At 50.1% G+C, this 139,091-nt stretch overlaps 7 protein-coding genes across 8 annotated transcripts; 5 read left to right on the top strand and 2 right to left on the bottom strand.

The window, feature by feature from the left end:
• Positions 1-49,838: 49,838 nt before the first annotated feature.
• On the bottom strand, positions 49,839-61,935 carry C10H3orf18 (chromosome 10 C3orf18 homolog). 2 transcript variants are annotated; one of them, XR_011048826.1, is made up of 6 exons: positions 61,848-61,935; positions 57,699-58,100; positions 56,277-56,302; positions 54,501-54,630; positions 51,357-52,576; positions 49,839-50,760 (listed from the first exon to the last, which is right to left on the bottom strand). XR_011048826.1 is itself a non-coding variant. In XM_068408651.1 (5 exons), exons 2-5 carry the CDS (start codon positions 57,939-57,941, stop codon positions 52,496-52,498), a joined length of 480 nt encoding a protein of 159 aa, XP_068264752.1. In that variant the 5' UTR covers positions 57,942-58,100; positions 61,848-61,935; the 3' UTR covers positions 49,839-52,495. The 2 variants fall into 2 exon arrangements, 1 of the variants encoding a protein (XP_068264752.1); XM_068408651.1 differs by having other exon boundaries at positions 49,839-52,576.
• Positions 61,936-67,884: 5,949 nt separating this feature from the next.
• On the top strand, positions 67,885-72,170 carry RAB33A (RAB33A, member RAS oncogene family). The gene is made up of 2 exons (XM_068408650.1): positions 67,885-68,233; positions 71,657-72,170. Exons 1-2 carry the CDS (start codon positions 68,009-68,011, stop codon positions 72,110-72,112), a joined length of 681 nt encoding a protein of 226 aa, XP_068264751.1. The 5' UTR covers positions 67,885-68,008; the 3' UTR covers positions 72,113-72,170.
• Positions 72,171-72,401: 231 nt separating this feature from the next.
• Positions 72,402-75,749, top strand: RBMX2 (RNA binding motif protein X-linked 2; the record flags this gene model as incomplete). The annotated part of the gene is made up of 5 exons (XM_068409386.1): positions 72,402-72,618; positions 72,745-72,796; positions 72,912-73,041; positions 73,940-74,120; positions 74,857-75,749. Coding segments are annotated over 5 exons (1,020 nt in total), but the record flags the coding sequence as incomplete, so codon positions are not given.
• Positions 75,750-76,180: 431 nt separating this feature from the next.
• Positions 76,181-84,439, top strand: SLC25A14 (solute carrier family 25 member 14). The gene is made up of 9 exons (XM_068408751.1): positions 76,181-76,312; positions 76,392-76,539; positions 77,058-77,152; positions 78,684-78,769; positions 79,528-79,623; positions 80,445-80,569; positions 81,661-81,796; positions 83,155-83,235; positions 83,988-84,439. The coding sequence occupies exons 1-9, from the start codon at positions 76,249-76,251 to the stop codon at positions 84,027-84,029; spliced, it is 873 nt and encodes a 290-aa protein (XP_068264852.1). The 5' UTR covers positions 76,181-76,248; the 3' UTR covers positions 84,030-84,439.
• A 3,526-nt stretch (positions 84,440-87,965) lies between these two features.
• GPR119 (G protein-coupled receptor 119) lies at positions 87,966-88,946 on the top strand. Its single transcript, XM_068409650.1, has one exon. It carries the CDS (start codon positions 87,966-87,968, stop codon positions 88,944-88,946), a length of 981 nt encoding a protein of 326 aa, XP_068265751.1.
• Positions 88,947-90,841: 1,895 nt separating this feature from the next.
• LOC137668092 (basic proline-rich protein-like) lies at positions 90,842-92,425 on the bottom strand. The gene is made up of 2 exons (XM_068409385.1): positions 92,387-92,425; positions 90,842-92,113 (listed from the first exon to the last, which is right to left on the bottom strand). The coding sequence occupies exons 1-2, from the start codon at positions 92,423-92,425 to the stop codon at positions 90,842-90,844; spliced, it is 1,311 nt and encodes a 436-aa protein (XP_068265486.1).
• Positions 92,426-94,394: 1,969 nt separating this feature from the next.
• Positions 94,395-138,100, top strand: ENOX2 (ecto-NOX disulfide-thiol exchanger 2). Its single transcript, XM_068408687.1, is given in 17 exon segments — positions 94,395-94,607; positions 105,156-105,299; positions 107,324-107,455; positions 112,315-112,470; positions 115,900-116,106; positions 118,238-118,471; positions 119,520-119,641; positions 119,643-119,688; positions 119,691-119,732; positions 121,287-121,393; positions 127,047-127,161; positions 128,502-128,683; positions 130,458-130,565; positions 131,375-131,431; positions 132,634-132,742; positions 134,246-134,331; positions 137,716-138,100. Coding segments are annotated over 17 exon segments (2,001 nt in total). The 5' UTR covers positions 94,395-94,585; the 3' UTR covers positions 137,848-138,100.
• Positions 138,101-139,091: the final 991 nt, after the last annotated feature.

Raw genomic sequence — 139,091 nt, 5'->3', positions numbered from 1 at the left:
GTGCCCTCCTGGGAGAAGGTGAGCCAGGCTCAATCCAAGCTCCTTGCAGTTGGTTTCCCTGCCCTGTTGCCTGCCAGGAAGGGTCAGACAAGATGCCTGATGCTCCTAGTACAGCCGGCATCCCTGCCCTGTGGCCCTCAGCCTGTTCTAGGGGGCTGGGTGGAGACCTGAAGCCTGGCAGCTCCCTGCCAGTCACTGCAGCTTTTCTACCTTCTCTCCTGCTTCCACCAAGGGAAACCCACCAACAGTGCCATGCAGGAAGAAGAGAGCGTCTCCGGCAGTTTTGGTGCCTGCTATCTCCTCCCATTTTCCTGCTTAATAAGAAGGGCCATTCTTTGAAATGCCAGAAACTCTCCTGCTGTGACAGTAATTAACAGGGATGGAGATGGAGCTGGGAAGTAGATTACGGGAGTACAAATATAGCGTGTAGCTCACTGAAGATGAAGAATGGTTCAGGTCACTCCGTGAGTCTCCCTCACAGCTTGGTGGAGACAATGTCTCCCTGTTTGTGCCTAACTAGGTCGTGTCAGGTCCAGGTGCCACGAGTGCTTCATGCAGGCTGCGCAGGGCTGGATGCTGTCCCCTGGTGCTGTGCAGGCCAGCACTGTGCTCTGTGGGCTGAGCAATGAAGGTGAGAGCAGTCTGCTGGCACCTGCCAAGGGACCACAAGAGGGGGTCCAGTGGCCTGGCCTTGTTTATGCACTTGATCCCGTGATGCCAAGGCAAATTCTGAATTAAATTCCTGTAGGTTTTGGTTGTAAGCCTAATTGCAAGCCATTTAGTGTCAAAGAATAATATTTTTTATATGCTGTGTGAAAGACTCCTTGTGACTAAAATGGCTGCAGCTTCCAAAACTTCTGACAAGAAGCTTATGCCAGCAGTGCTAATATTTAGATGAATATATGGAGATTTACAAATGTAGCCCTTGTCATTGCTGATAGCAGAATTGCACCTGAATTCCAAGCTTATTGGGTCAAATTTCATGTAATCAAAGGATCATCTCCCTGCTACACTGTCTACTGATCTCTGCCTGGCTGTCTGTTGCCACCCGTTGCCTATTCTACTGCTGGCACTGAAATCCAGTCTGTTATCTTCATCTGCCTGCCTCTGGACTTCAAACAGCAACACAGCTGATCATTGTTGATCTAATCCTCTTGTGATCATCTGCTCCTGCCAAAGAGTCATGAAGCTGAACACATGGCATGGAGGCCAATGGACATTGTAGACAGCATTGCAGCACAAAGCTTGGGTCACATCTGAGAGAAGGACTAGGTTAACTTATCACCCCGAATCAGATGGATGAGTTGTAATACTGGGAAAAGCGGCTCTCTGAGGGTACACCGCTGTTGTTCTTTGTTTCTGTGCCTGTTGGGAGTGATGTGATGGCTGTACTGCATCTTGCTTACTCCAGGCAGGGTTTGCAGCCCTTCGATGTGCTCCGCTTTGCCTTTCTTCCATGGCTTTCAGTTTCCTCCTACAAACGCCTGCGCTGACTGCAGTTCTCTGCAGCCGTGCGTCTCAGTAACTGCTTAACCTAGAAATCCATTGCTAAAAAGATCTGACATCATAACACCCTGGAAAAGACTCCTCTCCCCTCTTCCCCCTCCCTGGTCCTTCTTTTTTCTTTTCCCAGGATATGTGAAAAGCTGTAACTACCAAATCAAAATCTATTTGATTTTTGTACTCCCTTGATAACCGGGCAGCTGATCTCTATCACCTGGCTGAGGCTTATCTGCTGCCTCCAGCCTCCCTGCTGTAGCAATTGGTTCCTGTGGGGAAAGCGCTGGGTTATAAAGTGAGACTGATATCATGGTCAGGGCCTTTCGCTTTCTAACTGTGACCATTGTTGGCGAGATGTTCCCAAGCAAGCGGCTTGGTTTTCTGGGAAGACTAGAAGGAAGAACTGGGCCTCTGCGATGTAGAGGTTCAAAGATATATTTTTAATGCCTGTCTTTTTTTTTTTTTTTTCCTTTAAGTTGTGAAGTGATGTCAGGGAACGTACGGGGTCAACAGCATAGGCTAGAGCCAAGGTAATGGGCTAGTGGTTTTGCTTTAGCTCGTAAAGTTCCCAGGAGAGATCTCGACCTTGTTAGGCAGGCACGGACCCACATGTGTTTTGTTTTGTTTCAGCCTGTTCTGAAAACAGTTCTAGTAGAAGAAAAAATGTCAGCTGCTGTACTTTGTATATTACTTGCTAATTTTTAACTGTAATTGTAATTTTTGTGTAACTTTTGAATGAGTTTACCAGGGTGCTGAAGAGGCTGTAGATCCATATGTGCACAGCTGGGTGTAGGTAGCTCTCTCTTAGCCACATAACACTAGTAGGATGTGGGAATAGGAGCATTCCCACCCCATCCCTTCTGGCTCAGTCATGTCCTAACTGTAGTGATTCAGCTATCTGGAGCCACTGGTAAAGGCTGCACTCATGTTAGCTCCTTTTAATAACCAAGATGGGAGACGAGGAAGCAGGGACTGCCACAGATACAACTGTGCTGGTATTATTTACCTGGTTCAGCCATTGTATGATTAGATTTTTGTTACTCTGATTGGGCACTAGCTTTGGGTGAGAGGGAATAGAGTTAAACCAAATCGCCTTTCTTCCCTGGAACTGAGCAGGCTGGGCAGCATATGCAGCTTTTTTGGCAGTTTGGTTCAAGATTAGTTGGCAGTATAGATAAAACTGCATTTTGCTGTCCCAAGGAGAAGGGTAATGCAGGGTAGTTCTTGCAACGGGTGCTGTAAGAAAAAGGCTGAGCTGGGTGAAGTGGGGCAGCTGATAAGACTCAGCCAAGTGACAGAGATCGTTGGTCTGTATATCCTGTCCTTGCTTCAGCAGCAGCCCCTCGGGTTGTACAGGGTCCACAGCCATTCTGCCATCCTGCCCGTCAGCTCTCCTGTACAGCTGCTGCTTTGCCGAAGTGTAAAGCCACCCCCCTAACTCTTTTTATTCTGCAATGCTGTTTTTAAAACTAGCACAGCCAGGCTGGCAATGTGTTTAAGTGTGGTTCTGCTTATGGAGGAAGGTGAGGCAGAGACTTAACTCCTCACTTTTCAGTTTCTCCTTCTCTAGATCTGTTATTGCGGTGGTGCTTCCACCCATCGCTAGCAATACCTCCTGGCACAGCGACAGCCAGGTGCTGGCAAGCTGCTTCAGATTAGTGGCATGTATATTATCTGATTCCTCTCTTTGCTAGGTTGGCCTGCCACGTACACACAAGCAGTTCAGTTCACAAGTCAGCTCGTTTCAAAACTATCTAATAGCTAATACAAATGAGATAGTGTAAGAGTTAGCATGTTGAGTACTCCCAGACTGGCTGCTTGCTGTATCAGTGTTCTCCCTGTTGTGACCTTACACAGCTGAGTTATAAACCCTTCAGCCAGGCTGATAAATATTGTTTTGGCATTGCTCCCAAGCACTCGTGTTGACCACTGAGATAAATGTAGGATTTTTGCTTTCAAATGGGCAAAACTGTTCCAGTTGACAGTCTTTGTGTCTGCAACAGCCTAGAGCAAACCAAAGTCCTAATGTACTGTAGGACTCCATAGCTTGGCTATGATGCTGACACTCAGACATCTGACAGCATCAGCTGGATGTGTCTGGAACATTGCCTGCTACTGAGTGAGTTACAGGTGCCCTTCTCTGCACCTACGTCTCGGACAAGAAAAAAACTTGTCATAACTTCATACATAGGTAGTACTTCTCTATAGTCGGTACAGATTATTTTATACTCTTAAGACTGCATAATTGCAAGTGGTCAAGATACCAAAACTCAGCTCAGGCAGCAAATGACCATGTGCACTGTTACCCTCACTGAGCAGTGAAGTGCCTTTGTTTAAACCACCAGAATGAAGAGCTACTACCTTTGCAGTGATTTAAGGCAAAATGTTCTGTTCTGCATTAGAGTTGAATTAAAAGGGTGTGTATAATATGTTGCCACAGCCCAGTGGACACACAGTAATTTGATAAGCCAAGGAAACTTCACTGTTTGCACTCACATGGCCATGCCATGCTTCTCTTCTGGTAGAATTAAAGTGACTTGATCACAGCTGCATACACACTTGAGTTTTAAAAAGACTTTTAAAAGATATGTGCTTGTATTTGTCTGCACATGTCAGACCTCAACACCCAAATGCAGAAGTGGATGCGCAGACACGTTGGCTTTGCATCCCCAAAGCAACGTGTGCCCATTCCAATGTCATGTATGTACCAGGAGTGTGCCTCAAATATGTGCTCTTTACCAATGGATTTCTGCAGCAGAAGTAGGATCGCAGGGCAGGAATTCCTGGCATTCGTTCCTGTCTGATACTGCTGATGGGCAGAGTGTTATGATGGTGAGAATGCGAATCTTTTTTCCTGTAAGAAATGTTACGTACATACCTATTTCACCCTGTCACCCAACGCCTTCTAGGTCCAGTGTAGAGACCACTCCAAATCCAGAGCACACCACGTGGTATTACAGTCTTACAGGGCTTATAAGGGATGGAGCCTTCTGTGTTACAACTATGATTGAGTGTTCCCTTTGTTGTACTTTTCCCTTCACAACTGGCATTGATGTCCTTGTGTTCATCATCTAAAAGCTTGTGGAGAGCTGAGACAGCCTTGTAGCCCTGACTGCAATGAAAGGTCTGAAGTTCCACCTGTGTTTGGACGTGGACGTGCATAGTGCAGCTAGCAGAAGCGAGTCCTTGCTGGTTGGTTGTTTTCACATCAGAAATGGAACAATAAACTCTCCTGAGACTTCATTCTGTGAGTGTTCCCTGGTGGGCAAACGGGCAGCTGGTGGTAGAAGTGCCAGGCATCTCATGGGATGGCCTGTTTCTGCAAAATGCAGTTAGACTCCAAATCTGGAGAAATTGCAAATCATTGCATTATTCTGCTCCTGGAAAGAGAAAACAAGGTCTCACGAGTGTGTTACAGAACTCAGGTGCATCTCACTATCGTTTTCTTTCTGTTGTGGATACCCCAAACAGTGTTGTCTTCCCATTAAGGCAATTAACTGAAATCTGCAAAAGGCAGTAAAATGACTTCAGGATTGTTGTAATTCCTGTAGCGTGGCAGCAAGCCGTTGTATAGCAGTTGACAGAAGTAAAACCGTTTGTCCATACAGTATGGCAGCATACACTGTCTGCAACCAAAATGCAAACTCTCATCAAGTAGATGTGTTGGGTGAAAGCTAGGAGGGAAAGGATGGCACAGAGACAGTGGCAGAGTGGAGGAGACTGACCTTGCTGGGCTGCTGCCTGTTAGTGCCCGACCCACTGGAAGGTTTCAGCAATGACTGTTTAGTATGCAGCTGGGCATTATTTTATATCTACTGTAATTTGAAAGTAGTCGGGATCTAAAAAGCTCTCTCTGAGCAACTGGCGCTGCTGCCAGCATTGATAGAAGCACAGATTTGAGCTGGCACTGGGAACAGAAAACTGTGCTATAAAAACCACGTTTGACACCAGAAAACAAAGTTTGCCACTGTTGTCCTACTGGGTCAGGTAAGAACTCATAAGGATAAGCTGAACACAAGTGACTGCTGCAGTCCAGCTGCTGGACACCAGCGTTGTCTGTAATGGAAGCAGTTGTAATTTTTGCCTGTTTAGCTGTTCTCAATTTTGCTTGCAGGAAAATAAAATTTAAAAAATTCTTTCCCTACCCTCTGCAGTGAGTGATTCCACCAAATTTGCCAAAAAAACAGCGTAGCAAGGGATTGGGCTGGGCTTGCACAGGGTTTCTGTTTCTTAGGCCGTGGAGAGTGTTGCTGGAATTCTCAGCACTGAAAGCTCTTTGAGTTCATTTGGTAGGAGAGCGCGTGGCAGGGGACAGTCTTCTCTGTTCACTACCAACAAAAGCGGAGAGGAGGGAGCTGTTTGGAGGTGGGTGGGAGATGGTACCAGTGCAATTAAAAAAATAATAAAAGCAGGGACAGAATTACTTCCCTCCATATGAGTATTTTATAGTGTCTGAGATGGGCAAGAACAGAGGTACTCTATGGCTTTGAGACCCAAGGAACTCCGCATTATAAATCCTGCTTTCTGTGCACTAATGCTTTTAAAAGTACCTCTTTCTTCCTCTTCCCACTCCTTGCAGAAACAGCATCCGTTTATTCCTTGTAGAATACACACACACACACAATTCTTTTTGCAAAGTGCACAATCTCTCCTTCCCCTTACTAAACTGAAATTCAAAATTTCAGCCTGACTTCCCAGGAGAGGTGGTGATGCTCCATGTAAGGCAGTTTACTCCATCTGATGGCTTATTATCATCACTCGCTTCACTTTTCTCCTTTCTCTCAAAGTGGTTGTTAAAGGAACCAGGGCAGCCTCCCCATCCCCAGTTAGCAAGAAAACTCAAGTCTCTCTGTTTAGCAGCACAGGCTTTGCTAGGACTGTCATTTTAGGGCTGCAGTTAGAAGAACTGGCCACGTCATTGTTTTTTTGTACTGACTGGAATGATATTTATGTTCAGTATGGCCTGAATAGAAGCAAAAAGTGTGTAGTATGTGTACTCAGAACAGCTCTGCAGGGACATCCAGGTGAAGAAGAAAAGACTGAGGTGGAAATGAAAGACCCTAAACATGGACCAGTCTGATTGTGGGTATAGACTCCACTCCTGACAAAGAGAAGGGCACTAAAGTCTGGGAGAGGTGAAACTCTATTTCTGATCTGGATGAGAACATCTCAAACACTACTGTTTTCTTTTCATGCTGTGCATGTGCTCTGTCCTGCCTCCTCCAGTACGATGAAATACTCAGATGGTTTCCTAGATAGAAGCTTACTCTCTGCGTCTATGCGTATAAATACGATATCTTCCTTCCAGTGTTTAAGAAATAAAAAAGAAGTTACCCTCTGATAGCAATGATGGATTTCAGAGTGCATGAATGAAGCTCAGTAGAGTCTGGTGAAGTATAACCTCCCCCTCTCAGAAGGGGAAAGCTGAGTAACAAAGATGGGGTGACTTGACTAAGACAATGTGAGACAGAATTAGGAACAGGAATCAGGAATTTTGTACTTAAGTCTTTGGCTTTCTGACAAAATCACCCGTCTGTCGTCAACAGACTGGAAACATATAAGTCGTGGCTTTGTCTTTAGGAAGAAGAGATGAAATCCAAGTGGGTTATTTCAGTTTGGTCTGAAAGGCTCAGTGGCAGGTGCGAACTTTCTGCTTCCCATCATCCAGCTCTTAATTGCAGTTTCTTTGCTGTTTGGTGTAGCATCCTGAATTGCAATGACATTATGCTACAGCAAGACCATATAAACATTGCTCTGCTGCTGTCTCGCACCAAATTATTCTTGCAGGATGGGTCCATCACAGTGTGAGCTGCTAAGCATGACCAAGTGTTCAGGGGTTGACTGCAAGTGCTTGGGAACTTGGTGTAACTAGAGGTGTGATACAACCTGACACTTGCGTGCAAAATGGGTGACTTTAGGCACATGTGGCTATTGCCCTGACACCCATGCAATGTTGTGAGCTTTTTTAAGGAGACAGGAGGTTGTATCCCCTTTCCCTCCCTCCAGGTGAAGAGAAGGATTGAAATGTGGGTTAAGGTTTGCAGTACAGCCTGTCTTGCTGACTCAGTTCCTCTCTGGTGGAAGAGGTTAACAAGGAAGAGCAGAAAGCAGGTATATTTCATTGATGATATGGGGACTCTTGGAAAGAGAAGTAGGGGAGAAGGAAACAAGCCGTTCTTAGAGGACTCTGCTACAAGGTCTGCGCAGCTACTACCACTGCCTAATGCGAGCAGTCACTCTGGAGACTTGCTGCCTTGTGCTCTCCAAGAAAATAGGGATGACCCAAAGAACGGTAGTGACTGTGCTGAGGAAATGTTTGAGTTTCAAATGCAGCAGGATTAAAAAGTTTTTTCCTGTTCCTCACTCACTCTATGTCGCTCAGTGGAACAGCTTTTCTGGTGGGCACAAAATGGGAGGCTGGCTCCTCGCTAATACTGACAACAAGGTGTCTTGGAGCACAGCGCTACTAAAGCCAGGTGTCCCACCAGTGTCTGCCCTTGCTGGCTGCTTAGGATCCCTCAGGGTTTCTAATCTGGAGTGCCATAGTGAGACTGGGCTGATCTCCACATGAAGCAGGTTTTAGTGGCAAGGCAGCTTGTTTTAAGGGAAAAGGAGGGAGCATAATTAGCAGTGGGAGTCCTGACTCCTTGCCCTACTCTGGTGGAAGCCGGTGAAATTTGCTGAGGCTTCAGGAGAGCTTTGGACTGGCTGGCCCCAAGGGTCTGTCAGGATGTTGCTGTAGCCTTAGGCATGTGGCTACAAAGGAAGGGGGAGAAAAGCTGTGATAGAATGAATGAGAGGAAAGGGGCAGGAATAGGGATTGAATCCAGCTCCATATTCTGCAGGGGAAAATTAACATTTCTTTTAAGCCTTCAAGATTGCAGAGCCTGGCTGCACAGAGATAAGTGTGTACACCAGCTGCCCAGTGGGATTTTACAGGTTGACAGTGTTTAGCATGCTGCATTTAACAGTTTCATAGCCAACTTTTCTCAGTGACATGACACAAGGTGAAAAAGCTACAAGAGGAAGGTGAGGTGTGTGTGCTGAATCCTACAAGAAATGGTTTCTTCAGTCTGTGGCCTAATGAATGCCTGGATGAAAGAAGAGGTGAAGCAAGCATGTGTGAAGGACAGGTAGCTGATATTACCTCTGTCTGGTGAAGTGACAAGGAGTTTAGTGAGGATACCCTGACAACAGACTGTGGCTGTGCTGTCTGTACAGGCAGGTCGGTGCTGTCATGAGTTAGCTGCTTAGAGTTTCGCTTCTTAATGGGGCCCACCTCTGAGGAGGTGAACATGTCCCATTGTTTGCAGTGGTGAAGCCAGCTCACATATTTCTTCCTTCTTGGCTATTTGTCACCACAAAGTAAACTGGGAAAATGGAATGGTCTGGCTTAAAGTGAAATTTTTCTTCTTGGTGGGGGAAAGGGAAGAGTTGTTCTCAGTGGTTTCTGTAACATCTGGGAGCAGGGTTTTTGTTTTGGTACACCTGAGGTGGTTCTGAACTTCTGCACAGAGATGGGAATAAGGACCCAGAGGGTGACTGAAGAAGAGCTGGGGGTTTTTTCCCCTTCTCCAAATGTGACCTCTTTGGGGGCAAAGAAGAATGTTTCTGGGTTTAAGAAATTAATCGCTTGCTTGGAAAGTCTCAGCAGCCATTAATAACTGGGCCTACAGGAGTACTTGAGTTCAGTGTGTCACATTCTGAATTTGGCTTGGGAAATGAGGACAGCTGAGATGATCAGGGAAGAGATCCCCTGTCTGGTAAGACAACACTAAAAATTTGACTCAGTGTAACTAGCAATAAAAGGCTGATGGGTCTGTGAAAGCTGTCTACTAACACATGCTAGGAAAAGCTACTGGGGAAGGAGATGCATTATTTAAGCTGATGGGAAATGCCAGCATAAGGCGGCTGTATAACCTAGTCCTCAACAAACTGAGACTGCAAATGAGAAGAATGCTTCCAGCCATCAAAGTGAAGTTGTGAAGCATCCTTCTCATAGAAACACTGGAGAGAAAAACTACTTGTCTACAATATTGCTGAGGAATTACAGGGCATGAGTACCAATAGTAGCAGGGGCTGGACTCAGAAACACACAAGATCCCTTCTGAGCCAGATCCTACCTTTTAATTTTCAATGCTAAGCTCCTAGCCTTGTGAAAAGTGGTGAGAAATAAGCTTCACTTCTACGTTCAGGTCCTTCACTAAGGAGGAGGGTGGGACCACTTTGAGCACATCTTCAGGAATGACCAAGAATTTAGCATGGAAGCTTTGAAGAGGAAGAGGTGTTTAATCTTAAACTGTGGTTTAAACCTGTTTTATCACCACTGGCTTGCTGAGTAAGGAAATCACAAGATGAGGAACTATCTGCTTTAAGTACAAATAAGTATATTTTGCATGTACTTTTTGTACAGAACTGCAGGGCAATATTGATAATCTGAAGTTAGTCTGGGCAGAGGAAATGAACCATCAAATCTCAGCAGAGAGGATGCTGGCTGCTGAGAGCAGTACAAGATCCCTCTTGAATATCAGTGGAAAATGATGAGATATTTTCACAGGGTGGATATGCAAAACAAAATAGATACATGGTTCACAGTGAAACACTGGCAGGAATACCTTAGTATCAGGAAATCATCTTCCTGTCTTCTGGGATTCTCCTAAATTAAATGGCTGATGTTTTAGTAAATTGACGTGAGTTATTTCGGGGATGTATCCCCCAAGTTCTTATTACCATGCTGTTAGGAGAATGTCCTGATTTTCTGCAATTAAACAATGATAGGTAACTGTTTAACATTCTGTGACTGAAGCCAGTAGCTGTATTAAATTACTGTGTGTGCAGAGACAGATACCATCCATAGGAATGGAGTTGGCCAAAATGGGGTAATTAAGAGGAATGGTGTGACTTACTGCCTCCGCTAGATTAGCACCAGGACTGTTTGAGCAGGGCGAGGACCAAATGGCAGGTTTTGCTTTAACATTTATAATAGCAGTACCTTTTCTCAGCATCTCTTTCATCTCAACTCTTCTGACTACTCTTCTACATTATAGCGCACAATCTTTACAGGTAAAAATGCCTCATGTGGTCAACAACTTTGTTGCTTTAACAACAGCTACCGTGTAAAAGGAACTTGTCAGACTGGTGCTCTCTGGTGCAGTTGTTAGTGCTGAAAATGTTGCATTGTGTTTCTGTAGTTAGTAGGCAGGCTGGATGTTTCCCTGAGTCAGAGGCTCCCCCTGTGTTGTTACTCATTGCCTCTCTGCACAGCTAAAAACAGTTCTTAGCAAAATTTAGTAGTATTCTTCCATCGTTGGGCCTGCCTGCGTGCATGATCACCAATAATCAGCTGCACAGTAGCAGCTTGTTTTCTGCTATCTGGCTTGTTGAAGATGATATATGAAGTATGAAGAATAGTGTGAGATGTTTTTCTTAAGCTACGTTAAGCCCACTGTGCTGACAGCAGCAAAACAGAACTTGTTTTGACAAGGAGTTGAGCTAACATGACACAAAAGCTAAACGCAGGAAAGACGAGGATCTCTGTCAGACCCTGGCGATTTTTTTCTTTTGTGGGTCATTTTTAAAAGCCTTTCCCCGGCACTCTCCTAGGTTCCCAGGGTTTAATTTCTGAGCTGTCACCTTCTCCACAGCGTGAAAGAGACTCCTTGGGTTTTTTTTTCCATTGGTCTTTGTTGCTTCCAGCATAAAGGCTCAAGATTTATTTTGAGACTTAAGGATCATTACAATATTGGTAGTGTTGCATCTTTATGTGGTTGTGATATGTCACCGTGACTTGTTGCCTCCAAGCAGACTGATGCAGTTCAACAGAAGGAAGACAGTGTCGTGTCTCATGACATGTTTCTTCTGCACCGTGGGGCAGATATGAGGAGTTAGGACCCCAATACAGATGGCTCAAGCCTGTAATCACTCTGTGTCTTCTCTCAGGCAAGCAGGGGGAATTCAAGTCATCTTCAGGGCATGGATCAGACAGGGCTTTCTTTTACTGTAACCATCAAGGGGCGATTGCTGCCCCAACAGGTCATTGAACCAGCTCATTCTGCCACAGTCTGAAAGATGGATTGCTTTAGGTCTGGCATTTATTCATGCTGAGATGGGTATGTATAAGTCCTGTGCTCCAGTGTGTGAGCTGTTTGCATAGCAGAGGTTGGAAAGGTCCCATTCTCCACCCCTCACAATGTTGCATGAAGGTTTTGCATTACTCCGAATGTTTCAATATTTGAGGTTACAAGAATCAGAGTGCTGAAGGTTAATGGACCCTAAGAGTCTGTGACAAATAGCATTAATGCTTTTCCATTGATCACCTATACTGGGGGATCCTACTGGTATATACTGGGGTTCCCTCTGGGCCTGCCCAAGTTCTGTTGCTAAAGGAGAGTTGTGTACGTTCAGGTTTCTTCCCAGCACGATGCCAGGAGGCAGCCGTGGTCTGCACCCCGTAACCAAGGCTGCAGAGCCAATTGCAAAGCTTGCCTATTCCGTAGTTTAGATCTAGTGAGTTCATTGGGGCCAGGATTTCATCCTGTCTCTGGACATCTTGTCTACGGATATTTTCTGCTGGGTTCTGTCCTCTGGATAATGGGCTTGCTGCTGCTGTGCAGTAGAGAAACCACAGTGGTACATGGGAGCTGATCTTAACAATAAGGAACTGCTCCAGTGTTGTCTGGTAGGCAAAGGTGACTTGAAAAACTGCTCACTCATAGAAGTGTGCTAACAGAAGTCGTTCAGTATTCACCAGTCACCAACATGCAATAACGAAAAATTGGTCTTCTCTGATGCCGTGGGGTTTCAATGACAGCCTAGTTCCTAATGGCCAGGTAACAAATGGGTGTCATATCAGCAACTGGGAACCCTTCTCTAGTGCTGCATGAGCCATGGAGGCCTTGTTCCCTGCGAGGCCATCCTGAGCATATTGCAGGGAGGTGAGCTAGAAAAGTGCCTTCATCTGTTGCATCTCTTCTCAAACTGCTGGTCTTCAAACAAAATACTGTGTAAAGTGATAAGTGTTGGTAAAGTACTCTGGGGCTGTAAGCTGGGATCAGCGTTAGGGTTCATTAGAATAATTTAGAAAACTCTTTGTCCTTCATAATTCCAAGCCTCTTCCCACTTTTGCTGAAAGCTGCTGCACAGCTCCCACTGACCTCATCTGTGCAGGACAGAGCCAGGAAATGCAGCACTTGTCTTGCTGCCTTGCCCATGGCAATGTCAACAGCTGTCACAACTGTGAGCCTGGTCCTGGCAGGTAGATAAAGGAAGGAGGAGTCCCTTAAATGCAGGATATATTATTAATAGGTTTTATAATGTGTTACTATAACAACCAGCTGTTTGGGTTTTGCCTTTGTGTGTCCATGTGCTTGTGTTGAGCAAGAGATAGAAATGTATAGCAGAGTGCATGCAGCAGTCAGGGGGTCAGTGCAAACCCCTCTCAGAGGGAAGCTGTCACCAGTGTAGGCAGGAGCTGGGGAGAAGCTGAAGCCTTGGGGAGCAAGGAGTAGGGTGGGTGCAGGATGGCTGCAGAGAATTAAAGGGCTGTGGCAGTTATGTTGGAATGTCACTTAAATGGTAGAAAGAAACACAGCCAGAGGCTCAGCTCATGCAAACAGACCAGGCTTATAGGTCAGTACAGTCCCAGCAATCTACAGCAAATGAGATAGGGTGTGGTGAAGTGAGAGCATCATCTGAATGCTATCCAGTACTCCTCTCGGGAACCTCAGAAGACATCACTATCTCAACAGAAGGACTAAAGTAGGGAAGAGTGTCAAATAGCCCTCAGAACAGTGAGTCATACCGTTGATGGAAGAGCCAGCCTCCTGCTCAAAGCAACTTCTATGTGTGTGCTTCATTCAGTTTGAGCTGGTCTATCGTTTATCATTTTGTACCACTTACTCTGCAGTCATATTTTTCTATAAAAATTTTACCAGAACCATGTATTAGAGTACAGGAAGTGCAGGTACTCTTTTATCTACTTCTCTCCATCTCCAGCTGAGATAGCACAGACAGAGACATGTTTCTCACATGTGCAGCAGCTTTGGGGTCAGCACTGCTGTCTTATGCAGGAATGGGACTGAGGGCCATGGCAGTATTGCTCTTGGCTTTGCATGAGCGCATGGGTATGCCTGGATGAAAGAAAACATCTTCAGTAAAATAGAGATCATGCTAGCAACCACTTCTGAATGTGAGAGGAGCAGCTAATATTGTCATAATCGCTAAAGTCGCAGTAACATCTTTTCTCAGGCTGAAGACGTAATGGGAGATGAGTGTCGGGCAACAGAGGTAATGGACCTGAATCATGTGAGGTGGCTGATATGTTGAATGGACCTCTGTATATGTTTGGTGAGGAATTGGATCTGCTCCGTAGTTTTCTAAAGGACTGTTGTACCCATCTGATGTTGTCCTGCATGGCACATAGTTTATATGAGTGTCAAAGACTTATTTCTAACTTGTGCTTTCCACTGTGGTAAGGGAGTGTATGAGATGCAGAGCGCTGGGTCTCCCTGTCAGATCCTCGTGTGTGGTTCAGTGAAGGACCTCAGACCCAGGCTAGAGATGGATTATTCCTCCTTTGTGGTTATAATAAACCTCCTATCAGTGACCAGCATAGTCTTATGTTTGATAGTTGCTGCAGTATCACATGCAGGCTCAATGCTCCATCGAGCCAAAAGCCAGGTGATATGACAGGATGCTCTTGGCCTTGCTTTCAAAGAGACTTTTACCCCTGTCAGAATCACTCCAGTCTCCCTAGGGCATTTTCAAATAGCACCTGTGTGCAAGAATGCAGGTGCTGAGTTGCGTCTCCAGTCTTGCTGAGAGCTACTAGCTGCACACCAGAGTGTGACACTGTAATAATAGATTTCTTTTGTCAGATGAAATTAATCTTGGATTATCTGCTTCACCAATCCAAATACAGGCTCCTACATTAGCATCCACTTTCTTTGGGCTTGAATCTTTCAGGAAACAGATGCAAATTGGAAAACCTACGTAAGTTAACTGAGGCTGTAAATCCCAGCCACATCACACGTGAGCCTGGGAGGTAGAGAAGAGCTTTCAAACCACTTCCCACAAATTGAGAGTAAGCGCTGCACTTTCATATATCTTATTAAAGCTGTGGTGAGAAACGGGCTTGCTAATACATTGCCCCTGTGCTTGAAGCAACCACTCCCATTTAAGGAACAAAAAATGCTGTCATCTACCTCCAGCCAGTAGAATCCAGATAAACTTCTGCCCTCTGAATTAACACACCAAAACTTTGTAATGAGTCCCTTGGGGGGCTGCACTCAACAGATCTGACACAAGCCTGCTGTGTCAAGAACTCTACGGTGAATCAGAAAAGCACTTTCCTCTGTCTCTCCTTCTCCCTGCCTGCATTGCCTGCAACGTTTGGGTTTCATTTTTGGCTGGTAGGTCATTCTGAGGGGGAAAAGGTGTGAGAGAGTGTATAGTGAGGAGTGTCAATGCTGCACGTTGCAGTGCAGAAGTGCCTGATCTAGTGAAGAACCATTTAGAACTGGAAGCAGGATTGCCAAGGTGAAATTTTTGTACCTGGACCACTCAGATGTAGGATGCTCTGGCAGAGCTTTCTGGATCAAACCAAGACATTCTGTCCTTTGCTGTGCTGTGTAGACGTTAACCCCTTTGTCTTTGCACTCCATAGTTGCTGGGTGTCAGACACATGCTAATTGCCTGACATTTAATTTCAGGAAATGCCTATGTTTTTCTGGTTGGGGTTTTTTTTCCCCTTTTTTGCAGTTCAGACTACATCCCTCCAACTGAAGCCTTAGAAACTTCAGAACTGTAGTCCAAGCGTGATTTAAAAACATGCTAGGAGTGGAAATGCAATTAGGTACCTTAACCACCTTTACTCTGCCCTGCAGCAACGCAAAGGAAAACAATTTGTTTTTAAAGGTTATTGTAATCTAGAGCTTTAAAGTCTAACATACCTTAATCATTACTGAATGGTTATTGAAGAAGCTTACCTTTGTCACAGTCATAAACAACTGCTAAGTAAAATGCAGCTTTTACATTTTTATTAGACAAACACCACAGTAACAGTGGTCGTTGTGGCCATTTCATAAAAGACTGAGGCAAGCATCAGATAGCAAATGAAACAATGTCAAGTCTCAGCTGACACTGTTAAATAGTGATAGTCATCCCAAGCACAGGTATGATGCTCCCTACCTTTATTGGCTTCATCTGAAGAAGGAAAATCACTGTATCATTTCATTACAACATATTACGATGTATTTCATTACATTTCAGTGCAAACTGCATGTTTCAGTCTGGTCCTGCAGTCACCCACTCATGTGCTTAGCTTCATATTCCTGGGGACTACTCACACATTTAATGTGAAGATTGACATATGTTTTTCTAGCATGAGGGCCAGATCTGTCTTCTCAAAGCTTCACTTTCCTTACATTTTGAAGCACAGGGATGAAGGGCAAAAAAAGGTCTGTGTCAGGAGTGCAGCAGGACTGATATGCTTGGACCTCATGGGACTGCACTCTGGGTAGCTGCTACCAGCCTGTCCTCACCTGATCTTCCACCATTTTGCTAACGTGATTTGCTCGGTTGTACTGGACCACACAAGAGAAGAGTCTGCTCTTTAAGCTGATCTGTCTTAACAAGATGGAGAGCTTGGAGTGTGTGTTTTTCCATTTTTTGAAGATTTTTCAAGACACAGAAAAACCTGCTATCTTTCTCAAAGGACAAGGTTTTTAATTTTTGGTTGAGTAAATTGAAATTCTTCATACTGCATGAAGGCTTTTATCTCTCTGTGTCTTTGCTATTATATATCTTCCTGTGAGCCGCAGGATGAGGATTTCAAAACCTGTCACTGTTGGTCTTGACTGTTGTCTGTGGTGTGAGGCAAGTTGAGCCAATCGCGTACTTGGAAATTTTCCACCTTTGTAGGAAGGGAAGGACAGAATCCGACATGGATCTGTGCTGCTGCAAACCCTTCTGCTGGCTGTGCTTGAAATCCAGTTGTGCACCTGCAGCTCAGCTGTGCTGGGCAAGGGGGTTCATTACACATTGCCCTGCTTATCAAGTGCACTGTTTCATTAGTGCCTGAGCTGCCATAATCTGACACTTCATTTGGAAAGCGTTCGCCGTCCTCTACTGACAGCATTCTGTGATCCATATTTTTTTACAGCTGGTATAATCTGAAAATCAAGTACTGCTGGCAGTTTTTGTAGCTCCATATAGTACACCATATTCATCTGAGCTACTGCCATTTGCCTTCAATCTGTCCAGATCCAATTATTTTAAGTATCCACAGGTGAACCATTAGAGACCATGTGTCCTTTCCTTTTAAAAAAGGGAACACTCTGATTTATCTGTCATGGCTGGAGGTGGGATCTCAGTTCCTGGTCATCCACTGGCATGTGATGTGACAAGCACTTCTCTGTGCTTCAGTTCTCTTGTATGTGCAGTACTGCTGCACCACTCCTTCATTTATAACGTTTGGAAGTCTACAATGTGTTAATGTGACCAGGAGAGACTTGTGCATCTGGCCTCTTTCATTTGTTCAGTCCAGTGTCATTGGAGAACAAAAGTTTATTCAGTATTATCTTCCTTTTGAAAGTAAAAGCAGTGATACTGGAGTCTTCTGTAGCAGGCACAGTCTGGGCTGGGCCAGTTAAGGAAAGTGAGGAAAAAGGGGAAAAAAAAAATCTGTTGTGTTTGTTAGCTGGATAGGGGGTTGCTTTAAAAGAAATCAAACATTTCATCCGGAGAGATGAATTGAGGCCACGGAGACAGAATGATCTCCTTGCTCAGAGACATTTCTGCCAGCTCAACCTGGGAACTCACCAGCAGTGTGACAGAAAGTAGTGCTTGGGCTGTGTCTCTTCTGGTGCCAGCAGAGGTCTTGGCCAAACACCCTTCACCTGCCTTAGGTTGTCAGAACATCTTTAAAGAGGAAGAACCTATGGCTTTGTCTGCCTCACAGCTGTGTGAAGGAGCTGGAAGAACCAGGCAGCTGTTTGATATGCCACCACCTCTGCTGGCTGCCTACAAGGAGACACAGTAAGTCCTGGACATGCTCAGCCAGCCCAGCACATGTGGGCACTGGGATGGCTGAGGGAGGCACCCACCCACCTGGAACAGACAAGGCCCATTAAGAGTTAATGCCTGCAATTAGAAATGAGCTGCAAGAGTTGGAGGTTTCATAAAGATGACAGTGGGTGTGAAACACTGTAACATTCCCATTAATTCAAAATGTTTCCTCTCTGGCCAGAAAGAAGTGCCCAGATTTTTTAGTCAATATTAATTTTACACTTGGCACCACAGGAGAGTGTGAACTGCTGAGTTCACAAAGAGTCCATCTAATAAACAGACAATAGAAAATCAGAAAGGCGAAGATTGAGTTCACTTGTCCAGGCGATGAGAGTATAATAACCATGAGGACTGCAGAGGGCAATGGAAAATTCTGAGCTGTAATGAGGAGTCGCAGCAAGTGCCTGTGCTGTGGCTCTGATGGGCACAGGTAGGAGCGGTGAGAGAAGGTGGGATGGTGTAGCATTGTGCGGCAGGGAGGAGGTCTTGGATCTGAAATGAGAGACAGATGAGGAGGAGGAGATTACGTCACAGGTGTGCTATAGGAATGGAGGGCCAGATAAGAAAAGCCAATTGTTCCCCTGCAAATGGATCCCAAGCCTGACCTCCATCTGATTTCCAAATCTGCAACACTCGTGAGTACAACCAAAAGGCAACATCTATTTTGAGGTGTGAGTTAATGTCTATTGTGCATCCCTTTGCAGATGCCCTACAGTTGGCATGCACCCTTCCCCTTCTTCTTGTTCCGTGCAACCCAGGAGACTCATCCTGGAGCTCCTGGGGTGTGAAACATGGACTTGGACCTCTAGCAGCTGTATGCTCCTGGGGGATCGGTAGAGCTGGGGATGCCAGCTGTTTTGTTGTTAGTCTACCAGCAGGAAATCCCACTCACAGAAGTGGAGTGCAGTACAGTGAGACTATTTAATTTTTAACCTTCTTTCACATCCCCTTTATGAAATGTCTGCTTAAAGGCAACTAGCTATCTTGTACCATTTAACTATGGTGCTAGCTGTGCTGATAGTGGCTGTATCTGGGGGTGATGAAGGGATAAGGAAGGCAAGTAAAGCTCTGCCTGTCCTCACAACTTCTGCCCCAACCGTCTTGGTATGCGAGTAGAAGAAGTCTTCCCGTCCACAGTTCTGTAGTGAAGTGACACCTCCTCTTTCAGCCCTCCATGACGCGAAGGCTTCATAAACACAACCTCTGTCGTCTTCCTTCTCTTTTTTATAAATGTGTTCTTTTGACCATTTGTCTTAGAACCTCAGTGTGGTGGTTGGCAAAGACTACACCAAGGCCCTGCTGTCTGATGTGGCTTTGATCAGGCTTGAAGGGTTAACCTGAGTGATATGCAGCTGTTCCAAGATAAGCACCCACTTAGTTAAAATGCTTCATTTGGCCAAATGGATGGACAATTGAACTACTTGAAAACATATAACTTTCGTGACTCATGAGCATGTAGAAGCTACTGCTCTGCGATGGTGAGAGCATGAGGCCTTGGTATGGACTGGTACTGGGGAAATGTCATTTAGTTTCATTGTTACTTCTTGAGTACAGTGATCATTGATACATTTGTAAAGAGGTCCACCTCCCTACTAGGGTATGTGTGAGGTGTTCGTGTAGCAGAATATGTATGGGGCTTTATACCCAGCTCTCACTAGACCTCTTTTCATTCTGAGCTCTTTCACCTGGCTACTTGGTGAGGGTGTTGATAGCACCTTCTTGCTCCCCCACTCTGTCACAGAACATAAAATCTTGGCAAAACAATTTGTGATTTGGATTTGGATCCAGAATACAACATTTGAGCAGCCTTGAACGCTAACAAATTGCCAGGACTGGAAGGTTTCACCTGAGGTCTGAGGAACTCAAGGATGAAATAGCTGTATTGCCAAAGGCAGTGTGTAACATTTCTTTTAAAAATTTCTTGGCACCTGAAGCATAGAGGGTGGGTAAATGTAACACCAATCTTTAAAAAATGGTTTTGGGAGGATCCAGGAAACTAAAGGCTTGTAAGCCTGGCATCTGTAGCACATAAACTAGTAAAAGCTGTAATAGAAAAAATATATTTGACAATGAGATAAACACAATCAATTTTGGAAAAGTCAATGTGATTTCTGTAAAGGGAAGAGGTTTGCCTTGCAAAACCTCTTGGAGTTCTTTGAAAAGTATGTAGATAAGAGTGAAACAGCTGATACTAGATTTCTGTAAGACTTTTGGCAAAGTTTTTTTATTAAATACCTTATTGGGAATCTGAGCAGGCATTGCCTAGGAGAGGAGGTCCTGAGATGTATAAATAATTGGCAAAGAGATAGGGAACGTAGGAGAAAATGGGAGAAAAGTTATCCCAATGGAAGGATGTTGCCAGGGGAGTTTCACAGGTCAGGGCTGGGATCTGTAATTTTGAACATATTCAGGAATGAGCATTGAAAATAGGGAGATCAGGGAGACCTCAAACTTTGCTGATAAAATTAAGTTATTCAAGACAGCAAAGACCATGGTCAACAGTGAAGTATTGTTGAAAATCCCTATGAGACTGAATGGCTGGCCAGTAAAATGGTGGATGAAATTTCATGTGAATAAATGTGAAATGAAACATGCAGCGAAAAACAGTGCTTGCTGTGCATATGAAATCATGGGCTTTGAGTTGACCATACCACTCTGAAGCAAGATCTTGGAGTTATGTTAGGTAGCTCCATGAAAGCATCAGGTCAAGCTTAGCAGAAAGACAAATCAAATGCTAGAAACTAAGAAAGGAATAAAGAACAAACCAGAAAACTATTGCACTGTTCTGAGTGGTGTGTGTGTGTTTAGTTTTGGTTTTAGTGTTGTTTTGGGGTTTTTTGCTTGTTTGGGTTTTTAAATTAAAAAAAAGCCAGTGTGCTTTCTCCTTGAATACAACATGTGGTTCTGTTTTCTTCATCCTCAAGGAATATACTAGACATGGGAAAATTCCAAGAATGGCTTCTGTACAGGATTGAATGAGAAGTTGTCTTCAGCTTGGAGGAGACATGACTGAGAAGTATAGCAAAGATGGAAGAGCATGGATAGGAACTGACTATTGTCTTCCCCTATGCAGGAACAAGGATTTTCCAAAGAAAACCTTGGTGTGAACCATCATGAATGTTCTTACCTCCTATGTTCGAGGGTGATTTTTCTCATGTACAATAGAATCACCTCTCCTAAGGAATACTGCTCTCCTATCTGAGTTTCTTTCCTGAAAAGGGAAGACGATGTCTCCCTACGTAAAATGCTGTGTGATAATTCATGGATTCACTCTTCTGGCCCAGTCTCCAAATAGAGGTTTGGCTATGGAGGAAGTTTCCTCACCCAGATGAATCAGTCACTGGTAGTTATGCCATATATGCGTGATAATCCTTTTGATCTCTGTAGGCATCTGGGATTCTTCTGCTTGGGTTAACTGGCAGCTAGCCTAGCTCATCTGAACTGGCAGCTGCAAAGGTGGAGACTGATAGCTGGAAAGTGATAGGACCCTTTCTGGAGACCCCTCTTCCCTTTGTACTTTGAAGGTACTGCATGCTTTATTGCCATGTTTTCGCCATTACTTATAGACTCACCTTTGTCATCTCTGTCATCACAGCACAAGACCTTTCCTAAGAGCTGGGTAAGTGAGAAGGGGGAGGCTGGAAGGGGCAGGGCTCAAGGTGTACTTCAGAGCACCTGCATATTCAGCTGTAGTCTGTCTTACTGGAGGCTAAATACACCTGAGTTGCTATCTGCAGATCCCAAACAATCAATCTGTGGCTTAAAGAACTAGGGGAAGGCATTGGGGTGGACAGATATTTTATCACCGGCAGGCAGGCTGCCACCTGCAATAGCACATGGCCCCATCCAAAGGTCAGTTAGGAGGGCTGAGCAAGACTTTTCACCTCATGTAGGCTTCCTTTCTTTTGTGTGCATCGTTACAGACATCAGGTCTGATACCTTGTCTCTGTGCAAGGTGTGTGTAATGTTTATGTCATAAAGATTAAGGCTTCTGTTTGTCCCTGGACATTTAGCACTTAAGGAGAAAAGTCAACACTTCTGAGGAAAGCCTGTGTGAATGGCTCTTTTCCAACTCATCCCTATTTTTCCATTACTTCCCCTTACTTAGTCCTGTTTCTTTGCCACAGTCCCATTGACACACCATTGTTCTCACCTTGAATAAATCTGCCTGTGAAGTGTGTCCAGCAGAGAGGTGTTTTGGTGGATGTGTATTTGCTTGAGAGTCCATGGGGGTTTTCTCTGGGGAAGCCATGGAGAATAAATGATTTGCCAGAGTTTAGAGTGGTGCTGCCAGAGTTATGGCAGATAGAAGTGGCATGAAGTACCTGAGATCTCAAAATGGTGAAGTCAGAATGTTGAAGAGCAAGGGAGAGATGTGCAAGTGAAGTGTGCAGAAAAGAGGGTAGGAGGAAACAAAACAAAACAAAGAAAACAAACAAAAATGGATCCTAAAAATAGGTTTAACAGCAATTTTTAAATCAGATTTTCCTAGTGTTTGGTTTCTAACAACTTGTAATCAGCTAATATTTGTGCTGTCAAAGCAGATGTTTGACCATCTCTGCTGGTTCCCAGTTGCATGTGTTTCGGTTACTGGTGGTTTCTGAAAACCCTGTCTGCTCAGTGGCGTTTGTGCTCATAGGTGTCTTGGTAATGGGAGAAAAACCTGCAAATTTACCTCTGGGAAATGTGTGGGGAGAGTGCCACTGTGTGGTGACACAGAAAATGTCATCCTTTTCAGGAAAGATTTAAAAAGCGTCTCTTTGAAGTTAATCGAGGCATTCCTGATTTCTCCCCAGGATTTGAGTTGTGCCTGGTAAAAGAGCAGGAGCTTGTATTTTGCTTATATATTCTTTTCCTTCCCTTCTCTCTCCTGATAGCTGTTTGACAAAGGTAAGGCAAAATGTGTTCTTTTGCAGTTGTGTGTTAATACCATGTCTTTCCTCAAGGGACAGTGAAACAAAGGGATGGATAAGAACATGACACATATACATAATGTACTGTGCCCTGCAATTTTCTCCAAACAATCTGTTGCAAATTGTCTCAGGCATGGACAACACAAGTTCAGGGACTTAGGGCTGTGCTTTCTTGTACCTGTGCCAGTGATGCCAGGCTGTACTGTGATCATTCCTCTATTACAGCATGCATTCTGCACTCCACAGTGCTAATACTGAGACTAAAGTCATCTTACTCCCCTGTCCTGGCATCCTCATAACCTGGTCATTTGGCTTTACTAAGTAGGTCTCACACCTTAAAGCTTGCTTTTCAATGGCTTTTAGCTCTAGGTCCTTAAATATTAAGTCCGTGGTTGATTTGCTTTGGTTCTTCCCTGGGGAAGGGAACGCTTCCTTCTGAAGCTCAGTTGTTTGTTGTAAAATTGAATGGAAAAGGGAATAACAGTAAGCAGCAGCCACCTTGCCAGGGGCATAGCCTGTAGGCTGTACCTGTGCTGTAAGCCTGGCACTGGCTCTGCAGCTAATCCATCAGTACGCTGTTGGTTCTTTGCAGACATCTTTCCAAAACAGCCTGACTTCATGAGCTCTTCAGCCTGATCATAAGAAATTTGGTAGTATTTAGAAGTGTATGTGAGCTTCCCCCTTTCGCTCCCCCTTTCGCTCCCCCTTTCGCTCCCCCTTTCGCTCCCCCTTTCGCTCCCCCTTTCGCTCTTTTAAGACCTAGAAGGATTCAAGTAATGGTATCTTGAAGCTGCATATGGGATAGACGTTACAAAATCAGGGAAGGGAGTGTGATGTGCACTGACATTGTTGCTCCTTTAGCATGAGTCTACTTGACATAATGTGTGGGACACACCTCTGATTCTCTTGCTGGGACACACGAGCCTTTGGTCTACCTGATAACTTTCTACAGGAACATTGGAGGAGAGACACAATCACTTCAGGAGCCCTCCTGAGATGTATGTTGCAATCTTCACAATGGCCCTATTCAGATGTGGAGGTGAGACAGATATGTCTGTCTGTTTTACACTGCCTCTCTCTTACAGAAATTCAGACCTTCCAGCTGGGATGCTAGTAAAATCCTCTTACCAGCAAAGCATCTTTGGGTACCTGTAAGTATCACTTCATGAGGAGCTTCTGCATTTCCATCCACCTTTGTGCGGTGCTGCTGTGCTGCTGCCTTGGATGGCAACCTAAGGGATAATCGTGGGCCTGAGCTGTCTCCCACAGAAACATACATCTTCCTCCATATGTACACCTACCCCCCCAGCATTTGGGGTGCTGCTGGCTACGCCTGCCAGTCTGCTCCCCAGCCATAGGCTTCCTGCTCTGTGTCTTGGTGGGTAGTCCTCTGATATGGACTGCTTGCCTTGGGTCCCTCTGCTGATGCTCTTGGTTGCCTCTGGTCACAGAGAATTATCCAGCCTTTGCTTTCCCATTGGGATCTAGTCCTCATTCATACTCAGCTATCTGCTGGTGAAAGGTTCATTTTGTGTTACAAAGGTCCTTCAAGGCTGTCTTCAGGCCATCATTCACAATGTTCCCACATGGCTTTATCGAGCAAGGTGTGAGCTCTTTCTAATTCTAGCTGCACCTTTCTTGCTTGCAGCAAAGCTGTTCCCTCTTCTCATTCTCAGTTGTCCCACCTTCCTCGTCTGCACGTTGTCAGGAACAGTAACTGTCTTCTGCTGTAAAGGTAGAACAGGGTCAGCCTTCTGACAGCTGATAGTGTTTATGGTGTTGCTTTACCAGGACTCATCCTTCCCATTGCAAGAGCCAAATTCTACCACCTCTGGTAATTAATTGACAGCATTTTGGGCCTGAAATAGTGAAACATCCTTTAGCTTCCCTCATGTGAATCACAAGCTTTGTAGCTGTAGGACCAGCTAGATTCCAAAGACTCTAAAATAATACCCAGCCAGTTCAGGAGATTTTGCAGCCATGGAGAACAAGTAGAAATTAATTCTAGTTCCTATGAATCAGCTATTCTGGCCTTTTGATAGATACAGTTCTGCATGAACATACTTAACCGTGGCCTAGTTAGAAACTTCATGTCATAGAAAAGAGAGCTGGGAGGCAGCCCGAGAAGTTGCCAGACACCCTTCATTTCTAGGGGGAGCCTTATTACCATCCATGCCAATCCTAGTATGTGTGTGTGACCCATTTTTAGCTTCTCCATGTTCAACCTAACTTTCCCTTCTGCATTTAAACTGACTTTTTATCCTGTCCACATGTTACTACTTTCCTAGATGCTGCATTATTCTGTGTATTTGAAAGCCATTAGCATGTCCTTTCTGTTCTCCTGTCTCTAGGTTTAACAACACAGTTCCTTGATCTTTCCTCACAGGACATGTTTTCTAAGCCTCTGATTTTTGGAGGCCTTCCAAAGTCCATAACTTTCTCAAAGTGAGGTTTTGTAACCCTGCATCATCCAGAGAGTTCGAATTGCTGTTGAGAATAATATGAAAGAATTAAGAAATATAATATTATGGGGCACACTTCCATTACAATGATAAAATAGACCTGGCAAATCTATTTTTTATCTTGTGGAAATCACACCTCAGCCTAATCTCCAGTTAAAATATTCATTAATACAGCCTGAATAATAAGCATGTATAGAACAATTACTATGAAACTAGCTTTCATTACACTTATGAGATACAGGTTTGTGCACATGAGAGGTTCTGACAAGATCAGGATAGCAGTGAATGAAGCTCTTTATATACACCTGTCTAACAGAAAGGGATTATACACAAATGAATCTGCAGTTGGTGTTGGCCTACGTATATCGTGCTATACCACAATGGCCAGTCTAGTTTCTGGAAGAGTGCAGATAAGGAATAGAAATGCAGGCAGAGACTTGCACTGCATTGTCGTAAAATCTGGATGTTTCCTAAAGGAAACTAGTAACTATCTTGCAGGCACAAGCTAGCCCTTGTGTGGGGCAGGCCTTGCTGCAAACACACAAAACCCTCTCAGGACATAAATATCTTAGCAAGTTGCTCAAGAGTGGAAACCTTGCTAATTTGGTTTGCTCCCCACATCAATTTGATTTGCACACACACATCTAAGGAGAGGGAATTTGAAGGACTCCTGTCCTCTAGATTTGGCTGCTGCTGTTTTTCTGCTGATTTGGTCCAGCTCATGCTTGTTCCTCCTTCATGGGACCTCCAAAAGAGAAGTTTCATCAGAATGTGCAATTGTGAACAGGCTTCAGCCCTTGGCCAGAACCTACTTTTCTCTGTAGCAGCTTCTCCGAGGTGCTCTGGGGACAGAAGCAGGATAGACAGTGTCGAGACAGTCCTCTTCTGTAACTGACAACCAGGATCCAGGTCTCTGTTTAGCACAGCACTCTGCTGGTTTGATGTACACTGAACACAGGCAGCTCAAATCTTTGTCTTTCAGAGCTCACCTCTTGGCATTGAGGCTGCCCAGGGGAAGAAATCCTGGGCTTTGAATGCAGCAGTAGAGGGAACAGGGACCAGATCTACCAGCCTGCCCAAGGGAAGCTTTGATGGTATCCTTACATACCTAGCTGGATGGAATCAGCACATGGTAAAACTGCTTTGCTGGCTACATCTTACCTAGATATTGATATCCAAGATACTGATCTTAATTCCCCTTCCTCACAAAATACACAACCACTATTGCAGCATACAGTGGCAATGGACACATTGGTTGATTCATGTTTGTAAAGCAGTTAAATGGTGTGGTAAGGACCACCGTTGTAAAGTCCAGGGGGAAACAGATAATTTTACCTTCTGAAAAAGGGTCACACAGAGCAGTAAAGAACTGGCCAAAAGGGTAAAAAGAAACAGCGATGTTTACTGGGTGGAAGGGACAACTTGTTAAATGAATGGGAATGCTGTACAAAAAAATCGTTTTGTGCTCTTGAAGGGCTCCTATGATCCTTGGCTGTTAAACCACAGGAGTGGAAAAGGGGAATTAATTTTACCTCTGGTTAAATGGGGGTCAAGACAGCTACTGAAGCAGGGCATGCTGCTTTGGTACCCCTGTTCTTAAAAGGTATTAATATTTGAAGATGAGGAGAGTGGCACAAAAATGATTTTTTTTTTTTTTTTTTTTTTTTTTTTAAAGCTTTACAGTGTGAGACTTCAGGAGCTCTGTCTATTTAATTTTTTAGAAGAATAGTGTGAGTGGACTTGATAACAGTGTAGAAGTATCTCTGAGCAGGGGAGGTAGGGAATAGGTAGGCTGGGTGCTTATCTGAGAAAAGTACGATAAGAACCAGCACCTGCAATCTGAAAGCACACGAATCAAATTGTAAATTAGGCACCCTTTTTAAAGGAAATTAACTGCTGGAACACATGTCCAGGGGTAGTGGTACATTCTCTATCCCGTGACGTCTTTAAAGCAAGAACACACGATTTTCTGGGGCTGATGCTTCAGTCAAGTATGAGTTTTGGGCTCAGTCCAAGGATAATGATGAAATGACAGTCATTTATATACAGAATGAACTAATCATTTCTCTTGGCCTTAAATGCTAATGAAATTATGAAGTGTGGATATGAAATTAAAGACACTAAAGACACTATCCTCCAATATATGCCCAATAAAGATTAAATAGGGCTCCATGTGCCAATTTTATATCTGACATTTCCTAACTAGCAGTTTAATTTCTACAATATTAATAATGTTCTTCAGCACCTGTGGACAGTCAGCCATCTCTGGTTTAGTGCTGTAGAATCGAGTTTAATACTTCCTTGCCAGGAAGTTTTGTATGAAATGCAGATTTTTTCATTTTATACAAAGCATAACAATTCAGGTTCTGACCTAGTCATTATGATTACACTATGTTTGTACAGCATGCATACAACTTTGTCTCTAGTGATATTTAAAAAAAAATTAAAGTATTTTTCATTAAAAAATGAAAAAAGTTTGTGTATTTCCATAGAATACAGTAGTGTGTACGCAGGAGGATTTTTGATAGGTTAGCTAGATATATTTAAGTATTTAGATTAATAGATAATAATTTTCAGGTATTTGAATTCATACACTATTTTATGATTTTTGGATTAGACATTGTTGCAGGGGTGATCAAAGGCTTTTCTTAACATTTCATGTTGATTTTGTTTTATTAGGGGTTGGGAGCTCCAAATAAAGTCTTGAGCCACTTTGCCTAAGACCTGTGTAATTACATGGCGGGAAATGTATCTCTTCCCAAAGAAAATATTGTCTAAATAAGCCAGATGTTACCTGCTTTGTGTGTTATCCCCACTTTACATGCGGGAAACTGAGTACAAAGAAAAGGTGACTTTTCTAAGGTCACAGAGAAAGCACACGACAGCCCCAAGAACTGGACAACTTTCCAGAGCCCCCATGTACCTCTTTAACCAGGAGATCATCATTCTGTGCTAATAAGGTCAAGACTGCTATTTTCCAGACTGCAGTAAGTGATTTTCAGAAATTACTGAGGAACTCAAGTCATTGCAAATCTTTTATGTGGACAGCTCTGAGAAAAAAAAATTAGTCTTCAGTTTATTCGATTGTACTGTCACTGTAAGCAATTTACTACTTGACATAAAGAAGAGTCTCAGACTTTGTCTCTAAGATACTGTAATGGGTTTTGTACAGGTACAAAATGAGATATTTTAATTCCCTGGTTTTGCTAATGGTGATGTGCCAAAAACCCCAATATACGTGTCGTAAATGTACCGAGTCAGTCATATGAAAAGTTTCCATTCTTCTTTGCAAAATGCTTCTGGGGACTTTTGCCTGCTTTAACAGTTGTTCACATAAGTAATATAGAATACCTAACTTAGAGACGTGCAACATCTCCTTTCTAAATACATTTATGTTCAACTAAAGTCAGCTTCCCATTTTTATTTGTGGCTTACAGTGAATGCCCCAAGCGCATTTTGCACTCAGATTAATAACCACTTTGTCATCACAAGCCTTCCTGGGGCTTGTGATGTGCCAAAACATTTGGCATTTTTTTGTTTTGTTTTGGTTTTCTTTCATAAAACAGGGTCAGCATGATTCTTTCTAGCATCTGTAAAGAGGGAAGTCTGTGAAATGATCTGTCCCCTTTATTCAGATAATTCATTTCACGTTTGGAAATCGGCCTTATTTTGCGTAAGCAGGGCAGTGGTACAAGCTACCTGGTGTAAGTGGTCTGGTTGGGGATTTTTCTTAATTTTGGTTGTTGTCAGTTTAGTGTGAGATTCCAGGCGGGTTGAAGTGATACTTGGTTTCACTTGCTGACACTACTCGGGACTGCCATCAGAAGGAGATCGCTGGCAGTGCTCATGCTGCTTTCCATATCACTAACTGGGAGCGCAATAAATAGCGTCCGGCTCATTGTAAGGCTCCTGAAATGAATGTGTGCAGAGACTTCGGTTAGCTGCTTCCCTCCAGTGCAGAAGGGGTGTCAGCTGCTGGATACCTGTCTTTTTTTCCTGCCTTCATTGCTAGGTCTGCTGGGGTCGGGTCAAGTGGCACTGCCCAACTTCTCAACAGGTAATCTTGTTCCTTTCTTACCACATTAGCAAGCCTGCATTTAAAATGCGTATGCAGAGCTCATCTGCAAGATGCTGGGGTTTATTAAGGCACAGGGATTAATAAATTGCATCTCAGTAATGAAGAGAGACTGTTTGGAAGTAGGTTACGGCACAAAACTTGCTGCCTCGTATGTCCCCGTGCCAGGTGCCCAAACGCCTGTCCTCACCAGGAAACGCAGAGGGCCGTTTCCTGGTTTTGTGCAAGTGGACAGTGTTCTGCAGGTGTCAGTAGTTGGGCTGAACAAGACAGTAACTCTGCAGAGGAGTGAGGTTTGATGCTATCTGAAATAAGAGATGGCTGTGATTTTTAATTTTGTTTTAGTAACCACAGATTTCTCCTTATCCTTTTGTTTCCCTGTAAATACTGTTGTTTTTTCTCCACTGATTTAACTCTGCAGTACTTGGGGAGCTTGCTTTTTGGTAAAAGTGTCTGGACAGAGACTTTAAGAGAAGAAAGAGTCCTTTAGCAAACATTTGGGTCTTTGGGCAAATTTCCTAAGGGAGAATTTTAACAGGCTCTTAATGTGTAATGCTAGGGAGCCTACAATCCACACAGAGGCATTAAGTCTCACTGATCTGGCTTGATACTTTTGGGAGAAGTGCTGGAAGGGTGTCTAGGACCTCAGGCAGTGGCCTCAAGGCTTGAGGTCCTGAGTTTGGTACATGAGTTTCCTTGGATACAGACAGCGAGCTGGGCCCTGTATGCCCTGCCTGCTCTGGTTTGGGACTGGGTGAGAAATGCTGTGCAGTTCAGTAACGTGCTGCAGCTCGGGGGAACCCTAACTCGCACTCCAATGCTGATCTGTGCCAGGTTCCCAGGGCAGGGACCTCCAGCTTACAGCTTTGGGCCAAATTGGTCCCACGAGCCTTCAGCTTCCTGGGGGAAGAGGGCAAGGGTGTGTTTTGCTGCTCAGCAGGATGTGGCTAATCCTGGGCTGTATTTCTTCAGTTGCGACAGCCTCTCCTTTGTGCTCGCGAACACCATGACACGAGGGAGGCTGCTGGTGCAGTCTGCTAATAATGCCTTGCTCTGTTCTCTTCTGCTGGGGGTTCTTAGTGTTACTCTACAAATAGGAATGACTTAATCCTCAGTCCCTCCACCCCAGGTTGAGGGCAAGTGTTAATATTTCCAGTGTTATTCCGTATCTTAGACGGAAAATGTGAAGCACAGAAAGATTACATCACTTGCCCAAGATCAGAGTCAGGAACAGATTCCAGATCTCTCTTCCCCTCTGGTCTTGGTATCCAGCAGTGCTTTTCCATGTCTTCCCTGGGATGGTTAACTGCCTCCTTGCTTTGCCTGCTTTGACCATAAGAAGCCTGGGGCCTTGGCAGGGCTTGGAAGCTGATGGTGCTGAGGTAGGATTGAGGTTGAGCCCTTCACTGTGGAAATATGTGGCAACCTTCAAGGAAGGTCCCGCACATATAGAAAGGAATAGGACCTCAGTGCAGCTGGGACTCCACACATGGCCTGACTCATTCCACAGGCAAGTGGAAAGTCTCTCTTTTCTGAGGAAGGAATGGGAATATTTTAGGCTAGCTACAGCAGAGCCAGGGTGGTATTTCTATGATTAGTTGTGGTATGAATTAGGATGAGCAAGGTGCCTCTCAGAGTAGTAACTGGCTCAGGTATCTGGGTGGAGAGAGCAATAAGTTGGCAGGCACTGCATCAGTCGTAGGTCCATTCAAGAGAGTGCTCTTGCAGTGTATTGACATTGTGCTGAAGCTGGATGCTCTGGATCTGGGAAATAGGAAACGGAGACTGTTCATATCCGCATCATTGCTTGAAACTCAGTAATCAACAACCCCTTTTCCATGTAGCTGTGCATGTGTCTAATGTAAAAAAAAAAGCTGCTGGCACTGTCTGTTTCCTAGTAGATAGGTCTTTACTCCATAAGCTCCTATCCCAGCTGGTAGCACCTGCCTCCCTTGCTGGCTGTCTCAGAAGAACAGGCACAGACAGGATGGCCTCTTCCTGCCTCACTTGGGTTCCTTCCCCTCAGCCCCATCACCAGCATAGCTCAGCAGTCAGGGAGCTATGCACCATTTTGTGGATGGGGAACTGAAACACATAAAGGCACTTTCATTAGGGTCACACAGATAAATCTGTAACAAACTCGGAAATCTGTAGATAGAGCTACAGAAGTTCCCGTTCAGGCCTTGAGCTGGTCCCTAGCACTGATGCGAAGCATGGAAACCCTTATGGTTCCTGTATTTTTTGTCCTCTGCAAGCTTAAATAGTTTCTGTCTTCTGAACTGGACATTTTATCAGTCAGGATATGCTAGAGGTGGTGGAATAGCTTGCTGGTTGAAACAGTTTGGAAGCTCATGCTATTAATGTTATACGGGAACTGAATTTTTCCCACTGAAGCCCATGCTTCTCAAATAAGTGAGAGGTTAAGTTAGTCAAGCTGGCCCTGAAAATAGTTTTGAAAGTAAGAATCCTTATCATGTTCAGAAGTGTGGAGCTCAGATTGGAAACGATGTAAATGACAACCAAAATGATCAGGAGATACGATTGCATCCCAAGAAACTGGAACACACTGGCTTGTTCAGCCGGGCAAGATGGGGAAGATCAGATTAATGTGTATATCTGGCAGAGTGGGTTTAAAAATGGAGGAGAGAGGAATGTTACTGCTGAAGGACTCTGGTGATGCAAGAACAAATGGCAGTAAATTGCTCATTAAAAAAAAACAACAGGCAAGGAACTAGGAGAGTTTTAAGCATGAGACCAAAGAAGGCTTGGACTTAGGCACTCAAAGCAGTTAGGGAAATCACCTAGAAAGGTTATTTATGTTTTTGAGACGTGATTTATGAGACTGTGGCAGTTACCTGCTGTTGCCACAGGCTTGATTTAGTAGCCCATAAGTTCCTCATTTCACAGAAAAAATCTGGCAGAAAAGGTGCATTGGTCAGAGCGTTACTACCACTGCTCTTTCCCGAGGGGGTATTGCAGCGCTTGGCTGTCCTGCTTTTCCGGTAGAACAGTCCATGGAGAACCGCGACAAGCTGTGGTATTTCTTGATCTGCTGCGAGACCTGAAAAGACATGAGCATTACATTTCTCGGAAGGTAAAAGTAATTTCTCATAATTCAAGTGCAGATCGTTATTGCTACAGTTATTGGAACTAAAGGTTTCTCTCTGCCTGGCTGCCTTAGTCTCCTTCTTTAGATGTCTTGACTAACAAAGTCTTTTATCCCTCTCCGCTTGATGCAGGGCTTGGGCCAAATTTTCCCCTCCCTCTTTTACTAGAGGGACTGAAGAGTGACCACGTTCATATCAGTGAAGTTACCCTGGGTTTGCTTTGTCACACATGACAGCGGAACAACGGCACTGTGCTACTAAGTGCGACTTGTGCTTTGTGGATCGTTTTTCCTATTATTATAGAGACAACGGCAGAGTTAAGGCTATAATGAAGGGTCTCGTAATCACACTCCTATTATGCTTTGAAAAAGGCTTTGTGAGCTTTGTATTTTGTATGTGGGCACTGCAGCTAGACAATCATTTTCTGGCAGCATTTGCTGTGAATCATGCACACAGTTTGGGGGTTTTAGTATGATGTCTCAAGCATCCCTGTGTCATATTGTATTTCTCCCAAGGACATAGCCTAAAATTTAACCTCCCTGAGGAAACAAGCAGGAAGAGGTTCTGCCATTTAATTTACCTGCCCAAGTCAGCAGGCTCATCCCCAAGGCTTCCTCTGTAGTTTGTGGAAAGGTAAAAGTCCCTCAAGAACACTATTCAATACCCTGTGTTAGACTACAACTACATTGCCCCCAGGAGGAGCTTTTCTTTCCTGAGAATGTGGTATGGTAGAAAAACTGGCTTTGTACAACTTAGCACCTAAATCAGGTGCAAAGCATTAGACTGTGAGAATCCCCTGTCCTCTGCCAGGTGCCTGGGAATGCTTTTGGGGCATGAGGTGCGTTGGTTTAGGTGATGTCTCTGAAACGGAGAGGTCTGAATACTGCCAAAAACATGTATTCATGGATCTGCATCATTTGCAAAGCTGAGCATATGGCTGACATAAAGGTGATCTAAGGCCCACAAGCAATTGAATAGGTTTTTTAGATCTGGTGCCCTTTTGGACAGTGTATAGGACTGGAATTCAGCCCTGCTGGCTCTACTCCCAGCGGGGAGTGCAGTGACCCTGGAAAGCGTACTTGTTTTTTGGTATACAATGGGAATCAATATTGGTTTGGGTTTTTATATATATATAAAAAGCTATTGTTGAGAAATTTGAAGCAGAATTGCAGTGGCTGCTTTTGTTTTGTATACATCTTACCTTGAGTCATGTAAAGCTTACAAAAGCTCTACGGACTGATGCTTGTGTAGCTTTGCTTGTGTTTTTTCTTTTCACACCAGGCTTCAAGAAGCGTGTGCCTTTGGTCGGTGATGGGAAGGTAGAAGAGATGTACAAAGACACTGCTATCTTCTGGCAGTCTCTGTACGTTTGCCTGCAATATTGTGTATTGTGTCAATAAGAGTAATGGCTTCAGTGTCGGTCACGACTGCGTACATTTTGTTGGAATATGGAGTGAAGGCTGCAAGTTTTCTTGCTGCATCTGCCAGTGACATTTTCAGATTCTGCATGTCCAGACTGAGGTGGCCAAGCAGATAGTGCAATCTGAGATTGAAAAATAAAACACAAATACTCAACTCAGCCCTCCAATCAGCACAGCCTCCCCCAGACTACATCTGTTGTTACCTTTGACAATACCTGCCATACCCCGTCATTCATCCTGCTCCTTATGCTTCAGCATTACCATGGAAAAACAGGGTAAAACAAGGACATGTTTGTATTTCCTCCATAACTCTTTTCCACATATTAGCATTAGGACCAGGATCCCAAGAGGCACTGAACCAGTGCTTTCAAATTACTGTGATCCATAGGTAGAAGCTGTGCTGTCAAAGCAGCCTTAATCTCTTCTCAGGGTCCTGGCTTGGACAGCACTTTCACATGTGTCCATTCCTGTGGCGATGTCTGTTCCCTTTCCACGGGCAGCTGAGAGGAGGCTCAGGCTCAGGACACTTCAAGCCACCTTTGCAGCACTCTGGTCTGGTCCAGCAGCACATATGTGCAGCACGAGCCAGGGCTGGCTTAGACCTGCCTTGGGGGAGAGGGACTAAGGCTTCTCTGCTCCTAGGGCAGTCTGGGGTCCATGTACCTCAGTGACTCCCTCCTGCCTCAGCCAGCCCCAAATGCCAGGACCAGCACAAGATTGTTTGAGCCCCAGTTCTGACCAGTAAATGCGGACGCAAGAAACAGTAGCTGGACCACAGGGCAGGATATTTGTTGTCATCTTCAGTTAAGGCCGTCTCATCTTTGGAACGTGAACATCTGATCAAACTACAAAGCTCTGGTAACAGTTTCTAAAAGTACAGAGCTTCTCTGAAAGAAACTGCAAAGGTGTTTCATGCTTGTCTCTCAGGGACTTGGTGACAACTGTGCATGGCTTGCAAGTACAAAGAAACTTTTTTCTTTTCTAACTGTCTCCCCTCCAGATGCAGCCTGAACTCAGAGACCTGAGCTATGCTCTTTCATCACCCTCTGATCAGAGGTTTTGATAGAAAAGCCAAATGTGCAGCAGCACCTGTGAGCTGGGTCCCAACAGTGTGCAGAAAGGGACATCCAGGGAGTTCACTAGGTCGGGTTGCTCATGCACGAACTGGAACTGAACCCAGCTTCTGCCCTCCAGCATTATTTTGAAGAAGACAGTCACACTCTTCTACGTGGTGCAGCTGTGCTCTTCCTTGCAATACTGTCTTTATTGCCTCAGGCAGAGCCTGCCAGAGGGACTTGGGGACCCAGCAGCACTCAAGGTTGTTGGGACAAAGAGCTGTTTAAGCACGCTGTTGTTACCTTTCATTTAACAAGTGAGAAAAGAGAAACAAAACAGGTAGAGCAAAGAGCTGCAAAAAAGCATTTCTCAGGTGGGGTAGAAGAACTTCTATAGGCAAGGCAGATTACGCTTGAAACGTCTAGATGAGAAGGAGAAGGCAATGGCTTTGCACAGAAGGTAGAAATGCATTGTTCATCTATACTTCTGCTTTCCTAAGCAAGCAATGGTGTTGCTTTCCCAACCACACTACTCTCAGCTATTTATTCTGTGGTAAGAGTTACTGACAAAAGAGGATTCAGCCAGCACTGCTGGCCCCTGTCCAGCCAGGCTCAGTCCCCTCAGCCCCTCTCATCTTCTTGAGCCCTCCCTCCTGTGCAAGAAGGAAAGGAAGACCAACGTCTGGGGAAACTTCAAGTGTCTTTTTCAAGCTGATCAGCAAACTGGAAGCTGAACTCAGATCCTTGGCTAGGGGGGTTTACCTCACATGCAAGGAAGACCAATGACCCCCACCTCTCTTAATGTGCCTGGGTTTCAGGTGCCAGCTGAGCTTCTGGTCAAGGTCTCTTCCCTCCTCTTCCTGCTTCAGGATGTGAGGGTGTAAAGGCTCACAGTCAGACTGCCACCTTCTCTGGCAGACAATGCCAGAGGAAAAACCTCAGGCAGAAGCAAGGAAAGTCATTGGTTTCCTATGTACCTTCAACAGCTCGTGATCTTGGTTATTTCTTAGAGCAAGTCAGTCAGATCAGGGCTCATTCCAACCACAGCAGGCACTAAGTACAGCCTGGGGACAGGGAGGAGGCTGACTGGCAAGCCTGCTGTTAGAAAACTTGCAGTAGATAAACCAATGCTCAAGATCGAAGCAAAACCCAGGTCTGGGTGATGTCTTTTGTCCTGTAGGAAACAGTGAGCCTTGTGCAGGACCAGAGGCTGAGTGCTCTGAAATGGGGTCAGGCCATCTCTCCAGACAGCACCTGTGCAGTCAGTGCTTAGGAACAAACTTTAAAGGGGCAGCTCCAGGGCCAAATTCACCTCTTAAAGACTTTGTACCCTGATACTTGCTCTCTCAAGCATCCTGATGAAAGTCTTTCTTTGCTGTGGATTTGGGTCTCAGGGTTAGCTTTGGTATCTGACAAGATAGGAGCTCCAAATGAAGCTTTACGCTTGAATGGGGCATTTATAACTCAACACCACCACCTAGTCTCCCATTTCCTTCCTCCTCAGGCGAGGGAAGCCTACAAAGAGGGGAGTTCAGAGAGCTAAAGACATTGTCTTGTCAGTTCGGATGAAACTGGCCAACAAGGGGGGAAAGGTAGATGCAGGTACCAACACACTCTGGCCCCCAGAGCAATCAGCTCCTTTGGCCAAAAGCCTCAGAAAGCTGAAGAATGGGCCATGTAAGAGAATGGTTCAATAATATTTATAAAGCAGGTTATGCTTCTAAATGCCTGCTGTGTCCCAGACTCTTCCAGCTGATAAAAACAACAGCAAGCTGTCATGCCTGATTCTCTCACCATTTCAGCCTTGCAGGTAGAGGAGAATCCATAACAAGATAGGGAAAGAAAGAGGAGAGACGTTTTCTTTCCTAGTCCATGGGAAGATAACCTGTTGGATTATCATCTGGAAACTGTAGAAAGTGCCAATATGAGCACCGAGAGGCCAGTGAACCCCGTCTCGTCTGCACTGACCGAAGGCCTGAAGAGAAAGAGAGGAAGACCAAAGAAGCAGCCACAGGTGAGGGCACATCATGATAAAAGGATGCCTGAGGATGCTGTGGCATTAGCCTGATAGGATTTTCAGGCAGCCCTGGGAAGCGGCTCGCTAACAAAGAGCAAGGGAAGCTGCGGTGTTCTGTGGTAAACGTTATTGCTATTCAGGAAAGCAGCAGTATGTGCACCCTGGGGCACCTCAGCCACTGGCTTCAGAGGTGCCTCTAATGTGGCAGGCCATGACTGTTCAGGCCAGGAAATGTCATGAGAGGAGCTAGCTGGACATCTGTTCCAGTCTGGAGACTTTCAGATGTCATCACCCTCTGTTTCTGCACCAGTAGTTAGATAGAGTGGAGAAGGCCAAGGCCTTTTCTCTCCCCATTCCAGGCACTATGGTCAGAGTCCTAGGAACTTACTCGTTTCCACAGCCCAAAAGACAAAGCGATAGAGGTATCGCTGGCCATCTTCTAATGCACTTCACAGCTGGAAAAGCAGAGAGAACCAGGTTTTTAGTGGTCTGGGTGCTATTATTGGTGTAAGCCAGTCTAAGACACATTAGAATGAGAAGCTGTAAGTTGTTCCAGGGATCATCCTGCTTAAATGATTTTTTACTTTTATCCCAGGAGGAGGCTGTGGGACCATTGCCAGTCAAGAAACCACGAGGAAGGCCAAAAGGAAGCAAGAAGGTGACTACTGTATCTGGAAAAATGGTAAGAGTAAATGATTTATATTCTTTAATGGGGGAGAGAGAAGCTGGCTGTCCCTTCTTGAAGCATTGCTAGAGGGACAAGCAGGGAGCTTTCTCTTCGTTTAAAGATAGACAGTGAAAGTTGCCCCTAATTCAGCTCGGCTTTAATTGCCACTGTTGGACAAACCAGTTATTGTGGTTTTAGTCCTAACTTGCCTCCCAGCCTTCCTATGTCGCCACTGCCTGTTCAGCAGCTTCCTTCTAGTGTTTCTCCTCCACCATTGCCAAATAATCACAATGTGCATAGTCTGGCAGGCGTTTCCTCCTCAGCTGTTGTCTATCCCCAGCTTTTGCCTTTTCTGCTACTTACCTCACAAGAATTTTATACAGGGGTCACCTTGGCCAGGTTAAGTGTATTAGTCACAGTGCCCAGCAAATATGAGAGCTGAAAATATATTTTTCCTTTTGTTTTCAATAAAGGTAGAACCTTCTGCTGTGAAAAGACCAAGAGGGAGGCCCCGCAAGTGGGTGAGTACAGTGTTTAGTCCTTTTCCTCTTCTCCAGTCACAGATCCTAGGGGATTTTCCATTACATTTGTTCTTCTCAGGCTGTCTATCTGCAACGACATTCTTTCAGCCTAGGTGACCTGGAAATCTAAAATGTTAGGGAAGCTCTGACTGCCTTTCCAGTGACCCCTAAGATTCAGCTCCTGAAGAATTCTGAGAGCCCAGGAGAGCTGCTGTACTTAATTCAAGACATAGTAGTCTTCCACACTACTTTCCCAGGCTTGGAATGTCAGACCAGAGATTCCATCCTTTCTTGGGCAGAGAGGGGTTGTCTTCCCAGGAGTCTTGAAAGACTAAAGTTATTGCTTAACATGTCAGTTTGTCTCAAAAGAAGAAACTTAAAATTAAGCAAAAACAAAAATTTGGTGAATGATGAAACTTTGAACCCTGCCAGCAGGAGGCTCTTCTATGCAGCAAACAAAGGATTAGTAAGAATCAGTAGATGAAGATAGAACGCTTCAGGCATGAAAAAAAGATGAAAGCTTTTAATCAATAAGGATATTCAGTCCTGTGAACAATTAATGGCATGTTATCTATCATAAGGAGTGATTAAAAAAACCCACAACAAACACAAACCATTATTTGGTGTGTATCTATTACCACAAAAAAATCTAGAACAAACCCAAGCTGTGCACTTGCTGCAGGAACCCCTAGGTTTGTTCTACAGCTGCGGTGCCACAGGAGGGCTTAGCATGGTTCAGCAGAAACAGAGGGATAGAGCAGTCCATGAGGGCTATGCAGGAGGCTTGGACGGAAATCTTCACCAGGGCAGAAGTGCTAGGATGTGGGAGAGATTAGAAGACACTTCTGACATGACAGTGACCTTGGCATACAAATATTCCTTGGATAGTGGTAGAGGGAAACTGTCTGCAAACCCAGTGCAAAACCGAATCTCCCAGACAAGAGATCTGCTCCATAAGTCTGTCCAATTGCTGTTTCTTCTTTGAAATCCAGATGAGAAGGGCACAGTCTAGTTCAGCACATAGATTTTGCTAAAAGCCCATTGCTTTTTCTAAGCCCATTTATATTATGTTATTTAAATACACCTTGTAAGGAAATCTGGTATGCTACCAGTGCTTAAAGCAACCAGCTCTGGAAATTGGGATCCTCAAGCTCTATGGCAAAGCACTGGAGGCAGAAATGGCTGTGTCTTAGAGACCAAAACATCTTACCCAGTGAGTTCTGCTGGTGTCATTCATGGGCTGACAAATCTCAAAGAGAAGCAGGAGGACCTAGGAGGATATGAATAAAGGACAGTCTTCTCCCTTTCAGTAGTGGTAGGGTGCCACGGCCAGGTTGTTGTGAAAAGCCCAAAGTGCAGTTGGAGGAAAAAGAAAAATCACAGGGCTGCGAAGTAGAAAAAGAAAAAAAAGTTGGTTTATTTTGGAGGTTGTCTTTGGTTTTTAGAGAGAGGAAGAAATGAAACTAGGGAAAAAATACAAAGCAGCAGCAAATTCGGAGAGAAGACGCTCTTTTGTGAATTAGATGTAAGCAAGGAAAAATGACTTGAACATGTCTAGCTCAGAGAGATATATACTAGAGCCATGTGCATTGGAGGGATATCAGAAAGGGATAAGGAGGCACAGCCAGTCTTGAATCACGTTGAAGGACAGAGTGGGTCAGAAGGAGCTCAGATTCTATGGAGAAGATGTTATTTTCTTACTCAAAGACTCTATAAGCAGGGATATATAGATTGCTCCCTGGACCAGCTGAGGAGCACAGTGTCCAGGACAAAAGGGACTGTAAGAAGGAAGGCATTGTTATCTGCTGATAGAGACCAGAGCTGAACATTGCTAAGCTCGACTGAAAATGCCAGGGCAATACAGCAGTGTGAAATACAGCATCAGCCTGAACTAGGGCTGGGGACAGGGAGGGACCTGTACAGCCAGAAAACATACCTCTGACTCCCCAGGTAACATGGATCGAAGATAACTTCATAAAAATAAAGTGAGCGATAGGATAGGTGTTCCCTGAAGATTCGTGATTGCAGGGTTCTCCCTGCTCTGAGAATTTGTCCTGGATCAGAGGGTTTCTCCCTCCTTCATGGAAGGGCTGGGTGCTGGCAGTGTACTCTTCAGGTGTGGTTGAGAGTGTTTGAACTCTAAGTTACAAATCGCTTTGCAACAGGATTTCAGACAGACCCTGGAGGCAAACAGATGGAAGTTTCAGGGACCTCAGAACCGGGCATTAGAAGTTACTCTGAAGTTGCAACCCAGCTAGAAAGCAATAGCTAGGGGAGAAGTATTTGTGCTAGAACAAAGCAGTGATGAGAACAGAGCAACATGACATGGCATACATTCACCAGGTGAAAGCAGGGTCAGGGACTGGCATCCAGATGGTTGTGTGAGGGCCAGCAGAGAACCTGAGCAGTGTGACAGTCCTTCCTTGGGAGCAGTGAAAGGTGGCAGGGCTTTGCAAGGAGCTTTGAAGCAGTCTGGATATTGCTGAATTTGAGATGGGGTAAGAGGGATACTCATCAGCAGGTGCAATTTGACCTGGCCATGTGCATGAGGGGAGGCAAAGATTGAGAAGAGAGGGGGAAGGAGGCCTCAGCTACTACCTTGTCTTGGACAATGGTACAAACGGATGTGTCCTGTATGTGTAGCCATGAACTACACTGGGTAAATGCAAATGCAGAGGCCAAAGGACTCCAGAGGACCTGGCAGGCAGTTTCTGGCACTACTTTATGCATTCTTCATCTACTCTGAAAAGGGCAAGTTTAACCCTTGGGAGTGCTACAGTGCCTTTCTGCTTCCTTCCTGGTAAGGGAAAGAGCAGGCAATGAAATTCAGTGGGCATAGATGCAGTCCCAGCTTCTGCTGTTGCCATGATGCAGTCTGGGACAGAGCCTTGGCTGTGAAACTCTGTTATTGTAGGGTTCAGGAAAGCCAAAAGAAGTGAAGTACATACTATATAAAGCTGAAGATCCTGTGCAGGACAAGTTGAGAGAGGGTTTCAAAGCAAGGGACGGTTTATAAAACACCTGCTGGTAGGGCTGTCTTGTGGTTAAACTGACAGTAATAGTGATAGAGGAGACAGCTTCAGCCCTGCTCTGTAGCTATTCTGTGTGCCTGGCACGGCTGCAGGGAGAGGACCCCCCCTTCCACCCGACAGGGACAGGCTCCTGCAGTGGAAAAGGAAATGGGGGCAGCCAGGCAGGGTTGAGAACATGGTCTCTGACATCTTGTGGGGCACAAACACCCAAGTGTGTGCTGTCAAAAGCTGACATCTGGAATGAAGCTAGCTGCAATAGTTTTCCTGTCCTATGTTCTCTTTTTTTTATTAGTGGAAGTGCAATTTCAAAAAAAAAATTTCCATGGAAATTCTTATTTTTCTGTAATGATAATCTAATTAAAACACTTCCTTATAAATTCCTTTGGCACTTTATTCTTCCTTGAGACCCTTATGCCACACAGAAGAAGCAAGACAACAGTTTGGAACATCCTGCTAGCTCCGAGGACCTACTAATAGTGGTATTGGATGTCTGGTATACCTCAGCTGTGTGTATACCTACGCTTCTTTTTAGTTTTAAGAATCATAGAATAATTTAGATTGGAAGGGCCCACTGGAGATCCTTGAGTTCAGAGCACTGCTCAGAGCAGGTCCAGTTGGTTCAGGGTGCTCAGGGATTTGCCCAGTCTATAAACACCTATAGCATGCTAGAAATAATTTGTAGCCATCTCTCATCTATAACAGGCTGCAAATGAGGTCGGAAAAGACTCTTCCAGCCATTCTCTTCTGTAACAGATTGTAGTAGCTGCAGTTCTAGGGTTAGCCTTGGGGTTTTGTGGTGAAATGAATTGAGTTGTGTGCCAGAGCTTAAGTTAGGGTATTCATTACTATAAACAATGAGCTGCATAGTAATTTGTTTTAAAAAAAAAATCTTTGCTACATGCCAATTTACTGAAGTTAAAACTTTTTGTACACTGACTCCTTTTTCTTTTTTTCTTTAGAATGACACATTTTGAAATATTAAAATGTTGGTTAGTGAAGCATTCTGATGTTTCAGTTCAAAATGAGTTTGTTTTAACAGCTGAGGAGTTTTTGGGGGGCAAAACCAAAGCAGAATATAAAGAACAGCCATTTTGTTTATAATTTTCGATAGACAAAATGTTTAGTTTTTCCAGGCAGGAAAATATCCTGAAATACAGAAAGTGTTCTCAAGGATAAAAAAAATTTCTCCACAGCTGCATAATGGGGAGATTTTTTCAAAGCGTGGGGCCATGTGTCTCCTAAGACTGCTAATACGGTGGCTTATTATGGATTCTGTCAACTATTGAGAGATGCTTGTGAATGTGTGTGGGCACTACACGCACTGGCGCTTGCTCTTGCATCTGGTTGGCTATAGGAAGTGGTGGCAAATGGGCACGCTTTCAAGGCTGCGCAGTCTTGTTTAAGTAACATTGATCAAAGGCTTTTTGCTTTCCATCTACTTTGTGTATTTGTAATTTTGTTGCTTGATACCTAATTTTCTGTTGGGTTTTTTGTTTGTTTTTGGTGTTTTTCTTTGTAGCCTCAACTAGTGGTCCAAGAAGGAGTGTCTCAGGAAGCAAATCCTCAGGGAAGCAGTGACTTGAATTTGAACTCCGCGCCAGCCACACAAGGTTTGAAATTAGATAATCATAATTACATGAGACTAAACTGTGCAGCTATGCTCCTGGCAAACCATGCATGTACCCCCAAAGCTCTAGCACTGGCTGCAATCATTCTGGTAAATCCTATAAACAGAGGAGAATTTGGAAGGCTTCCAGGGACATTACAACAGGAGGGGCAGCACATTCCTTCCATCTAATTCAGTTGTGACTACTTCAGCAGAAGTGGAGGCAGAAAAGAGGGATGGGAAGAGAATCTGTGTCTTTGTCTTCCCAACAAGTCATGTGTCTGAGGTTCTTGTCACTGTTATAGGTATGGCTCAGTGAAATTGTCTGGCTGTGTTATGTAGAAACTGAAAATAATCTATCATGAATGTCTTACCTTACTTGAAAAAAACAGAGTTGAAGATCTCCTGACATTTGGGAAATCTTAGTATTCTGGACTAACTCCAGCATGCCTCTGTACTCTGCACTGGTGAGGCCACACCTCGAATCCTGTGTTCAGTTTTGGGCCCCTCACTACAAGAAAGACATTGAGGTGCTGGAGTGAATCCAGAGAAGGGCAGTGGAGCTGGTGAAGGGTCTAGAGCACAAGTGTGATGAGGAGCAGCTGAGGGAACTGGGGCTGTTTAGTCTGGAGAAAAGGTGGCTCAGGGGAGACTTTATCATGCTCCACAACTACCTGAAAGAAGGCTGTAGTGAGGCGGGTGTTTCATCTCTTCTTCCAGGTAACAAATGATAGGATGAGAGGAAATGGCCTCAAGTTGTGCCAGGGGAGGTTTAGATTGGATATCAGGAAAAATTTCTTCACAGAAAGGGTTGTCAAGCATTGGAACAGGCTGCTCAGGGAAGTGGTGGAGTCACCATCCCTGGAGGTATTTAAAAGGCGAGTAGATGTGGTGCTTAGGGACATGGTTTAGTGAAGGACTTGATAATGTTAATGTCTTAAAGGTCTTTTCCAACCAAAACAATTCTGTGATTCTATGGCTCCATGATAGTCTTGCTCTCGTACTCTAAGGCAGTGCTCCCTGTTAGTGGCTGGCACGCTAGCAGAGATGCTAGTGCATCAGCAGCTCAGAGAATGACGACACAGGCAAGTTTCTATATAGGGCTACAAAGTTATCTAAACTTCTCTGAGATGAGATGCCAGATAACTGTTATCACTGTCGTAGGAGCTTACAGATGCGCCACCCACAGCCCCAGCCTCACTACAACCCTCGGAAAGTGCAAATCCAAGTCCAGCCTATACCATTCAGGGCCGTTCCTGAGGCAGATGCCAGGAAAACTTCCATGCAGCTGAGCCCTACCTTCAGTGAGCATCATAGGAAGCTATTCATTAAATATTTTCCGTTGAGTGGGAGGGAGAAGGGGCCAGCAACCCAGGAGAGGCAGATGTTGCCTTGTTTTGCCATGCGGTCAGCACAGCTGCTCCCTCATCCCGCTGCCGTTAGCGCTGCCGAGCGTGGCACGCGAAGCAAGCTAACTGACGCTGGGCAGCGAAACCCAGCCTCAGGTTCTTAGAAAGTCCCTGGAAATGCCACACGATAAAATGCCGGAGCAGTTAACCTCAGTTGCTCGATTCAGTTTCCTCTCGGGCTCCTGCTCCCGTATCACTTCCTGCCACCGAGCTGTGTGATGACATCAGCAGAGCCGCAGGCTCTCGGATGATGAGCTCACCTCCGGCCCAGGCGCTGCCTTCTTGTAGTCCTCTCAAGCATCGCCCAAAACCACAGCCGATGTGGGTACTTTCTTCTTCCTTTCAGTTTGAGTGGGACCGAGGGCAGTGACATGAGGAATATGTTTCCCTCCTGTTGCAATGAGGTAGAACCAGATGAGACAGGATAAGCAGATGCTGCGGTCAGTGGGAGACAGCAGCGCAAACCGCTCTGTGTCTGCATGCTTAGTGCCAGGGATGGAGAGGGGGGTTTTACTGTTGGGGAAGGTGTGCAGTTCTGTGAGAAACAAAACCCAGCCAGCTGAAAAGCAATGGAGATAAGCATGTACAGTGTGAAACCTGGCAATCCTCTGGAAAATGTCATAACAGTTGTTATTTGCTCAGGAGCTTGAGGTGGAGTGTTAATCCTGTTTTAGAAACTTCTGACTAAAAAGGTAAAGGGGAAACTTACAATTCTGACTTACTGGAAACTATAGATCCTGTGGCTTATTTGCAAGCAAGATGCAGCTGTAGCAGCTTTCAGACAGGTAGTTTCTGGATGAACCCATTCTGTGGGTCTGGGTTTAACTTAGATATTACAGGCCTGCAAGCTTTTGTGCTACTCGAGCAGGAGGCCTCTCCTCTGAGATCTGATAGCAGGAGTCTGCGATCACATAATGTTCTTCTGCTATCGGCACAGCCAGAACTTTTGGTCATTGTGGAGTTCATTGGTTTGCTTTTTACTTTCAGGTGAGGATTTTTGAGCTGCTGTGCTAGAGAGGATGGGAGAGGATACACGTGCTTGCCCATCCTGCAGGTTGTACACTGTACAACTCTGAGTGGGAAAGAGATCTGTCCTGGGCCTCATGTCTGCAACATTAAGCAAGAATTGCTGAAATAAACAATGACTGACTCCCTGCTTTTCAATCAGCCTGTTATGGGGAAAATCAAGAAATAGGAATAGCTAAACTAGAAATATGCCAGACTTGGAAGCCTGCCATGGGGCAGAGCACTGCTTTAAAGCTAGCTGATGTTTTCCCATGGCCTTTGTAGCTGGGGATCCAGCTCTGGTTTTCCCAAGGCCCTGGTTATGGGTGACTCTAGGTTATCCAGAAGTAGGCAGGGGTTTGTTAACGCTTCAGGCTTTATTGTGATGGTACCTCACATGCTGCCAATCACAACTCAATTGTTCAAGTTTTCTGTTTGTCTGGGCCAAGAAGCATTTGTCTTCTCTTGCATGAGTACCATTACTGAATGATTGATGAAGCTGATTTCGTAGCCTCCTACGCCACAAAAGCAGCCTTGGTTTGCTTCAGTAACTTTGCTTGGCTAATGGAATGTAGGAGTGAGAGGCGGAAACAGTTTGGTTTATGGCAAAATTTCCAAGACCCAGTCCAAAGCCAGAAGCAGCCTTGGGATCTTGCTCTTTTTTCTCTGTCTTTCCTTCCCTGCGTTCTTCTTGGTACATTGAGAGATGGAGCAGCTGCAAATTCCTTTGTCTCACTGTGTTACCTCTGCTGCCCCAATGGTCACCTCAGCTTTTCTGAAACCAAGGGTTTAGCCACAGATCAGAGCAAGCCTGTGTAGCAAGAAACATTTCCCACTCTGAGACAATTTTCAGACCTTCTGTGCATCTACTTTCCTGATGTTATGACATTGAGTAAGGCGCTTCTGGTACTTTGTGTCTCATGAGGATCCAGGGTTGCAGTTGGAAATACATATAACTGCTCACAGCAGAGGTTGATCATGTGCGTTTGCATAGCAGAAGCCAGAAAATTTCACACATACTGTAATTTTTGGGCTCTCAGTAGCCTCATGCTGAGGCCTGCTGCCAGGGAAGCCATTCGTGTCAGGCTTTAGCCTGGACCTGGTACAAGAGCAATGGGAATGTTGTTGTGAAGACCTTTGGTTGTTTGGGAATGGATCCTTGCTGCTTTTTAACCTTATCCTGACTCTGTAATGGAGCATTTGGGCAGCTAGGCTCCTGGACCCAGAGCTCTAACCCTCTCTCTCCCATGATCTTTCCCTTTAGGCATCACTGAAAAAGACGGTTCCAGGCCTGGCAAAACTACTGGTCTTAGGAGATCTCTGAGTAACATCCCTGCCCCAGTGCAGTAGTATGCCACCTGTTCATGTCTTGCTGAAGCCAGAGGACTGGAAAGCAAACAGGATTTTTAATGTCATATTTTAAATTCTTCCTTTGTGATAATTTTGGCCAAGCTTTCTCTCCTGTTGTCTGCTGGCTTACCCCAAACATCCAAACAGGGGCTTAGAGGAAGAAATGGCAAATGCCTTGTTGGGGAGATGCCTTTCACAGTTTGTAGTATATCTTTTGTGAGGATATTAATCTTTCTTAAAAATACTTGGATAAGATGGTGCCTTGCCCTGCTACGGACAGCGATCATTCAACAGAAAGATAGTGTTGACTCAGTAATGCAGACACAGTAAAGGAAACCTATTTACACGGCTAATTGCTGAACTTACATGTCATACCACCTCTGGCAGATTGATGGAGCGGTCCCAAGAGTTAAGTTTTGCTCAGTTGCTCATAGGGATTGCATCTGAAAGACAGTCTTTGAGTCCTTTCCTTACTATATCAGAAAGAAGAACCTTCGTGGCATTTCCAGCTTACCGAATGCTGTTGCTCCAGTGCTCAGTAACCTGGATGCTTTAGAGGACAGCTTGCATCCTGATGTCTTGAGGACTGACTCTGAAATTTTTATCATAGACAGATCAGGTCAGGGCCAACTCCTATAACTAGCTTTTGGCCTGGTGGCACTCCCCCTGAATTTGATAGCAACTTTGAGTGAACAATGTTTACAAGCTTAGTCACAGTCACTGGATTTCATCACTTCAAAGGAGTGTCTGTAAAAACCAGTTACACAAAGGTTGCTTCCTTGCAGAGCCTCAGGATTCAATTTAAATTAGTTGTATCTTCAGTCCGTAATGTGAGTATGTGGGGTCCTCTAGTGTTGCAGCTATGCAAATAAAAGCTTGCTGATACAGTTTAGTTTTGGGAGACAGCAATAGCCAGTTGGTCTGAGATTGTTGCTGGCTGCTCTCAGTCTCACATTGTATGCAGATTTGTGCTTTTGGTGTCAGAGCTGATCTTGCTAAATTCTGAGGAACTGAGGGTATTTCCAATATCCAGTTGCAAACAGTGAAATCCCAGTGGTATTTTCCACCTCATGGATGCTCTGCCTGGCTATTAAAGCGACAAAGTGGGTATTTCAATTACCTTTGACAAGATGTAAAATTGGCTAACTTTACAGTGTTAAATATTTAAACAGAACATAATTGGCTTTAAATTTATGGCAGTGCATAGCAGAAACCCATGAAATGGCAGTATGTATTGAGCTCATTTATTATCCTTTCATCAGAGGTCTGTTCCCTTAGCAAGTATTTATTTAACAAAAGAAAATGCAGGCAGAATTAAGAGGAAGGGCTGACTGGAGAGAGATAATATGGGGGGAAAAAAAAAAAAAAGGTTTTTTCCTTCTAGGTCGTTTTGTCCAGTCTGCCCAGTTTCGTAGTGATCAGAGCCCCGATCCTGTTAATTCTGTGTGTTGTCTGGTTTGCCCTAATAGTTTCTTGTGTGTGGAATTTGGTGGTCTCGGCAGAAAACTGCATCATGGATAACCTTTGTGCTGCCTCTATCACACAGCAGAGAAATGAAGGATTTAAGTGGATTAGATCACAGGGACTGACCTAAATCTTATGCTGTAGGATGAGGCATGCTGCCAGGTATGGGAAGAGTTTGACTCCCTTCTCCTGCTGTGGGGATAAATCCAGGTGGAACATCATGGAACCAAATCTGTAACTGTTGATGGTTACATGAGAAGATCCAACTGGTGTTCCTCTGAATTCAGGTTAGGGAGCTGCTCTTCTTCAGCGGACACACAAGTTCAGCTGCAGTTCACGTCTGCATTCAAAGGCCACTCTGTTGGCAGACCGAGATATTTTACCAACTTCTTTACCTGATTTTCAGGTGAATTGGCAGGTTTAGTGCTCTGCTTGCAAGGCTGTACTGCCTATTTAATTAACCCCTGTTACCTGACAGTAATAGCTGGGTTAGGAATTGCATCTGTAAGAGACTCAAGCTTTTCTTAGGACATCAGACCTTTTGCAGCCGGTGGCATGGAGTAGGGATGGAAGCTGCCTCAGCTAGACAGTAAATCCATTTGCTTTAGGTCAGCAGTATTCCTCTGGGGCATGCACACAAAGTACTTCTCTCTAAAAAAAAAATCTAGTCTGTGCTACCTCTTAATACTCTCTTGGGAAGCCACAGTAGAAAACATGTCTCCATAAAAATGTAAGTGTTCAAGGAGAACAAGCAGAATTCCCCACTATTACGAGCTACTCTGTGTGTAGTTGAAATCCCAATCCATGGCTTCAGCTTCCACATTTATGCAGTGACTTGGAATGAAAGTCAATGCCTATTAAAGGTGGGCAGAATTCCACCCATCTCAGAGAGCTAGGATCTCACACTGGATTACTTGGATTTTCTTTTTTTAAATGATGAACACTTTTCATTTTCCATACAGTTAGTTACCCTTTCTGTGTAGCCAAATCCTACCTCTAAGCAAATGCATTTCAAGTGGTTTTAAGCTCAGACAGTTTTAGTCTGACTTAGTCAAAAATAAGAGATCATTACAGTTGGATCAAAAGACAGGAGATGAAGCAGGTTTGTTATCTAGCAAAGTTTGGAAGATTCTCATAAATGGTTTTGGTGAAGGCATAAAGAGTGTTGGCAACTTGCAAATTAGCCTTGGAGTTTGTTTTTAATAAAGGTATAAAACGTAGCACCTCAGGCTTCTACTTTGCTTCCCCCATGTGCAACAACCTCAGCACACGTGTGTATCACCAGACAAGGTGAGTTTATCTGAACTGGGGTTTTGGGGATTATAAAACAAGGTTTGGTCATTCAGGAGCACCCACAGATCTATGTGAAAACAAGGAACAATGAGCATGAGGAATCACACATGGAGGAAAACAGACAGGCCCTTACACCCAAATGTTGGTACCCAATTCCATCCTCTTGTGTATCTCATAGTACCTCATAACTGGCTTGATTGGAACACAAGCCAATTCTGCTTCATCTGTACATCCACAAGTCTCCACAGCTGAGTCTGTTTATGCCCTGCATTTTTCTGTGTGCCATACAACTATTTAGCTTTGCATACAATTAATTCTGTTCCTGTGCATAGCCTCTTCAGTTAATCTGACAGCTTTCCTAACTAATCCCAAATTTTGGGTCTGTGGGCCAGAGGACGAGGCGGAAAGCAAATCTGAAATACACCAATAATATCACCGTGAAGCTACCGATGCTGCTGCCCACAATGTTCACCCCAGTATGGGCAGGCTTTCATGGACAGAGCTGCAGGTGAGCTGACGAACCCCTAGTTTGTCCCGGAATTCAGCTGGTTAAAGGATAATATGGCAACAGACAAGTCAGAATTTGTCTTTCTGCACTCTGGATGCCCAGGATCTGCTAGGCTGGAAGCTCCTGCCTTCCCAACTTCTCCACCAAGCACCAAGCCTTCCTGAAGAGGTCTGAGTCTCCATGCTGTGGAGCACTAAACCTTGACCCCTGCAGAGCTTCTCCTTCCAAGTTTTTCACACTTACTTCAGCCTTTGAAAGAGATGGGGAATTCACTGCATACAAATTATGAACGGGTACTGAGGATACACTCCAGCAGTCTTCTGTGGAAAATGCAAATGATGGGGGGGAAAAAAGACAATCACGCTAGATTTCATGTAAATATTTTAATTATATTTCATTGCTTAAAACACAGAAACACTTGAATTAAATTACATCATAATGCTTCTGCTAAATTGTACATATACTTCCAAGAACTGTGAGAGGAGGCGCTATTGAACTAAAAGAATACTCCAGTACAAGCCCAGCAAATACCCGTAATATTCTTTTAGTCGTCTTATCTGTACTTCTTTAATCTAAGGGCAGTCATCACAGGACAAAGCCTACCATTACAGGAAGAATGGTTAAAGAGAATTCCTCTGTAGGTGTGTTTGTTATACGAGATATAGCTCAGCATTAAGGTGGAGCAAGGTGCATGTTTCTGCACCTGAGCTGGCAGATGCACTGCTTAGCAGCTGCCTGTGCAGCACGTGGAGTTGGGTAAAGAGCACAAAGTAGGCTGTTGGTTTGAGGAAACAGCTCAGCTTACACTTGCCTTTTATCAAGTTTAAAAGTTCCAATCCTAAGAGTTCCAGGGGAAATGCTGTGATTTAGGACAGCCATCCACCCCTGCTGCTGCTTGCATCCCTGTCCTGCTGCAGAGCGTGGGAGTGTGACAGGCAGCGACGTGCCAGCTGCTGAAGAGAGAAATCTGATGTCCCTGTGGCTGGCTGCCCTCAGTGAGCACTTGGAGGAGATGGTAAGTGTGCATGTTGGGGGGGGGTGATGTATTTGCTTCTCAACTGGTCACACAGCCATAACCTTTGGGAAGACTCACAGATAGTGTCCCAATTCTAAGGACCTAAGTGAGATTACACGGAGTATTTGTACCCACGCACCTTCCTTCCAAGAGTATCCCTGGAGTACAAACACCAGCAGCCTGGGAGTGCCTCCTGCCAGATCTCCTGGGTATGAAGGATAGGCTGTTTTCCACAGGTGATGACACTCCTAGCTCTAGTACACTCCCAGAACTCCCTGGGTTTAAAAAGAAAGAGGGATACAGAAAAATTAAAGCAACTTAGCCCACGGGGAAACTGTGTCAGTGAAGGAGGGAGGGCTGGTAAGGAACTGTGCACTGCAGGGGTCAGTGGCACATGCCCAGTAAAGAGCCTGCATTTACTGAATATGCAAAAAAAAAAAAAGATTGGAGAGAGCAAAAACTAACTGGCAGGTCCAAACTTGCAACAAAGCACATGATACCTGAATTGCCACTTAGCGAAACATCTCCTTTCATAAAGCCTACCTTTAGATCTGCATTTACATTTTGGCTTGCCCTCATTCCCTTTTGACTGGTGTGGATGGAATATGATCTGACAAATGCATGTGCTGCAAAAAAGTCAGGAGGTGATCAGTGCATGCATGCAGGCTCTGCTGCTGGCCCCTGGCTGCTGTGCTGGCCTGCAGCACTCAGGGCTGGTGGCCGCCTGAAGGCTCTGCAGAGGACAGCCCCCATGCCGCACTGCCGCATGCCAAGGTGGCCAGAGACCCCGTCGCACTCTCTCCCTCCTGCAGCCCTGAAGGACACACAGGCAAAGAGATGCTTCAGGGTTACAGGGAAACTCCTGGCTTACCTGTCTGGTCCCACCTTCTGCATTAGCAGGTAACAGGAGCAGAGGCCAACACAAAGCTCCGTGTTTCCTTCAGCAGGAAGAAGAGGAGGCTCTGACTGCAGGTCCTGGCAGGTAAGGAAGTAGGAACCAGCTGTTCAGTCACCTCTGGGGGCAGACATGGGGCTGTTGTAATGTTGAGCCAATACATGTTTTTCCTTATTTAAAAGAAAGTATTTCAAGGCTTAATCTTTTTTCTGGATAACACTCTGCACTGTAGAAACTTCTCTGAGCCAAAGCAGGAGCAGGATACGTGGTATCGGAACCCCAGTTCTACTCGACTCCTCTCTGTGGCCCAAGCACCGTTATTTCTAGCTCAGCAGCAGGGAGTCACACACATTGACACCCCCTGCCTCTAGCCGTGTGAACTCCCCTCTGTCTATATAGCAGCCCTAATTTGGGATATCCAGCCACTTCCTCAGCTAAGATGTAATCAGCCAAATGTTTGCTATTTCACTTTTTAAAGCTAGAGAATTCCCCATGCTTCAACACCACCCTGGGCGCACATTTATCAGCAGCCCACACGCCACAAGGGGGATAAGCCCATGGTATGTGTTTTCCTTGGCGTGCCCCAGATTACCACTCAGCTAGGGGAGTCAGCTCTCCTTGCTCAGAGGGGCTTTGCCACCAGTCACTCCTCCAGGATCTGCCAAAGCTGCAGTCACTGTACAGAGAGGCTCATTCATTGCTTTCCTTGGGGTCTGGTGGCACAAAGCCAATGGGAAGCTCTCTGAAACATGCACCTCTCCTTCTTCCCTGACCCAGAGAGCGTGCACATGTGCTCTGACAAGTTAATCTACAACAAAGCAGGCACTGTTCCTAAGCACGCAGCTTGGTAGATGGTACCAGTCAGCACCAGCCCAGAAACTGGAGCTCATGACCTTTTAGTAGTAACAGACACACCAAAAAATCACCACTGCCATCACTAAGGGTTTGCCTCCCAAAGTGACAACAGTTCCTAGTGCTTGTGCCCATTTGTAACACAAACCAACGGGGTGACCAGCTGGGCTCGGTGGATCAGCCATGCTTGCGGGAAGTCACTGGTTTGTTGGCTTCATCCTCCCCAGTCTCAGCACGATCCCAGAGCCAGGGGCAGGTATTGTTCATGCATTGATGGCATTGGCAACGTCTGTGAACACGAGACGGCTGGGTCTCTGGAGGGCTCCTTGACTTGTCAGCAGAATCTGCATTGAAGCAGTGAAAGATGAGACCCAGCAAGTCTGCCTGTGCTCAGGTGTGTGTGCTTGGGCACAGACTGCACAGCACTGTAACTGGATTCTGCCCCTTACTGAGGGGAGGCTGGCTGACTACCATGGCATTAACAAGGCTGTGACAGAAAAATACAACAGGCCAGAAAGCAAGTCAGCACATCTATGCCAGTTTAAAATCCCCACATCACTGGATTACTGGGTCTCACTCTTCATATATACAAGGCAGCATGAAAAGACTTGAAACATCAAGAAGGCCGGGAAACATGCCATGAACTGAACTTTAGCTGTTGTTTCAGACTCTCCTTCTCTTACTATGTTAAGCCTTTAAGCTTGCATACTTTCCAAGCAGAAGTATCTGTGCATTAGTGAGCTCTGGAGGGATCTGAGGTATCCTGCTGGCCAGCCCCTGTATAGGAAGGATCTGCTTTTACTGTGCTAAGTTGAACTGACCTTTTCATTTCCTCCCTTTACTACCTGAAGGGGAGCCCTCTATGGGCGCTAATAGAGGGATCTGATGTTTTCCGAGTATGTGCTACTCAGAGGACAAGATCCTTTGCTTTTATACAACAGTATTTCTTGCTTTCCCAAACCAGTGACTATCTTTCATATTCCAACACACACATCTCCTTTGTGCTCTTTAACAGGTTGGGAAGCATGTCTTAAGGTAAATATAATTACAGTTGTATTTATCTCCTCTTTCCCTTTCTGCCCACACCAAGCTTGCTACAGATTATCTGAAGGTGTAAAGTGTGTGGAAATTGAGAATTGTTTGGGAGAACTGCTTCTGGAACTGGAAAAGCAATGGAAGACACAGGCAACACAGAGCAGCTGGAGAGGAATTCAAGAAAGGAGAGATGTCTGCTCTAAGGGGAGGCTGCATCACTGGCTGAGAGACGTACCTGTTCCCACCATCCTTGCCGGCTCTGTCTCTCAGAAAGGCTTTTTGTGTGGTGGTGACAAAGGAAACAGAAAACACTGTGAAGCTGGCTGCAAATGATGGTGAGAAGCCCTTCTTCCCTATTTCTCCTACCTCTTGGTACACGGGGAAGGAGACAGCCTCTTGTCAAAGGCCCATCTGGACCATTAACCAAAAACAACTGGCCAAGCTATCAAGCTCTTTCCTAACTCATAAATGTGGTAAGTCAGTGGTCTCTGAGGACCTTGTAACTTCCCAGCATGCTGCATGCCTTTGAACACTCAGAAGTAGTCAAAGCAAAGCCTTCTTCCCCTCTCCCCAAATTCAAACAGAGAACTCTCCTCCCGTTTCTCTTTCTGAGCCATGCCTGCTCTGTGCCCAGCGAGGCTGGCCTGCAGGTGCTGACAAGACCAGGTGTGCCACGCCACAGCAACGTGCAGGCTGCCTGCGTTCTTCAGGGCTTGCAGCACAGTTAACTGTTACGATTACAGGCTTTCCCTTGGCAAGGCCTTGTTCCACACTTGCATCCTTAGGCAAAGCAGGGATACCTTAAAACTGGGTGGAAATTATTTGCTTTTCAGGGCCAGGGCAAAGGAGCCTCAGTGCTTTGTGAGCATTGATGCCCTGTCTCCCAGAAAAGGGCGTTCATCCTACTGCTCCCTTGTGGTGCCCTGGGTGGTAAACTGTAATAAACTCACCCTTAATTACTGAAGTTGCCCTTTGCTCTCTCCTAGTTGAGTAGAGCCAGCACTTTGCCTCCTCAGGCTCTTCATCCTAGTTGCCTGACTTTTCAGTCCATCCTAAGCACTCTGAAATGCTCAAGCCCCCTATCTCCAGGGCTGGCAGAGATAGGGGATGTCCTCCTGAGGTCCTACATGGTTTCCTCACCCTACAACCCTACAAAACCTCTTCGACTCTTTAACAAAAGCAGTGCATGTACCAGTGGTTGTGGTAACAGACTCGCTGGCCCCTGCTGCCTACCTTGCTCTGTGATGCCTGGGAAGATGCTGCATCTCGCCCATGTTCCAGCAGCTCCTGCTCTAGTTCGTCCTGCTCCTCGGTGGGATCAAAGTTGTACATGGGCATGAGCTGGTGCCGTAGCTTCTCCAACCTGCCCATGGGAGGGAAGGGAAAGGGTTGGTTGAGAAGGACAGATGCTCAGGCTGCCTTCCCCACCCCACTGCTGAGGCTTTCTGCAGGCTGTTCCTCCTGCTGCACAGGGATTCTGTTCTTGTTGCTCTTGCTGGATAAGGGTCATGTCCTGCAGGGATGAGGATAAGAACCTACTACACACAGCTGGCCGGAGTGGAAGATACCCAGAGTGCTGTTACAGGGATTAACTGCCATCACTAATCTATCTTGGCAGGCATTACGCACAGAAGAATCAGACAGGGATTTACATTCCTGCAGACCTTAAAAGACCAAGCTTTACGCGGTGGGACAAAAGAGACAGTGGAACATACTGGCTAGGCATTTTGTGACTTCTCCCCCTGTCCCCTTGCCACAACAGCCAGTCCTGCCATGTCACACTATGTCTGCCAGCAGAAGTCTACTTTTAGCTCCAGTGGCCTAAAAGTAGTACTTTAACTCTGTGGTGAAGTCAGCAAAAATAAATAGAAAATAATAAACAATAAATAGAAAACAGGAAAGAGGGAGATTCTCATAGAAGGCTGATGCCCGTGGACACTGTTCTTACTCGTGTATCATTGCTTCAAGTGACAGAGCTATAAAGTATTACCCTAAGGGCTCTCCCTAAATACTGGGCACCTCAGAGAAAGAGGATGGATGGGTGGGCATGCTCCTGTGAAAACACTGAGCCCTGCCTTAGGCTGTAGCTGAGTTTTGGGGGGTGGGAAGGGAAACACACAAGCCGTTACTGGCAATATCACCACAAATATCTATTTTGGCAAGTGTTAGGATGACACATTCCCTCCCTGCTTCTGTATGGGTTTGCCAACACAACCACTATTTCCAGCAGCGTTACGTTCACAGGCCAAGCATTAGCTGCTCCTGTGGCAGTACCCAGAGCTGGGCTTCAGGGTCTGGCTTGGAAATTTTACAGTGCAGCAGCACTTCTTGAAAGTCCATGGCCAGGCCGGGCCTGGCACAAGGCGTCAGGCAGGGAGGAAGTACCACATCTAATGGATCTTCGTCAGTGTCTCTGCTGTCAGACACAGAAGAATCAAGACGTGTGTCTCCCTGCATGCTGCTCTCCTATTTTCAGCCAGGAGCTTAACAAGGAAATTAAGACACTAAGTCTTGGGCTAGAAAGCTGCATTTGTGCGCTATGCTGCTGCCAGTTGTGGTGACTGCAGCTAAAGAGGCCTTCAGACTTGCAAGGCCAGTGTCATTGGCCTGGGCTGTTGGAAAACATAGGGATCTGTGAATGGCTGAAACGTGAGGTCCACACCTCTCATGGCAGAGTTCCCAGCTTTATACACTCATATCCCATTCCTCTGTTTTAACACATCTCGTAGATGAAGCATGAAGAGTTTGCAGGATCCCTAACCTCCTCCTGCTCAACCATGTTTTCCTTTCCAAAGCTGCAGAGGAGTCTTTGAAGCCCTGGTGTTAGAAAGTCAAGGTTAAGGCCAATACCAGGAGTGCAGTGTCCCTACCCCTGCCTCATTCACACGCAGCTGAGTCCCCATCGGCTTGTTCTCAGACAGCCATCCCATACACTCCCCATCTCCTTCCTAGCCCTCTCTGGGTTTTGAAGCACTGAGTTCCCTTCAGCCAACAACAGACATTACTTACCTCTTCCTCTTCCTGATATACAGAACCTGAAGGAGAAAGAACACCATCATTACAACAGTCCCAGTAGGATGTGGAACAGCTGAGGAGAGAAATTTTGAGCATGGGGCACACAGAAAGGAAGTGTAGCAAGTCTGGTGTCACTGTGCATCAAAGCAGGGGGAAGGGAGAAGTGACAGCCGAAAACGAAATTTCATATGCATCAGTGTAAGCTCAGTAGCGCATCATGTCTGACATTAAGTGCTCTAGTGGCCTGTTATTAGGTGCGTTAGTAGTAGTAAGAGTATTAGGTGTATTATTGTTAGGTGTAGCTCAGCACATTTTTGGTGGCTGCAGAACATATGTTGCAATTTAAGAGTGGATGAAGAACCTTCCCTTTGTGTTTTTCATCTGTAGATTTCCTACAGTGTAGAAGTGCTGTTACCCCCTCCCCAGCATGAAGGGAAGAAGCAAAGAGGGCATGCTCAGTGACTTGCCTCGTGTCAGCCAGTAAGAGTGGCTGCGCTGGGAAGAAAGTGAGGCTTTTGGCCTCCAGAGCCTTGTTCTGAGAACTACGAACGCTGGATGTTGCTCTTGGGAACTTATGACCATTTCCAGGATAATGTTTCCAGGTTCTCTTAGGGGCTTTTGGAAAAACTCCTCCTTGGGCCTGCAATGAAATTTTGCAGTAGTCCCTTTCTGTAGGCTCCTCTGATGGTTGTATTAGTGAAACTCTTCCTCCTATGAGGAATGGGAGCTTGCCGCTACCTTCTGTTCTCTGTTGGCAGGTAAACGAACTGGTTATATATCAAAAGAAGAACTGCAGCACTCGCGTGGCCCGCATCAGGCCCAGAACTACAGCTTCTGAAGGCTTCTGACTACAGCATTAATGGCAAGGTTAGTTATGCAGCAAATCCTCAAGGGCTTTCCTGATACCCAGCAAGCAGAACCTTGGAAATGCAATCCAGATGAGTCTAGCTAAAATGGATTCAGGCTGCTTTAATTCCAAAAGGCGTCTCCACAGGGGAGATTAATGTGATTTCAACAGTCTGCTTTAAAAGCTAATTTGGATGAACTTTCTTGTGGGGCCCTTGTGTTGACAAGGTTTAAATCAATGCAGCTGTTCCAGTTAACAAGTCAGAACAGAATCTGCTTTGTGTTCTTTTAACTGAACTTCCTATTGCTATTAAAAATAAATACTGATCCCACATATGGCTTCCTCTAGGCCTGCTGAGCAACCCGTTCGGACTGGACCTCAGAGAGACTGCAGAAATATTGGAGCACTGGATAAAGGCCTTAAAAAGGGATCTCAGGAACTATCAATTCCCAGCAGTTCTGGGTGAGCCTTTAGTAGCAAGTAAATTATTCAACCCAAATCAGTCCTAGAGCCCCTTTGCCACCCTCCACCCTCAACAGACAGAGGAATATTTAGCAGGGCTCTCTTACCATAGCTACAGCCAACCCAATGACAGTAATGATCCCAAAGGACAGCAGCATTGTGCTCAGGCCAGGTCCAGTGCTGGCCACATCTGGGATTTTGGTGGTGTTGAAACTGGTAGTCTCAGGGCTTATGGTAGCTGTTTCTGCTACAGTCACATCCAGAGTTGTCCCTGGGTCTGGCTCAGCTGTGGTGGTGGTGGTGGTGGTGCTGTGATACAAGTCATGCACAGAGGGTGAGCTGTAACTCATCCTGCCAGCTCTCAGTAGCTCCTTTTACCAAGCTGTTGTCCTCACCCATCAGCTACAGAAGCGGAGAGCTGCCCTTCGTATCAAGGACCCTCATGTGAGACCCATTCTGTAGCATCATCGCTGATGGTTTTTCTTCATAGGAACCACGCTGCTTTCTGCCTAGGAAAGAAGGAGAACAAATGAACAGTGCAGAGCTCTTAGAGACAGGCACAACCTTTTCCAGAGCTTCCCAATTCACTGGTACAATTTTTGGGAGCAGCTCACAGATGCCCACTCAAAATAAGAAAAAGATTTTTCAGAGGAACTGAGAGCCCCCAAAGTCATGCCTGATTCACTTGAGTCAGTGATATGCTCTCCCCTCACTGCTTCAGCTCTGCCTCCTTGCAGGCACTTGGCAGATCTAGGTGAGGACAACCTCAGAACCCCTATCGTTGGTCTGCTCCAGGCTGAGCCAGGTGGCCTCTATCCGCCCTGGGAGCATTTTCCTGCTTCTGTCTCTTGCTTTTGATTTTTGGAAAGTAACACAGATCCCCTTATCAGTGGGAACACATCCAATAAAACGGCACTCAGCTGTGAGGCATCCATATCTCAGGATGCTTTTTATTGAATCCAAAGTAGGACTTCTCTGTTGTGGTAGTGACTGGTAAGTCACTGCACTATCCATCGCCCCACTGTCCCTCATCCCAGATGCTCTGGAAACACAGTTTCCTTAAAGCAGTGGGTTGTACTGGTTCCCTGTCTGCTACTAAAGACAGTATTTCTCAAGTCCCCCATGAACGCACCCACTCAAGCTTAGTCATGCACTGCTAATTATCAATATTAATTTTAAAATGAGTCCAATTCTGGATTGGAATTGTGAAATTTGATAGACCTATTCATGCTGAAAGCATGAAAGGCTTTAATTGCTTCATGCTTCTATTGTGCAAATGATCAGGAGTTGCAAAACACCATGGGATGATCCTATGGGAAGTATTTGCACAACTTTGTTTAGAAAACCACTGTATATAACATTAGTTCAGCAATTGCTTCCATGAAAATGCAGCTACCTCTGGACCAGAGCAGTGCTGACCCTGAGAACTACCGTAGCAGTCCTCTGGTAATTTCTCTGCAGTTTAGCAGACATTACATCTCTGGACTGGAATGCAGCTGGGACATAGGGGTTAATGAGCTCTGAATAGAAAAAGATGTGCCTGCAAAGAGAAATGAGCCATTGTTCTGCTCCGCTCTGTTCTATTCTAGGCACGGTTATTGCGCAGTTCCAATTACTGTCATGCCCTACTGCTGTCCATAATTCCATTAAGCAGTGTGATTAACATCTGTCACTAACAACTGAAGCAGAAAAATCACACCAGGCAAACAGCACCAGGCCATCCTGTGGTCAGCCAGCAGCCTGAGTAGCCACCTTGACTTGCACAGCACTTGTCCTGCATCTCCTTGACCAGGTAAATCTCTCACGACACACACAGGATCTCTCTCACAGCTCCCTGTGAACAACTGTGTGAAGCAGGAGTTCCTTGGGGATTTGAAGTGCCTGGGGAGACTGTGGGAGCTGTCAAACTCCCATGAGTTTCTAGAGAAACGTGAAGATAGCAGTTCTGGTCTGGTCCCACCTAACATCATGCTGAGATGTAAGTTCATTGCAGCTGAAAGGGACCGTGTCCTTCACTGACCACCAAACCATGTACGCCTAGTTTAGAGCATGTGGTACCTGGATCTCCCCAGCTGTTACTGACCACAGTGGAGTTCAGGTGTAGTGGACACTCGGGCACAAAGGTGGCAAATTTAAATCCGAGTGCCACAGCAGCAGCAGCAGCTACAGCCCAGCAGGGAAAGGGAAGGAACTGTTGAGCAGGTATTGGGCAGACTGAGCAGCTGCTCAGAGAGAACCATCAATTTGTGCTATTCAGGGAAACTCTCCATGACGATAGTTCACATTTAAAAAAAGCTACCACCAAGGAAACAAAAAGTGGAAAAAGAGCCTAAGTGAAAGGAGTGAAGCAGGCCCAAAGGCTTTGCAAAGTGTGGCTCTAGATCTCAAACAGCTCCTGAATTTTGGAAAAAAAATGGGTTAGGCCTTCATCTCAATGCAGTGTCAGTTTTGGAAAACCACTGCAAGTTGGATGTTGAAGCTGATACCAAGCCTTTGGATGAGACCCCTCCTATATGGACCACACACTGTGCTGCTGTGCATTGCCCCTCTGAATTAAGTTAGGCTAGGTTAAAATTAGCCAGCTGAAAAGCTGGTCCCATGGGAATGGGGGCTCTTGTTCGTGCTCTCAGGGTCCTGTCCATGCTGAAGGAGCCCCAAGCCCAGAGACCTGGCTCTAAAAGTGGTCCTGTATGAAAGGTTTCTGACATGGCTTAGACAGCCAGTTCCATGTCCAGATGAGAGTGTTTCTGTTCCCAAGCCCCTTCTGGTCCAGGTTGCAGAGGGCCAGATGGGGAGGCTGAGTGCAAGTATGGCCCAGGGCCCACGGCTTACAACGGTAGAGCTGGGGGTGGATGATCTTTGCCACCACCCTCCTGTCCCCGTTGTCATCCTGGTGCTGGAAGTTTGATCTTCAGGCTGGGCACACTTCAAGTCTCTGATGGCTGTTCTAGGGCCAGGGACAGCTACTACCTATCACTGGCAGGTTTCAGCACGGTCCTTGCACAAATAGAACAGAATAGAAGAGGAACCAGATCCTCAGCTGCTGTGAGCTGGCATTCTTCCATTGCCTGCACCAAGAGAGCTCACACAGCCAGGACCGCTCTGTGCTGGGCTCTGCTGGCTCTGGGAATAAGGAGAGCACGTTCGTTTCTCTCCTAAGCCAGCATTTCCAAACTGGTCTCTTAACAGGCGCTGCGGTGGCCAGCACCTGCAGAACATCATTGTGTCAGGCTCTAGCTTGAGGCTGATGGCTTTTCTGAGTCTTGGTTTTAATCTCTCTGTGCTGCAGTTTCCTCTTGGGTATGACAGGAACAGAGGTTTGTGTCACAGGGATGAAGATGGGTCACAGGGTCTCTGGATGAAGAAGGCAAATAACAACTAGTATTTTTTCTGCATTACTTCACCAAGATGAAGTGTCTCTAGTAATTCAGCAATGCAAGCGGCGTTGGGTTGCTGTTGGCTACGGGATGTGGCTTCCCAGTGCGTGAACTTGTGGCTTCCTCACCGGCTGGCCGCAGGGCTGACCAGGCTCCAGGGCAGCCCCCAGGGCAGGGGAGAAGCCCCAACCGCGTGTGCCCACTGTCCCGAGGCACCTCAGCTGTCACCCTCCGGCTGTCAGAGAGGTGCCACGGTCCCATCCCACCCGGGCACAGGCGCGGGGACGCTCCCCAGCAATGTCACCCCTCCTCTGACCCCGCACTGCTGGAAAGCTGAAATACAAGCAACCGCCGCGGCCCGTAACCCCCTCCGGGCAGTGCCACCCCGCAGCTGCCCGGGGACTGTCCCTGCGGGAGGTCTCTCCTTCCCCGGCCCGGGGAGAAGTTTCTAGATGGATAACGGGTTATGCGGCCCTTCCCGCTCCCAAACGCTACCCGGGCGGTGACGGACCAGCCCCGGGGCTCGCAGCCGGCTCCCCGCCGCAGTGCTGCCTGCGCTCCGCGCCCGCGGCTCCGGCCGCCCGCAGCGCTCCGCCTCGCCGGGGCGGCCGGCACAGAGACAGGGTCGGGCACAGCGCGGGGCGCTGCCGCCCGCCCTTCCCTGCCGTCGAGAAGCCGCGGCAGCCCCCGCCTGCGCCCGCGGCCCGGGACGGGACGGGACAGGACAGGACGCGAGGGGAGGGGAGGGGGCGGCGCGGCCGGACGCCCCCGCGGCCCGGCCCAGCCCGCCGCAGCCGCGCCCCTCCCCGGAGGCAGTTGCGTTTCAGCGCCGCGCCCCCCCCGCCGGGGCGGCCGCTGCCCGCCGGGGCCGGCACTTACTGAGCGCTCCCCGCTGAGGCGTCCGGTCCCCCCGGAGCGCCGCTGGCGGTGGGGCCGCCGGGGGGCCGCGCCCTCGGCCGCGGGGCCGCGCTGCCCGCGGGGGGCGGGCCGGGCCGGGCCGCGCCGGGCCGCTCAGCTCCGCGCGCACCGCCGCACGCACGGTGGCCCCGCCCCGCCGCTCCGCGCCCCAGGCGATTGGTCGGCGTCCTCAGGGCTCGCCTCGCGGTTGGTCAGTGCGCCTGTCACTCATGCGCACGGCGGCGGCGGGCAGGCGGTGCGGCGGCCGTGGCGGCGCTCGGTGAGCGGCGGGAGCGCCTCAGCCGTGCGGCCCTCACCCTCACGCCCCTTCCCCAGGGCCCCGCCGCAGGCTGCCAGGCGGGAGGCGGCTGTGCCTGCAGCCCTGACGGGAGCCGGCTGCACCCCCAGCCCCGCCGGTGGCGGTAGCCATGAGGTGAGGCGTCGCTGTGCGGGCGCGCACGCCTCTGAGGGGCCCCCGGGCCCGCCGCCGCCCGGGTGAAGGGACCCCGCGGCAGCGCCGCGGTGCAGGCCGGGCGGGGTGCCTGGCGTCCGTCAGGTGTCGCGTGTGCAGGGAAGGCCGGGACAGCTGGAAGGAAGCCGGGCTCGTCCCTGCGGTGTTCTGCGGGGCTCGTTTACTGCCCGAGAGCCGCCCGGTCACTGAAATGAGGCGTGGGTGGGCAGCTCCCTGGGTGGTAAATGGGGACGTGTACCCCCTCCCCGGTACGGCCGGCGGGGCTGTGCGAGGGGCCGGGTCAGCGCGCCGCTGACCCAGCAGCAGAAAGGTATCGACTTGCACGGCGCAAGCCCCTGCTCCTGCCCAGGGCTGTGAGCGAGACAGGGAGTGTGGGGCAGGGGCCGAGAGTGGGACAGGCTGTGCTTTTGAGGGCCACCAGTGGACGTGTTGGACTGCAGTCAGCGGGGAACTGCGGGCTGAATGGAGCAAACCACAGAACTGTGGGGAAAAAAAAATCTATTCCCTACCTGTGTGCAAACAGGTATTTGCACCAAGAAGTAGCATACAGGGACTATTAGTAGCAGGGACCTCACATCAGTAGCTGGTCTGCTTTATTAATGACAGTAGTGGCAGCATTGTTCCAGCCATGGCCAATTAAAGTCTTCTTTGCCTCCCTAACAACGCTAATGGTTAATGTTTTATTCCTTTAGTGTTCCTCTTGTGCCAGTATCCCCAAAACAGGGCCTTGGAGTGGGGAACTGCTTGGGTAAAGACTCTAGCTGTCAGACTGCTTATGCGTAACATAAAGGCAAGTTTTCGTAGGGGCTGCTTATCTCTTTGCTGGGGGTAACAAAGATGGTAAGAAGGTGATCCTTGGGCTCTTAGAGCACCCACCCCTTTGCCAGGAGGTAGCAGGTAAGCCAATGTTGAGATCTTGGCTGCAAGGTATTCCCTCTGCTGCTTCCCTGGGCTCTGTTTGGTTTGATTTTGCAAAGGAGGGCAGTGGAGGCCTGGCTCTTCCCACAGTTTCACTGTGCAGCAAGAGCAGGGCAGGCCCCACACTGCTGCCTCCACAGGTGCCCCATGCAGCAGGGTCCGGGGCTGCTGCAGGGGTTCAGTGCCAGCATCTGCCCAGGTGGGAGCTGACCTAGGCTCCACAGATCTCCCTGCAGCAGCACTCCTGCAGGGCAGAGAGAGGTCCACCCTGGGTGCTGCCGGCTGCTCAGGAGAGGTTTTTAGCTGTTTGTGTGGTGGTTTTCTGGAGGAATTGGAGGAGGAGAGGTTGTGGCCTCTCCCAGACAGTGATGAAAAGCAGCCATCAATAGAGGAATGGGAATGGGCACTCAGGGAAACCCACAGTGGCTCCAGGGACTGTGAGTCAGAAGGGAGGGGGGCCCTCATTTCTGATGGATCACAGCAGGAAAGTGGGGTTGTTGTTCTGTTTGTCTCTCACAGTTCCAAGTGTGATATGCAGCAGCTGTTTTGTAAAGTTTCATGTCCTTTGTCTCCTGCAGTCATCTTGTTTGTTTTTCTTCCCTCTCTGTCTGGCTCTGCCTGGTCTCTCCTTTAAGAGACTGACTTCCCTCTGGCAGGGTTTCCCTTTTCTGGCCTTTGCATCTTTCAAGTGTTTCTCGTCCTTCTAGTTGTACCTTGTGAGCTTTTCTCCTTCCTCTGCTCTTAGCAGCTCAGCCCGGACTCTGTGGCCCTTTGTCTGGTCTCTGGGGATGATGACAGTATGGAAGACTCTTGACCCATGGAATCGAGGTCTTCTGTGAGCACAGGCGCTAACCTAGGACTTGTGGTTTATGAACAGAGAGAGGAATAAAAGAAAGAATCTAGGACCCACCCATGGGGTGGAGAGCCAAGGGCTGAAGCTGAAGGTTGGTGTGTCTGTGGCTTTCTGGAACCAAGGACAGGCAGGAGTGCTGTGCCTGTGTGTAGGCACGCTCACTTCTGCCCTGCCGTGGGCACAGACTGGCCTCCTAGTAGCTCTGGCCTGCAGAGATGGGCATCTCTGCGAAGAAATGGATCGCAGTGGCAGAGCCGGTTAGCTGTCACCCGAGTCTTTTCTTGGGGTAATCCTTTGTTACTCTTAGGGTGCAAGTAATTGGTTTTGTACCTGTGGGCTGGGATTAGGGGAAGCAGTCTGCAAGCTGTCAGAAGGGAACCTGTAATTTCCTAGCCTGAGGGATTCAGCCTGTACTCTTGCCTCCTTTTCTAGACCAGAAGAGCTGCAAACCAGTCCCATTTTTGTGCTGCCCTGAGGAGAATCCACTGCCTGTGGTCAGCTGGTGCTTAGCCACAGTGGCTTGTGGTAGCACCAAGTGTCCTGTGAGTCTCAACACTGACTGGATCAGCTGATGATAAGGAGGAACACATGTGGAAGCCAGGAACTGATTTCACAACAATGAGATGCCTCAGCCACCCACTGCTCAGGAGGTTGTTGAGTCTCTCACCTCAGTGCGTGCCAGGGGGATTGAGTCAAAGTAAAGGTCCTATCTTCAATCCAAAGCAGTCATCTCTGAGGCAGAGCTGCAGTGCAAGACCTGGGTTTGTGACTGCCCCTGATGTGGTCAACTACTGGCAGAAGGTGTTTGAGAAAAATGGGATCCCTGAAGCACGAGAATCCAGTGAATATATCGTGTCATTTGTCCTGGGAGCAAAAACAGTTAAGTAATAGGAAAAAAATAAGGTCTGTGCGTGCCTCTCACTTTGTCATTTTGGTTGAATCCCTTACCTTTTTTTTTATCTCACTTATAGGAAGTAGAACAACGTTTGCTTCCTTAGATGGCAGAGAGGGTGAGGCATAATTTATCAATGCCTGTAGAACGCTTGGGGTCTCTTACGTGCCTTCTTTTGCAGACATACACACCCACATTGTAACCTGACTTGCTTGGTGGAATGATTCTTAGTTCTACCTATTCTTCTGAGCCCTGAAAAGTAGCAGAAGAACAGTTGTACAGGTTTGGTTTTAAACATGCAGATAGTGTCTCCTAATCATTTGTGGTTTCCAGCAGTCCCATGTGTTTGTCAGCATGCTGGGTCTCCCTGGAGGATGCCATTGGGAGGGGGCAGAGGACACTCAAGTGGCACAAGTGGGCAGGTTTTAAAGTTACTTTGTCTTCAGTTTCAGAGCTTGAATTCCAAAAGCCTCCACACTCCACTTACAGCAGTGCAGCAGGAGCAAATCCAGCAGCTGAGCAACAAGCGACTAGAAAGGTAGGAGAATCTTACAGTTGTTGCTTTGGGAGGTTTTCCTTCAGTCTTAATGCAGCCAGCAGAATGGTAGCAGAGAGAAGGCAGGAGACCATTAGCAGCCGGCATGTCCAGTAACAGTACTGTTTTGGTCTGTCATGGTGACTCAAGTGATGGGCATTTGCTGTTGTTGTCAGGTGGCACATCACCTATCTGTCCTGTCTGGGAGCAAAGAGGGTTTAAGGGATGTGGCAGAGGAGCAGGAAGCTGGCAATACTGCCTCTGAGTTGGGTATGTTTTCATTAAGCCCTTCTGTGCTTACAGAATGTAGCCTTGGCCCCTTCTGTCTGATAAAGCATTCTCTTCAGCTGCCCAGTCCTATACTGGTCTGTGGTGCTGCTGTGCTTTCCTTTCTAGGCTTTGTCTGCAGAGGGACTTCCCTGGTGTTTAGAGGTATCCATGGCTGCTGTAGCTTTGGTCTCCACTTGGCCTCCGTTTGCTTGCTCTGTGTGAGGGGTTCTCAGCGCAAAAATTAAATGAGTTTGGCGTGAAGGAGCTACTTGGAATCATGCTGGGCGTGGGGAGTAGTGTGTGGGGAGAGGAAATATTCAGGAACTTGGATCATTTAGAAGGGTAGGAGATGCTTGGGAGTATGTTTGGAGGTAGCATCCTCCTGCTTGTTTACGTGAGTGTGGTTATGATGTGGATCCTCATTTTGCTGTGCAGATTAATCCTGCCACAACTTATGCAGAATAGGATGTGAGGGTTTCTCAGGGATTAAGTGTGTTAGCAGTGGTTACTATTTGTAGGATCTGAGTATCTTCCCTGAAATTTTCCTGCTGCTCTTGAGTCTTGTGTTAGGAGCAGAAATGGAAAATCCCGAGAGGTATCTGACTTGCAAGTTGCTCTGTCGTAAATGCTGTAAAGGTTGCGACAAGAACTGGTGTCTCTGTGAGCCTTGGTGGGGAGGATCCCTTCTGGGTGACTCTGCTCGTCACCCCGGAGGCAGTCTGGTGAGACAGGATGGTTCAGTGGTCAGTCGGGTGGTCTCACTCAGCTGCACAGACCTGCAGACATGACCAAAATCGGAAAGGAGGGACACGTTTCAGGCCCAGACTCAACTTCACCAGGCTTTTCCACCTTCTGCGTGGTTTATTGCACCCTCTGTTCCATGCTGACAGCAGGCAGCTGAGCACTGATCCCCTGGGGCAGTTGGGACCGCTTAGGGACCTCTGGTAAAGCCTTCCCAGCCCTTGGCTCCTCCAGTTCCCATCAAGTGCCTGCACTGCTGGAGCCTCCTTGTGTCAGGGGCCAGTTTTAGGGGGCCGTGGTCTCTCTTGGAGTTGCCTGGGCTGCAGCAGGAGCCGCGCAGCCCCCGCGGAGCACTGCGGGTCTCTGGATGCAGCAGCGGGAAGGGCAGGCCGTGCTGCTTCCACCTCGTATTGCCCTCATGGTTCACCATGATCCCCCCCGTGCCGCAGCACGCTGCCCGCCCTGTTTCACATTACCCCTGAGAAGAAAGCCAGGTGCCCTCAGCCTGCTCCTGCTGTGGTGCTCCTCTTCCCCCGGGTGGTTTTACCGGGTACCCCTCGCTCCTGCCGTCCCTGCCCTGCTCCACCCACAAAGGATGGGGACATGAGAGACCCCGTCCCGCTCCCCAGCATCTCTGCTGCTGATGGCAGCTGGTGGCGGTGCCACCACAGCCGTGGGGAGCTGGGGAGAAGGGCTGGAGGCCTGACTTGTCTAGTAGGAGCTGCCACGCGTCCCCCTGCCAGCATCTGCGCCGGAGCACCCGCGCGGTGCCTGCGCAGGGCCCTCCGCGCCCCGAGGGCTGCGGCTGCCGAGCCGGGCACAGAGAGGGTTCCCCCGGCATCGGTGGGAGCGGGCACACCGGCATCTCTCGGCTTTTGAGCGTGGGGGTGTTTCTGTCCCCCCGGTTCTGCTCCGGCCGCACCCCTCTCCCACCACCGCCCTAGGACTGGTGTCCCTCCCTCCCCGGAGGTGCCCTGCCGGTGCCCACCCTCCCGGGAAGGCGGCCTGCGGGACGCCCCGGTGCTGCCCAGGCAGCTGCTCCCCGGGGATGGGGGCTGGCCCGGGGGCCGGGGCTCTGCGCCCGGTGCCGTGTCGCCCTCACCCGGCGAGGGGACGCCGGCCGGGTCCCCCTGCCCAGGCGAGTCCCTGCAGCGCCGGGCCGAGTCGGGCCGGTAGGTGGCTCCGTGCCGGTGCGCGGCGTGGGGCGGGGCCGTGCCGTGCCGTACCCGGTGCGTGGGGCGGGGCCGTGCCGTACCCGGTGCGTGGGGCGGGTCCGCAGCCGGTGCGTGGGGCGGGGCCGGGCCGTGCCGTGCCGTGGGGCGGGGCCGTGCCGTACCCGGTACGCGAGGCGGGGCCGTGCCGTGCCGTGCCCGGTACGCGGGGCGGGGCCGTGCCGGTGCCGTGGCCGGTGCCGTGGCCGGTGCGGCCCCATGAGGCGGTGAAGCGGCGGCGGCGGTGCGGGATGGCGGCGGGCGGCGGCAGCGGGCGGCCGCCGGGCCCCGACCCCTCGCTGGAGCCCTACGTGCAGACCCGCATCTTCAAGATCATCGTGATCGGAGACTCCAACGTGGGCAAGACGTGCCTGACCTTCCGCTTCTGCGGGGGCACCTTCCCCGACAAGACCGAGGCCACCATCGGCGTGGACTTCCGCGAGAAGACGGTGGAGATCGAGGGGGAGCGCATCAAGGTGGGCCGCGGCAGCCCCGCACCCGGCGCGGGCGGCGGGGACCGGTCCCCGTCCCTGCCCCGGGGCTGCGGCTTTGCCCCCCAAACGCCTCTCGGGGATGGGGTTCTATTCTCAGCCCCACTCGAGGGAGGGCAGCGGGGGAAGGTTTCTCGCCGCCGTGTTGCGGAGCCGCTTTCTGCCCCCGCCGCCGCGGCGCTGTCACGGTCGGTGCGGTTTGCTGGAGCCTGCGGGCAGCCTGGAGCGGCTGGGGGTGAAACGCTGCTGTCCTGCTCGCCTGACACCCACCGTAACCGGGTCCTCAGGGCGTCGGGCTGGCCCCCAGCTTCAGGAGCTGGGCCAAGAGGGAGGCGAAGCTGCAGGGAGAGGGGGGATGGAGGCGTACGCAGAAACCGCTGTGTTTTCGGGGGAGCAGACGGCTGTAGGCTGCGCTGGAGGGTTGCAGTGGGCTTGGCAGCTGTGATATTAACGCTGGAGGCTGCTGTTAGCCAGCACTGGGAGGGTGCGATTTCAGCAGAACTAGACTAGGACGAATTTGCTGTACGAAGGCCAGCGTGACGCCTGTGAGAAATGCAGCAGCCCAAAGCCAAAGAGCTCTGGCTGATGTGCCAGAGCAGAGCTGCAGAGCAACAGCAGCCGGTAGCAAACAGCCTGGGGAGCCCAGTTTGCAGCTGAGCCTGGCCCGCCCGGTGAGGTGGATCGGCACCGACAGCCCTCTGTGTGCGAGACTGGCTGCCAGAAGACACAGATATTGCTATTTTGCTGACAGATGGGCCATCAAAAGTTGAGGGACTGATCACAGTGAGATTAGAGCTGCTATCGATGGGTAAGAACTTTAGTTGTGCTTTTAAACTGCCCATGAACATTTTTCTCTCTCTCCTTTAAGAGGCGAGGTGCTCATTTTCCGCCCCCCGCCCTCCCACGGAGCCGGGTTGTGGCGGGCTGTAGCGCAGGCTGGCGTGACGCCTGCCGTGCTGCCGCTCGCCAGAAAGCGTTGCCAGGCTTTTCTACCTTGGGATATTGTTTGTGCCCCAGCAGGCAGGAGTGGGAGGCAGTGCAGCAAACCGGCCTGTTCCTGGGCCCACGCGTGTAAGCGGGGAGGTGAGAGGAGGGAGAGGTCCCCTCCCTGTCCCACTCTGCCCACGGAACAGCCCAGGAGAGACCGGCAGGGACACGAATGAGCAGCAGCTCTTCTTTGCCAGCGGTTTTCCACACTGAAAGACTCCGGGGCAGGCGCTGTCTCAGTGTGGTACAGGGTGATTTGGATTAACCCCAGACACTTGTTTAGAAATTGCCCATTCCAGGCTTCCAGACGTTACCTGCAAGGGCCAGCAGAACTGATAGTCACAGACTAACAGCAGAGCGTGGGCAGGAAGGGACCTCTGGGAGTCATCTGCTCCAGCCCCTCTGATGAAGCAGAGCAACCCAGAGCCCATCGCCCAGGACCACGGCCAGGAGGCTTTTGAATATCTCAAAGGATGGAGGCTCCAAAGCTTGTCTGGGCAACCTGTGCCAGTGCTCAGGCACTCTCAGAGTGAAAGGTGTTTCCTGATGCTCAGAGGGAACCTCCTGTGTTTCAGTGTGTGCCCACTGCCTCTGGTCCCGGCACTGGGCACCGCTGAAAAGAGCTGGGCTCCGTCCTCTTTGTAGTCTCCCTTCAGGTAAGATTTCCTCCCTGAGCCTTCTCCAGGCTAACCAGTCCCAGCTCTCTCAGACTTTCCTCGTAGGAGAGACACTCCAGTCCCTTCATCATCTTCGTGGCCCTTCGCTGGACTCTCTCCAGTCCGTGCCTCTCCTGTACTGGGGAGCCCAGAGCTGAACACAGCACTCCAGCTGTGGCCTCACCAGCACTGAGTAAAGAGGATGGATCACCTCCCTCAACCTGCTGGTGATACTTTGTTTAATGCAGCCCGGGGTACCAGTCACCACCTTTGCTGCAAGGGCGTGCTGCTGGCTCACATTCAGCCTGGTGTCCGTCAGGACCCCCAAGTCCTTTTCTGCAAAGCTGCTTTCCAGCTGGGTGGTCCCCAGCATGTCCTGGTGCCTGGAGCTGTTGCTCCCCAGGGGCAGGACTTGGCGCTTCTCTTTACTGAACTTCATGAGGTTCTTGTCAGTGTGTTTCTCCAGCCTGTTGAGGTCCCTCTGAATGGCAGCACGACCATCTCCCATCCTAGCCACGCTCCTCCCAGTTTGGTGTCACCTGCACACTTGGTGAGGGTGCAACGTGCCCCACCATCCAGACCGCTGATGACGATGTTGAACAGGACTGGGCCCAGTATTGACCCCTGGGGTACGCTGCTAGTTACCAGTGTCCAACTAGACTTTGTGTCACTGATCGCCACCTTCTAGGCCCAGACATTCAGCCAGTTTCCAATCCACCTCACTGTCTGCTCATCCACCCAGGAGCTTGTTGGCTTCTCTGTCACTTGGGTCAGGAAGTTGTCATCAGTGCTCTCCAGGAAGCTCCTGGATTGCTCGTGCCCTGCCGTGTTGTCCTTCCAGCAGCTATTGGGGTGGGTGAAGTCCTCCATGAGGACCAGGGCCTGCAAACATGAGGCTGCTCCCATCTGCAGAGAGCCTCATCTGCTTGTTCTGCCTGGTCAGGCCTATTGCAGACACCCTCTCCAATGTCACCCATGCTGGTCTGCTCTTTAATCCTCACCCAGAAGCTCTCAGTTGACTCTTCACCCATCCCCAGAGCTCCATGCCCTCACGCTGCTCTCTCACACAGAGGGTGGCTCCCCCTCCTCATCTTCTCTTTGCCCTGACTCTTCTGTACATACCACTGTGTAATTGTTGGGGTTCTCTTTTGTGGCGTAGGATTAGGTGGACAAATGTCCTGATCCGGCACAAGAATGTTTGTGAAATGAGAAGTGCTTTGTGCGGTTCGTTTCTGTGGTGGGGATGGTGGTCAAGTGCACCAGGAAGAGGATGAGAAGCATGGAGCAGTCGGGCAGCAGCAGGGAGCTGTAGGAGGGCTGCCTGGCAAGGTGTTACGAAGCCAGGTAAGTCATCAGGCAGGGACTTTTCTTGCTGAAAAGTGTGCTGCCAGTTCCCTTGAATATACAGGGTCAGCTGCAGTGGCTGAGAAATGGGCTTTGTTCTGCAGAGCCTTGTGCTTGCCTGTGAATATTGGAAGTAAATGACAGTGTGGACATGATCTCTGCTCCTAGATGAGCTGGGCTGGCTTGGTTGAATTAACAAGCACGTGCACTGGCCTTGGGCACTGTCAGCACAGGCCCAAAAGCTTGTGTAACTCATCAATCAGTCCTGGTTCATCTAGTAAGAGATTGCCCCCTGCAAGGCTCACCTGGTCTCGTGGCTACGGAGTTCAACAAGCCGGCCTGCTCCCGAGGCAGCGGGCCCTGCCCGGGCTGGGCGCTCAGCCCTCCTCTAGCCTTCTGTCTTGTCTGCTTTGCTTCCTAGGTGCAAGTGTGGGACACGGCTGGCCAGGAGAGGTTTCGGAAGAGCATGGTGGAGCACTACTACCGCAACGTGCACGCCGTCGTCTTCGTTTACGACGTCACGAAGATGACCTCCTTCACCAACCTCAAGATGTGGATCGAGGAGTGCAACGGGCACGCCGTGCCCCCCCTTGTCCCCAGGGTGCTCGTTGGGAACAAGTGTGACTTGAAAGACCTGATCCAAGTGCCATCCAGCATGGCCCTCAAGTTCGCCGACGCTCACAACATGCTGTTGTTTGAGACCTCGGCCAAGGACCCTAAGGAGAGCCAGAACGTGGACGCCATTTTCATGTGCCTGGCCTGCCGGCTGAAGGCCCAGCGCTCGCTGCTCTGCCGGGACCTGGAGGGGCGGCCGGGCCAGCCCCGCAGGCTGGAGCCCACGCACGACGCCGCCGGTAAAACCTCCTGCCCGTGCTGAGCGGGGCTCCCGCCGCCCTGTCACGGTCACCCCAATAAAGGCTCTGCGGCCCCACTCAGCTCTGGGTGTTGCTTTGCGCGGCTCGGCTCGGCTCGGCCCGGCCCGACTCTGCAGCGCTCGGGTCCGTTCGGTCGGCTCGGTCCGCTCGGGTCGGTCCGGTTCGCCTCGGTTGAGCTCGGCTCTCTCCGGCCCCGCTCGGCTCGGCTCGGCTCGGCTCGGCTCCCTCCGGCCCCGCTCGGCTCCCCTCGGAGATGCCGCCTTGCGCATGCGCAGTTTGTGACGCCGCCGCCATGAAGTGGGTGTCCGGGACGCGGAGGGAGGGAAGCGAGGGCCCGGCGCAGGCCCCGCCGCCCCGCTCCGCTCCCGGTCTGACGGGTCGCTCTCCCGCAGCCCCCTGACGAAGGTGAAGCTGATTAACGAGCTGAACGCGCGGGAGGCGGAGCTGGGCGTGCAGGAGGCGGTCTCGTGGCACGCGGAGTACAAGGACAGCGCCTGGATCTTTGTCGGTACGGGCCGGGCCGGGCCGGGCCGGGCCGGGCCGGGCCGGGCCGGGGGGCGGTGGGGCCGGGCCTGCGCCGTGCCGGAGCCCCCCTCCCTCCCTCCCTCCCTCCCTCCTCTCCCTCTCCCCGCAGGCGGGCTGCCCTACGAGCTGACGGAGGGGGATGTCATCTGCGTGTTCTCGCAGTAAGTACCGCAGCCCCCCGGCCCGGCCCGGCCCCGCCGCGCCGCTGCCCCCGCCGCTGCCCCCGCCGCTGCCCCCGCCGCTGCCCCCGCCGCGGGTGCTGACAGTGCGTTGCAGGTATGGGGAGGTGGTCAACATTAACCTGGTGCGGGACAAGAAGACCGGGAAGTCCAAAGGATTTTGCTTTCTGTGCTATGAGGACCAGAGGAGCACCATTCTCGCTGTTGATAACTTTAATGGGATCAAGGTGAGTGAAGAGCCATAGAAGGGTTGGGGTTGGGAGGGACCTTAAAGACCATCTAGTCCCAACCCCCTGCCACGGGCAGGGACACCTTCCACCAGACCAGGTTGCTCCAAGCCCCATCCAACCTGGCCTTGAACACTGCCAGGGAGGGGGCAGCCACAGCTTCTCTGGGCAACCTGGGCCAGGGTCTCGCCACCCTCACAGCAAAGAATTTCTTCCTAATATCCAATCTAAATCTCCCCTCCTTCAGTTTAAAACCGTTCCCCCTCATCCTGTCACTCCATGCCCTTGTCAAAAGCCCCTCTCCAGCTTTCCTGTAGCCCCTTCAGGTACTGGAAGGTGCTAGAAGGTCTCCCTGGAGCCTTCTCTTCTCCAGGCTGAACAGCCCCAGCTCTCTCAGCCTGTCTGCAGAGCAGAGGGGCTCCAGCCCTCTGAGCATCTCCGTGGCCTCCTCTGGACTCGCTCCAACAGCTCCGTGTCCTTCTGTTGGGGCCCCAGAGCTGGACGCAGCACTGCAGGGGGGGTCTCCCAAGAGCGGAGCAGAGGGGCAGAATCCCCTCCCTCGCCCTGCTGGCCACGCTGCTGGGGATGCAGCCCAGGACACCGTTGGCTTTCTGGGCTGCCAGCGCACGTTGCCGGCTCATGGTGAGCTTCTCGTCACCCATCACCCCCAAGTCCTTCTCCTCAGGGCTGCTCTCAATCCATTTTCCACCCAGCCTGTGTTTGTGCTTGGGATTGCCCCGACCCACGTGCAGGACCTTGCACTTGGCCTTGGTGAACTGCCTGGCGTGGCTCCTGGGATGCTGCTTCCCATCAAACAGGAGCCTGGACAGCACATGGCGACCCGCAGCGCGTGGGGAGCTGGTCCGTGCCCTCGCTAACAGCACGGCTCCCCTTGTAGATCAAAGGAAGGACGATTCGAGTGGACCACGTGGCCAACTATCGGCCCCCCGAAGACTCGGATGACTTAGATGACGTTACAAAAGCCCTCCACGCGAAGGGTTGTGGAGTCAAAACGCCACCTCATACGTCGTCTGATTCGCTGTCGGAAGATGATGACGTGCCCGTGAAAAGGCAGAAAGGTGAGGTGTGTTCCTGCCAGCCTGGACCCCTGGTGGGAGCGTCTGCGCGGCGCCCTCGGCCTCGCAAGGGCCCCTTGCTGGGGGGGAGCACCAAGGATGGGTGTGCTCATAAAAAGGGGCACAGCCCGAACATCCAGGCTTCGCTGTGGGATCTCCTGAGGGGTGTCTGCCTGTGTTTAGCCCGTATCTGTGCATGTCCTTCCTCAGCCTCTCAAGAGCTGTGTCTTGCAGACAAGAATAGCACTTTTCCTGGAAAAAAAGCCTGCCAGGCTGCAGGGTTACTGCTGAGGGGGACGGGGAGAGGGAAGGCTTAGGAAAAGCACCACTTAATCTTAAAATCTGGATGCTGCTGCTGTAGGACTGGGGTGCTGTGGGTATGTGAAATGATGGTTACGAGGCCGGCGCAGGATAACTGAATTGAACAGAACATCGGGCAGATCTAGATGGGATTCTGTGGCTGGAAACTGAAGCCAAAGAAAGTAGGGAGGGGTTGGACTAGCTGACCTTTAAAGGTCCCTTCCAACCCCAACTATTCTGTGATTCGATGAAAGCAGGCCTAAAACTGCAGCGTGAGTTAAGCCATCCGGGTGCCTGGATACCTCCTGTTCCCCGTGGGCGCAGCAGGATTTGTTGCTCTGCGTCTTTCGGCAGAAAACCGAGGTGCCAGGCAGAGCCTGGGGGGTTGAGGTGATGCTTGCAGGGCTGGCTGGCCCGAAAGATGAACCTTGTATTTCAGATCAGGAGAAAAGTAGAGGGGAGCGGCAAAAGCCGAGCTCGCAGACTGCGAAGAGGGGGGCACCCGCGGAGGAGGCGCACCCCAGAGTCAAGATTAAGAAGGAGAAGGAGGACCCCGGCTACGAGCGCTACGCCAGCGGGAGCCAGCAGCCCTCGAAGGGCTCCGAGAGGAAGGCTGTGAGCAGGACGCAGCGAGAAGAGGAAGAGCGGAGGCACGAGAGGCCTTCGGAGAGAAGAGGGGAAAAGAGCTGCCAGGACCAGAGGGGACAAAGCGGTTTGTGGGACGAGAAGGAGAAGAGAGAGGCTGGCAGGAAGGGCAGCGGGCACAGCAGCCGGCGGGATGAGTGTCCCGAGGGAGGCCGATCCCGGGAGCACAGGGCTGGGGAGCCCCGTGCCAGGCACAGGGAGCGGGGCTCGGGGCGAGGCTCCAGCCGCTGCTGAGCCCTGGGGCCGAGAGAGGCGCCGAGCCTGCCCAGAAACCTGCTCGGAGCCTCCCCGCACCTCTCCGGGGGCACCGCGGCTGGGCCGTGCGCCTCCAGCAGCTTCTGCTGGGTTTTTCACTCCATCCTCATGCAGGACTCTCCTTGCCACCCGTGCTGCTGGCCGGGACGGGAGTTTTGTTGCCTCCTTCGGCCCTTCTCGCAGCGTCCGGACTCGCAGGCGTGCCGGGGCGCCGCGCTGGGGCGTGAAGATGGTCAGTGGGTCCCCAAACCGCCCAGTCCGCCTCTCGCACCGCGCGGAGAGACCTTGTCAGCCTCGCACGCCGCCTTTGGGTCCTGAGCCCACCCCCTGTGTCTGCTGGGATGGATCCCGAGAGCTGCGCTGCAGTGTTGGGGCCGTTTACTGGTTTGGTTGGTTTTGTTTTAAATGGATCTTTAATAAAAGTCACTTGTTAACCAGCCCTGGGAGCAGCGGTTCTACCTCCTGGTCACGGGAGAAGGCGTGTGTGCTGTGTTTGGGCTGATGTGTCCCGAAAAGTGGGGGTGATGGGAGGCGGAACCGGGGGGTACGGAAGGAGGGACGGGTTTTGGCTGGGAGTGGTTGCTAGGAGATACAATAACTCCCGCCGGGACCCGTTACGGGTTCAGGTGCCTGCGCAGCCTCCCCGGGGCGGGGGGTTTGTACCCCGGGGCGCCGGGGCGGGGCCCTGGGGCTGACAAGGAGGCGCTGGGGGGGGTTTGTGAGGGGCTGGGGGCTCCCTCTGCCCGCCGGGCCCTGCTCCCGCTGTCCCCGAGAGCGGGGCCCGCCGCCCGTCCCCCCCTCCCGGGGCGGCGGCGACCGGACCCGCCCCGCCGGGGCGTGCGCGCGCTTCCGGTTCCGTGTCGGGGCGCGGCGGGGAGGTGAGGGCCCGGCGGGGGAGGTGAGGGCCCGGCGGGCCGCGCTCCGCCATGCCATGTCCGCGCTGAGCTGGAAACCCTTCGTGTACGGCGGGCTGGCCTCCATCGTGGCCGAGTTCGGTGAGGCGGCGGCGGCGCGGAGCGGGGCGGGCGGGGTCGGGCCGGGCGCGGCGGGCGCTGACGGCCGCTCTCCCCGCAGGCACCTTCCCCGTGGACCTCACCAAGACGCGGCTGCAGGTGCAGGGCCAGAGCGCCGATGCGCGGTTCCGCGAGGTCCGGTACCGCGGCATGTTCCACGCGCTCTTCCGCATCTGCCGGGAGGAGGGTGGCCGCGCCCTCTACTCGGGGTAAGCGCCGGGCCGGACGGGCCTCCACCGGCGGCTCGCAGCTCCCCTCTCCTCGGGTCCCCCCGATCCCTGCCCGCCCCGGGTTCCCCCGCCCCGGATCCCCCCGCTGCCCCCGTTACCGCTCCGCTGCGAGCCCGCCGGGATCCCAGCCGGCCCTGAGCCCCGCAGGGCAGAGCAGGGGGCCGGGGCAGCGGTGCTGCTGCAGCTCGGAGACTCCTGGTTTTGCCGAGGTCGGCGGCGAGGGCTGCGTGGTGAGGCCGGGGGCTGCGTGGGTTCCAGCCTCCCGCACTGCGGGGTGCGTGGGGGCGATCCGGGGTGCTTCTCGGGCACCCGGGGTTGTTGCCCCAGGCGCCTGACAGAGCTGCGGTTCGTGGGAGCGTCTGAGCCACAGCGGCGGCGTGCCTGGCCCCAGCTCTGCCCCTCGCAGTTTGGGGCTGGTGGGGAGTGACCTGTGCTGGGCCTACGAGGAGATCCACCGCGCTGGCAGGGTTCAACCCTTCCATTTGTTCCCCCCTCAGGATCGCCCCAGCGCTGCTGAGACAGGCCTCGTACGGCACCATAAAGATTGGCATTTACCAGAGCATGAAGCGGCTGTTTGTCGATCGCTTGGAAGGTCAGTGTCAGTAACGGCATCAGTACGGGCACCTCTCGTCTCACCTGAGGTGCAGCGTGAAACCTCGTGCTCTCTGTGCTGTGCAGTTTTGCTCATTCCTTTCTCTGTCCTTCCCAGCTGTAGATTTCCACAGAACATGAGTTATTGTTACTCCCCGCTGTGGTTTTGTTCGTACGGTAACAGCAAGGATAGGTTTCAGTGCAGGCATGAATCTCGCTGTGCTTGGCTCTGCCCACAGTCCCTAGGCAATCACCTCCCCCTCCAGCCAGCTCTGTCCTTTCCCCAGCCTTTATTTCTGTTTTGCAACGTCAGAGCCAAAAAAAAAGGTATCGTTGCCCCAGGGAAGACATCACACCCCATCTGTACGTCAGATGTGTTATGTGGGTTGAAGGCTTCAGCGCTGAGACTCTCCTGACTTCCTGGTGGAGCCCTTGAGTCCTTGGGCCTGAAGGCAGCGCAGCGGGGTAGAGGTTGTGCTGCCCGGCTCTTCGCTTTGCCTCCAGCCGCAGAGACGGGATATCGCGAGGGCTCTTGGCCTCAGTGCCTCTGGTAACGAGGGGCTCCGCGGCTCCTGCCCGGAGAGCGGAGCTGCGGGAGTCTGGTACGCGCTCGCTGGAGGAGCACCGAGACCTGCACGCGCGGTTTGACACCCTGGTGTGACACGAGCGACTGCTGTAACGCCGTCCCCACCCGGGACAGCGAGACGGGCCGGCCGGGCCGCAGGCCAGCGAGAGGACTGGGAGGTGCAGCGCAGTGGAGCTTCTTTCCCGGGGCTGCCCTGTCCCCTGTGCCCCAGTACCAGCCCTCCCCGCGCGCGGGTCTCGCCTCGCTCGCTGCCGCAGCGTTCCCCGTTGTGAGTACCGTTGTCTGAATGTTTGTCTCCCTGCAGGCCTGGGGCAGCCAGTGGCCTGGTCTCCTCTGGGAAGTGCTGTGGTCAGTACCAGCAAAGGCCTGTGCCTTTTCCCAATGTAACCATCACCCTAATACTGGGCCTGGAAGGCTTGGATTATTTTGCCCGCCCCCCCCAGAACTAATTGCCTCTAACTCGCTCTGCCTGGGTCGCCTGTTCTCTGTTCTCTCAAGGTGGCTGCGTGCGCGGCCAGCTGGGGCTCCAGATCAAACCCAATTGGTATCAGTTGCCTTGAGACGGGTTGTCCCTCTCTGTCTCCCTCTGTCTTGGCTTGTCTTCATCATGAGAAATGTATCACTGGACGCTGAAATTTCAGATAATTGTTCAAAATTTTCACATATCCCAGTCTCTTCCTTGTCTGATCAGCTAGACTCATCAGCAAGACCCGCTTCTCTCTGCGAGTGTGCTGCTGAGCGTTTCAGCTGCTGCTCTCTGCCTCTGGCCGGTGTGGGGACAGATCTGCCACAGACGGTGGCTGGCCAAGCCTCTGCTTGCGTGGCTTCGCCCTGTGATTTGCGAACTGAGCTGCTCTGCTCTTCCCAGAGCTTCTCGCTTGTTCGGTACAATCTGTGCCCCTTCTCCTTAGACCTTTAGGCTCTGATTTTCTTTTCTCGATTGCAGATGAAACGTTGCTAATCAATGTCATCTGCGGGGTGGTTTCGGGGGTGATCTCCTCCGCACTGGCCAACCCGACGGATGTGCTGAAGGTAAGGCGTGTGCCTGGCCAGAGGCCGCTCCTGGCTGGCTGTGCTTGGACACGGGGAACCTGCTGCTTTCCAGGGAAGGTGCCTCTCTCCCAGCTGCAGCGAGGTGCTCTCCGAGCCGCTGCTGGCGTCAGTTCTGCTAATTGGGGTTTGTTATGAATGAGTGCTCAGCAGCCCAGAGCACTAAACAGATTTTTAAAACTGCAGCTCTTAAAGATCATGAAATCTGTTGTGGCAGGAGGTGGAGGCTGTGTTATCTCACTGGGTGAGTGGGGCAGTAGCCAGCTATTAGAGCTCCTCTGCTCCATTCCCTTTGGTCCCTGTGCTGACACTGCCCCAAAGTCCTGCCTGTTACCGTGGAGTGACCAGGGTCCGGTGGGGACTGCCTGGTCCCCTCCATTCCCTGCTGCGGGGTTACTGGGGTCAGGGTGGCTCTGCTCTGAGCAAAGAGAGCCTGGAGAGCTTAGCCATGCTTCTCCCTGTGTACATCATCCTGCTCAGACCGCTTTCAGAGCAGGAAGGCCTTGCCCGGCACGTCTCTGCCTTGTCTGACTTTTGCACGGTGCTTCCACCCCGTTGCAGTCCCTGCTTCTCCCCTGCCGTCAGCGTTTGCTGTGTGGTTTGCAGGGAGTGGGCACGTGGCTGGGTGTCTGCTCCGGGTTGCTCTGTCGTTCTTTCTCCCAGCAGCTCCGCTGGGCTGGTACCTCTGCTCCCCGGGGCAGGCGCTGAGGTTGTCCCGCTGACTCTGGCGTTTCTTTCAGATCCGAATGCAGGCTCAAGGCAGCTTATTCCAGGGTGGCATGATTGGCAGCTTCATCGACATCTACCAGCAGGAGGGTACCCGAGGCCTCTGGAGGGTGAGCACCAGCTGCTGGAACCCCCCCACTAGTAGCAGAACTAGCAGCTTCCTCAACTCGTTCGCTACACCCAGGTGCAGCTCTTGAAGACAACTGTGAACCAAGGGTGGCAGCAAAGTTCTGCTCCTGGTTACCAGACAAATGGAAACGTGTCCGTGGTGCAAGTTGGGTCTGTGCTACAGCAGTGTCAGCGCTGGGCCAGGCACACCCGGTGTCCAGGACTGAAGCTGGGGTGCAAAAAGTTTCACATGCGTGAGTGTCCCTTGAGCAGACCAGCGTTTGGGGTGGATCCTCCCCGTGGTCTGTCCTCGGAAGGATGCTCAGCCTGGCGTGTCGTGGAGTCAGTTGGAGGTGACCCTGCACGCAGTGAGCGGGGCGATTTACCTCCCTCCGAATACGAGCGGCTGAGCAGCTCCTCACGTGGAGGAAGATGAGTTCCTCCAAGTAACCTGAGAGACACGAATGACATACAGTAACTTTCTGAAGTTCCAAAGGGACAAATTTGCCCCGTGTCCCTGCCTACCCGGTCTTAGACCCCTTGAAACTTGTCCTCTGAGCATGCAAAGGGTAGGACAGAGTGGTGGCTCTTGGGGAAGCTGGTGGAGGAGTGCTGCCGGGGTGGAGGAGTCCTCCTTAGCTTGGGAGTAAAGCTGGGAGGCGGTGAGCTGGTCTGCCCGAGGAGCTACAGCTGCAAGATGGGGCAAGGGGGACACAAGGCAGATGGTCAGCAAAAGGCCCCTGCGAGGAAGCTGGGGGGAGATGTACTGGCTGCAGTCCCCAGGCAGCAGCTTGCCCTTGTGACTGATGTTTGTGCTCTGCAGGGTGTTGTCCCAACAGCTCAGAGAGCTGCCATCGTGGTCGGGGTGGAGCTGCCAGTCTACGACATCACCAAGAAGCACTTAATTCTGTCAGGCCTGATGGGTGACACCATCTTCGCGCACTTCGTGTGAGTGTTTGCGGCAGCTGCTGCGCTCTTCAAGCTTGGCAGGGGTGTGTGTGTGAAGCAGAGGAGCAAGGTGGGATTTGGGGTGAGACCTGTTTATAGAGCAAGTGCTCTGGAGCTGCAGAGAACAGGCTTGGTGCTTGTGAGGGATCTGCTGTGTCGACTGGAGCGGCTCCCAATGACCAGCAGGTATCCCCAGAGACCTCCTGGAGGAGGAGCCTGGCAGAAATCCTGTGGTGACCTGAAATGTCAGCTTGATTTCAGCTCGCTGATGACCAGAAGTGCTGTTGCTCCATGTCTGTGCCCTGGTAGGAGCGAGGCAGGAGTTCTGGATCTGTGACTACCTGGAGCAATCAGTTGCAAGAGCTGCCCCAGTCCCAGGTCCCTGCCTGTACAGACCCGGTCAGCTCACAGCCGTTGCTGTAAGAGCCCTGTGGGATGAACAGGGACTTGCAAAGCTGACAAGACCCTGAGCCACCTGACCAGGTTCTGAAGTCGGCCTGCTCTGAGCAGGGGGTGGGTTAGAGACCTCCCAAAGTCTTTTTTCACCTCCGTTTTCCTGTTCTTCTGGCAGACACTTTAGCTGGAGGTGCTGCAGTGCTTCTCTTGGGTTTGCCTGCTGTGGGCTGAAGGTGACAAGCACTAGACCATACGTGGAGGGAGGAGACTAGCAGCTGCATGCTCCCTCTTGCTGCCTTTGGCCTTCCTCCCTCCTTCCCCGCCCCGAAGAAATGTTTGCTCTGGTGAGAAGGATGTGTGCTTCCAAGAGGCTGCCTTCAGGTCTGTGTCACCTTGACAGCACCCGGAGACGCTTGCTGGACCGCAGGCTGCCCCTGGGGAGACCCAGCAGTGGGCTCTGACGAGGGTCCTGATGAAACAAAGCTGAGCATTTCCCTTCCCCGAGCTCTCTGGGGTCCTGCGGCGCCACGGTTCCTGCCTCTGCCTGCTCTCTGGGTGGGAACACGTAGTGCAGCTCGTGTTTGTTGCTAAATGCCTTTCATAAAACCCGGTGAAAGATACTCTTGTGCTTATGCCAAGGCCTGTCTGAGCCGTGTTCAGAGCTGTTCCTCTCTCCCGTTGTGCTGTGTGAGTAGTTCCAGTTTCACGTGTGGGCTGGCTGGGGCCATCACCTCCAACCCCGTGGACGTGGTGCGGACGCGGATGATGAACCAGCGGGCGATAGTGGGCAACACGGAGCTCTACAAGGGCACTCTGGATGGCCTTGTGAAGGTGAGGGGGCGAGAGGGGTGGGCAGGTCCCTGTCTTCAGGAGGCTGGCCAGGTTCTGGCACCGCACGCCACTGGTGGGAGCAGGTAGATTCTGCGTGCTTGGCAGTGAGTGTTTCAGACAGAGCAGAAAAGGGCCTGGAGTCCCTTTCCTGAGGTCGCCATCAGCTTGAGCATCCTCCCAACCTTGTGGGACAAAACTTTGTCAGTGATGCAGTCTGAGTAGGTTCATATACTGCAAGTGACACGTCACACAGAATCACAGAATCACAGAATGTTGGGGATTGGAAGGGACCTCGAAAGATCATCTAGTCCAATCCCCCTGCCGAGGCAGGATTGCCTAGACCATATCACACAGGAACGCGTCCAGGCGGGTTTTGAATGTCTCCAGAGAAGGAGACTCCACAACCTCTCTGGGCAGCCTGTGCCAGTGTTCGGTCACCCTCACCGTAAAGAAGTTTTTCCTCATATTTATGTGGAACCTCCTGTGTTCCAGCTTGCACCCATTGCCCCTTGTCCTGTCAAGGGATGTCACTGAGAAGAGCCTGGCTCCATCCTCATGACACTTGCCCTTTACATATTGATAAACATTGATGAGGTCACCCCTCAGTCTCCTGTTCTCTAAGCTAAAGAGACCCAGCTCCCTCAGCCTCCCCTCATAAGGGAGATGTTCCACTCCCTTAATCATCTCCGTGGCTCTGCGCTGGACTCTCTCTAGCAGTTCCCTGTCCTTCTTGAACTGAGGGGCCCAGAACTGGACACAATATTCCAGATGCGGCCTCACCAGGGCAGAGTAGAGAGGGAGGAGAACCTCTCTCAACCTGCTAACCACACCCCTGCTAATACACCCCAGGATGCCACTGGCCTTCTTGGCCACAAGGGCACACTGCTGGCTCATGGCCATCCTGCTGTCCACTAGGACCCCCAGGTTCCTTTCCCCTCCGCTGCTCTCCAACAGCTCTGTCCCCAACTTGTACTGGTACATGGGGTTGTTCTTGCCCAGATGCAGGACTCTACACTTGCCCTTGTTATATTTCATTAAATTTCTCCCTGCCCAACTCTCCAGCCTGTCCAGGTCTCTCTGAATGGCTGCGCAGCCTTCCGGTGTGTCAGCCACTCCTCCCAGTTTGGTGTCATCAGCGAACTTGCTGACAGTGCACTCTATTCCCTCATCCAAGTCATTAATGAATATATTGAATAGAACTGGTCCCAGTACCAACACGACTGAACTGTGTCTCCACTGGCCTGTCTGCACGCTGCAGCAGCACTGAGGGCCTGTTGTATCACACGTGGCATTAGGGAGATGGGCAGAGCATGGACCTGGGGTGTCTCATAATTGATCTCTCTCTTCTCTCCTCCCAGACGTGGAAGAGCGAGGGCTTCTTCGCACTCTATAAAGGTTTCTGGCCCAACTGGCTTCGGCTCGGTCCCTGGAACATCATTGTATCCTTCAGTGTGCTGCTGGGAGGTCCCGGGTACGGACAGGCAGGGGAAACCCAAGCTGTAAAGGGAGCTGCAGAGCAGACACCTTGATAGGGCACCTCTTTGTCTGCTCTGCAGCAGCTCAAAGCGGGGGCCCTGTCCTGCTTGGACAGACATAAGCTGTGGTGTAGCTGCAGCTGGTTCTAGTGCCAAATAATGCTACTGGTTGTGCCTGCTGCTTCTGTCGGCGGCCAGTGCAGGGGCTTCCAGTGCAGCAGCACGGGTGGGTTCCCGTGGAGCGAGTGCTCTCCAGTGCTTGGCTTGGGCCTCTCCCTTTGGCCCGAGCTCCCGGAGGTGCTGTGGTTTGTGAGGGAACCCGGGGAACGTTCTGCTGCTCTGAGGTGGGTGCTGACCTGCTCTGCAGAGCCAGCGCGGCTGCCTTGCTGTACTAGATCCTTCTTGCCCTCTGAAATTGTGTGCATGATTGATTTTAAAGAAGTCCAGTCTGGGGTTAGAGCCACCCCCCTTTGGCGGTGGTCTAGGCAAGCCTGGCCAGTTTGCTTCTGGGTCAGTCTCTTCCCTCTCCTGGTAGCTCTTGTCGCACCACTCTATTCCACCCACACAGACCAGTGTGTGCTGCCTGGAAGAGGGGCTTCCCCACGCTGGTGTTGGTGCTGTACCTGCCTTGCCTTGCCAGGCACGGCCTGGTCATGTCGGGGGACCCGCTGCAGCAGCAGCATCTCTTTGGCCCAATTCCTTGACGTTCCCTTCAGTTTTTTATCACCTACGAGCAGTTGAAGCGACTTCCCTTCTGACAGCTGGCTGCGTGCCACGAGAGTCACCTTCGGGGCTGTCAGCAGAGCGCCTTGCTGCAGCCTTCCTCCTCATCTCACCATCCCCACGTGTTGATGTGTTGGTACTTGTGGGTCTGGGCTCTCCCTCTCCCCCAAACGCATGGTCCCTGGAGCGTGGTCTGGCTCAAGTGTAACTGGGAGGCTGATGGCTGGCGTGGGGTTTCCCACCAAGGCAAGTGTGAGCGGTGTACAAGTGTCTGGGCCTGAAGCAATATCTTCTGTGAAGATCTCTGCATTCCAGTGGCCTTTGGTGCAGCTGTGGGGTGGTGTCTGGCTCGTGTGCGTGTCTGTGCCGTGCCTGGGGGCTGGGAAGGGGTGCTGTCGTGTGTTCTTGCCGAACTGTAACCTCATTAAATTATTTATTGACTGGATGGCTTGAGTTTGTGTTTGTGCAGGTTTACTGCAGGTGTCTTCCAGAGCAGATGGTGTGTCTGCCCTTGGAGAGAGCAGAAGCTATTTTTTCAGCATGCTGTATATATCTTTTTTCCCCAAATATATATAAAAAAGCCATCTTTAGGATTCATTACAATATAAATATTTCTAAAACAAAGTTTAATTATTAGTGTTAGAAAATTATGGTGTTGCACTCTTGGCTCAGGTTTGCAAAACCTCAGTCTCTTAATCTTATTGTTTATATTATTTTTCCTTATATCATTTTAAAGCAAGGTCATGTGATGTAAAGCTGACTTCGGATGTCCCACTGGTTTACACTGGTGGCTCTAACATTGCCAGTGCCCAGCAGAGCATCAAGCAAGGTATTTTGGTCATCTTTTTTTTTTTTTTTAATGTGTATGGCTACAAAAGCAAACAGCTCTTCCATCCTGCTCCCTTCCCTCTTTCCGGGGTGGCTTTAGTCTGGATGCAGGTCCCGTGTGACACACGGCAGCGGTGCCTGGCTGGGAGCTGAGATTCTCTCTGCAAATTGCACGAGGGACGTTCAGCCAAATCCAGCCTGGACAAATGAGAGAGAATCGTTTGCTGTGGTTCTGCAAAGGCTCAGCTGCCTCGTACCAGCCGCCTGTGTAAGGAAGGTGACTGCCACAAGCTCCTGGACTTAGACCGTGCCTTGAACAGGGGTGTTGCTACAGGGGCACAGCTCAGCGGGCTGGGAGGGTCGTTTCAGAGTTAAACTGTACCTACAAGCTACCAGGAACAGGGAGACATGGATTGAAAATGGACAAGGTTCATGTGCCTCACCTGGCTTTGCTTTTGGAGAGGGTTTCTGAATATTACGAAGTAAATAAATACTTCCATGGTGGATGAACACGAGTCTCTCCGAGAGATGCATTTTAACTGCCGTTCATGACATCCTTTTGGTTTTCTTCAGTGTTTCTGTAACTTCAGTTCTGGAGCCATTTCTTTTGTGCAGCTCCACGGGACGTTGCTGCTACTAATTTTTGGGCTGATCCTCTGACGGTTCTTTGGCGTTGGCAGTTGCCATCCTGCCCGTGTCCTGCCGGCTGCCACGGGGAGCTCCTCAGCAGCGCCCAAGCGTGTCCCCACGGCCACCTTGCTGTTCCCATTTCCCACCGCAAGGTGCTGGTGAGAGGCTCTTCTTTCCCCTCTTCTTCCTCCCATTGCATCAGCTCCCCTGGGTGGCTTTGGAGACGTTCCTTCCGCTTGCCTGAGTGGTCCCCAGCCCCTGGAGACGTCCCTTATCTGAGCTGTGATTGCACTGGCTGTCATAAACGTTGCCACATGTCACTCTGCCTCGCTTTGTCAACAGTGAGCGCAGGTAGATGGACGCCGGTGGCGATCCCTGCGGATGTGACGGGGAGGTGACGGCTGCCACCCCTCGGCCCCGTGGCAGCTGTTTCCTGGCGGTGGCCGTAAAGCCCTTCACCCCGAGAGCGTCCTGCCTTTGGGGCCGGCAGGGCGGGGGAGCCGAGTTGCTTCAGGTTTCTCAGTCAGTAGGTCGGTATTTTGCGAGGTGTTTTAAAACCAGAAATCCCGACACATAAACGGCGTCGTGACCCTTGTGGCGGGGGGGTCTGTCGTTCTCTGAGGAGGTTCCTTTACTCTGGATGTCGCCCCCTAAACATCTGTTTGTCTTGTGTGCTCAAGCTCACGTGTTTCTAACCTTTTCTGTAACGTGTGAGTGCAACTGAGCAGCCCGTGTACCTGGTCAGGCGTTGATGTGGGTCCCGGGAGGCAGCGGTCCCCGAGCTGCTGCAGCCAGTGCTGCCCCACAGCCAGCGGTGTGGTGCTCCTGCCCCGAGGCCGTGAACATCTTGTGCCTTCAGTGGCTGAAAAATGACCGCGAGCGCTGTGACACGGCGTAGGCGTGAGTGCTGGAGCCTGCAGTGCACAGGGTGAACATAGCCCATTGCAGATGGACACGGGGAGGGACCTTCCCCGTGCGCCCATAGAAAGGTCCAGGTGCTTTAACTCTGACGTGGAGCTGGTATTCACTCAAAGTCCTTCCCAAATGTGGAAGGAGAAACGTGCATGGTCCCGGATACATTAAATATAGAAATGGCAGTAAAGCAGGTCAGAACCAGGTCCTGCCCTGGGCCCCCGCTCAGCCTCTCCCCATCTCCTCGGGTTACTGTTTGACAGAGGAAGGCTCAAACCTGCCCTGTTTCCTGGCAGCTCGGATTTTTCCGGCTCACAAGGCAGGAGCTTGTGGCACTTTGCTTAAAGGGATGGAGTGGCTGCAGCCCGCGGGGGTCACCCACCCGGCAGGAGGGTAAAAGGACGCGGCAGTGGGTTTGTAGGATCCACCCAGGGATGTGGGGGCTTGGCTTCCCTGAATTTCTTTGTTCCAAGATACTATTAGTGAGGTAAATATGATTAGTAAAGCCAGTGTGTGTATATATAACTTCTTTCTTTCTTTTAGTAGCAAGTACATATATTTCATTCAAAGTATTATGGCACCGTTCGTTACGCTGCTCCCAGGAGTGAGGTCAGTCGATGAGGGGTGAAGTCTCTCTTTGGGGATCCACGCCACGGAGCCCAGAGCCAGCCCGGTGTGTGTGTGTGACGCTCAAGCAAGGGGAGCTCTCAGAGAGAGAGGGGCTCGTTTTGGGTTGGTTACTTGTACGTGGATCCCTAAGTGGGCAGAGGACACCAGCTCCTGGAACAGCCATGGCTGATTCCCACTTGCTTAGGAGGCCCCTTTGTAGGTCATGGCAGTGTCGTTGGTTTGGGCTTATCGAGGATGCCCTCAGCTCCCGGCTGAACTGATCAGGGGTGTCGCAGTCGCCCACCCGCCCCTGCCAAGGATGCGCCGGGTTCCCAGGCTGGCAGATGTTTTGTCCATCTGTATTTTAGCAGACATCTCTCATCAGTACTTTTCCCTGGTATAACCAGGTCACCTTTATGGCTGCTGCCCCGACAAGGGATCCGCGGGGTTCCCTTGGTCCCTGCAGGAAGAGGCTGCCCTGGGTCTGGCGGTGGCCCCGCAGGAGCCCCACGAGCTGTGCCACCCGCATGTACCGCTGGGGCTGGGCGATGGGACCTCTCCTTGCTTGTTCCCTGTGACCAGCACCCGGGTGACAGCAGGGCGCTGGCTCTGCTCGGGTCCTCGGTGCTTGGCTGGGCGACGTCCACCACCCCGTGTGCATCGTGGCAGCTTCCTGCCCAGGCGCTCGCCGCTCACCCCCCTGCTCCAGGGTTGTCTGGAAACGTGGCTGGAGGGGAGGGACCTCTGTGGGCACAGCGGGTGCTGGGAGCACACCGGTGCCTGCCAGCAGGCAGCTGCTCGGCAGAGCTCTGCTCCGCAGCCTCAGAGACGCCGCTACGCCCCGGGCTTCCCCGCGTCACCCCGAGAGCGAGGGGCTGTGCTGCTGCTGCCTGGCCGCGGAGCTCCACCTGCCGAGAAGCCCCAGGTGAGGGATGCCCTAGAATCGTGCCGGGGACACGCTGTCCTTGGGCTGTGCCCCACAGGGGACAGCCATGGCTAGCTCAGCCCTGGGAGCCATCCTCGCTGTGCTGGCCTCGCTCATCATCACCGCCAACGCGCTGGTGGCCATCGCCCTCCTTTGCCTCATCCAGAAGAGCGGCTCCAAGGGGCTTTATTTTGTCCTTAATCTCGCCGTTGCGGATACCATGGTTGGCTTCACGGTTGTGGGTCTTGTCATGGATGAGTTTTCCAAGCCCTTTTATCCTCCCCAGATCTTCTGCGTCCTGAGGATGGCTTTCGTGACCTCTTCTTCTGCCGCCTCTATCCTGTCCCTGATTCTGGTAGCGTGTGACAGGCACCTGGCCATCAGGAAGCCTTTCCACTATTTCCAGCTGATGACAGGCCCTCGGGTTGGGGTGCGCTTGGTGGGGCTCTGGCTGGTTGCTGCCATCATCGGCTTCCTCCCGGCCCTCACCACGGGCTTTCAGAAGGTCTCCTCCACCCAAGAGAAGTGCTCCTTCTTCGGAGTCTTCCACCCCACCTACATGCTCACCGTCTTCTGCGTTGGCTTCTTCCCAGCGCTCTTCCTCTTCATTTACCTCTACTGCGACATGCTGAAAATTGCCTCCGTGCACGTGCAGCACATCCGGGAGGTGGAGCACGCCGGGCTGGCGGGGGGCTGCCCCCCGTCCCGCACCACCAGCGACGTGAAGGCCATGCGCACCGTCGCCGTGCTCATCGGCTGCTTCATGCTCTCCTGGCTGCCGTTCTTCATCGCCAGCATCGTGCAAACTGTCTGTCTCGAGTGCTTCCCCTACCGGGTCATCGAGGAGTACCTCTGGCTGCTGGGACTCTGCAACTCCCTCCTCAACCCCCTGCTCTACTCCTACTGGCAGAAGGACGTGCGGCTGCAGCTCTCCCAGCTGGCTGCAGGCGTCAAGAGGAGAGTCCTTCGCCTGGGGAATGGCGCCCAGTTCCCTGGCAGAGGCACCAAGGCGCTCCCCACCGTGTCCTGCCTGCGGCTCCAGGACTGACACGGTAAGGAGCGGCTGCCACCGGCTTTCCAGCTCACCTCCTGCATCACGACCACGAACTCGGGGCCTGCCAGCTGTGGAGGAGATCACAGACAGGGTGGGACCAATCTGGACACTAATTCCCCGACATCAGCGTGGCCAAACGCCAGCCTGCTCCCAGCCCCTCAGCACGGCCCGCTTGCACCAGCCCCAGGCACGTGGCACGCGTTAGATTTTGCCTGGAGAGCCTCAGCCAGAGCAGCCTCGTGTCTCCCGGGACCAAGCCCTCAGCACTCGCTCCGCAGGCTCAGACCCTTCACCCATCGCTGCCCGGCTCCCCCTGCCCAGCCCAGGGGTCCCCCTGCCCTCCCCTCTGCGCAGACCCAGGTGCCCAGGGCACGCCTGGCAGAGGTGCAGGGCAGCACGGGCCGTGCCGTCACTGTTTGGCTTGGGCTGTAAAGCCAGTTAATGAGTAACGGGCTGACCGCTGAGCTGTGGCAAAGGAGCAGGAGCAACGGCTGCCTTGGAGCCAGGGAAAACCCCCCGCGGGAGGGCTGCTCCGTCCCCCTCCCCGAGCTGCAGGGCTGGATTCAGGGCTGCGAGGGTCCCCATACGCTGACCCACCCCATGGGAGCACACAGGCTGCTGACCCGGCCGGGGGCTATGAGGGTATTTAATTGCTTCTTGTAAAATCATGTCCATTTAATCCATGTGGCAAGAAAATTTCCCTTAGAAGAGGTTTCTTAGCTAAGAATGTACCCTAACATGAAAATGAGGGTGCTACGCCTAAACCAGCAGCCTCCACCTCTGTCATTTGCCCTCCCTGGTAGCCATGAAGGCTCAAGGTTGTACTCAGTGTGGGTCCAAACCTGCCTTGGTCCCGAGGCCTTCCCCAGCCTAGAGCAAGAAGCAAAAATAAAAGTGCCTTAAAAAAATAACCCCCAAACACCAGGCCCTCTGTGGCCTTCACCTCTGCCTGGGAAAGGCCCGAGACCAAACATCACCTGGCTCGTGCTGTTGGTAGCTGTGCAGCATGGCCTGAGCCCGAGGAGCCCCACGGGGCTGTCCCGGCTCTGCAGGGGGCTGGTGCCTCGTAGGGGGGGCTGGTGGATGGACCCAGCCTGGCTCAGAGCTGGGGAGCAACACACCCTCTGTCCGTACGACACGTCTGCTGCCTGTTCTGGGGGAAGCCTGAGCTCCGCCGGCTGTTGCTTTGCAAAGCCGACCCGTCCTCCCCGCGCCTCCGGTGACACTGACGCCATCCTCTGCCTCCCTCTGAACCGAGACACTTCGCACGTGAGCCTCTTGCTGCTCCCCGAGCCCGCTGGCTGCCACCTCTGCCGGGGCTCTGCCGCTGTCGGCAGCGTTTGTGCCTGGGCACAGACCCAGATGAGGCCACGGATGCGGGACAGCGAGGCCATCGTGGGCAACGGGAGCAGGAACCTGCAGCCACCACGGCGTCCCCATCACTGATCACGGCTCAGGCAGCCCCGGTGCCACAGGCACGCGGCGTGGTGGCTTGGATGGGCGAGGAGACGCGGCTGCCGAGCTCGTGTGTGGGAATAGGACACGGTGCAGCTGGGAAGAGGCAGCTCCCTGCACTCTGGTCCCGACCTGCCTCCTCTCTCCCCACGCCCTGGCCCGGAGGGGTGCTCGCAGGCTGGAGCACTTGGGGCTCCGTTCCTGGCAGACGCCTCCGGATCGTGCCGGGGTGGCACGGGCTGGCGGCCGTTCCCCGTGCGACCGTGCCTGCTTTCATCTCTTGTCCCAGCCAGCGCCTGTCCCCCTGCCCCGCCACCGCTGCTCCAGCCACGTAGTGACTCCGTGGGTACCGAGCGTGGCCCGGGCGCCCCGGGGAGGCCGAGGAGCGCGGCGGGACGCGGGGGGCCCGTCCGAGGCCACGGGGCGATGGGGTGTTACGAGCGGGAAGGGTGAGGAGCGCTTTCCCCGCTCCCTGCCCTGCACCTCAATAAACCGCCTTTCTGCCGGCCTGTTCTCCAGTCCCGGTAACCGGGGGGGTCGGGGCTGCAGCCGGGGTGGGGCTGCTCGGGGCTGGGAGCCGGGCCCGGCTCTGCGGCGGCCCGTGAGCCCGGGGAGCGACAGCGCGATGGCACCGGGCAGCCAAGGCCCGGCTCGGCCCCGGCGGCCTGGGGCCCTCCAGCCTGCCGCTCCCCCTTGTCCGGGCCGCGGGGACGGGGCCAGGCGGCCGCGGCTGTTAGGAGGCGGCGGGGGCTGCGGGGCCGGCGGTGCCCCGGGAGCTGCAGGGCCGAGCAGGGCGGACACGGCGCCGGGGCGGGCGGTGGGAAAGACCGACACTGCCGGGACCGCGGCGGGCCCGGAGGGGCGCGGGAGAAGGGCTGCAGGGCCGGCGCCGGCTCCTCCACCGCGGGCGCAGGGGCCAGGCCCGGGCCGGGGGGCGCCCGGTCCCCGCCGGGATCGCTCTCCGGGGCCGCCCGCCGCGGAGGCCGCCACCGTCCCGGCGTGCTCTGCGCCCGGCGCCCCGCCCCCCAGCCAGGCGGCAGCCAATGGGCGGTTGAGGTGCGGTGGGCGGGGCGGATGTTTGCGGGGGGCGGCCGCGGCGGCGCCGGCAGGGGGAGCGGGAGCGGGACCGGGGGGTGAGTGCGGGACCGGGCCGGGCCGGGCCGGGCCGGGGGAGCGCGGGGCGGGCTCCAGGCCTCTCTGTGCCCGGGAGGCCGCCGGCGGGAGCGGCGGAATGGCGGCTCGGGGCCGGGCAGGGGCCGGCCTGCTGGGCCGACGGCCCGGGGCTGCCCGCCGGGGGAGGCTGTGGGGAGCGGGGCGGCGGCGGCTGCGGTTTGGGCCTGGAGCGCTTCCTCGGGGCGGCGGGGCCGGCGTGCGCTCCGCTCCTGCGGGCCTCTCCCGCCAGGGCCCCCTTTGTAGCGCGGGGAGGGCGGCAGGCGCTGGCCCCCGCCCGGGGGGGGTCTCCTGCCGCCTCCCGGGCCGCGGTCCCCGCCTGGGGGTTCTCCTGGGAGGCCCCCGCCGCCGGCCACGGGGCTGGCTGGGCCACACCAGCGTCCCTCCCGGGCCCGCCCCGATGCGTCCCGGCGGGGTGTTGGCCCCCCTGGTCGGTGCGGTCGCTCCGGTACGGCCCGCAGCCTCACGGGAGCCGTGAGAGCATCGAGGGAGCCGTGCTGGGGGTGGCGTCTCCAGCGCTCCGTACCCTGGGGGCCCTTTGGGCGGCGGGGGAGCCGTTCGGAAAGGTTTATTCGGGGTGGGACGTCTCCAGGCCACCCCTTGGGTTCGACGGTAATTAAAGCGTCACGAGGTAGTACGAGAGGGAGGGAGAAATGAGTCGCATTTGAAGAAATTATTGAACTGAGTGCTAACGTGGGCTGCTTGAGGGGCTGGTTTGTAAAGGGGGGGGGGGGGGATAAAGGTGGCAGCAGCTTCTCCCGGCTGGTTTCTCTCTCCTCTGAACACCGGCAGGCTCAGCCAGACCGTACGTGGGAAGCGCTGTTAGGTTCAGGCACGCTCATACCCATCACCGCAGCTGCCGGTGGGCTGCAACTCCCACAGCCCCACCGCATAAAGATCCTTTGACTATGATTCATATGTAAATGCACGCACACGTTTATTTAAGCATTATACTAAACCTTTACATTTATGTGCTTCTTACTGTCGTAATTATTTTCCTCATATTTGTGTGCGAGGTCTAGCTGTTAACAGCAACGTATGTTCAGATCGTGCCGCGTGGAAATGCTTTTGTTTTTCAGTGCTACACGTTTGTTACTACCTATTAGTCCTTTGTAGCTCCCCCGTGCTTCACTTGCACGGCTACAATAATTAGACACTGTAATTTTCTGGCCTCCAGAGCTGTGAGACGATGGGTAAAACGCTGAGGCAACCTGGGCTGGAGTTTGTCCAGCAAACTTGCATTCCTTCCTGCTCCAGCCTTTCATCTCTTTCCTGCTCCGGAAGCTGACTGGGTGCTTTTGCTGTTTCGTAATGTTTTGTTTGAGGGATTTGGTAACATCTAATTAAAAAGCCCCTTGTGTGAAGCTGTTGAAAGCTCTGAGCCGCTGTAAGGTCAGGTTTCTTCGGTTAAGGTCATGTTTTTGGTACGGGTGACTTGAGCTCGGGGAAGGGGTGAAGTTCAATCTCCGAGTAATTTCAAAGATAAGGTGTTGCTAGAGAGGCATTCTGTGCACCTGCCAAAGATGGTGTGAGATTTCTCCCCTAATCCCCAACTTTTCTGCTGACATTCTCCCGGTGCCAGCGTGGCCATCCCAGCGCGGCGCCGTCCAGCTACTCTGCTCTCGGCCGGGACGAAGCCGTTCGGGTCCTCATGCTGGTGCTGCCCCTCTGCGAGGGTTTTGTCTGGGGAGCAGCACTCGCCCCTCGGTCCAGGTTTTTGCACTAGGATTTTCTGATGATCCTGATTGCTGGCTCTGCTGGAGTTTTCCTTGGGACTTCCCTCTTCTTTTCTCTTTTTTTCTTCTTCCCTTTTTCTCCCCCCAGTAGGTCTGTGCAGTTAGTCCTGCATCCCTTTGCCTGACAGGTTTCTTCTTCTAGCCTTTCAAAAATATATTTCTGCAGTTATGAAGTGGCAGGAATTGCTCTCCGGGCGTGCTGCGAGGCGGGCAGGATGGGGAGGGATGTGACCCACGAGCTGCCTGGGGTCGGGCATGTCCCCTCTGAGCCTGGAGCCGCCTGCTCTGCACCCAAGGCGATGCAGGACGAGCTGCTCGTCCCCTGTAAACCCCAGTGTCAGCACAAAACAATTTCTAGCTGTCGTGTTGAGAGGGAAGGTGGCTTTACAGAGCTGGGTGAGCGTCCTAAAAATCCTCCGTGGAATGGTTGATAATCTGGTGGGAGGACCGGGGCGGGTGGTGGGGGCTGCTGAGGGCTGCCCGTGGGGAGGCAAGCATGACCGAGCAGCTGGGGCTGAGCGGTGTGATTTTTTTTCCTTTGTTTTGGGTTATAACAGTAAGCAAACAGCACAAGTCTCTGTGTTTTTGCTGCTGTGGATATATATATGTGAAAATACACCGGCACGAAAACGCTGCAGATAGCCCTTGGTGTTACTGACCGCTGGGTTTTCAGGGTCAGAGGAGAAAGGGACTCTGTGTCGTGCTCTTTTTTTTAGTTGTTTTATTTTACAGTGCCCTGCTAGAACTTGTCTGGAGTTAATATTTGAGTACAAGCTTCCAAGAATCACGGAAGGTGATCAGGGTGCCTCTTACCATCGAGGATTACCAGAACTTAATCGTTCTGTGCAAAGGCAACTCATCTCAGGCACGCAAACAGGGTTTATTTAACTGTGCGCCAGCGCCTGAAAGCATTGCTGTGTGAAATCCCTTGCAAATTCAGATGGACTTGCTGCTAATCGCTTCCCCACCTGCTCGTCCACCTCCGTCCCCGGAGTCCGCCTATGGGTGTCACTCACTGGAGACTGATGGTGACACGTGCAGCCGCCGCCTGCCAGCTCCAGCCCCAACCTGTGCTCTCGATGCCCGGGCTGTCGCTGCGCCGTGGTGGTGTTACCGTCATTAGGACCCAACTTTCCTTTTGTGCTGGGAGCTGGAGGCTGGTGGAGCTGCACCGGGTGTGGGAGCCCAACCCTGGACTCCATCTTTCAAGCAAATAAGCTGGGAGCAGCAGGAGAGCTGGCTGAAATACTGCAGTATGATCAGCAGCTTGCCATGTTTCTCCTGCAGTACGCAGGTAACGCGTGTGCTCTGTGTGCTTGTCTTCAAAGTGCCTTTCTCTGATAATGTCTCGTCAGTGGTGTGAGCAGACAGGGTTATATGGAGTCGGCAGAAGTAACTACCAAGAGTCTGCTGGTCTCATCAGTGTGCCCAGGCAGCTTCTGCAGCAAACTGATGATGATAAAGCTCTAACCAGGACACTGAAGCCAGGAGTGCAGTAGAAGAGAGTGCCCAAGCCCAGCAGCAGTTTCTGAGCCTGGGTGCTAGTCTTGGAAAGCAAGTGGTTGGTATCGAAATGTAACTCAAAAGCCTCGCTATCTTCTCTCCTTTCCCTCCCTTGCTGTTTTCTCTGTGCTTTCTAATTGATGCTGTGTGCTTTGGTTTCTTCTAAAGCGTGCTTCTTCAGAGCTGAGAAGAAGCAGTGTGTGATCCGGTGGCAGATTGTATCCCGGAATCCAGTTTATTTCTAAATTGCATTTCTAAAGGTGCAGGAAAGAAAAGGGAGCCCTGTCCAGGCTGAGCAATACTTATTTCATATATTTGCCAATGTTGGCAAAAGGTAAGCCCATATTTATAGTAAAGCCTGTGTCAGCCCATTTCTGAAGTGCCTCTTGATGCTGGGTGAGAGAGAAGTTTGATGAGTGGGCATAATCTAGGTGGACTTTTTAAGTGTATCATTAAAATGCTTTTAGGTGTGTGAAAGTGTCAGAGTACCTGCTCCTAGGTTTTTTTCCGTTGAGTTACTGGGGAGGGGTTTGTGTACCTGCTTTTTCTTAACTCGTTGGATGCCAAGAAAGCCATTTGAGTGTGACCGGCTGGGGTGTGAAGTTGCTGTGGGAGCACGCCGTTCCCTCGCCCGGCCCCGGGGGAGCTGGTTTGCGTGCCTCTGCAGCAGGGCTGGGCTTGTGGGCAGAGCTCCTCTGCCCTTTGGGTGAGCATTAGTAAACCCAGCGGGGAAGATCTTGCAGAAATCTTGAAGCTGGGGTCCTTTTTTCCCGTGCAGTCGCAGGAGCCCCGCACAGCGAGCTGCACAGACCCGCGTTCGCGTGTTGTCAGCGTGTTCGGCTCTCGGCAGTGGGAATGACCTGTAAAACAGCGCTTGTCAGTTCACCTTGGTGACTCTCATTTCTTTTTTCACTGGTCATTAAGGCAAATGGCCAAGCTCAGTTAGCAGGAGGTGGCTGGAAAATGAAGTCCTGCCCAGAGTCTGGCACGGGACCCGCTGAGGGTAGATACTTGCCTTGATTTATGCCTGGAACATTGAGATCTTTCCTAACTCTCCCCAGGCCCTTTCTAAATGTGTGCTGTGAAAGCTCCAGCCGTTTATAGCATCAGCACGGAGCGGGTCGATGCGTACCCCAAGGGACGGGGGGGCTGCGTGTTGTTAGTGCTCTTTGGGACAGCGAGAAGCTGCTGCGGGTCTTCCCCTAAGACACAACGCAGCATGTTTCCAGAGGTGAAGACCACCTGCAGCACCCTGCTGCTGCTGGGGGAGAGGGCTTGCTGAGAGTCGTTTCCTTCTCGTCTTTAAGCATCTCCACTGTTTTTTTTTCCCCCAATCTATTTTTCTGGTGAGGAATCTTCTAGTCTAAGTTACTTTTAACAAATTTGTAGTCACTGCATTATGGTGGCTTCTGATATTTTGCTCCTAAAAATTCACTCTTCTGAAGATCCCTGGAGATACAGCCCGGGTGTGCTTGGAGGTGGAGGACACGCTAACGCCCGTGCCGTGCGTGGCTCTCTAGAAATGCTGGCACCAGGCTGACACTCACTGAAAACCCTAATTTTTCTCCTCCTCCCCCCTTAGCTTCTGCATAGCACTTCCCTGCGAGTGCAGAGATCTGCTGATGTCTGCCCTTCCTGGCTGGCTCTCCAGAGCCTCCGTAAAGCTGAGCAAAACCCCAAGGCTTGCTCCTGTGCTCGTGGTCCCTTCCCTCCTAGAGCAGACCAGCTCGAAATAGCGAGGCCAGCAGGACTAGGGAAGTAATTGTCCCCCTGTGCTCGGCACTGGTGAGGCCACACCTTGAATCCTGTGTCCAGTTCTGGGCCCCGCACTACAAGAAAGGTGTTGAGGTGTTGGAGCGAGTCCGGAGGAGGGTGACCAAGCTGGTGAAGGGTCTGGAGGGTCTGACCTATGAGGGGCAGCTGGGGGAACTGGAATTGTTTAGCCTGGAGGAAAGGAAGCTGAGGGGGAGACCTATCACTCCCTACAACTACCTGAAGGGAGGTTGTAGCGCAGTGGGAGTCGGCCTCTTCTCCCAGGCAACTAGTGATAGGACAAGAGGACACAGCCTCAAGCTTGGCCAGGGGAGGTTCAGGTTGGACATTAGGAAGCATTTCTTCTCAGCAAGGGTCATTAGCCATTGGAAGGGGCTGCCCAGGGAGGTGGTGGAGTCACCATCCCTGGAGGTGTTTCAGAAAAGAGTGGACACGGCACTTGGTGCCCTGGTCTAGTTGACAGGGTGGTGTCAGGGCAATGGTTGGACTCGGTGATCCCAGAGGGCTCTTCCAACCTCATTGATTCTGGGATTCTGTGAAATAGCCAAGGATGCTTCGTTAAGGTCGCCGCGAAGGAAAAGTGCTTGTGCATGTGCCTCGCAGTCGTTTATCCTGCTCTGTGCCCAGGAGAGAAGCTTTTCTGCGGCTTCAGCTTTCTTCTGTGCGTGTTCTTTGTGCGCAGGGGGATGCGGTTGGAGCTCAAGCTGAAATGTCAGAAGAGAGGCGGTTGGTTCTGAAGGTGGCTGCTGTCCGTGGCATTGCCAATGGCAGGATGTGAAATGTGACATAATGAGGAGTTTCCTACTCTAAAGTGCGTTGGAAATCTCTCTGGCTTGGTTTAATTCTTGGAGCAAACTCCGTACTGCAAGAGAGCAGCGGGCAGGGTGCCCACTTTTTGTACTCGTGGGACAGGCAGCCGGGCACAGGGACTTCTGCTGCTCACCATAACCCCCCTCGCAGAGGTCCAGACGCGTGTCCTGAAGTAAATGGCAGTTTCTATAGACCACCAGCAGTAGCTCCTGGCTTTCTCTGCTCACAGAGCCTGGAGCAAAAACCAGGGCAAAGTGCCTGTGGAAGTAGGTCTTGGGATCCTGGAAGTCCTTGTTGGAAGAGCTACCAGGAGCTCTCGTGCGAGTGGGACTAAGAATAACTGTGTCATCTCCAGCGCTGCTTCTAGACGACGCTACCCAGAAAATACATTTATTTTTGTGGACGGCTTGTGAAGGAGCTACTCTGTTTCCCGCCTGTGCCTGCAAAGAGAAAGATGTTGCAGTTCATGATCTCATCAACTTCCATTTTCTGTAACTTCTGAATGTCTGACTTGGGGAATTCTAGTCTGAGGCTGTGTAAGGACAGTAGCGGGCTCCTCTTCCAGAACATTCGTGCCATAAGGAAGTTGTAAATGCAGAGGGTTAGCTTTAAACCCCAGAAAGTCCTATTTCTGCCTTTCCAAGGGGTTTGGGCACTATGGCAGAGCGTATCAAACGAGAAGGGTGGCTTTAAACCAGTTCTGGTGCTGAGAAATTGACTTGGAAGAAAAAAAAAGCTGTAAACTGGAATGAAGTTTCATCGCAGGGGTGCAAACTTTCCTCCTTTCCTCATGCAGTTTGGTGACGTTTTTGGACACGAAGCTTGATTTGAAGCAATCGTGGTTTAGCTCTTTAAATCTTACATGCCAGTGCAGGGATTCACGGGGAGGAATTGCTGCCTCAGCGCTGCATCAAAGTGCCTCGTTGGTCTGGGAGGCGTCAACTGGAAAAAAGGCTCCAGGAAAGTGAATTGCTCGTTCTGGAAGTGTGAGAGCAATATAATAATTTTTTGTGTCTTTCCTACTCTCGTCCCTTCATTGTACTGGTGTGGCTGTTTTAGGATTGCTCCGTAAGACATGAGCGTTGTTGCATGGCTTGACATTGAAAACAAACCTAAATCCTCCACTGGGAACAAAGCGAGGGTTTAACTCTGACCTCTTCGCTGATCTTGGTGTGGTCGCTCAAACAGGCTGACCTAAGCCATGGCTTGATGAGACAGCGAGCCTGGATCTGGGTTCCTGGTACTGGTGCCTTGATCATGCCCTCTGTGGTCACCTTTGAGCATTAATCTGACACCATGAATTTGTACCAGCACAAAAAATGTTGCTGCTTTCACGTCTGGAGGTCATGTGCTGCGTCTGTTAGAGAGCGTATCTGATTACGTTTAATGGAGAGCCCATAAATAATACATTTTTTGGAAGTGGGATGTTCATGCAGTGGCTGGAGCAAGTCCACGGTCTGTTCTCCCAGGAGTCTCTCTGGTTGTCTTTGTGATGCTTCTGCTGGGTTTTGCCCACACCTCTCACAGGTAGTGTGTGCACGTTGGTGGTTAGAAATGCATTTGTTGAGTAGTGCTGAGGTGAACGTGTCCTCATCCTTCAGGTAGTCATTGATCTCATGCAGGACTTCAGCTGACTTCCCCAAAAAAACCCTCCACTGAACTTTAGCTTGTGTTACTGTCACCCTTAGGCAGCTGCTATGATGAGAGTCCGTATGCCAGCAAACCATTTCTTACTGTTCTTCAGAGGTGTGTGGGACAGCAGCGTTCTTTGCAAGGAGAACACATCATAGGTCTGCTACAACATAGAATCCCAGAATCAATCAGGTTGGAAGAGCCCTCTGGGCTCATCGAGTCCAACCATTGCCCTGACACCACCATGGCAACTAGACCATGGCACTAAGTGCCATGTCCAGTCTTTTCTTAAACACATCCAGAGATGGTGACTCCACCACCTCCACATGTTGTGGCTTGCAAAAGTTTCCAGTGCTGGCTTAAGGTGTCAATGTTAGATGATCTTGAAGATTTGTAGGCCCGCAAAATGTCACCTAGAAGAGCTCTGGGTCTTTGTTTTCATCCAAAATTAGAAAATGTAGAAGCATTGGCCCGACTTGCAGAGTTCATCCTATGTGACTTCTTAGAACGTTCAGGAGAACATGACCCTGACAGAACACATTTTGTGTTCGGACGCCACAGCTCCTCTGTGGTAAGCGTGACCCCAAAAAATCTAATGGGAAAAGAGTTTCCTCAATTTACTTTCTTTAAAAACAACAACAAAAGCCCCAAACTTAAGCCCTCCCCCAGCTTCTCTGAGGAGAGCAGGGAGGAGGAATCACAGTGAAACCCGGGGCTGTAGCAGTGGGAGGAAACGTCAGCGCGTGTGTGGTGTGGTTTAGTGCATGACGGGACACGCTTTTTGTCAGGGCTCTCAGAGCTGTGTGACTGGTGAGAACCGTCTTCTCGGAGACCTTGGTACTCCCTTGCACGTGGGGAAAAGCTGCTGAAGTTGCAAGTTGAGACTGCGTGAGACGTTGTGGGAAATGTGAAGTGTCACAAGCACAGGTCCCGATAACTCGGCAGGACACGAGATGCGTGGCAGACTGCTGCCTGGTTTTGGGTGGCGTTGTTGATCTTTATGGAGTAGAGCACCAGCTTTGGCATGGTTTAGGGTCAGTGTGCCTGTATGTCCAAGCTGGAGGAGGAGCCCCTCTCCTAAAGATGGCGTTCTCATCTTAAGGATTGAGGCTGTGTTTGAGCACCACAGTGGAGTACGTCCAAAATGGTATTGACTTCTGAAGTAGTGTTAGAAGATGAGACTTTAAGTCTGGCTGTTCAAAAGGTGGTTATCAAGGCTCCCTCTGTATTGTATGAAGAGAGTGCGCTACCTCGAAGGTATGGGGACTCCTTGAGGTCCCTCTGAACGATGGATGATGTTTTAAGTCTGCAGTAGGCTCTTTCTTGCTGGCAAGGAAGATTGGCTTTGAATTAAGTGACATCAGATTGAAAACTTGTGTGACTGCTTTGATACATGCAGGTCCAAATGAAGAACTGGCTCTTGCTTCACTGCAGCCTTTTCTGGTGTGAGTGGTGAGGATCAGCTGAGAAGGGGCAGGTTGAGGAGCTGATTTGAGATTTCCTTACTCCATTTCTTCTTAATGACATGTAATGCCTGGAAGATGGTTGGACTCGATGATCCCAGAGGTCTCTTCCAACCTGGTTGATTCTGTGATTCTGGGAAGAGACTGTGCTGCAGGCTTAGCCTGCTGCTGCTGATCACCCTAACGTGGGAATGACGCTGGGGGCTTTGGGACAGCGTCTGTCCGGTCACCAAGTCAGCAGTCGTGTTCCTGTGCCTCTTCAGGAGTGCTGTGCTTGCCACCGCACCAGCCTCCCCTTCCCCTTCGCTCCTCGCCAGCTGGTTACAGAAGTTGTCAGGAGCAGGTTGACCTTTTGGTGCAGGAGATAACCGGGAGGAGAATTCCTCAGGAATGCTTTTAATGACTGAGCTGCCTTCCTGGGCTTTGCACAGGGCTTGATGAGTTCTGGGAACATACCCCCTTTATTTTCCTTTTTTAATTGCTCTTCCGGTCGCTGCCTTTGGGGCAGTGTTTGGTGCCAGTGACCTGGCTCTTGGATGTTTTCAGGTAGAAACGATAGAAGGCAAGAAGAGAACAAGTACTTACTAATTACTGTTCAGTTCTCTGTCGCCGTGATCTGTTCTCCTTTTATAGGTCTCCTCTCGTTAACCTGCGTGCTGAGAGCAGGGGGGACGTTGCTGCCTCGCAGCTGGTCCGTGGCAAGTTGCCTGCTGGGTTGCGGCTCTGCGGTGCTTCATTTGCGGTGGGGATAGTCGGAGTCATGAGACCTGATGCTGAAGACTTAAGAGCATTTGTAGGTCTGTTCCTGCTCCTTCCTGTGGATGTCAGGTTAGGGTTGGAGCCTTCTGCGAGCAACTTAGGTGTACTAATCCCAGCAGAACATGATCCGCTTCCCAGGAGCCGCATTATTTTCTGCCTGGAGCATGAGCTGCAGGAGCTCTGCAGGGTTGGCCCGGGTGCAGGGGTGTGTTGGGCAGCCGGGAACGAGCAGGGGTGTCTCCCTTCTGCTCTGGCCTGAGCTGGACGGGTGGTCCAGGCACTTTCTTATGGCTTGACTCAGAATCAACCAGGTTGGAAGAGCCCTCTGGGATCATCGAGTCCAACCGTTGCCCTGACACCACCCTGTCAACTAGACCAGGGCACTAAGTGCCATGTCCAGTCTTTTCTTAAACCCCTCCAGAGATGGTGACTCCACCACCTCCCTGGGCAGCCCCTTCCAATGGCTAATGACCCTTGCTGAGAAGAAATTCTTCCTAATGTCCAACCTGACCCTCCCCTGGCGAAGCTTGAGGCTGTGTCCTCTTGTCCTATCACTAGTTGCCTGGGAGAAGAGTCCGACTCCCACTCCACTACAACCTCCCTTCAGGTAGTTGTAGGCTGCACTAAGGTCACCTCTGAGCCTCCTCTTCTCCAGGCTAAACACCCCCAGCTCCCTCAGCCGTTCCTTGTAGGTCAGACCCTTCACCAGCTTGGTCGCCCTCCTCTGGACTCTGGACTTGTGACCACTGGCAGGGTGCTGGCCGTACAGCTGTGAGAGCTTCCTTTACTTCCTGTAGACCCCAGTGTTTGTCCTGTACCTAAGGAATCTGGTGTTTTTTTTTCCCAAAATACATTAATAAATTTTTTTTTTGCGAAGAACACAGGTAGTTTTTCACTCCTTGTTACTCGCCTCCTCTGGAGGTGGCTGCCTCGCTCCCCAGCACAGTCAGCAGAGCAGATGCAGCGTCTGCGTGCTCCTCCTACACCGCAGAGCCTAATCCAGCGGCCTGGCTCAAACTGGGGATGGAGATAACTGGAGTAAGTAGCTGCCTTTGCTCCTCAGTGGGCTAGCGAGTGGTTGCCTGAGCGGTGTGCGCGAACGCTTGGGCGCTGGTTAACGCTGAGGGTCTGTACGTGTCGTCGCAGCCAGAGCAGGGCAGCACGAGTGTCCTGCTGGACCTCTGCCCAAGCGTGGGAAAACTTTCAAGTTTAACGTTGTCTTTTCCATCAGCGGGATGATAACAGGTAAATCTTACAATTGCTCCTTTTCTGCTCTCCCCATGTCTTTGCGCTCTCTCTATTTTTGCTCGCTCTCTATTTTTAACCTCCTGCACTCGAGATTTGTTTTCCTGAGCTCTCATGACCGCAGTGATATTTTGACTTTGAGGTACTTAAGAAACAGCATTGTAGGCATCTCGCATAGTCGGGCGTGACTATTGTTGTTGCCAGCCGAATGGTACTTGCTGGTTTGGCTGCTTCTTGCGTTCTCACCTTTCAGTAGCTGGGAGAACGGCTCCTTCGGGCTCTCTGTATCCACTCTCTTGTCTATTTACAGCCGTACGCAGCAACTGTGTTTATTAACAAGTTCTTGGAAGTGGAATCCTCTAGAAATCGCGACAGAATCAACCAGGTTGGAAGAGCCCTGTGGGATCATCGAGTCCAACCATTGCCCTGACACCACCATGGCAACTAGACCAGGGCACTAAGTGCCATGTCCAGTCTTTTCTTAAACCCCTGCAGAGATGGTGACTCCACCACCTCCCTGGGCAGCCCCTTCCAATGGCTAATGACCCTTGCTGAGAAGAAATGCTTCCTAATGTCCAACCTGACCCTCCCCTGGCGAAGCTTGAGGCTGTGTCCTCTTGTCCTATCGCTAGTTGCCCGGGAGAAGAGGCCGACTCCCACTCTGCTACAACCTCCCTTCAGGTAGTTGTAGACTGCACTAAGGTCACCTCTGAGCCTCCTCTTCTCCAGGCTAAACACCCCCAGCTCCCTCAGCCGTTCCTTGTAGGTCAGACCCTCCAGACCCTTCACCAGCTTGGTCGCCCTCCTCTGGACTCGCTCCAACACCTCAACACCTTTCTTGAAGTGCGGGGCCCAGAACTGGACACAGGATTCAAGGTGCGGCCTCACCAGTGCCGAGTACAGAGGGACGATCACTTCCCCAGACCAGCTGGCTACACTATTCCTAACAGAGGCCAGGATGCCATTGGCCTTCTTGGCCACCTGGGCACACTGCTGGCTCATGTTTATCCGGCTGTTGATCAGCACCCCCAGGGCTCTTTCCGCCGGGCCGCTTTCTAACCACTCTTCCCCCAGCCTGTAGCGCTGTTGGGGGTTGTTGTGGCTGAAGTGTAAGACCCGGCACTTGTTCTTGTTGAACCTCACGCCGTTGGTCTCGGCCCATTGATCCAACCTGTCCAGATCCCTCTGTAGGGCCTTCCTGCCCTCCAGCAGATCGACACTGCCACCCACCTTGGTGTCATCTGCAAATTTGCTGAGGGTGCACTCGATCCCTACATCTAGATCATCTATAAAGATATTGAACAGCACCGGCCCCAGAACTGAGCCCTGGGGAACACCGCTAGTGACCGGCCGCCAGCTGGACTTTGCCCCATTCATTTGCGACGCTGTGATGTGTCTAGAGGAAGGTTTGGTACAAACGCCTCAGCCCTGTCAGCGCGTGGAGACGGCGTAAATGTCAGCTGTGGTACTGCCACGGTTCTGCTGATTCCCCCAGGATCATGGGCTGACCTTAGCAGAAATGTAGCTGTTTATGTCTCTGTATATGGGGCCACAAAAAGTTTGTCTGTGTGTGTTTCCTTTCCATTGACTGCTCAGAGCGAGTTTGCTGAGACAAAGAGAAATCAAACCTGGTATTTTAGTGTCCCTTCAGTCCTGTGTCCCTGCAAGCGCTGAGTATGATGGAAGGTGGAATAATGAACTCAGTGCTCAGCTGAGGGGCAATGTACCTCTCTGAAACTTGCCGGGATTAATTGCATTCTTGCAGCTTTGTGTCTGAAGCCTTTGGTAATTTGGAATTGTTTACAAAGTACTTTTTCTCGTTACCTGTAGTTTTAAGAAACAGCCCGTTTTTAGAGAGCCAGGAACGGTTGGGACCACGTTCCGCTGCAACAGAAATGCGATGAATTGACCATCACCTGCAGCTTGTCCACCCCAGATCTGTGGAGGGTGATCGTCTAAGAGATCTTAACTGTTCTGGTTTTATATCGTTACTGGAGATTTACTTAATTTATATGGGTCAATCTAAATTTATTCTTGAGTAAACCAAACTCCTTGGTAGGACTCTGATAGCGGATCCGTCGCTTGGCTGAGGAGGAGTTTGGTCCAGTGGGCTGGTCTGTGAGCTCCCTCCTCGGGGATGCGCGTTGCAGAGCACCCTTCCTCCGCTACGAAGGGGGACAACTGCTTGCCAGAGTCCTGGAATCAAAATTGCCATAGCACCTTTTGGTTTTGAAGATCATCTAAGGATGTGCCTTGTTTTTTTGCTAGTAAATAATACCAGCTGACTTCACAACTGGTGGCAAATTGGGTGAAACAAGTAACTGTTACAAATGTATTCCTGGACTGGAAGAAATAGAAAAGAATTCTGGCCTCTGAGTTTCCAAGCGTGAAATACAACACAGGGGAGGTGCAGCCCTCGTTTACAGTATCAAACAGTTTGATTTGTGTGGGGTTAATGTTTGTGAGGAATATTTTAAAGTGGTGCCAGTGTGACACTAAGATCAGGCGTAGCTGGGGACAGTAAACAGGAGGCACCACTCCGGGGGCCTGAAGGGCTGCTTGTACCATGGGACTGGGCGTTTTCTCTTGTTATTGGTGATCCTGAACCATCGCAAACCGATTTAAAGAAAGTCTCTGAGTGTGTTTTTCTCTTTTAGGCTTAAACCATCTGTCCTTTGATCCTGCCTGCAACTACAAGTCTCCGCAGCTGGGCAGCAGTGCTGGCCCGCAGGCGTTGGAGAGCCCGGCCGAGGATGGAAGCGACCCGGGCAAGAAGAGGAAGAGAGCAAACGTTCCCGCAGGTGAGGCGAGGGGCAGCTCGGTGGCTGGCACCAGAGAAGGCACCATCCCCGTAAGCACAGACCTGACTGGAGACATTCGTGTTTGAGATGGTGTAATAAAAGCAAATTGTTAAATGGACCGTAATAGCTTATGATGTTGTAATATCAGATCTAGGAGTCTTACTGAAGCTGGTATCTTAATTTTCTTTGTACTTCTCACAGAGTGATCAGGGAAAAAAGGAGACAGAATAATGTATTTGCAGATTATATTGTGGTAGAAAACTGCAATCCCACCAGTGTGAGACAGCTCTGTGAATGCAGGTGGCCAGGTCTGGTGTCGCTGCTCTGATCTGGGCAGCTCTCTCGAGCTCTCTATTTTCTCCTCAGCAGAATGCCCTGGGCACTGGCTGGTGGCTTTTTTTGAACTGGATGAGTCCTTCTGTGTTTTTCCACAAGAAAAAAAGTTTGTGGGGATTGTTTTTGATTTTGTTTGTTTGTTTTTTTTCCCCCCTGTGCAGAGTTAACCTTGTGCTAAGCGTTTTTTATTTCCTTTTTGAAATCAGGTATTTTTGCATTTGGGCACCTCTAGTTAAAACCTGTGCAAACAAAAAGAACAAGCACATGTCTTGGTGGTACGTGGAAGTAACCAGCTAAAGGCATGGGTGACCCAACTAAATCACTGAAGAAGGTTTGAATGCTTTAATGGTCCCACCTGGATTGCCAGATAACTCTACTGGACCTTGAGTAAATGACACTGGTGCTGACGTTGTTCTTTGCTTCGTTTCCCGTTTTAGCATGGAGGAGAAATGTCTCCAAATGGTGGTGGAAGTACTCTGTGCTGGAATGGGCTGGCCATGTCTGCTACGTCCAGTGCAGTTATGACAGCTGATACCTGCTGAACGTTTGTCCTTTTGTTACTGAAAAATAGTAACCAAGAAAACTCTCCAAATAGTTTAGAAAGCCGACATTGGTTTATTACAGTTGAGTGCATGGGGGATCTCTCCTCCTATCATGCACACCTAAGAACAAAAGCTTGCTCCTTATATACATAATTCCAAGAAAAGCCCACCCATTCCAAAAAAACCTTGTGCATATGCTAATACGTTATGTAATGCATTACGTAATGTCTTTACGCATGCGTACTAAATTGGGGAAGGGGTCTGGGGTGGTCTCTGGGGGTCGCAATCCCCCTTTAATCGTGCTTGTGCGCAAGCGTGGTCGAGGCCTTCTTGTTTACAAGTACGTGTGTTCTCAAGAAGAAGATATCGTTTTGGACTTATCTCTCCTCTGACACAAGAGTTTATGAATCAAGTTAATTTAGACATCACAAAGTTCTCTACAGTTTTGTTTTGTCTTCTGGCCCTTTTATAATCAGCAGAGACCTTTGTTTTTCTAAGACTAAGCATAAACAGCATGAATCATTGTCTACTAGAACCTTGTTATCAATCTCATAAACAAACTCTATCTACAGAACATGTAGTTTGCTTCAGAACCTATTGTTATTCTCTATTATTCTAGCTAAAAGGAAAATTATTGACAGGAAAGCTTGTTCTGTGTAGAGGTAACACAGAGCAGGCCTTTTAGAGCCTACTCTGAGGCCTACTCTTGCTAAACCGTTGCTAACTCTGAGGCCTACTCTTGCTAAACCATTGCTGACTCTGAGGCCTACTCTTGCTAAACCATTGCTGAACTGAACCGTCTGGTATCACTTTGTTTATAAATCTCTTGGGAGGAGTCAAAGTGTACCCCTTACCTTTAACCAGTGTTCCTTCAAGGCCCCTCAGAGCTGTTGATGGTAGCCAATAACCATGATTTAGATGCTCTGGGAATGGCGGTGCTTTCATAGACCTCGCTTCTGTAAAATGTCTGCTCGAGGGGGACAGCACTGCGTGGTTTTTTCATTTGGCTCTTCCCCGTGTGTTAGGTTCAGATCTGGTTTTGGATGCTGCTACTGCAGAGCCTTGCTGAGCAACATATGCCCTGCAGAAGAGTTAAGACATGCACCTAAGCTGGTTAATCACTTTTTTTTTTTTTCCTCTCGGCAGATGGTGGCAGAAGTCTAAGCCTCGACTCCATTCTGATGGGCTTGCCAATGTCAGACCCAACTGCCTGGGCCACCGCGATGAACAATCTAGGGATGGCTCCCATGGGGATGACGGGACAGCCCCTCCTGCCTGGTACGTGAGCTTGTCCAGGCTGCGCCCACCTGTGCTTTCAAACATGGCTTTGGGAAGAGCCTGTTGCAGTGGAGTTAGTTCGCCTATGGGCGTACAAAAACCATGAATAAGCTGTGTGTGAAATGCATTGATGTCTGCAAGTGATTTATTTAGAGGCCAGTGTTTAAAACTGATTTCAGAAGGGAATGAGAATACATGTTTTTTGATGCAAACACTGGTTATTGTGAGGTACCTTAGGTACTCTGCAGTGGGACCGGCAGGAGGAGGGTCCCAGCAGAGCTTGGGAAACCAGTGGCATCGAGTAACACACTATTCTAACCTGAACTGGAACTGCTTAAAAGGAAGGGTGGGAGGGAGCTGAAGAGGAAAGCAATAGGGCAGTAAAATGGATGTTGCAGGAATTAACGGAGGTTTCTGCTCCAGAATGTGAGCACCCTTGTAGTCTGGAGTTGCCTGTGCACGGTGAGCCATCCTATCCAGGCTTAGTAAAGAGCTCCGGTGGGAGCAGAGCTGTGCTGTGCCTGGCTTCTCAGCAGCGCAGGCTGCCTGGGCAGCGAACTCCTGAAATGAAATTAGTTTCAGTGCTTTAATGCATTAAGTGCTTGAGAAGGGTGCTGTCTCCTGCCCAATGATTGCCTGCTCACCTGGGGATGGGAGCATCTGTGTTGGCAGCACTCTGCTATCCTATTTCTCCTCCCGTGGCACAGAGCAGGTAGTTTGCTGTGCAGTTGATACTATATGTAACTAACAGCATCACTTAACTTGCCCTAAAGTTTTGCATGCAGACTGTGCTCTTCTGTCCCCTAGGCCTTGTTTCATATTTGTCACTTGCTGTCGGGGTGTTTTCATGGGCAGTCTCCCATTCCCTGCTGCAAGAATAGGGGAGGGCTTCGGGTGGTGTTCGTTTTGATCCCTTTGAGATCAGGAGGTCTGCACCCAACACAAACAGCCTCAGAATGTTTTAGAAGGAGCCAAAGTATTTTTTTCTTGATCCGGCTGCAAGAGAGCAGGATGCTCTGGTGAATGTGGATCAGTTCCCAAGCACAGTGATGGTTTGGAGTTTATAGACCAGTTGTGTCTGGGAGAGTTCAGAAACACTGGTCTTGAGAAAGTTGAGGAGGAAGATTGTAGGAGAATTAGATGAGTAAGCAGGAATTACTTTAGGAAAGATAGTTTGCTTCCCAGCCCTATACACTTGAAACTATAGATGCATCCTCAGCTAAGTCAGGTGAGTCACACTAATCTAGCAAATACCCTTCGTAAAGGTGTGCTTGTGGTATAAATAAGGAGGAGGCACACTGAGGCAGAGCTTACTGCACAAGTTTCTTATCTGGGGAACCAGACTTGGTCATAGACATAACTATTCTTTCACATGAATCAGTTTGCAAAAAGAAATAAATGATTACCCCTATTTTATTTACCTAAATGCACATTTTGGTTGCCTTTTCTTCCCTCTGCCACTTTTTTTTGTAGCTGTTCAAGTACCCAATAAAGATGCTTCTACCATGCTAACTCGAGTAAAACAGGTCGATTTCTGCACAAATTATTTATTTTTTTCTGATTTCTTCTTTATCTCTCTGTATTTATTACATTCTAGATCCTGAAGACTATTTTTTGCCTTTCTATTATACATAGGAATTTCCTACAACACTGAGTACTGTAGTAAAAAATGAAGTAATATATAACATTCAGCATAAAACACATCACAGTGTTTTGTTTATTTTTTTGACAATATTTGTACATGAGTTGCTCATAGTGTTACTTTTCATCCTTCTAGAATGTTTTAACTTAATAACATATATTAAGCTCCATAGCCACTTAAAGACATGCAAGAATTATTATTTATGTATTTTCCCTACATTTTAAATTAAAGTAAGAATGCAGATTTTTAAAAAATGTAAACACAGATATGAGTCCTGTAGTACAGAGAGTAAAAGCAACATTTATGCATATTATCTTCTGCAACAATCAAAGGAAGATCTTCTTTCAATGAAATGAGAAATACTGGCACTAATATTAAACTTTTAAATGAGATATCACATCTGGCATTTTAGCACAGATTTAAAGTGCTTGCTGGTCTGAATTGATTATCCAAACTTATCCTCATAATACAAAAAAAATCGCAAACAATAAGTAGTATTCATTGGTCCTTTTAGGGACCAGGAAAAATCTATGGCTAGTATCTGTTAAAGATGAGAGACGATGGAAGCTTCATGTGCTTTGGGCCATCTTTGCTGAAAGCTTGGTGGGACTAAAAGTTTCAGGTCACAGGAAAAAAATGTCTAAAAGTGCCTAAGAATTTACCAGCTGGTTTCTGCTCCTGTAGATGAAGAAAAGCATATAGTTGTGAGATGCTTTAAGAGGACCTCAGTGTCTAAAAGGAACACACAGCACCTTTCACTCCATCCAGCTGCTGCCAGCTTTGTGTAAAAAAGGTTATCACAGCTTGCACCAGAAAGTACCTGCCAGGCCTGATGTTTTTTGAACTCTTTAGAGACCTTGAGGACTTTATTCTTCTTTTTCTGTTCTTAAAAATGGAGACTGGCCCTTCTGAATCTGCTGCTTAGGTCTCTCAGATGCTGTAGCCAAGGGCTCAACGTCTTAACAGAAGTAGCAGGTCTCTACGCAAGCTGGCAGGTTGCCTTGCGCGTTGCTGGTTGAGCAATAAACGGTGGGGCTCACCCCAAATCCAGCCACCACGGGCTCTGTTTGCCTTTGCATACACACTTTCTACTTTTCATTATAACGTGATAGTTCATTATTCTGTTAGTTCTTTTGCTTCTGATAATTTGCTTTTAGATGATGTATGTATTGGAATAAACCCCAAATGACTTACTACCTGAAGGGAGGTTGTAGTGAAGTGGTGGTCGGCCTCTTCTCCCGGGCAACTAGTGACAGGACAAGAGGACACAGCCTCAAGCTTTGCCAGGGGAGGTTCAGGTTGGACATTAGGAAGCATTTCTTCTCAGCAAGGGTCATTAGCCATTGCAAACGCCTGTTTCATGGCAGAGGATTTGCCTCAGATCTGTGTTTTTACTGTGACTGTTCATGTGTGACGTAAAAACAGCACCGCTGGCACCGAGTGCGAGGAAATCCCAGTTAGGCAAGTGAAACAACGTACATGAGCTGTGTAGGAGTGTGCCCCAGGTAAAATATTTCAAAATACAAAGGAAACAAAATTCAGCTACCGAACGCAAACAGCCAGTCTGGGCTCTGAAGGTTGTCTGGCATCCAGAGCACTGTAAGTAGCGGTTGTGAAGAGACGGATACAAAAATGCTTCACAGAATCCCAGAATCAATGAGGTTGGAAGAGCCCTCTGGGATCATCGAGTCCAACCATTGCCCTGACACCACCAGGGCAACTAGACCATGGCACTAAGTGCCATGTCCAGGCTTTTCTTAAACCCCTCCCGAGATGGTGACTCCACCACCTCCCTGGGCAGCCCCTTCCATGGCTAATGACCTTGCTGAGAAGAAATGCTTCCTAATGTCCAACCTGAACCTCCCCTGGTGAAGCTTGAGGCTGTGTCCCTCTTGTCCTATCGCTGGTTGCCTGGGAGAAGAGGCCGACTCCCACTGCGCTACAACCTCCTTCAGGTAGTTGTAGACTGCACTAAGGTCACCTCTGAGCCTCCTCTTCTCCAGGCTAAACACCCCCAGCTCCCTCAGCCGTTCCTCGTAGCTCAGACCCTCCAGACCCTTCCCCAGCTTGGTCGCCCTCCTCTGCACTCGCTCCAACACCTCAACATCTTTCTTGAAGTGCGGGGCCCAGAAATGGACAGAGGATTCAAGGTGCGGCCTCACCAGTGCTGAGCACAGAGGGACGAGCACTTCCCTACCCTTTCCTGGCTTAGGGTTGTGAATCTGAAATGGTGCCAGCTTAGATCAAAGGAAACCGCTGCCTCTGCAGCGCTCAGTTCTGCCTGTCTGTAACTTTTGTCTGTGCCTTGCAAAATTAATTTTGTCCGTCTACACGTGAAACAAGCAGCCGGATTGAAAGGCTCTGTAGTGCTTGGGGTTGTGTGTTCTGCGGTAGTGGCCTCTGGTATTTTGGGATTGCCTCAGTCTTCAGAGCTGCTTCTGCAAAGAGAGCAGTGGTGGTAGAGGAGAATTCTTCCTCAGATCTCACCCCAGTGGTACCAGCTGGCCTGCTGACGCTCTCCAGCTTCTGAACCTTCTCTGTAAGGCGTCTACGCATACTGCTTCCATTTTGGTTGCCTACAGGTGTTGATACCCCTCCTTTGACAGCTCTGTTTAGTTTTATTTGGCATTGGAGGCAAATGTAAGAGCAAAATCAAAGTAAAATGCTACTTAGATACAGTCAGAGTGCTAACTAAAGCCTAGAAACAAGTTAAGCAGGGTTAGGCAGGCAGTAAAGCGTTTCCTTAAATGCTTCTCTGTGTTTTACCCAGAGTTATTCTGGCACGTTCTGAGCTGCTGAAATTGGTACTCTTGTCTGGTTTGCAAGGTGATGCTCTTAGCCTGTGTCACAAGCTGCCCGCACTACTGAACTACTCCACGAAACCAAACTGGGTTAGGTTTTACACTGTTTCCATGTGCCATGGGGTTTTTTGTATGGATAATATATTACTGGGGAAGGTTTTGACACTAGATGGGAGATGGTGTCTACAGAGTGGAGAAGGAAGTTGTTTACTTGAACAGAGAAAATCTATTTGGCTGAGGCCAGAACAAATCTAAAGTTCTGGGGAGTTGTGTTGTGACGTTCCCTCTCTGTGGCTGTTTGTGCAGCTAATTCACACCGGCGCGTGTGAGGAGAGTACTCCGTTTGCTGTCTGAATAAACAGTTACTGGGTGGGTCCAAGCCACCCCCTGACTCCGTTATTCTCTTCCCCATTTAGATTTTGATCCTGCTCTCGGGATGATGACTGGAATCCCTCCGATCAACCCCATGATGCCAGGCTTGGGGATCGTCCCACCTCCCATCCCTCCGGACATGCCTGCTGTGAAGGAGATCATTCACTGCAAAAGCTGCACTCTCTTCCCACCTAACCCACGTAACTGTTTGTTTTCTCCTGTTTATGTATGTGTGTATATATATATATCTCTCTCTCTATATCTTCACAGATAGCAAGCTCTTGGAGGTAAGGGGACTGAGTCTGTGCTGAGTCCGTGCTCTGGGTGTTGCAGAATGTGATGGAAGGAGAGTAGAGGCAGTTGGAAAGAAGACAGAGAACTTTAAGAAACAGGCAGTCAGGGCTCACCAGGCCAAAGCAAGAAACAAGGATCCCCTTCAAACTACCTGACTGACCCTTTTTCCTCACGTTTATTATAAAAAACAGAGTGGGGGGGAAAAACATTGTTACCTGGCAGTTGGCCGGGCTTGTGCAGGCAAAGAGGAAGGGGATGAAATAGCCAACAGAATGTAGATGTGATAGACATAAGTAGGAAATTTTATTTCTTGGCTTTGGAGGATATCCTTAGCTATTGCTGTCGGAAGAGACATGTATTGATTACACACTTAGCATCCAGTCTGTCCCAGTTCTTTGGTTTTTGGACTTTGGGATTTTTCTGGCTGAGAGACTTCTTGGTACTTGTATTAATTTCCATTAAAAGATTCTAGATCATCTTGATGACTTTTTTTTTGGTCAAATCTGACTTTGCCCTCACTCTTTCTGCCTCTAATGTGTCCATTTCTATGGTAATCAGTTCCTTTCCTGTTTGTTGCAGACTCTGTGTGTGTATTTCTGAGCTCTGTTCTGGAGTGATTACCCATCCAGTTAGGCTTGCAGGAGCTCCGTGTCTATATCTGATTCATAAGCAGGTGCCAGCAGATGGCACCCGAGCCTGACGAGCTCCCAGCAACAGGAGTCAACATTTTAAATAAAACCCCTGCAATGCCCAATCTCATGATTTATCTCTTCACCGTCCCCAGAAGAAATCCTGTCTTGCTGTCCTGGAAACAGTTTTGGGTTGGGTTTTCTTTTTGTGTTCGGGGTTTTTTTTTGAATTAAATACTTGTTGATGAGCCAGTTCAACAATTTCAAACACTGTGTGAGAAGGAAGATGCACTGTTAGTCCCTTCCTGGCCTCGGAACGTGTAACAAAATAGAGCATCTCTTCGTGCTGGCGAACACGTAACGGTCACAGAAACACTCAGACACTGTTTTGAGGTATGTGCTTCTCCCAGATTTCCTCTAGCCACACTCACGGGGGTTTTTCAGCCCAAGGTCTGTGTACGTGGTGTAGGCTGAACTCCCCCGGGGTGCTCCTGCACGCGTGTCTCCTCCTGCCCCCCTTCTCCTGTCTTTGCTCTCTCCATACTCTCCCTTCCCCACCCATCAGGGCTGCCAGCATTTCTTGGTGCTGTGGATTGCTTCCAGGGATGGTTTATCTGCTTTGAAGACCTTTCCCTCCCCTTCTTGTAACAAACTGGCTCTTGACTTCATCCAGACCCGTGCGTTTCTGTTCTTGGCTGTGCGAAACGTGCTCGGTCCTGTTTCCCTGGGACTTTTGTCTTCTTCTGCTTCTCCTGCTGCTTTAATCCCTCCTTTAGTGTGGCCATGCGAACGGATGCAGTCTGAAATGTTAATTCCTGGCAAATATCTGCCAGGGTTATTTGCCAGGGGGGAAATTTCTCTTCTTCTGAGCCAGTCTGGCTCCTATTCCCGTTATTTTGCTAAAGACTTAAAACCATATTTTTTTCAAAATGCAGCTAGTGTGGGTTCGGCACCTCTGTTACATCTTGTGTTTCATGTACTTACGACAGACCTAACATATATCTTTTGATCTGAGATACGATCTGGGCACAACTGTGCTCAATAGAGATGTTGGACTGAGGAGGTTGCTGTTGAGATGTGATCAGGGCTGGTAATTGAGGAAGTTTCCAAGAAAAATTGATAGCGAAGTAGACAGAGGGAATGTTTGATAAGGTTATGAAGGTGTACTGGAAAGGGGATTAAACTTGGATTTCAGGGAAAACCTAGCAGTTGTGGTCAGTGTTATGCTGAGAGGGGAAGCTCAGCATCTCGTAGAGCTTACGAGTCCTTCGTGGAGGCCCTCAGAGCATGACAGAATGGCAGAATCACTGAGGTTGGCAGAGCCCTCTGGGATCATCGAGTCCAACCATTGCCCTGACACCACCATGGCAACTAGACCATGGCACTAAGTGCCATGTTCAGTCTTTTCTTGAACACCTCCAGAGATGATGACTCCACCACCTCCCTGGGCAGCCCCTTCCAATGGCTAATGACCCTTTCTGAGGAGAAATGCTTCCTAATGTCCAACCTGAACCTCCCCTGGCCCTTGCTATAAGCTGGTACTGGACTGGGCGAGCTCCTGGCTGGGCGCTGTCTTGCAGCTTCTGTTCTTGTGCAGTAAGAACAGGACGTTAAAAGGAACTGTTGGTGCAGAAGAGCTGGGGTTTACAGAAAAGAAGGTTAAGGGTGTTGTTTCATAAGCCTGTAGCAAGTCACTGGTCAGACTGGGCGTGAGAACCGAAAGGAGCCATTTCCAAAGAAAAATAAAATAATCCCAATAATTGCTTTTGGAAGAACTTTGCTGGAAATATTACAAAAAATTAAAAGAATGTAATACAACTGCTTTGTTAAATAAATATGTAAGCAGTGTAATTCTGTGAGCTTAACCAGGGGCGATGGATCTCAGCACTGAAATTCATTTAAGATTTTCCAGATATTAACACCAGGTTACGAGTGCATGATCCTTCTCAGCCTTCACGTACTGAGCTGGGAGGGTCTCGCTGCACTTGCCAGGTGGGCACCTGAGCATGGAAATGAGTTCAGTGCTCGAGAAACACTTCTCCAGGTCGCAGCAGTCTCACGCGGTCTGTCGTGTGCGCTGCAGTGTTATGGGTGGGTAGGTGAGCATGCTCTGCAACCTGCTGCTGGCAAACTGGGCTTAACTTCCAGCCTGCTTTTGTCTTCTGTGCTTCATTTTGGCCATACAGGTAAAAAAAAATGCCCATTTCCTTCGTCTCTTCCTTCTCTATTATCTTTTGTGTCTAAATTTGGTTCATGACCTTCCCTTAATGCTAATACTTTTGTACCCTTCGCAGACTGCGGTGTATCTTTTTGCCCATTAGGATCCCCTATGTTAGGACAGTCCTTTAAGCTGTGCTCGGGTAGCACCTCCCATGATAAAGTGTTGAGGTCCTGGTGCTGCTCATGTCCTACAACAGGAGCTCAGCGAGCCTTTGCTTGTGCCAGGGAGAGCGTTTGGAGGGCTTCAGGCTCCTGAGATCTTCTGTTTGGGAACAGGCTGGTAAATGTGCTTACGCTCGTGTAGCACCTCAGCAGCGCTGTAGATCTGCTGCTTGGTGCAGTTGAGTGCAGTGGAGCTCGGTGTGTGCTTGAAGGAAGCCAGCAAGGTATGGTTGTCTCTCAGGAGGGGTGGGCAGATGAGAGGAGCGTGTGTTTGACACACCACAACCTGACCTGACCTGCTTTCTCTCTCTTGCCTCTCTTCAGATCTTCCCCCTCCAGCGACAAGAGAGAGGCCCCCGGGGTGTAAGACGGTGTTTGTTGGAGGTCTGCCGGAGAACGGCACGGAGCAGATCATCATGGAAGTGTTTGAGCAGTGTGGGGAAGTCATAGCTATCCGCAAGAGCAAGAAGAATTTCTGTCACATCCGCTTCGCTGAGGAGTTCATGGTGGACAAGGCGCTTTATCTTTCTGGTAGGTGTATGCATGTCTCAGATGGCAGCTTAAAATTCTGGGACAGAGATGTCATGACTTGTTCATAGTGACAATTGGAAGATTTGTCTGATGTTGTGTCAGTTCGCCTCTTTGTCTGCAGCTATTGCATTTCTGCTTAAACACATGAAAAGGGCTCCTGGTAGGAAAGAAAACAATGCTTGGGTACTGCAGACCTCTGCCAGAGATTGGGATGAGCTACAGAGTCCGTCCCTATCTTACCTGGATAAACGTCCAGCAGGTTCTGTAGATGATGCTTAAAGGTCCTGTAAAAATTTGCAGTTGCTCCTAATTGCTTGTTAATTGGATGGTGTGTTTGACTTCTATCAGTATTTTTCCCCTGTTAGTCACCAGAGCTGAAACGCCCGGGCTCCGTGTGCCTGGGGAGCCCCTGCTCTGCAGCCGTAGGGTTTGAAGAGGTTTGTTTCGTGGAGGACAGAGGCCTCACGGTTGGTGTTCCCAGGCTCTGCGCGGGCTGCCACGTTGTGTGTTTCCAGCCAAGCCTGCATTTGCTGTGCTGGTTACGTGTGCCCTGAGCAGCCTGGGCTTTCCACCTCACTCTCTACCATTCTAGAAAAACACAGTAATACTTCCTATTTCCATGCTAAAATCCCTTCCAAACTCATCCTTTCAGTATATTAACAAACCAGTGTAGTGCCTCCAAAGCCCGTACCCTCTCCAGAGAGATGAGATTGTCAAGATAAGCGAGGGGGAAATGCTCTGTTTTGAGTGATGGTGAGCATTGTGTCTCATTCCAGAGACTCTTGAATTGAGTTAGACTTGTCTCTTTGTGGTTATCCCTTCTACGTAGCCAAACCAGCCTCTTTAGCATGTTTGACGTGAAACTCCAGTCCTGCAAACCATGCTGGTGAGAAGAGTTCCTACACAGTGGACATGCACGTTCTGACCTTATCCCTGCTCCCCCTGGATGATGGGGGCTGTTCCAAAGATGACCATCATCCATCTGCTGCCCTCTTTGCTGTGTCTCACCTCGCATTCCCCTCTTCCCATCCCCAACTTCTGAAGTTTGCAGAAGTGTGGATCCAAGGCAGTTCTGCCTTCCCCACGTGAACAGCTGGGCTTAGTCCCACAGCCCGGGAGGTTGTGTACAATTACAGTTGCTATTTGAGACCTGGTACCTGCCAGCGTTCAGAGGAGGAACAGCCCATGTAAGATCTTGCCTAGCACGTGCAAAACACAGGCAGATAGGAGCAAACCCCCTAACAACGTTTCCTTCTACAGCATCGCGCTCTGAGCGCTAAACTCACAGAATCACAGAATCAATGAGGTTGGAAGAGCCCTCTGGGATCATCGAGTCCAACCATTGCCCTGACACCACCAGGTCAACTAGACCATGGCACTAAGTGTCATGTCCAGGCTTTTCTTAAACCCCTCCAGAGATGGTGACTGCACCACCTCCCTGGGCAGCCCATTCCAATGGCTAATGACCCTTGCTGAGAAGAAATTCTTCCTAATGTCCAACCTGAACCTCCCCTGGCGAAGCTTGAGGCTGTGTCCTCTTGTCCTATCGCTGGTTGCCCAGGAGAAGAGGCCGACTCCCACTCTGCTACAACCTCCCTTCAGGTAGTTGTAGACTGCACTAAAGGTCACCTCTGAGCCTCCTCTTCTCCAGGCTAAACACCCCCAGCTCCCTCAGCCATTTCCTCGTAGGTCAGACCCTCCAGACCCTTCACCAGCTTGGTCGCCCTCCTCTGGACTTGCTCCAACACCTCAACATCTCTCTTGAAGTGCGGGGCCCAGAACTGGACACAGTATTCAAGGTGCGGCCTCACCAGTGCCGAGGACAGAGGGACGATCACTTCCCCAGACCGGCTGGCTACACTGTTCCTGATAGAGGCCAGGATGCCATTGGCCTTCTTGGCCACCTGGGCACACTGCTGGCTCATGTTTAGCCGGCTGTCGATCAGCACCCCCAAGTCTCTTTCCACTGGGCCGCTTTCTAGCCACTCTTGCTCTTTCTAGCAACTCTTCAGTGAACTCTTCTGTTCAGGGGCTTTCTGGCTCTGTAGGAATGAGAGACGGGCACTGGTGGGTGGTTGGAGCCTAAGGTGAGTCACCTCTCCTGTCTGAACACGGTTGTCATCACTGCCAGGCTATCGCATCAGGCTGGGCTCCAGCACCGACAAGAAGGATACGGGGCGCCTGCACGTGGATTTTGCTCAGGCTCGGGATGATCTGTACGAGTGGGAGTGTAAGCAGCGGATGCTGGCGAGAGAGGAGCGCCATCGCCGGAGGCTGGAAGAGGAGCGCTTCTGCCCGCCCTCCCCGCCGCCCGTCGTCCATTACTCCGACCACGAATGCAGCGTTGTCGCTGAGAAACTCAAAGGTGAGTGGTTCTGTGGGCCGCGGCCACCCTTCTGTGCACGTGGTGGGGCAGGGATTGGTATTCTGCAGTGTTAGTCTTGCTGAACGGAAATGGTGGTGCCATCTGGACCTTGCAGAGCCCATTCAGACTGAGCCCTCAGCCCGCACACAGCAACTCTCCTGGCCAGCTCTTTTTCAGAATTATTTGCCTTTTTGTAAAAACAAACTCATATTGAGTACAACAGTTTCTTCTAAACCATTTTTGTTCATGTTGAAAGGACTAGTGTAAGTCCTAAGATCTTTTTTGAAGCCTAAGACCCCTGTGTGACCTGATTCTTTTGGAGCTGGAGGATATTTTCTTTCATGAAAGAGCACATCTGAATAGGCACATGAAGTTCTCCGGTAGGTTTCTAGCAGCTGGTGCTCCTCTTGTTGCACCTCAACAGATGGTTTGCTCCATCAGCTTGATCTTAGACTTCCCTTCCTTTGTATAGCCTTGTATTCAGATCACAGAATCACAGAATCAAATAGGTTGGAAGAGCCCTCTGGGCTCATCGAGTCCAACCATTGCCCTGACACCACCATGGCAACTAGACCAGGGCACTAAGTGCCATGTCCAGTCTTTTCTTAAACCCCTGCAGAGATGGTGACTCCACCACCTCCCTGGGCAGCCCCTTCCAATGGCTAATGACCCTTGCTGAGAAGAAATTCTTCCTAATGTCCAACCTGACCCTCCCCTGGCGAAGCTTGAGGCTGTGTCCTCTTGTCCTATCACTAGTTGCCTGGGAGAAGAGGCCGACTCCCACTGCGCTACAGCCTCCCTTCAGGTAGTTGTAGACTGCATTAAGGTCACCTCTGAGCCTCCTCTTCTCCAGGCTAAACAACCCCAGCTCCCTCAGCCGTTCCTTGTAGGTCAGAGATGATACCACGCTTTCAAGAACTGTGATTAGCCGCCCGAAGTAAGTTGACCTTTACAAGAGAGAGCAGTAGAGCAGTGCCAGGGAGAGGATCTGAACGCTGCGTGGGTGCCCCTGTCCTTCTGTGGTGTAAAGGTGTCCTTCTTGCTGCAGATGACACAAAGTTCTTGGAAGCCATACAGACCTTGCTGACCTGGATAGAGCGTGGAGAAGTGAACAGGAGAACTGCCAACAACTTCTACTCCATGATCCAGTCGGCCAACAGCCACATCCGCCAGACTAGTGAACGAGAAAGCGGCTCATGAGAAAGAGATGGAAGAAGCTAAGAGAAATTCAAACTTGCTCTCTCAGGGATTCTGGTTCAGTGTGAGTAGTGTTTCCACGCTGTTGGTTGTCCGTTGTTGTAGGGAAGACGCTTAATTTCTGGGGTCTGGAAAGGCCACGCTAAAGGACTCCAGGAAAAGAAGTAGCAATCGCTTCTGTGCAGCTACAGTTAATTATAAGCATAGATCATTACGTGGCAAAAGTTTCTTGTGGTACTTTTTACTGGAGTCAGAGTCCACATCTGGGGGGAGGAGAGAATGAATTCTTAATTTTTTTCCTCTTTTAATTATAGTCTGTAGTAGTTCTGTCATCTTTTCAACTCCGCTTCTGTGCACAGCCAAGGTAAGTTCCTGGTAATCTGGTGCCGCAGCGAAGTGTACAGGATTTATTCACCAAAGGGTAGGATGCAGCAGGGTGTTCCAGCACCCTGCTCTGTCACAGCTGAAAACCTGGTGCAGAACAGCATTTTGAATTTCAATCCCAGTACCTTACTAAACCATGAAGTGAAGGAAGAGGCATGGGCTATAGTAGTTCCAAGATGTGATTTGTAACAGTTGCTCAAACCATTCATTGCCTCTTACACAACGCAATTGCCTCTTACACATTGCCTATTACTCCTTTAGTAAGTCTGAATGGTTTTTTTACCTTTTTTTTAAGAGTACCTTTCAGAGTACCTTCTCCACACTTGTCCTGAGTCTCCCTGAGCCCCTTGACTGGGTTGTGAACATTCTTAACTTTCAGTTTTATACACAATAATTTTGGCAGTTGCTTGGTTGGACACTTGCTTTTTTTGAATTTTTTTTTTTTAAATTCTGTTCATGGTGTAAAAAATATGGGCACACGGTCCAGAGGGAAGTACTGCAGAGTAAGTAGTAATAGACAGTAGCGTGCAACTCCGCTCTATAAAATACCCGCTGATCTCTCAGCCACTCTTAGGTTAATCTAAGTAGCAGAGAGCTGATTTATTTGGTAAGAATTATACCTACTGCAACATCACAAGTGTAAAAAGAAAAAAAAAAATCAAGTATATGTGCTGTCTGCTGTCGGGTGAGTTCTCATCCCGGGAGAGGCACTTTGTACTTCCCACAACCTCTGCAAATTTTCTAGAAAGGAATAAACCTCAGGAACAAAACAAGTTGATGGCTGATGCCAGACCCCTTTGCAGTAGGCCACGGGCGGGGATGCGGTCGTGCTCGGGCTGTGGCACTGTGCCCGCCAGGCAGGACATCCTGAGGGCCAGCTGCCACGGTTGGACTTGGACCATACCTCGTTTAGAGAGCGAGTGCTCCCCGGTAGAGAGCTTGTTGCGCAGCATACTGGGATGCTTTTCAGCGCGCCGGGTGCCTGCCTTTTCTCCAGTTGCTGTTTTCCCAGTCGGTCGTTGCTCTGGGAGCGTTTGACACTGGCCTGGTGGAAGCCCACAAGTTTCGTTCCAGGCACAGAGTCCCTTTGCTGAGCCGTAGCTACAGTACAGTGTTATAAGAAAGGTCAGCCAAACCACCTGCCTGATTCCACTTTTTTTACTCCTTTACTCCTCTTGTTCGCCCTCTCTGGATGATATTCTGGCCTGATTTGCCTGCTGATTTGATACTACAGTCGAGCAGATAGTGGCCGTGTACCATTCTGCCTCCAAACAAAAGGCTTGGGACCATTTCACGAAAGCTCAGCGTAAGAACATCAGCGTGTGGTGCAAACAAGCAGCGGTTGGTAATCTTTTATTGTGTTAGATCCTCCAGCACGGTCTCTTTCTTGTCAGGATATTGATGTTGGGTTTGCACAATGCTCGCATGGATAACGCCTCCTTAATTCACAGCGTGAGGGTGGAATTACTCACTCGTCTCTTGTGTTGCAGGTAATGAATTTTCTCTTGGTATTGGTGTGTATTGAGATCTGTGTGATGATTGCAAGTCGTGCACAATAATAATAATTATTGATCTGTTTTCTGCTGTTCTTAATGTTAAAACAAGAGGGATTCTAGAGGGATGCTAAAAAAAGGCAACAAACCCTAAGCATCATCAGAGATCTGTTTTATCACATTTTTATTGACAGATTTAAGAGGTTGAAATAATTGCAGCTGGACAGTCTGGAAAACTTGAAGGAGGATCTTCTCCTATTTGTGTATTATCCCTGCAGCCACATTGCTAGTGAAATACAGGATTTAAAGGCGGTGACAGGGATGAGGTGGATGGAAGAAGGCGTGTGGACTCCAACTGCTCTTCCTGCAAGAGGAAGAATAGTTCAGGCCCTTACCTGATCTTATCAAATCTTATTGGAGTCAGGCACATGTCAGAAAAAAATAAAGCTCAGGTAAAGAAGGGCTGTCTCTTGGGAAGTGATGGTTTGGGGAGATGGGCTGCCCAGGGAGGTGGTGGAGTCACCCATCTCTGGAGGGGTTTAAGACAAGCCTGGACATGGCACTTAGTGCCATGGTTCTAGTTGCCATGGTGGTGTCAGGGCAATGGTTGGACTCGATGATCCCAGAGGGCTCTTCCAACCTGGTTGATTCTGTGATTCTGTGATGAGAATGAAATACATGCTGCCTTCTGTCACCTCTGCAGTAGGGATGTCACATTGCTTGGCTGCGTCCAGCACTGGAGCCCATCTTGATGTTTGTCAGGCCTGAGGAAGACAGGAGGAGATAGCTGTTCTCCTGGGAGTGTGGAAGGCTACCAGGAGTGGTGGAAGAGCCCTGTGGTGGGTCTCCTGGTCAGAGCTCGTCTCCCCTGGAGTCCCACTTCTGTGTCCCTTCCCTAGAAAGGTTAATGCTCAGAGTGGTAACGGTCACCTTGGGGTATGAATAGTTTTGAAGCTTTCAAAGTAGGGTGGAGCTTGAATCAACTTTTACCACTGACAAGAAAGACTTCTTCAAAGTAGTAGGACCCAGATCTGAAGTGTAGAAAAGAACTACTATGAAAAACAGCTGCCTTTTATCCCAACCCAGGGAGTCACTGCTGTGTTTGGAAATATTCTTTATTCACTGCAGAAACGCTGACGGGTCGGAGCTGATCTGGTCGTTATGTGTCAGAAATAAGGCCAAAGCAGATGCTTCCTCATCTCAGCATCACCTTAAGAAGGTTTCCAGCCCAGTGGGCTGCAGCATTCAGCAAAGCATGCTGGGAATATCAATCTGGATGTGTAAGACAGCAAGCCATGGCTGAGGGGCTGGGAAGGAGCTGGGCACTGTTGTCTAAGTGTTCCCAGGACAGATGTGTGAACAGCCCAGAGGGTCTTGTCTGCCCGCACTGCCGATTAGTCAGGTTTGGGCGAGAAATCCTGCTCTGCCTGATGTTGCCCAGTAATTCTCCAGAAGACCAGTTTTTTGGCTCCCAGTTGCCATCCTGCAGCAGCGTGCCTGTGTCTGTCTGTGTCGATGCAGGGAGAACTGAAAGTCTGGAGAAGCTTCATGGCACCCACCGAGGTGAAGGCAGGGGTGAAAGCCCAGTGTATGCTGAAGGGCTTGTTTGTTCCTAGGAAAAAGCAGCAGATCACTGTGTGCTTTCATATAGGAGGGATCTTACAGGGTTGCTTTTGGTGAAAGGGTAATTAATTAATCCGGCACTCTTGGGTGTTAGCACAGAACGTTTCTGATGTACATTATCCTTATTTTCTAGTGTATGTCAGCGTCGATCTTGAAGGAATGGTGGTGCGTTGATATTCCAACGTATGTGTAACATTAACCAACAGAAAGTGCATCAAGTAGCTGACGCCTCTCTCCATAGATCTCGTCTGCAAAGGCATCAATGACAGATTTGAGATAAGAACATGATTTATAGACACGAGAAATTGCTTTTCTGGAAAGAGATTGTACACGTCTTATTCTTCTTTCTGTAGAGAAAGAGGCCATGTGTAAGAGCTCTATGGGCTTTGCTTTCTTAACCTCCGTGATATAGTAATTAAGAACATCGGACTTGTCTGTAAAGCAGAAACATGGTCAAGTTTTCTGTTTGATTGGTTTAGGTTATTTCTGTTAGGGACTTTCATATGGCTTCTTGCAAAATTTGTCTTCCAGACTGCTTATGCATAGAGCCACAGAGTCACAGAAGGGTTTGGGTTGGGAGGGACCTTCAAAGACCGTCTAGTCCAACCCTCTTGCCGTGGGCAGGGACATCTTTTGCTAGATGAACTTGCTCCAAGCCCCATCCAACCTGGCCTTGAATGCTTCCAGGGATGAGGCATCCACAGCTTCTCTGGGCGACCTGCTCCAGTGTCTCACCACCTTCATCGTAAAACATTTCTTCCCTATGTCCAATCTAAACCTGCCCTCTTTTAGTTTCAAACTGTTTCCCCTGTCACTACAGGCCTTGGTAAAAAGTCTCTCTCCATCTTGTAACTCCTCTTTATATATTGAAAGGCCATTGTGGGGAGCACAGATTTAGTGACACAATATCCTCTCTGCATGGTATATATTGAACTGCCACAGTAAGACCTCCCTGGAACCTTCTCTTCTCCAGGCTGAACCACCCCAACTCTCTCAGCCTGGCTTCCTACATTGGGTATATGCACGTAGCTGCGACCTGAGTGAAACCTGTAGAGCTGGATAATACCCAGCCAGTGGCCTTCTGGTACAAAGCAGGTGGTCGGTCCTCCACAGTGCTGGGAAACTCTCAATGACCGTGTTTTCCTGGGAAGTTTCCAACTGGGATCTCCCCATGAGACTCTGGGACTTTCTTTCCAAATCCCACTCAGTCAAACCTTTCATAGTAGCTAAAGGAGGAGCTAACGTTTTATTTTACACGTGATAAGCCAGGTGGAGAGTCTGATTTGGGTTATGCCTCTACTTTGAGCCCTAGAGCTCCTGTTCCTTCCTGCTTACTGGGATTGCTTACTGGGGCTGGGGTGGGAGCACTCTCTCCATCTGGAGCTGTCTTTTGTTCCAAGGTAAGTTCTCCCGGTGGGAAGAGGCTGTGAGACCACTGGTGAGGCCTATCCCAGGAGCACTTGCTGCTGGGCTCCCCCAGCGTAGGGCCTTCTCTTCAAGGAAGGTGGGCCCACAAGATGCATCTTCTTGGTACAGCTTTTGGCAGAATTTACTCTTGTGGATCACCGCATCGGAGGAGAGCCTGGTGGGCAGCTCAGGGACTGGGTGTGTGTTGGGGAGTTGTTAGGTTAGGCCAGGGTTTTATTTTTATCAGAGGTGACTTCAGGTGGTTAAAGTTAGTTAAAGATGGTGGGAAGATTCTCCTCTGATCTTCAGCTCAGCAGCCATGGGTGATCTCCAGGACAGGCAGCAGTTGCTTTGGAAGTGTGGCCAGTGCTGCCCATCGCCCTCGGATCTGCCTTGTTCTTGCCTTTTCCCCGTTGCTGTCCCCAAGGTGTCCGTTCATCCAAGCTGGAAGCGTGGTGGTTTTCCCAGTTGGCTGCTCTCAGTGGGGCCATGCTTGGTGCTGGCAAGCAGAGTTTTTGAAAGTTTCAAGCTGTTAGAGTAAAATCTACAAAGAGCTGGACATTACTTTTATTTCATGAGCAAATCTTCTATATCTTTCCTCCTGTGGCTATTTCTGGAGTGTATGATCCAAGTGACGTTGTGGTGCATATTTTGGGTGGGGACACCTGGCCGCCTGTGCCAGCCTCCAGTAAGTACTCCTGACGTCTCCATCTCCTTGAGTAGCTGACTGCTGTTCTCTGAATGTCACTTGTCCTGCTCTGCAGAGGGGATGGCGAGGCTGGGCTGGGTGTTTCCTTGCCTTGCAAACGGGCTGACGCGTGTCCGTGTGGAGCTCTGTCTCTGGCCGGAGCAGGGGATGGAGCAGGGAGTCTTGTCCGGAGGAGCAGGGGATGGAGCAGGGGGTCTTGTCTGGAGGAGCAGGGGGTCTTGTCCGGAGGAGCAGGGGATGGAGCAGGGGATCTTGTCTGGAGGAGCAGGGGGGATGGCCGGCTCTGCCTGGACGAGGTGAACGAAGCAGAAAGGACACGCACAAGCAGGAGCTGGGGGTGGCTCAGGGACCAGTGTAGGAGGCAGCATCTCTGTTCCTTTCTGATCCTTAACGTGGACCAAGGCTGTGACAGCTGGCAGCTGGAGGGAGAGTCACTGGTGCAGGCTGAGCACCGGTGGTTGGGACGAAGGGAGAGAAGCTTCACAGTGCACCAAGGATGATAAGGGTCAGGAGGTGGCTGGGCAGTCTCTGGCCTCTCTGTGTGTACTTGCAACTCCTGCTCCTAACTGCCATGACCTCTCAGGTAGGTTTGGTTGCTGGAGCCGTGCAGCTGCCTGGAGCAGGGAGGAGTGGAGTGGGCAGCACCATGGGTCGTGGGTATGGTTGTGCATGGCAAGGTGGTACCGGGCACCGTGTAGGGCAGAGCTTGGAGGGTGCAGGATGGCAGGAGGAGGAGATGCCAGGGAGCTGTGTCAGCTGGCAGCAGGGCTGTGTGTGTCAGGAGGGGACGTCACCAGGGCAGGTGCTGTCACAGGTGACTTGTTAAGAGAGGTCGTCGTTGTGGGCCTAACTAAAAGGGTTTTATTGATGATTAAACAATGATCGAATCATGATTAGTCAAGGATTGAATGGTAATTAAATAGTCATTTGACAGTGGTGACTTGACAGTGATCAGACGGTGGTCAAACCCTCTGCTGCTTACTACACTGCTAATAATTAAGCTATAGCTGGATATATATATAAAAATAAAAATGTTGCTAGCATATAATATACTTTTAGGTGTGATGTAAAATGTCTTCTACCTCATTGTAGATATCAGATGCTGAGTACAGGGTCTCTCAGCCTTGAGGGTGGCCGTTTGAGTTTGGTCTGGTCCCAGCTCTGGCTGGTGCCGTTAGCCCCTGAGAAGACCCGGCCTAGCACAGAAGACCCTCGGCTGGGCAGCGCTGGGTGGAGGAGAGGAGTGGGGACGTGAAGCAGGGCAAGGGTGGGGAAGAGGGTTCACCGAGGAACTCCACCATGGGCAAGGCGAGGTGCCTGCCCTGGGGCGAGGAGGAGAAGGGAGATGGGAGAGTCTCCCTCCAGGAGCACTGACCTACTGCCTCGTGCTAGATATTGTCCTTGACCTACTAGTCTGTGCCGGAATTTTTTTTATCATTTCCCCTTTCTTGTATCATGGAGTTTTTTCTTCTCAGCAAGGGTCATTAGCCATTGGAAGGGGCTGCCCAGGGAGGTGGTGGAGTCCCCATCTCTGGAGGGGTTTAAGAAAAGCCTGGCCATGGCACTTAGTGCCCTGGTCTAGTTGCCATGGTGGTGTCAGGGCAATGGTTGGACTCGATGAGCCCAGAGGGCTCTTCCAACCTGGGTGATTCTGTGATTCTGAGTTGCGTTTTGCAGACTTACATTTCAGCATCTTTTTGTCCAACCAAGCTGTTCCTTGCAATCTGTATTTAAAATAGCCCCTCTGCTTTCTGAACCTTAGGAAATTCGTAACATTCATAATGATGAACTAATGGGTATTCGAAGAGAGGAGGAAATGGAAATGTCCGATGAAGAAATAGAAGATCCATCAGAGATGAAAGAAACAGAAGAATCAGGTAAAATCACTTCTTGCAGATCGTAAACAAAGGACTTGTCTCTTCAGTGGTTTCTTTCAGGAGCCCCATTCTGAGTGTTTTGTCCCCCAAAATCATCACAGACAAAGCCTAAAGCTGTGTCTGAACTGCAGGCCCTTGGGGTTTGTGGAGATGTGCGTGGAGGAGCCGTAAGCTCCCTGCGACGCGTGCAGGTGACGGCACAGGCACAGCGGTGCGGGGCTGGGGTCAGTGGTGCAGGGCTGGGGTCACTGCACGGCTGCTCTGGGCAGAGCACCCTGCTTTGGCAACCCTGAGCTGTCCCATTTCAGCGCAGCTCTGGTCTGCCCATCACTGGGGACACATTACACAGCAGCAGATCCCATCCCGAGGTGCTGGGTCTCAGGGATACTCTGAGCAGCAGCTGGGCCAAGGGCAGCGCTTGGGGAGGGAGCAGCACGGGTGGGTGGTGGTAGACGTGGCTGTAGCCTCAACACGGGGCTGTGTGGCCACCAGCACAGCGTGAAATGCCCATGGTGGGGACTAGCATGAGTACTGCACTGTCCAGACCCCCCTTCTCCCTTTGCCTGCGGGAAATAAAAGGTGAATAGTCCAGAACTGTGTTATTGAGGTTACAAACGTTCAGCTTAGGAAGTGCCATCGTGGAGGTTGTGTGGGAAATCTTATGTTCCAGTATAGTAACAACATCACAGCAAATCCCAGTGCTGGCTGGGAGAATGAGTGGGGGCGATTAGGCAGAACCCACCCCAAACCCACCCTCTTTTTCCGAGTACAGTGTGCGAGTCCCACATACCTCCACGTGCTCTGGCCATGGCCAGGTACCAGAGGTGAAGGGAAGGTTGTGGGATGTCAGGCTGTGCCCTCCACGTCCTGGGTATGTTTTGAAGCCTGCTGAAGCTGTCTTTGCAGCCGTGATGTTATATAGTCCCATTCCTGAATTTATCAGGCCCTGTGTGGGCAGCAGCCTGATGGAGGTGTTTCACGGAGACATTCTTCTGGCTGAAGGTGCCAGTGGAGCCTGTCCCAGAGTCTTTCAGCTTTGCTGTTAGGAAACCTGCTGCCTTGCCAGCATGGTTGTTTCACCCCAATATGTTCTTTTGCTGCTTTTTTTTTTTCCTTCCAACTTAAATTCTTCATTCATTACTGAGAGGTGCCCTTTGTCTGGAGGAGCTTCTTGTCTAAAGAGACATTGCAAATGGTGGTTGGGACAAATTCATTTTGGTCTTCTGGATTTGTAACTGGGTGCTGGGAGCTACAGAGCCGCTGTGCGCTGGGGGAGAGCACCCAGGGGCTTCTGGCCCCCAGTTCTTTGACTTTTGATCCCTGCCTGCCTTGTTCCCCAGCGCTGGTGTCACAGGTGGAAGCCCTGAAAGAAGAGAACGACAGTCTGCGCTGGCAGCTGGACGCCTACCGGAACGAGGTGGAACTGCTGAAGCAGGAGCAAGGCAAAGCGAGCAGGGATGAAGACACGACCAAGGAACAGCAGATGAAGCTTCTCCAGCAGGCTCTGCAGGGGATGCAGAAGGTGGGCCCGGACTTTTCTATAGCTGTGGCCTTTCTACAAAGGCAAAGGGGCTGTGATGTGGAGCAGAAACATCTGGATGTGGCTGTGATGTGGAGCAGAAACAAAAACCAAAGGCATTTTGGTTTTCAGTGGAATCAAAATTGGGAAATAGGAGCAACTTCCTGTCATTTCCAGTGATGCCAAAAAACCTCCAAACAAACATTCAAAACAGTGATTGTGTATGAACTGAGAAGTCACGTGGAAACAACCCATAGTTTATGGATTCCTTGTGTGCTCTTTGCTTGACTACACTGTGACTTCTGAAGTAGAGTCTGTGCTTACCCACTCCGTAACTGGGAGAGATCCGGGTTACCAGCATGAGTAAGAAAGTGGGAAACCCCAAGCTTGCTTTGACACCTTTTCTGAACTTCAGTGGAAATGTGTAGGGCATGTCTTGTTCTTTGGGATTTCCCTGGGCTGAATCTTGAGTGTAAACCTTAAGGGTAGCCCTTGGGATATTAAGCCAGACTGATGACCAAGCATACAGAGCATGTAATACTTCAGGTAAGCACTTTGTTAAAATAAGAGCCTGCAGCAGTGCTGTGGTGGCTGTGGTCGTTCTCTGGGTGGATCTGACATGTGAACTGACAGCACTGGTGTTTGTGATGTTGGAGCTGGCAGGAAAAGCCTTCTGCCGTCACCATCAGCCTTCAGTGTGGGAGGAAATGGCAGGAGTTGCAGGACACAACAGATTTCCCCTTTTTGCAGGTGTCAGGCAGGTCAGGGTTCTCTTTACACTGCTTTACACCAGGATGAACAGTTCTTGTACTCATCTGCTTTCCCTGTGGATGTATCCAAGAGTACACGTGCTCTGCAAGCAGACTGTTAGAGCTTGGTTCTCCTTGAGAGACACCGGGTTGGGCTTGAGAATTTCATTCTGCTCACCTCCAAGATGTGGGCTGTGGTTCACTGCCCAGCCTTTCTCCTCAGCTTTGCTAGTCAAGGGAGGGCACAGCTGGCTGTGGCGCTTGTTGCCAGCACCCTGCGCTGCTGGGCTGTGCAAATAACAGCGCAAATCTCCTTGTCTGGTGGCTGTTTCAGAGTGTTTTTCTAAATTGCAAGGCACCTCTGTATTAACGTGGACTAGAGATCTAGGAAGACTTGAAGGTGACTTCCCCAGGTCACTTGTTTCTGTGCTGCTCTTTCCCACGTGCTGATTGTATGGCCATAGCATGAACCTATGAGTTAGGTTTAATGTGGGTCAACGCCAGGGGAGGTTCAGGTTGGACATTAGTAAGAATTTCTTCTCAGCAAGGGTCATTAGCCATTGGAAGGGGCTGCCCAGGGAGGTGGTGGAGTCACCATCTCGGGAGGGGTTTAAGAAAAGCCTGGACATGGCACTTAGTGCCATGGTCTAGTTGCCATGGTGGTGTCAGGGCAACGGTTGGACTCGATGATCCCAGAGGTCTCTTCCAACCTGGTTGATTCTGTGATTCTGTGGGTCAAGCCTGCAGCCTAGTGCACACCACCTGCTTTATTTCAGGGACAGCGAAGGCTTGTGGGTGATGGAGTTACTGCCCCGTGTTTACAAAGTCATGCTTTTTTTGTGTGCTAATAAGCAAAGATGTTTCTAAGGTACATTGTAGAAAATATTCCTTCTTGTTGTACACTTAACCTTGTAATTGCTCTGAGTATGATCTGTCTGGTCTTCATGGAAAAGCCCTTATTCATTTTGTGTTCTTTAAATAATAGCTGAAAGGCAGGTTAAGAACTGAGTTTATCTTTTCTCTTCCAGCATCTTTTGAAAGTACAAGAGGAATACAAAAAGAGAGAAGCTGAGCTAGAAAAAGTGAGAGAAGACAAACTAAAGATAGAAACATTATTAGAAAACCTGAAGGAGCAGGTATGTGCCTTCCCAGTGCTTCCTTATTCTCAGTAGTAAATGGAGTCCTTGGCTTTCATGGTCCATCATGAGTGCAGTAGAAGATGCCTGGCCCTGGCTTAGGAGCAGTTGTCTTTGGAAAGCTAGAAAAAATGATGTGCCAAATTGGAGGATGTATATCAGTAATGAACTTGCTGATTGCTTCATGTACCAGTGAGACAATCTACATAAGCAACTGGATAAATAAAAAATTAACTTTCATTTTACACTAAACAATGGTATTGCAGCTGAAATGTGTTCTTCTGCAACCTGAGCTTTAAAAGATAAGAAAAAAAGGTCTCAATTATCAAACATTGATTTTTAGATTTGCATTTTGGGGATGGGTTTTGATCTGATCTCCATAAAACACTGTTGAATTGAAAGTCTTTGTCAGTGTTATGATATTCTTAGGCTTGCTGGATTTATTCTGAACATAGGTACATACTGTTTCTTCTCAGGTGTGATCCACTCTGTCTTTTGATTGTGGACCCATGTAGGAATCTAAACTTGCTTGGTCCTCTCCTCTATAGCACAGCTGCAATTATACAGGATAGGCAAGAAACATTACACAGCACTTCTCACTGAGGACCACAGAGCCAAATCCTAGGTCTTGTCTCAGATTTCCAATCTTTATCCCCACCTTTTTGTGCCATGAGCGAGGGAAGATAATAAATATCTCTCTGGTAACTAAAAATGGCTTTGTATCCTAGTCATCTTCAGTGCCTGATATCGAAGAACAGAAATAGCAGACTATTGTCAGTAATCTTCCCTTTTCTTCACCCTACATATAGCAAAGCATAGCAGATGAAGAGGACAAGGAGAGAGATGCAGCTGATTGTCAAGGGAATGTAAGTCTTCCTTTTCTGCTGCTTTAGGGAAGTCATGACACCTCGTTGTAAAATGAGCAATTTATTAAAGTTTGCTTTGCTGTGAAGTGTGTAAGCGTGGCACATAGAGCCTGTCTTTATGTACAAGTGAAAATCATCAAGTTATCCATGGCTGGCAGCTTCTGGCTGGAAGGGCAGTAGGTGTTTGCAGCACTGTGGTGTAGAAATGGGTTTTGGTGTGCAAGATCATTTGTTGTGCTGTTATTTCAACCAGGCTTCAACAACAGCTGTTGGCTCTCCAAGAGAAAGGCAGCGCGTTCCCAGCGTAACGCTGCTGGCTGAACTGCGGGCCTGGGTCAGCCTGAAGCTGGCTCCATTTCCACAGTGCAGAACTTTCTCCTGTGGAAGGAAATTATAGCGTGCTTGGGCCAGGACTGCACAGTTTCGGTCCTGTGTAGTTGAGAATTGTGCTGGCATAAGAAGCTAAGCAAGCCCAAGGGGCCGCTTCATTCTATCTTTGTTACTGGCCCAAGTCCAGTCCCTTTCACTAGTGCCTGGAGGCTATTTCCAATTATAGCTGTCTGCAGCTCTCAGACCACTGGAATTCCGCATAAAACTTAGGAATAAAAGAAAGTTCTGCTTTTAGTGCACCCTCCAAGTCTTTGCATCACCGGCAGTCTTGTGTTTCTTTTGGGGATAATAAATAATGCAAAATTCTGTTTTAATTCAATACCACAAGCTCAAGTCAAGGACAGTCTGATCCTAAACCCTTTGCAGCCACTGGGCACTCGGTTAATCATATTGCCTCAGTGTAGACCTCTGAAAAATAAACATCTGCATCTCAAAAATAAACATCTGCATCTCAATTAGTCACTGCAAGGCTTGCTTTCGAGTCTGTTTTTTCTTTTATTATTTAAAACAAGGCCCTTCTAGAGCAGACGTCACACCAGTGAACAGGGCTGATAAAGTATGCGTTGTGGCATCTTGCTTAACTTCACAGACTTTTAGTCTAACTTGGTAATTCAGACCCAGCAGCGTGACCGTAGCTGTGCTTTGTTGGAAGCATTTTGCAAAATAAACAGTAGACAGAGCAATGCCATGAACGCAGTGACTCACAGAAGCAGGAAAACAAAAATACAGGCTCTGTCGGGTCTGCCCGAGCTGCTGCCTGGTGTGTGAGTGTGCTGCTGGCGTGTGGAGTGAGCCCTGTGGTCTCTTGGCAGGAGAGCAGCGCAGCCAGAGCGTGTGCGTGCAGCCAGGAGAAGGAATGTCCGGCCGAGAAGACGTTGAGCAATAGTCCTGTGAAATCTGAACGAGAAGTTCTGTTAGTTGGTAAGTTCTTTTGGTGGGCTTGGTGATGATGCTGGAGAGCTGAACTGAGTGGGACTCGCAGCTCCCACTGGCCACCTCTTGCTCCTTTGGTTGTGCCAGTGGAGGTGGGAGTCCTGGAACCAAGGAAAGCCTCGAGCTTTGGTGGGTCAGGGTTTCACCTCGTGCGTTGCTCACGTGGAAATCTTGTGCTGTGCACCTTTCAGTCAAACCCACACACGTGTAAAGTGAGCCTGTGCGTGGTGACAGTCCAGGGCAGCACGTTCTGGAGGGCAGGTTGCTCTTCTGGGGGGCATCACTGAAGGCAGTAAGGTACAGAGGAGGGTCTGTCTTCATTCGGTTGGAGCCTCATCAGCCTTGCAGGATCCTAAGCATGTCACAGGCTCTAAGACTTCAGTCAGCTTGAGCATTGCAGCGCCTCGGGGTGTGGATGACATTTGTGGCCCCACACAGCAGTAAGGCACACCAGTAGGTCAGGCGTGGTGTGCCAGGGACCCTGAGCAGATCAGCTCTTCCAGCTTTAGAAGCTGTAGCCAGAGAGGAAGGAAGGATGGAGAAAGGTGGCAGGGAGAGAAGGCTGGGCTCAATGGGGTGAGAAATATTGCCAGCGTTTTCAAGTGATGCTCCTGAAGGGATTGGTCACCTCTGATTTACAGCGCAGGTGTATCTGCTGCCCTTTTTATTGCCTTTCCCCTTGCCTGTTCCTAGTGAAATAACCCAGCGGGGCATGCCATGACTCTTCAGCCCAAAGCACTGGGTAGGTGGGGATTTTCTGGAGCACTGAAAGGGAGAACCAGAAGTGCTTGTCTTGATGGGACAAGGCATTCACTTTAGTTCAGTGTCACTCAGCCAAGTTCTCCTTAGCCATCCCTCTACACCTGATTTGAGAAGAACAATAAATCATTTATTGTTATCCAGATGGATCCGTTTGTGTTGGATCATGGGCTGGTTTCTGCGTTGAGAGGGAGGGGACTTTTCGGAGACCCAAAGGCACAGCCTTTTTCTGCAGGTGATGGTCAGAAACGTGAGTCAGTCGGTTTGATGTAGAGCCCTGGCCGTGAGCTGGGAAGGAGCCTCTTCGTGACAGGGCGCAGACTCGGGTTGCTCTGTTTAATTGAGTGGGATGGGACACACGGGCCACTGGTGCTCTCCCCATTTGCCTTCTGGCTTTTCCTGCTCCTTGATGGTGCAGCTGGAGGAGAGCTCTGCTTTCCCTCTCCTTGGCCCTCACATCCCCACGTGTGTGATAAGCTCAGTGTGGTTCATCACTGGGCACGTTACCGGTGCTGGGCAAGGAGTGGGAGCGGTGAGGTCTGGTTTAGATGCTGGCCAGCTGCGTTGGTTACCCGTTGTGTCCTTTGCACTCTGTGAGCCAAACCTCGCTGTGCATAAACCCAGCAATGCCTGATGAGATCCCCCTGTGCTGGGCCAGGAGTCCCAGAGAGCTGGTGTTCTCGGCTGGCTCTTGTCTCCTGAGAATGACATTCGTGGTGGTCTTTCCCCCAGGAATTATTTCAACCTTCCTTCACGTGCACCCGTTTGGAGCAAGCATCGAGTACATCTGTTCCTACCTGCAGCGCCTGGACAGCAAGGTGGGTGTGCCAACGTGTCCAGTCCCTGAGCTGGGCTGGATGGTGTGTGTGGCCCTGGTCTGTGTGGCTGGCAGAGGGCTTTGCTCCCTCCCCAGGAACAGCGTGGGGTGGACAGTAAGGGCTGGTGTGGATGAACTGGAATAATGTGATGGAAGAGGACAAGGGAAGGGGTGAACTTCTGTAGAGTCACAGAAGGGTTTGGGTTGGGAGGGACATTTACAGATGACCTAGTCCCCCCACCTGCCGTGGGCAGGGACCTCTTTCACTAGGTCAGGTTGCTCAGAGCAGCCCAGCTTCTGGCTTAGCCCTTATACAGCCTGACGTTACCCTGAGGACAGAGCTGAAGATGATGTTCTTACTGCAGGTGTTCACGTGTAATCCTGCTTGTAATTCAAGAAAACCCTTTGACCGTAGCTGTATTTTGCAGCAGTGAATCCAATCTTTAAAATCTCCAGCTAAAATGTATTTTTGTGAATTCTGTTCAAGTTCGCTGCCTTGTTTCCCTTATCACAGAATCACAGAATCAGTCAGGTTGGAAGAGCCCTGTGGGATCATCGAGTCCAACCATTGCCCTGACACCACCCTGTCAACTAGACCACGGCACTAAGTGCCATGCCCAGTCTTTTCTTAAACCCCTCCAGAGATGGTGACTCCACCACCTCCCTGGGCAGCCCCTTCCAATGGCTAATGACCCTTGCTGAGAAGAAATGCTTCCTAATGTCCAACCTGAACCTCCCCTGGTGAAGCTTGAGGCTGTGTCCTCTTGTCCTATCGCTGGCTGCCTGGGAGAAGAGGCCGACTCCCACTGCGCTACAACCTCCCTTCAGGTAGTTGTAGACTGCACTAAGGTCACCTCTGAGCCTCCTCTTCTCCAGGCTAAACACCCCCAGCTCCCTCAGCTGTTCCTCATAGGTCAGCCCCTCCAGACCCTTCACCAGCTTGGTCGCCCTCCTCTGGACTCCTTATGACCTCGGAAGAAAAGAGCAGATGACCTGCCTCTCACATACTGTTTATTCTCTTACAACATCTGCCAGGCCACTGCTTGTATATATTCTCTCTAAGCCAAAGTCATATTGTTTTTGTGTCTCTGAGCAAAGTTTTTCCATATTTCTGATCTCGTGGCCCTTCACTGAGCCTTCTCTGTCTCTGGTTTGATGCTGTCGGTGAGGTCATTTTTAGGAGGGTGCTGTGCAAGGGCCTTGCGCCACAAAAGCACACGAATCAATCCCTGCGTACAGGGGGCTGTGCGGAGTGGAGGGGTCGAGTCCTGGGTGCAGGGGGCAAGAAGAGCAATCCCAGGAGCAGCACTCACACGTTTTCCTTGGTACAAGGAGAAGCTGTCCTTTGCTGCAGCATTTCTGGGCAGCGCTGGCTTCAGACTCCTTTTTGGAGTAAACAGGGAGGGATTGTGCCAAAGGCTTTTGGAGGTTCAAGGAAATGTCATCTCGCTCTTCTACTATTCTCTTTGTCTGTTATCTTCCTTAAAGTACCCCAGGAGCAGGAGACTCACCAGCACGGGAATCAGCTCTTGTGACTGGAACTTGTTCAGCTGCGTTTGTTTATAACTTACTGTTTAATTTTCCCCGTTCAGAGAAAGCAGGGCTCGCTGGCCGCTGTTTGCCAGGCTCACTCCAGCCCTTTAAAGGCATATCTCATCATTCATCTTCTCGTTCTAGTTCTGAACTGGTCTAGGAGGCCAACAGCTGCCTTTATTTTTCTTTGGAGCTCCTAAAGGAATGCCATCATATCATTTGTCTGACTTCTGGCATTTCCTCTGTGGGATCTGCAGTGCAGAAAAGGGCTACTGGAGGCTTCCACAATAAGCTTAGCAGAAAAGCCCTGTGGGAGGTCATCCTTTAACCTCTGCCATGGCATCAGTCGTCTTTGTCGGTCACTGACACCGAGGTAAACGCAGCAGCCTGCTGATGTGCCCAGGGCTTTTGTGCCTGGTCTCTTGGAAGGAGGCATTCCTCTTGGTTCTTCTTGGCTCTTTTGTCTCCCTTTTGATTATTGCAGGAGCCAGGTGTTAGCTGGGGGTGGTGCTTTTGAATTCTAGCAGATCTTTGGGCTTGAGATAGGGTTGGAGTGTGGGGGGAGCACTTGAGAGCGGGCTGGGGCTGGAGGAACAGCTACGAGGAACGGCTGAGGGAGCTGGGGGTGTTTAGCCTGCAGAAGAGGAGGCTCAGAGGTGACCTTAGTACAGTCTACAACTACCTGAAGGGAGGTTGTAGCACAGTGGGAGTCGGCCTCTTCTCCCAGGCAACTAGTGATAGGACAAGAGGACACAGCCTCATGCTTAGGCAGGGGAGGGTCAGGCTGGACATTAGGAAGCATTTCTTCTCAGCAAGGGTCATTAGCCATTGGAAGGGGCTGCCCAGGGAGGTGGTAGAGTCACCATCTCTGGAGGGGTTTAAGAAAAGCCTGGACATGGCACTTAGTGCCATGGTCTAGTTGCCATGGTGGTGTCAGGGCAATGGTTGGACTCGATGATCCCAGCGGGCTCTTCCAACCTGATTGATTCTGTAATATCTTTCCCCTGTTCTCTGCCCATCGGTCTCACCAAGAGATCAACAGAGCGTGTGCGAAGGGATGTCACATTGCCCTGCGCTGTTGGAAAATATCCATGTTTTTATCCAAAAATACATCCGAGTGCTGTACCTGAGCAGCAGGTGGATGCGGTTATGGTGCAGAGAGAGCTCTGAACGTGTGCCAGAGCAGTCCCAAATACGCAGCAGAAGCGATCTTGAATTCTTGTGAATATGACAAATAACATTTTAATTTTTCTGCCATAAGAAAACCATTGCAGGCAACTGATTGTGAGGTGGGCACGGCCTTGGCACTCTTTATGTGTCCTGAAACTGTTAACTTGCAGCATCTTAGAAGGTTTTTCACTTGCCAAACTTTAATTGTATCTAGTAAATGCCTGAGCAGTCAAATTCACGGGCCTGCCTGTGTGTGATTGGCTTCTGATGCTGGTGGTGTAGCTGGTGTGGGAGTGGGTGAGGAGGGCTGGCCAGCGCCCTGCTCTGGGCAAGGGCAGGAGCTGGGTGGATCCTTCTCCACCGCGGGTCCCTCCCCGAAACAAGAGTCGGGCTGACAAGCCCTTGGTCTGACCCGCTCTAGCAAATCTGCCCACCTTGTGTATTAAGTCCTTTTGCCTTTATTTCTTATATCTGTAGCCACCTCACCCCCGAAGCGTGACAGTGGCACAGCTCATGCTGTCCCAAGGTTGTTACCATGAGTGTTTGGACAGGACATCTAGGGAAAGCCTGGGGGTACTTCAGCCATTAAATGTGTTTGGGCTTGAACATCCCCAGTCGTTACAGGGCTTCTGTGACCAAAAGCATCTTCATTTTTGGTGACGTTTTCCTCCTGTTCTCACAGATCTGCACTGCAGAAGTGGAAGTTCTCATGACTCGACTCCAGAACACGTTCAGGCAGGAGCTGAGTGGGGTTGGGGCCAGCCTAGAGAAAAGGTGGAAGTTTTGTGGCTTCGATGGATTGAAAATGACTTGAGCTTTGGCTTCACGCTGAAAACAGCAGCGGGATGTGTACGCCGAGGAGACCTGGGATGCCTCGTACCTCTGCTCATGATGATTATCTTGCACGCATCACGGACTCGGGTGGGATAATGTGTAAGTGAAACTGTAAGTCCAGAGCAGCACTGGAAGAAACTTCAAGTTCTGTAGCTTCTTTGATGGGTTATTTGTTAACAGGCAAGTGCTGTTCAATATATTTTGTGAAAAAAGTTCCTGTCTGATATTTTTAAGCACAGTGTGTTGACTCTCTGTTTTGCCAATGTTGTATGTGTTTTGTGTGCCCAAATCTCTCATCCTGTACCTTCTTTTTACTGGTAGGAACAGCCATAGACTGTCCTCTGAAACAACAAAGAGGCGTTTTCTGGTTTCTAGAACCACCAAAAGCTAAAAAAAAAAAGGCATTTTTTTAGACATTTCTATGATTAAAACCTGAGGTATGTTTAAACGTAAGATTTGATGGCTCAGAGTTCTCTGAGCCAAACAGTTGGTTCTTTTTCATGCTGTTTTCTCTACTACTGGTTTAACAGTTCAAGCTAAGGTGAAGGCAGTGTCTCCAGGAGCCGAGTGTGATCGTGGCAGTGCCACTGGTGGTCTGTGCATCGCAGGGTCAGTCTGTAAATAATTTTTTACTTGGGAAGGGGAATTTAATTTTCTGTTGATCTGGGTGGAGCAGAGAGCCTACATCAGAGCTCTGTTTTAGTGATGGATTTCTCCACCCACTTTGCTTTGGAGACTGAGCTTCTGGCAGTGCTGCAAGCAGCACGGACTTTTCTCCTCCTGAATCTTCCCAAGGGCTGTTCCTTGTGTTCTCAGTAAATGCCAGGCTCCTTCCCAACCCTCTGCAGAAGGTTATAGAGTCATAGAATGGTTTGGGTTGGAAGGGACCTTAAAGATCATCTAGTTCCAACCCCCCTGCCACAGGCAGGGACACCTTTCCTCTAGACCAGGGACACCTTTCCTCTAGGCCTAGTAAGATGTAGGGTAAAATACCTCAGCCCATTGATCCAGCCTGTCCCAATCCCTCTGCGGAGCCTTCCCACCCTCACGCAGATCAACACTCCCACCCAGCTTGGTGTCATCTGTGAACTGACTGAGGATACACTCAATCCCCTTGTCCAGATCATTGATAAAGGTTGTTAACAGAGCTGGCCCCAGTACTCAGCCCCGGGGGAGCACCACTTGGGACGAGCTGCCAAATGGATTGTCAAGCTCTAGACAGTC

This window comes from Nyctibius grandis, chromosome 10, assembly GCF_013368605.1.
Source record: "Nyctibius grandis isolate bNycGra1 chromosome 10, bNycGra1.pri, whole genome shotgun sequence".
NCBI classification, from domain to species: domain Eukaryota; kingdom Metazoa; phylum Chordata; class Aves; order Nyctibiiformes; family Nyctibiidae; genus Nyctibius; species Nyctibius grandis.
The sequence above is the reverse complement of the archived record's forward strand: the minus strand, read 5'-3'. Positions and strand labels throughout refer to the sequence as shown.

Coding starts and splice junctions, on each gene's coding strand:
- C10H3orf18 (XM_068408651.1), bottom strand. CDS start 57,941: ATGAGTTACAGCTCACCCTCTGTGCATGACTTGTATCACAGCACCACC. Junction 56,303..57,698: donor TTGGGTTGGCTGTAGCTATG/GTAAGAGAGCCC, acceptor TTTCTCCTTCAG/GTTCTGTATATCAGGAAGAG. Junction 54,631..56,276: donor TATATCAGGAAGAGGAAGAG/GTAAGTAATGTC, acceptor TCCCATGGGCAG/GTTGGAGAAGCTACGGCACC.
- RAB33A (XM_068408650.1), top strand. CDS start 68,009: ATGGCGGCGGGCGGCGGCAGCGGGCGGCCGCCGGGCCCCGACCCCTCG. Junction 68,234..71,656: donor TCGAGGGGGAGCGCATCAAG/GTGGGCCGCGGC, acceptor TTTGCTTCCTAG/GTGCAAGTGTGGGACACGGC.
- SLC25A14 (XM_068408751.1), top strand. CDS start 76,249: ATGTCCGCGCTGAGCTGGAAACCCTTCGTGTACGGCGGGCTGGCCTCC. Junction 76,540..77,057: donor GGCCGCGCCCTCTACTCGGG/GTAAGCGCCGGG, acceptor TTCCCCCCTCAG/GATCGCCCCAGCGCTGCTGA. Junction 78,770..79,527: donor ACCCGACGGATGTGCTGAAG/GTAAGGCGTGTG, acceptor CGTTTCTTTCAG/ATCCGAATGCAGGCTCAAGG.
- GPR119 (XM_068409650.1), top strand. CDS start 87,966: ATGGCTAGCTCAGCCCTGGGAGCCATCCTCGCTGTGCTGGCCTCGCTC.
- LOC137668092 (XM_068409385.1), bottom strand. CDS start 92,425: ATGGGTATGAGCGTGCCTGAACCTAACAGCGCTTCCCAC. Junction 92,114..92,386: donor AACCTAACAGCGCTTCCCAC/GTACGGTCTGGC, acceptor CGCCGCCCAAAG/GGCCCCCAGGGTACGGAGCG.